This window comes from Melospiza melodia, chromosome 1 (genome assembly GCF_035770615.1).
Source record: "Melospiza melodia melodia isolate bMelMel2 chromosome 1, bMelMel2.pri, whole genome shotgun sequence".
Classification (NCBI taxonomy): domain Eukaryota; kingdom Metazoa; phylum Chordata; class Aves; order Passeriformes; family Passerellidae; genus Melospiza; species Melospiza melodia.
In genome coordinates this window covers 87,891,991-88,036,169 of record NC_086194.1, presented here as the reverse complement: position 1 = coordinate 88,036,169, position 144,179 = coordinate 87,891,991, and the positions used below count along the sequence as shown (strand labels likewise).

Here is a 144,179-nt window from a genome sequence, read left to right as displayed (position 1 = left end):
AGGAGAGCCAGCAGTTTTTCCTCACTCTCCATCCAAAATAATAATATATGACAAAATACCCTGTTCCCACAACGATTATCCTTTCTATCCCCGAGTGTTCAAATAGACAGTTGGGCAGGATTGACAGACCTCTTCACTGTCCTGCCTTTTGGGCTCCTTCCCTTTCTCTAGTGGAAGAATTTTGGCGTTAACATTTCTACCATTTCTAGCAAGGCAGAAAAAGAGATGAGTCTGTCCAGGAGTCCCCCAGAAATGAGCAATAAGGACAGAACGTTAATTAGTGCCAATGCAACTGACTGTGTTGAGGAAAGTAAGACAAAACAGAATGCAAATCAGCCATATTGTTTCTTCTGAATTTCAACCATCATTTCCCTCTGTGGTTCTATGTAAAGTCAAAATATTTTAATTTTGATTGTATACGGTGAAAACATTTACAAGGAATGTACCTTCATCTTTGGTACTCACCATTATGCTTGAGTTGTTTGGAGTAGTTCTGTGTAAATTCCTGCAGCTATTTTTATTGTTTTGTGTTACAATAGTGCCTAGAAATCTGAACTGTGTTTGCTAGATGCTGCTCAAATATGTACTACAGGACAATCCCTCCCCAGAAGGTTTTCAGGCTGGCTCTTTACTGAGAATAGAATTTAATTCCTGGATTTCATTTCTTGGTACATTTGAGTTCTTGAATCTCAAGAAAACTTAATTTTTCTCTGTTCTCATTTAATCCCAGTTATTGCCTAATTAGAAGTTAATGTTTTTTGAAGGGGGACTACCAAGAGAGTTTTCAAGCAATGTGAAGCATGCAGAGTTTTGAACTAAGTCTCTGCAGATGGTGCATGCCTACAGACCCCACTAGATCTCTCTAAGGCATTAAGGAAAACTTTAGTATTTTTCATTTTGTGCAGGGAGATTAGTGGTCCCCAGCTGTGCCTGAGACCATCCATTCTTCACAGCTGGCCCTTCTTATTAATCCCCAGGAAATAGCCTATGTTCTAATTTGGTGATTTTTAAATACAAACTGAGCAAAATTCATTGAAACACAATAGTGGAAAAATTGAAATCATATTTTGTGGTGGATCACATTCGTGGCTTTTGTGGGGGGTAAAGAAGTAATATCCCAGGTTCACCTCTGGTGTTTATTTTGAAGTGTTGTGGTAAATGTAATGAGACAACATAAGTATCCCAGGTACACTTCTTCATGAGCCTAAATGCATTTTTTTTCTGGCTGATGTTTTATGACTTTACATGGAAAGAGAAATGTCAGCACAGAAAAGCACTGAGCATTATGACTATTGAATCAGCAGTCCAGAAGACTTTTAATGTTAATGGTGCCAAAACTCAGGAGACTAATCCTTTGTTTTTTACTCATGTTCAAAACTTTGAAGTGGATTGCTCTACGTGTGTTTCCTGAAAATGTGAAGTTTCTTAGGACTGTCAACTCTGACAATGAATGATCGACAGATAATTACAATGGAGAGCTCATTAGAGCCCTGTGTGCTTCCTAGCCAGGTAGGTCCAGCTAAAAACCAGTTCCAGCTTCTCTGTTGCCCCAGTGCATAGTCTCCAGCTGCAGGGACTGTGCCTGGCTGTCAGTGCAGCGATGGGGGTCCTCCCAGTTTGCGTGTCTGAGGCCTTGAAGCAGAAACTAATTTTCTCCTAGTTCATTCCCAGCTGGTGCTTAGCTTTTTCCAAAATTCCAATTACTTCAGCACTCTAATTTATCATCCTACTGGTCAAGAACAAATCACAGTTAAAGCAGAAAGTGCAATCCTTTGCAAAAGAACTTGCTAAAAACCACAGGCTTTTCTCATAAGCCATGTAAAAGAGTTAGAGTGAGTTGCAGGAGAATATAGTCTTGCAGCCTTCACCTTACAACTCCTAAAGCTTCTGAAGGCTTTCATCTCTATGAGGAAAATCATCACTGAGGAAAATATGCCAGGCTGTTCTTGTTCCTGCATCCCCAGAGTGTTGATTTCTGTCCAGCCCCAGTCCAGTTCTTATCCTTAAGTTGCATCTGCACTTTAAGGTGTTTATTTGTGAATGCCACTTCTATTTCTTATTTTCTTTTGTGGAGTTTTTACTGAAACAATTCTTCCTTAGGGATAGCTGGGAGAGAGTTGGGTTCTAACAGTGCTGAATCCTTGCCTTCCACCTTGGCAGAGCCATTCATCTGGTAATTGCCAGCAATAGTTTGGGTTTACTTTAACACTGTTAGCTGTCAAGGAGAGACTTTAACACACAGAGAATGGTATTTCTCCAGGAACAAAAAAAAAAAAAAAAAAAAAAAAAAAAAAAAAAAAAAAAAAAAAAAAAAAAAATTAAAGAAACACTGTGAGACTAATTTTTTCCTCTTTTTTTTTTTGTTTGTTTCTTTTTTTTCCTAAGGAAATTGAAATTTGGATTTTCCAGTACTAAAAACCAAAACAACAAAGCAACCCTCTGATCTCCTCATCACTGAAGATGCTAAAATGGTTGTGCGCTAGGAAATAAAAGTACCCAAATGAGAGGTTTTCTTACGCTTGTTTGGTCTCCTTGCCCTTCCTAAAATGTGACTGCATAAAGGAATAATCAAATGTAGTTTTAATCTACTTATGGCAAAAAACCTCTCAATCCTGTATGTTTTCAACAACTGGGTGAAAACGGTCATGTGAAAATCTTAGGTTGTGAAATACTTAACATTTTTTTAGAAGTCCACTTAAATATTGAAAATTACATGTTAAAGTTGAGGTTGTGTGAAACACTTTTAAATGCCATACTGGTTTTCTTTGATGTTTGCAGCAAAATGCACCTTTTATTTCTTTTGAACTAGTAAGTCTTATTTTTGTTCTCTTTAAACACGTAGAGTAGCACGCTAATCAGAAAATTCAGTATCTGAGCCTCATCCATTGTAAAACAGTGTGGTTTCCTGCATTGTCTCCCACAAGGAGTCTAATCTGGAAATTCTTTTATTTACAGTGATTGGGGAACTGTTTGACTTCTGAGAGTGTTCTTTGTCCTTGCATGGAGGCATACTTCATGTGACATGGCAGAAAGCTCTGATGATGACTTCTTTTTCACACTTTGCTCACATTTATGAGCATGAAACACAGGTTGCACCTCAAATAGCAAATTACTTTTGCAGCAGGGGCGTGTTTCTGAAGCCCAGTTCCTGAATGTCCTCTCTCACTGGGTTTACTTTCATGTCTACAACTTACAAGGTTTCTTCCACACCACACAGAACTGGAAGATGCTCTCCAGTGGCTGTGCTCCACCTGCTAACCAGTGCTCCATCCATGGGAGCACATGAGAACTAAAGGCAAGTAACTAGTCTTGAAAGGTGCTTAGCACAGACATCTTGTGCTCAGCCCCAACAATTTTGGACTGCTCCAATTGTTAGTGCAGCCATGACCTGGGGCTCATGTAATACAAAAGCCAAAATACTGGAAGAGTGAGAGTGTTATTTAACGTCTACCTCTTTTTCATAATATATTCGTTATCTCAAAAATCTTGGAGGGGAATGATGGACAGGGGATACATAAACCCTAGGTCTGTAAACTGCAGCCTTGCTCCCCATTTCAGAGAATATATCAAAGAGCCTTTGTGTTTTGTCAAGCAAAGACAGCAAATCAGGGAGGGATATTATTAATTGCTAATTAGAACTAAGTGCCCAGATGTTGTTTAGGTAGGAGATATTTCTATCTATTGTTCATCATTAAAGTATTAAGAATGCTTACCAAAGTCCCTGCAGTGTTAGTTCAAAGGTAATTATTTACATTTGCAGGTTAAAATCTTGGTAATGACACCTTGCATGGACCAGCACTTACAACTAATTGTCCTTACTATTATATTAACTTTTTTTTTTTTACACGTATGCTCTTGTCCTCTGGTTTACCTTAGAAAGTAGCCTCAGAGCTGATTATATCGCTGCTGTAAATGCACAGAGAGTAAATTGAAGGCATACTGTGCCCCAAAATTAACTAAGTTAGAGTTCGAATTTAATTTTTGTAATTTCAAATGCTATGAAAGAAATGGATAACTATATAGTCATAAGATCTGCAGTTTAGAGTATTAAACAGTGATTATTAGCCTTTGAAATATCATGAAGAAAAATGGATTAATTCATTTTTATATGGTAAATTTTTAACAGACTGTAAATATACAAATTGAATGAGTGGAACTCAGTGTTTCTGAACAATAAATGTCTAAATCCAATCTTCATGTCAGTTTTGAAAGAAAACAGATCTGCTTCAGGAAAGTAGCAGATCAAACACCCAACCTAGCATTACAGTTCTAAGTCTGGAGATGGCCAGGTTTTTGCAAACCAGTACTCTCCAGTGAAGTTCATTTTGCTAAATTTAGTGAATCAAATGAAAAAGCAAATGAAAACTTGAATCTGTCTTTACTTTGGTTTATACTGAAAAGTAACGTAGCCAACTGTATAATAGCTTATTACGTGGTAACTGCAGATTGATATACCCTGCTGGTTTCAGCCTGCTGGGATCTTAGCTTTTCTAGGATTTTTATTTGAATTGAAGTCATATATGTGGCAGTATAGCAATTAACAAGGGACACATTTGTGATGTAAGTCATTGAATCATTGAATAATAGAATATATTTAGTGGGAAGGTACCCATCAGGATCATTGAGTCCAACTCCTGGCTCTGCACAGGACACCTCAAGGGGCACACCATGTACCTGAGAGCATTGTCCAAACACTTCTTGAACTCTGTCAGGCCTGGTGCTGTGATTACTCACCTGGGGAGCCTGTTCTAGTGCCCAACCACCCTCTGGGTGAAGAACCATTCCCTGAAAACCAACCTATATCTACTCTGACTCAGCTTCATGTTGTTTTCTGGAATCCTGTCACTGGTCATAAGAGTAAAGAGATTGGTATCTGCCTCTCCTCTTCCCCTCGGGAAGAAGTTGTAGACTGCTACAAGGCCTCCCCTCGGCCTCCTCTTCTCCAGGCTGAACAAACCTCATACATCTTCCCTTCAAGGTCCTTCCTCTCCTCCTTTGGATGGTCTCTAATAGCTCCATGTCTTTTTTATTATACTGTGGCTCCTAGAACTGCCCCCAGCACTGGAGGTGAGGCTGCCCCAGCCCAGAGCAGAGCAGGACAATCCCCTCCCTTGCCTGCCTGGCCTTGCTGTGCCTGATGCCCCCCAGGACAGGGCTGGCCCTCCTGGCTGCCAGGGCACTGCTGGCTCGTGTTCAGCTTGCCACTGACCAGGACCCTGAGGTCCCTTTCAGCAGCACCTCTTTCCAGCATCTCATTCTCCAATCTTTATATATAACCAGGTGTGGAATCTGTCACCTCCTCTTGTTGAATTTCATGCAGTTGGGGATTGCCCATGTCTCTGATTTGTCACAGTCTCTCTGCAGGGCCTCTCTACTTTTGAAGGCATCAGCAACTCCTCTCAGTTTTGTATCATCTGCGAATTTGCTCAGTGTCCCTTCCAGTCCTGCATCCAAGTCATTTATGGAGATTTTCAAGAGTACAGGGCTAAGGATGGGGCCCTGTGAAACTCCACTAGTGACAGTCACCTGTCTGATGTCACCCCCTTCAGTGTAACCCTTTGTACCTGACCTGTGAGCTGTTTGCTCATCCATCACATGATGTGTTGTTTATCCACCTGTGGGCTGAATATTTTGTCCAGAAGGATTCTGTGGAAGACAGTGTCAAAAGCTTTGCTGAAGTCCAAAAAGATTACAGCAACTGGCTTTCCCATATTGGCCAGGTGGGTCATTCACAATGTTACCCTTCTTCTCAAAGACACACAAAAATGTAAGTGTGCCAGCCTTTGGGTTTGTCATCACATGAGTGTCAGAGGAGACAGTGTGGAGCTTCAGGAAGAACAGCTCCACTTATATCTCCCCTTACTTCAAGAAAATTATGATGGGCCAAATATCTGTAGACAGTATCTTCATTTACCTCCATAGAGTAAGACACTGTGAATTTAGCTGTTGTCCTCTTCCCTCATGTCTCATGGTTCCTGTAGTGACATTCACAATGTCTTTATTTTTTGTTTCCTGAAAAGCTAGCTAACCCCAAAACCTTGAAAAACACAGATATTCTTGTAATTTAGAATGACATCATATTAATTGCAAAAATAGATGTATTCCTGATGTTGCCATCTTAAAGAGGTAAGTTACAAGATTTTGTTTTGTGGGAAATTTTTTCTTAGGTTTTGGATGCTGATGGCATCCTAAAACGGTCTAATGTCAACAAAAGCAAAATTGCTCTGCTTCTGCTTTGGACTAGTCTGTCTTCGTGACCTTTTGGCTCAGGCAGAACTCCTGAGTGCAGTTGCTGTCATCCTTGGAGTGAGGTAGAGGAAGCCTTTAACTCTTTGCAGTGTCTGGATGAGAGTGGCCTGAGATACCTTGCAGATACACATATAATGCAAAGGAGTATTGACCACCTAACTAGAAAAAACTGAAAACCTTTCTAACACATCTCAAAACCAAAAACCTTTCTAGAACACCTCAACTTGAGCATTCTGAAGCAAAAATACTGGGAATGTCACATAGTTTTTGAGAATTTCCTCCTGAGCTAAACTATTAATTTTTTCCTCATTTTCCAGGCTGTTGCTTATTCTACCTTATAATACTTGTGACACGATCACAATACTAATGTGCCTATTCAAAACCATGCCACTTTTTATCCAGAAGGAAAAAAAGAGAAAAGAAAGGAATTGGAAAATACTGGTATGGCAAGTCTTAAAATCAATGTAATTTAGTATAAAAAACTTATAAAAAAGGTGGGAAAAAAAGGAACTTGTGTGTGATTTGCAGCTTGTTTTCTTGGGGCATATGTATGAATTATATATAGCACAGAAATTATCTAAAATGAGAATATTATAACATTGAATTTTGCAGACCTTTACAATGATTCTGTCTGTTACACTGTGCAAGTAAATTCCTGCTTTCCACGTATGTTCTGGAGAATTTGTGATGTCATACAATCTGGTACCAAAGTATATTGTGTGTTTTGATTTGCATCGCTGTGGTTTAATCAGCAGCTGAGTATTCTTGCAGAACCTAAAAATAAAGATACCTTAGTCACTCAAAGATGAATTTAGTCTTCTGTCTGGCCTGGTTGCATAGACAGAGAATATATATCCTCAGTAAAGAGGAAATATGACTGCAGATTAGGAGGGGGTATAATTCTGGTTTACCCTGTGAAAAGACTCTGGAAGTTTATTCAGTTTTCATTCTGTGTATCCATCTTTAAAATGCAGGGAACATGGCTGTTCCCTGCCTGCAGTCTCTCTATATTTTGTGGTATATGGACAGCCTTGAGGAGCACATACCATCCTCCCTTGTGGTCCAGAATGCTCAGATTACACCATTTGCTTCACCTCCCTTTGGGTGCCCCTTCATCTTGGCACGAGTCATTGCAAGGCTTGCTTTGGCTCTGTGCTTGTTCTCTTTTCAACATCTTTGTGGAATGCAGTATCTCTTCAGGGCATAATCAGTCAGGGTGCAAGGAAAGAACATGGGACAGATTAACAGAAAAATCACTGCAATGCTGATAACTTGCTGATAGGCAAGAATCTCCCCCATCAGCACAGCAAGCAACTTATTTAATTGCGGTATTTGCTTTTTGGGAAGCAATGTCTTAATCACTGTGAGCGCACTCTATACCCCTCTAGTCTTGTCACAGCACTGGTCACTGAAGCACTGAGACTTTTGGCACTTCTGGACCTTTCAGGGATTTTTGTATGGATGCTCCTCAGTGACAATCATGTCTTCCTACTGCTTCCTTAGCAGGAATTTCTGGCAGAGCAGACTGTAATTCAGGTGTTCCATGTGATTGACACAGAGCCCTTAGAGAGCCTGCCCTGTGGGTTTATCCAGGACACAAACTGGGAGTTAAAAGTTTGGCCAGTATATCTCTGGTTCCACAGACATCCTGGAAAGTTAGAGTTTCGTAACTCTTCAAACTCTCTTACTGCTGTTGTTCTGAAGCACAGAGAAAGTGCCTTTCTTCATGCCACTCTTGAATGGGAATTTGTTCTTTCTGGAGTTCTGCACATACAAACATCCATGAACAAAGAATGTGGGCCTGACTCCATGTCCTTAGACATAACCCACAGTTTTTGGGTAGTTATAAGAGAAACAGCCCTATAATATGAATAAACTAAACTATGAATTTTTTTCATGTTAAATGTAGATCTAAACTCTTAAAAACAGAGGTAAAGAGAACACTACAGAAAACTGGCTTTGCCTTTCATTTACAAAGTATGTTGTCTTGGATGACCTCTAAGTTTGTTGGCCAAAACACTTTAGACCTCCTTTGGTACATTATATTGTTCTTCCCAGTTCAGACAACTGGGTTTAATTTTCAACACATAATTATTCTACACTTCTTTGTGCATTCCCTCTTCATCTCCCCAAAGTAAATGCATTTTGACAGCTACCACCAAGAAATAAAAAATGTTATATTCCATGGTTCATTGGACGTAGTACTGGAAAGTGAATCATTCCTTTCCTGCGTGTTACCATGCACTGCATTTTGTTACATGGATAGAATATATATATATGTGTGTGTATCTAAAACTGTGTGGTTTTTGCCTTATCCTGTATGTCCCTAGGAATCTTCTACATTTAAAGGCCCTGTCTAGGACATACATTTGAACATTACTAGATCTGGTCCACAGTGAGTGGTTTTATAGCCCAAGAGCCTCCTTCAGACACAGTCATTTTAAAAATCTGCTTATCCAGGTTTTTATTTGAACACTGTTGTGACATTTTCACAGTAACAGATTTGATACTCTTGAACAGTAATTCTTCGGGACTCAGTCAGAATATGCCCTTTTTCTTCCCCCATTTCCTTCCTTTTTGAGTTTTCTACATCCCTTATGTCCTTTACCTCATTCCTGCTGTAAATGTGAATAAAAACTTAATTTTATATCAGCATCTCTTTGACATTCAGGGGTGGAAAAAAAAGCTTGGTTATCTTTAAATCTGTTCTGAATTTGGAATGCAAGTAGATGTTTAGGTTTATATAGCTGTTGCTGACTCTCAGCATCCTGTTAATGAAGTGCTCCCTTTTAATGTCTTCCAAAGTTCCGTGAGAGATTTGCTCTGACACAGCATTGGGATAAACTTGTGTGCTGAGATATTTTTCTCTTCTCTTGAGGATGTTTTTAAACTCTGTTCTGATCGTCTCAAGGATAAAGAATCAGCACAACATGTTTATATGTGGTTTCCCACTTTCAATATAAGTGCCTTTTCCTCTATAAGGGCCTTATTTCAATATGAGGGCTCAGAGGAATATATCATCATCTTTCCCAACATGCCCAAGAATAGTTCACAAGAGAGCCCAAAGGTGTGAATTTATTCTTAACCTTTTGGCAGGAAGACCTGTTCACCGACAATCCACAAACTGTGTTTCCAAAAGAATTCCTGTACTGGAGCAGAATATCCCTCACTGTTCATTAAGGAGCAACATGGCTTTGCATTGGTCACGGTGCAGGGAAGCAAAATCTCTTTCATTTTCTCTTCTTGGTGTTATACTTAGAATGATAAAGCTTCAGCTCAATGTACACAGTGTAAAAAAAAAGTGTTTTAAAAGACTGAATCAGTTATTTTTATCTATGTTTGTAACCTAGCTTTAGATGGCCTATAAGATAGAAGCCCATGTGGGTTTCTTTCTTTCATCTTTCCTTTATGCATCCATATCTGGAAAGGGTTTTTTCTTCCCTGAGGGAAGATGAAGTACTCACTCTCTTCTCTCACTTTTATCCCATAGGAGAAGTAGCCAAGCAATAGGGATCCCAGCAAAGAGGACGAACATTTATCTGTGAATGAAGTTTGGATGAGTTTACATTACCCTGGAGAGATGTGTTTTTTTCCATTCATCCTGTGTTGCTGCGATCATGGATTCTGACTTGTCTGCTTGCAAAGTAATGGGTCAGATTTTGTCTTGGTCTGCCTTGTCCTATCCCTGTGGAGGGGATGTTCTGGCTGCTGCCAGGGTAGAGCCTTGTACAAGCACTGGAGTTAGCTCCATGCACAGAGCTGGTGGCTTGGGGTGAAGGCAGTGCCGTTAATTTAAAAGTTTAGGAGTGGTGATTCATGACTCCTGTAACAAATGCTGAGACATATGCTTGTCCAACCAAAAAGGCCCTCAGGTGCTGGAGAACATCTGGCAAACCCACAATAAGGAAAAGGCTTGTCCCCCTCATTGCTGCCTTGGGTTAGAGAGCACTGAAATAAAGATTGGAAAGAGGAGCTCTTGGGCTATGAGAATGAGGAATTAAGGCTGCCTGTGCAGCTTTTTCCTCTGCCCTCTTGTATATCCATTAGTGCTTAGAGCTTGCTTCATTACCTCTTACTAGTTTCCCAACTAGCTATTTAATAGATGTAAAAAAACTCCTTACACAAATATTTAATACATTACAGTCTTGAGGAAATGGATGTTATCGAGCATGCCCTGCTGTTAGTGAGAAATGGAGTAATGTAGCAAGCTGTTCAAAATATTCTATGACTTTTCCCTTCAGTCTTTAGATACGACATACCTTTATAAGGACCTTTGTGTTTCCATGGTGGTGTAAATACTTCTTGGTGTAAGTAAGAATGGAGTATTTTCCTTCTCCCGCTTACACTGCATACACCTGACAGAATGAGCCACATTAAAAGTGTTACTTCCCATTTAATACCTCTACTTTATGAGTCAGATTTCCAGAGAGTTTGAATGACTGTAATCTCAATGATATGCCAAAGAAACTACTCCAATCTAGTGGCCCTATATCTCTAAATATGACTTATTCATACAGCCCAAAGCCCTCTGGAATTTTATAATTCAATTAATTTCTAAATTAAACTAAAACAATTGAAAGCAAGATACATGATTAGGATACACTTAAGAACATGTTTCTAGCTGTTAACATTTCCTACTATGTTTTAACAGCTCTATCAAACATTATAATTCATCATGAAATGCTGTAGTCTGACCTAAAATCAGTTTCAAAGTGAAGAAGCTGCTTCTGCAGAGAAGCAAACACTTGGAGAATTAGCCCTGGAGCCTGAGCAGAGCTCAGCTGGGGAAGATGAGCAGTGACCATGCTGAGGCTTTGGCTGCCCTGGATCTGAAACCATGGGAGTATCAACCTGGCATGCCCCAGAGCTAAGGCTGGTCCTATTGAGGCACAGCTGCATCTCTGGTTAATGTATTTGCAGATGTTTAAGACTGGGACAATTTGACTTGCTATGAATTAAGCTGTAGCTTTATTATAGACAATAGACATCATTGTACTTTTTTATTAATTTGTTTTGAAAAGAATGCCTTTCTAGCTCCGTGCTGAAGACAGTGAATGGGTTGGAAAAAAGTGATGATTGTCTAAGATTTACATGCGATGTTTTCTAATCCAAATCTGTTCCTTTAAATATTCATACTTAATTTTTTCCTCCCCCAAATTCTGAATTAGGCAATCAGGGCACATAAATTTCCAAATGAAAGCGAACAGTGTCCTTTCAGCCTCCTCCAAAACAGTTCTTGGACAAACTCTGAGGGGAAAAAAATGTTATCAATGCTTAAAGCTGCATTGACTCTAAAATGAAGCTTTCCCAGATTTGCTGCTGCAGTCTCACTTTTCTGCAGTGTTTTGTAGGAGGTAATTTCTGTGCTGGTTATGATTTGAAAGGCCTGGCCTGCAACCCAACCTCAATCAAATTGGAACAACATGTCACCAAAGGTCCTGGTCCCATGGTATGTGCTTGGAAATACAACTCCCCAGTGCAGAGAGCTTTCTGGCAAGTCAGTGAAACTAAACTCAATTTCCATGGCTAGAAATTGCTGCAGGAGCATTTCATTGTGCTGCAGTTGCTGTTCTCTGTGTGTTTGTGTGGGGGTGTGGGGGATGTTGCGGGCTTGCTTGTGGGTGTGTGTGTCACTGAGATAGGGCAACTCTGAAAGCTGGATTTGTGGACAGAAATGACAAATTTCTGTTAAATTATTGACACAGAAGGAAAAATACTTTTGTCCTTTGAAGTTAACTAAAACCAAATGGGATTGTTTCCTCAAGGGAAAAGTAGGAGTTTAGTTATGATGCATCCCCTCCCAGAAATCTTTCAAATTATACATACTGTACCCTCTGTTTATATAAATATGAATTACATGATTGTGTGTACAGGGTCATTTGTAGTTCAAATGGAAATGCAATGCTGCTAGGCAGAGGCTATGGAGAGATCGAGGGGATTCTCAGATTTGCCATTTAACCCTTTTCAAATATTCAGTGGCTTTGAGTAGATCTTTAGGAAAGCTTTGGCCTGGCATTACAAGGAGCCATCCTAGTTTTGCTGGTAAATCCAGTTTTCTATACAGCTTTAAATGGAGACTGGCTGATTGTCTCTCATTTGTGTAGGGTGCACTGATTGTACATTGTTGTGGATGGTGACAACCAACTGTTCATGCTCTGCATTAAATTTGCTTATGTGTTCTCATCCAGCTGTGAAGTTCAAATTTTGTAAGGGATGTTTTCCCACACACAGGATAACAAATTTGTCATATTGACCTAAGGGTTGTTCTTTTCCAATTTGCCAGTGATTTCTTTTTCATTTCAGCTAACTTAATAATAGTTGGTTTAATTGTTGTTAAGCCATAAATAAATTGCCTTCTGAAATACTTGGGTTTTTTCTCTCTCATAAAATTGTGTTTCTGTATGTCAGCAGAAAGACATGCTTCTGACTGGGTGTCCTTCTATCTTTTAAGCTGAGAGTTTATCAAATTTAATTTCACCACAGGGCATTCAGTTACATTTTTGCTCTTTTTGATTACATCCTTGGACTTTACTTTCTGCTGTCTTATATCTTCTTGCAAATTCTCTGAGGAAACTTAGACAAAATCCCCAGCTTAGTAGCTCTGGGCTGTCCAAATATGATGCTTATAAAGTAGGAACGTCATGACTATTGCCTTGTAGACAAAAAAGTTTTGTTCCCAATCTGTGTCATGCCATCTGTGTCATCTCTTGTATCATGTCTCTGTCTACCCTCCCCTCCCCAATTTCATTCTAGTTTTTCTAGAAGATTTACAAGCTTTGGGTAGTCTGTGTCTTAGCTCTAAGAAGGCTTCCTCAGCACAAAACTTCCCACTTAGATGAACTTTTCCACTGCAAATGTGAAGTAATTACCACTGTCCATGTGCGGTGTCACTTAAAGATTTTAGGGATGTGTATGTCCTGTCTTCCTGGGACTGAGAGTTAGACTGAAGCCCAGAAAAATGCTTGACATTGATCTTAGCAAGGACAAGGAAGACAAAGCATGCAGCAAGAGCTCCTGAACCAATTCTTCAGATGACATTTTTGGGGTTTTTTGCAATGTTGGTGGCAAGCAAGGGTGCAGAGTTTGTCTGGTGTGTGAAAGGACATAATTCACTCTTCTGCTTTTATGGGTGGAGCACCTTCCACTGTGGCTCCTGCAAAGATGTCAAGAGAGCTGTCCATGCCACCTCACAGAGGAATAAAGACTGATTGAAGAGTCAAATGCTCCTAAAAACAGTGGCGTGTGCTTTCAGAGCTGGCATTGGAAACATTCCTGTTTTACCAAAGAAATTTGGGACAAACCAGCCTGCTACTGGCAGGGAATGTTGGGCAAGTGATTTTTATACTGCTTCAGACCTCTTCACTGGTGTATGTCCCATTATCCATTTTTATAAATCATTTTGGACAGTATCAAGGGACATGCCTACATTTCCATCAGCTGCGAATTTGCCAGAGGCACATTCATAATGCGCTGTTAATAAAAAGCAAAGCAGGTGGATACAGTTTCAGAAAGCAAACTCTTGAATTAGATACTAAGGTATCAGTATTGGATGCACAGGTATCAGTATCTATTGACCCAACACTGTATCTCTTCTGGTCTCACCTCAGGTAATGTTAGAGCCAGCCAGGTCAGTAGGCTTTTCCAGTTGAAATGGAAACAGGGCAGTTGTATCATCTGAAATTTGTAGCAGCTCCTCTCATTTGGAGATCACTCTTGGTTTTTGACAGACAAAGCTAGGTAACTAATACAGAGGGTTTGCTGCTTCAAAGTTAGTTTTCCAGATGCTTTATTCATGTTATCCTAAGAGTTCTAGCCTCAACATACTTCCACCAAGCAAAGTACCTGGGCTGTTTAAAGGTGTGCATGGATCATTGCAGTGTCACACTTCTGTTTCTTCCCTCTTAAAAATATAATTATTAATTTTTCAAGCATTTAGATGTATTAATGAACAGACTGTTACAAATGAGGATGGGAGAAGTGTAAAACTCAGTGGGCTGGCCATGGGATGCAATCATATGGGTTATTTCTCTATTAAATGATGAGTGATTCTTGGTGCTCAACACTGTCCACTTATGTCTAATTATTGCAGAGATATTGCAATGTGAAATTGGAGCATAACAGGAGAAATCAAGCTAAGATGTCGAGATGATTTCTATCAGTTATTTTTGTCTTTCATTATGGTAGCAACAGGATTATGGGGCTGGGGTACTCAGCCAAAACCATAATGCAGAATAATGCCTAATTATGTGAATACAGTCTGTACCACCCAGCAGTTTTATACTGTCACCCTATTCTAGCCTTCCTACTTTATATAATGGCACTGAGCTCCTTCTGCAGCTCAAGATCCACCCCCCTCTAACACTCTCTGCTCAAGTCCATTGTCTCCGCATATTCTTGCTCTCTGAGCTCAGCTGGACTAGCCATGGTCGTGCTCAGCTTGTCCTCTGAACTCCATTTCTCCCTCTCCCTTTACCATCCCCCTGCAACCCCTTGTAGCCTGCCTGATTCCTTCCAGCTGCAGACAGGCAAAAAAGGCAAGATTCATTTCATCAGTGAGGAGATATTAGGGAGTACTAAGGTGGGTTGGGAACAGGGTGAAAAATCATGCCTTTTAAAAGTGCAATCTGAGCATTTTACAAGCATTTTTGCATTTACGCAGTAGCTCCCCTAACCTTAAATCTCTCATCTCCTTCATTATTTAACTCTTCTTTAATGGAACAGTTTCTTATTGAGCCACAGTAGAATAAGTAATTACTTTTGGCTGGGCATTTATCAATGGTAATTTAAATGTTGTTTTGTCCTTTTTCAGATTTGTGCATTAATTCAAAGCTCAGTTTGGTTCTGAAGAGTGAATCAGTAGAAAAGGCAGTAAGAGAATCTTCACTTTCTTTCTCAGTTTGCAAGCAAAACTTTTTTTTTCTAACTGCTAGTCCATTATACCCTAAACTGGGCTGTGAACAGTTAAAGAGGGTTCTCTCTTCTTACTATATGACAAGCAGTAACAGCCCCTATTTTCCCATTGAGTTACTTTTTCTCCCATACAGGTCTGCTTAAATGGGACTGCTGAGTTTTAGCGCATTGGTAGTTGTTTGAGATGTGTCACAGTGCAGCAGTCTCCAATAAGCTAATCAAACTCTACTGATAAAAAATGGAAACTGGTCAAACAAAACCCAGAATCAGCATGCAGATTAATTGCAAACAAGATTGCTGCAAAGGTCAAGTTTGCTGCAAATACTTCAGGTCAGGCACAGGTCTGAGGTCTCAGATGAAATCTTTGCATCCTCCATTCCATTTTATTTATCCACTGAATTGTGTTTCTGTAAAATTAGATACTTCTTGTGTACTATACCAAAATAGTACATAAATGTATATATATGTATAGGAGTTTAGAACATTTCAATGGCATTCTTCCTCATGAAAAGTTTCCTAAGCATGGGGCTGTTGAAAGAGGCAAGTGTGCAGTGCTGGTGGACTGAAAGTATGTTTTCTTCTTGACTGATATGTTTTGGAGAAAAGAACACTTTGGAGTGCTCTGTGTCATCTCAGTGCACTTTTGAGAAAGTTTCTCTAGAAAAGGCACATGCCAAGTATCTGAAAATGCTCTTAGGCTCACAGCCATTTCTATGTACAAATGCACATACACATATTTTACATTGGTAAAACCTCTATCTTGCTGTAAATCCCATTCTTAAACTTATCAGTGTCAATAATTACATTATTTGGATGTAACTAGGTTTGCAAAATTTAAGATTACAAACCCATTCGAGAATAAGTCCTAAGCCCTCATGATTTACCACCCTTACTCCTTTTATTATTTTTTTTTTGTCAGCTTTTTAAATTGTCATTATTTAAGGTAAGCTTGAAAATTAAGAAACCTTGCAATCACTTCTGTTAGTAGAGTGAAAAGTGCAAAGAGGCTGAATTTGAGTGGACCTTGAGCATGTGCTGGTAATGTTAGCAAGGGATTTTGTTAATATATAGTAATCCAAAATGATTTCTAATCAGTAGGATCAGATGATCAGACCCATCAATAGGGAAAGAAAGAAGTATTTTTCAAGTGCTGTTATGCTGAGTTTGGGAAGGGATGTGAGAGAGGTCTACCATTAGGTCCACTCTGCAGTGACCAAGATGCTGCTGAAAAAGACAAATACACTAAAAGTGACACAAATGAAAATTGGTTATTAAGTGAGTTAAATTCAATTACTTTGAATATAATGCTGAAAGTATCTTTAAGCTTGTAGTTTGAACATCTCAATTTTGAGACAAGAAGTGATTTCAGTAGCTCACTTTCCTGAACTCTGGTTTTTTTTGTTGTTTTGTTTTGGTTGGGGTTTTTTTGGTTGGTTTTTTTTTGTTTGTTTGTTTGTTTGTTTGTGTGCTTGGGGGTTTTTTTGTTTGTTTGGGTTTTTGTTGTTGTTGTTGTTGAACTGCAGCACATCTCTGGTGATACCCACACTCAATTTTCCCTCCTGATCCAGTCCCTCCAGGTCTTGCACTCCTTAGGTCTCATTATTCTTCTGCAATTCTTCCCATTTTCTCTGCCCTGGAAAAAAATCAAAAGTAAATAGTTTACTACAGTGTTACCAAGGCTTGGGATGTTTCATTGGTGCAGTTACTGTTAATTTAAATTGATCAACTGTTAATTCAAATTCCTTTAAAGGCAAGCCTAGCAATTGCCGCCACAACTAACAAATGTCCTGGAAGTGAAACTCTGTCAAGTTATTTTTTTTCAGTTGGGCAGAGACAATGAAAATAGAAATAAAAATTGTTATATGTGTCTGATGAAAGGTAAGGCACAAAGGATTATGATAGCTTATTCACAAGAGAAATTAAAGGTCATTTGCTGTTTTGATAATCCAGCAAAGCAAACCCCTAGTCCCAGTGTTTTCCTTATGTCCCACATCCTTGAAGGACAGAGATATGTGGGAAATCCTGTGGAAGCAGAATGTATGAAAACATATTATTGATGTATTTTCTTTCATTGTCTTTGTGGGAAATTTGATATGGAAGGCTTGGAGTTTTGAGATTATGGAATCTCAGGCAGGAATAGCAGAAGCAAAGGCAAGTTTAAGGAACAGGGTGCTGGGAAGAGGCAGGGCTCAAGGAGGGGGCAGAAAGTCTCAGTCTTGCTGCAATACTCAGTTCTGTTATTTTGAGCAGTAAAGCCCATGTCATTTTTGGAAGGAATTTGGGATGAGAAATAATTAGCTGTACAACAACAGCTGGAAATTATATGGGATCTGAGAATTGATGAATCTCTGTCTTTTAATTTCCTGTCTCTCTTCTTTAGAGGGTGGCATTTTCATGGCTCATTGTATATCCTTGAGCTTCCCACTGGGTCACACGTCCAGAGCTCACATTTTCTCCCATGGAACCATGTTCACCAGCAAATGGACAGCACTACCTACTAATGGCCAGAGGAGTTCAGAGCTTCTCACCAAACCTGTATTTATTTGTACCTCAATGATCATTTACCAGGAAACTTCATAGAGTCTATACCATGCTGAGATGCCTTAAGAAAGCAAAAAAAAAAAAAAAAATTTACCTGAGAGCAAGAAGGGGAGACCTGTAGTCTATCTCCTATGGAAATTGCTCCCTTGACATTTGGGGAGTTCTTTAGTGGCTGGGGAAGTTTACCTTAGTTGTTATTATTGTTTGCTTAGTATATCTTAGCTGAATTTTCTTAAATTCACATATGATTTGAACAAAAACATCCACATTTTCTGGTGGTGGATTGCTCCAACTGTACTTCATGGAACAGAGGGCTGTACACTCTGCCTTACACAGCCAAAGATTTTAATGATGACAGTGTAATATAATAACCACACATGCCTCTGTGTAAAGGAAGTAGTTGATCAAGGAGGTATTTAATTAATCAATTGTTGGCAGTCTAGTTCATTCTAATACTCTCTTGGATCTGAGTTATGGTCAGACATTGGAGATGATGATGACTGTAGGATGCCTGGGAATACAAAGCACTTTCACCACACTGGCTTCAATGTTGTCATGTTATAATGATTACAGTTTATTCATTGTCACTAACCTGCTCAAATAACTGAGAACAAAGTGGTGTGGTTATATAAAACTTTGTGCAAGAAAACGGAACTCTCAAGATCACTTTTAAGCACTGCTGTTGTCATCTGTAGTCCCCTTTGATCCCAACCACATATCTGCGTAGTAGCTCTGAGGATCTGTGAGCCATTTCTCTTTCTCCCTGTTTTGGTTTGCAGCTGCTCATCAGAACACTTCAGGACATCTCTTTGAAGAAACATGGTGGTGACAGTGGCTGATCAAACCCCAAATGCTCAAAAATCTTTGGCAGCAGGAGGAAATCCATATGTCAGAATCCTGCAACATCTTGAATCTGTTATTGGAGGAAAAAGAGGCTAATGTTTAGGGAACTGTTTGGGAACCAGAAAACCAGGATTCAGCTCTCATTTTCCTATCTAACCATGGAATAGACATTTTATTCTCCTTGTTCCTTAGTTCTCTGGGTGAAAATAGATTTTTTTTTCCTGTAGAGACCTGTAAGAACGACTTCATTAAGTGCTGGAACACCTGAGTGCTCTGACAATGGTTGGAGTTCAGATGGGTGCAGTTGAAGGCCTAAAGGAGTTGTCCTCTTGTGTGAGAGGGATTCAGCCCCAGATGATATTATGCTGGACAGAGATGTAGCTGTGTGCATATTGTTTGCAGGTCCTGGGAACTTTGATGTCAGAGCAAAGATCACAGTCATTTAGCAAATCAGAGTAGCTGTATGGAAGATCATGTTGGCCCTTTGGAGTAATTCCCAACAACATCATCATCTCATCTAATTCTCATACAGCTCCAGCCTAGAGAGTTTTTTTTGTGGAAAGGCAAGTCTTACTTCATGGATTACAGAGACTTACAGCAGGTCTCTTTATTTTCCTTCTCACACTTTCACAGAGCCAACAATTTGAGGAGGATGTGAGCTAGAAACTCCCAGCCTATAGCACTAATTCCATATTTTACTAATTTACAGCTTCTGTAAAATTTTGTTGATGGCATCAAGTCTACAAAAATATACTGCAGGGCATAACATGGATCAATGATAAATGCTTGTGAAGGTCTGTGAAGGGCTTTGTCTGAGTTTAGAAATCCAGTCTTAGTTCATACGACAGACAAATTACATGGAAATGAATATGAGATATCACTGGTGGGAGTAAAACACAGAGGTCAACGCTCCTTTTCAGAGTTATTTCTATAACATGAACCTGCAATTGACATTATACATAACTTTTTGCCTCTTCAAATGTAAAACTGAAGGGCAAATACTAAAAAAGCTTCCTAATGATAGTGCTCAATTGCGCAGAGCATTTCTGACAGTAATGTAATTCCAAGAAAATGTCTGTAGTACATGTATGCATTTGTTCTTGGAAAGGGTTCCTCCAATTGCTGGGGGCACTGTCTGACTGCCCAAATGAAGTGATCCCCCAGGAGCTTTGGATCTCAGTCCAGGCAGCCAGCCTGGAGTCAGCACCTTGCCAAGCACTGCTCCACACAGCCAGGCTCACTGCTGGATGACCTGCACAGGGAAATAAATGGGTTTCATGTGAACATTTTGACAATGCCACCTTTAAGGATGCTCTAGGCTATGCAAAAACATTGACATACATGATAAAAATAACTTGCCATTTCTATTTTTAGGGAGAGTGTGCTGGTTTTGTGTGCCATAAAGTTTTTGTCACAGTAATTAGCATGGAGCTGTGCTTTGAGTATGTGCAGGAAACAGTGTCAGTAATACAGAGATGTTTCTCATTATTGCCGAGCTGTGCTTGTACAGACACAAGACTTTTTCTGCTTCTCAACCCCACCCTGTCAAGAAGTAGGCTGGGGGTGCACAAGAAGTTGTGGAGTAAGAGAGGTGGGACAACTGACCCTAGCTGACCAAAGGGATCTCCTGGACCACATGGCATTGTGCTCAGCATATAAAAGCCCAGGGAAGGAGGAGGAAGGGGGGATATTTGGAGTTACGGAATTTGTCTTCCCAAGTAACTGTTACCCACGATGAAGCCATGCTTTTTTGGAGATGACCAAACACCTGCCTGAAAATAAGAAGTAGCTGATAATTCCTTGTTTTTCTTTGCTTGTTAAATTGTGTTCATCTCAACCCACAAGTTTCCTCACTTTTCCCCTCCTGATTCTCTTCCCCATCCTACCAGGGCAGAGTGAGTGAGTGGCTGTGTGGGGCTGGGTTTCTGGCTGGGGTTAAACCGCGAGAATGGGATTGCATTCTTTTCTGCAGAGCCCAGCCTCAGAGCGCCCTGAATCCAAAAGTGAGGCCTCTTGGCCCTTTTGTCATGCAAACAGTAATTTAAAATATACATCTGGCACACTGCAAAGAGAGAACATCCAACATCTGTCACATTCCATTATCTTGCTTTGATGCTATTAGGCTATTATTAGTATTCAAACTAAATCTATCTTCCCACAGGCTGCTGACCATAATACCTCATTCGAGTACCCATTCCTTTTATTGCCACAAACTGTTCTGAACATCACATAAGTGAAACTGGAACATCACTTGATGGACTGCTATCATATTTTACTGCTTTATTTTATTTTACATGGGAGGAAACAAAACTCACCAAGTGTGTTGTTGTATGGTTTGAAGAAGATTAAATGGGTTTCCCTATCGTTTTGGGTGAGGGAAGTGAACAGAGGCTTCTCTAATGGAGATCAGATGCAGGCATTTGGTTCCACACTAACAAGGGCCCATATGCTGTCACTGGTATATCAGTTTTGTCTTCGGGCTTCAAGACGCTGGAATGACTGGTTATTTTTTTTTTTAACTGTCTTTTATAATTAATTATCTGACTCCTCTATCTCTTCAAAGCCGAGTGAAATAAAGACGTCGTAAGAGAATAGAATTACTCTAAGCCAGAAGTTAGCTTAGAAATGTTTCCTTCCCAAGCCAAATGCTGTATTTCTACTGGGAGCTCTGCTCAGCAGTTTGCAAATAACTGCCCCAAACCTCAGGTAGCATTTTGAAATCAATATATTTCAAAATGAATAGCGTTTTTAATTCACGTCAGCACAAAATGTCGCTGCTTGCCCAGGGCCAAGCGCAGCGTCCTTCCTGATGCTGCCATGAAGGATGCTCAGGAAGCATCCAGCCTGCATTCCATGCAAGCCACACTACATCTGTTCCCATACATTAAGCAGAGACTGCTTATGTTGCTGTGTCCTGGGACAGGGTTGTCCTTGTGGTTGAGCGCAGTGTTCTTGGGTGTTTCTTCACCTTGGGCCAGGCAGTGCCATCTCAAGTGGCTCCGGAGGTGGGTGGGTGCTGGGACTGACCAGAGGCAGTTCTGGGGAGTAAGGCAGGAGTGCCATGGTGATGAGCCTCCCCTGTCTTTGGGAGGCCATTCTCAGAGAGCAGTCCCAACAACATTTAATTTCAGAACAGAGTGAGAGTCCTGCAGGCATTGGTGTGCCTTCAGAGGCTGTCCCACCACCCCTGCTCATTGAGATAGAGGCTGGTCACAGTGCTCCATCCATCTAGAAAGTCTGAGCAGAGCAGGAGGGCACCACATCAACACAACTCTGCAGCTTCTGGTGTCTGACCCCTGGCATTCTGCACACTGGAGGTACTGAGTTTTAAGCTAATCATATCTTCTCGTTGGCATTATTTATTCATTGTTTTACATTATTTATTATAGCACTGTACTTGTCAAATATGAAAACAGCAACAATACATTAGGGGCTACTCTTTCCACCCCGTGTGAGTCATCCTTTTACATAGGAACAAAGACCTGTGTGGACCTGGAGCAGATCAGCTACCCAAGTTCCCTTCTGAATGGCTTGCAGGGGCTGGGTCTGGCAAGGGAAGGTTTTGCCTGCTTTTCAGTGCCAGTGAGCCTGTGCCCTATGTGGATGTGCTGGCTCCAGGCAGCATCCATGCTGCCCAATGACACCGGGTGGCCATGTCCCAGCTGGTTTTTCCTACCCTGAGAAGCAACCATGGCTTCTCAGCCTGCATCCCCTGGGGGCCCAGCAAGATCTGGGCTGCTGACATCCTGCAGGAGGGATAGAGACTTCAGAGCTTGTGTGCAAGCTGGCTGAGACAGAAAATTTGAGCTCTTCTTTGGGCCAACAGTGCAACAAAGACAAGCCCTGCATTACAGGCATGCTGTTGCTCTGGAAACTTGAAGCCTCTCAAAAGCAATGCAATTACTAGCTGCTTATCACTTCTGCCTCACCAAGGAGGAAATTTATTAATTCAGAGAACACTAAGGACACAGAAAAATTGGGGTTTTTTCCTTTTACAAGGCTTCCTTCAAATAGTATCTAAAGAAACCACATCTCTTTCTCTGTGGTTTCTGCCTACCTCCAGAAGGCACATGTATAAAATCTCTTTTATCAGCCTCTAAATATTTCCTGCAAAAAGAAAAAAGATGATTCTTTTTTCTGAGTTACCTCATCTTGAGCTGGCATGGAAGCTTGTTTAGTGCTCAATGGCAGCTGCATCTTTTAAGCTAAAATTTCTATATGGCTGCCGCTTACCTCAGCTCTTCTCTTGACTTGTTAACAAAATGATAATTGCAGTGTGCACCTCTTAAATTTAAATGTTAAATTGTGTTTGGGAAGAATTTATGCCCTCTTTCTTCTTAGCTGAGTCAGTTTCGTTAAGGAACTAATCCGTAAGGCTATTAGCTGTCACAGTAAGTACAGGTAATGAAAAATAATCTCTTTGGGGGATGAGGGAGTTCTGGAAAGAAAAATGTATGAAAGAAAAGGCTCAGCTATAAGACAACAGGGGTTTAAAAGTTTTTTTTAAGCTGCTACAGTTCTTGATGCCTAAAAATGCCTTTGTAGACTTGCTGCCCTGTGCAGTGTCTTCTGGGACCCTGCTTTTTCCTAAAATACCATGTTTGATTTGGCACTGTATGAGATGCCTTTTAAAGCAAAACTGAATGAAAGCTGTTGGTGTCTACTGAATGTTAGTAAGTGGCAAAGAACTGTAGGAAATGTGTTTTATTCCCCAGAGCTTGAGGAGACCACAAGGCAGAAAAGCCCTTGGTGGCAGCTCTGTTGCAAGAAGGGGAAATGGTGGCAGTGGGGAAGCCTTGGAGATGGCTGAGGATGGGAAAAGGCACCAAGCTGCCTGTCAGGCTTCCTGCAACTTCCCCACGCAGGAAGGAGGTGTCCAGGGTGGGATGGGTGTGAGGCCACTCGGCTTTCTGGTACAAAACAGCAACTGAGCCCAAAGCAGTTGGGAACGGTCTCTACATTTATTATTGGAGGATGTTTAGGACTCTTTGTCTTTGAAAACTTGCCCCTATGTGCAAATAGATAAGGGAAAGGCAGTCTGAGTACAGTGACCTTTACAATAGGATACTGCTGGGAATGGCATTTGTGTTTTCAAACTTTAATAATCTGGCAGTCCCCACTGTGGCCTCATGCTACTTGAGTCTATCCCAATTTTATTGAAAAGTGTTGTTGAAAAGACATATTTTGAACACTGGTAAGAGCAGACCTCACTGGAGTTACTTTAAATAAGATTTCAGAACCTTTCTTTTTTTTTTTTTTTTTCTCTCCCGGATATTTTCCAGCCCCATTCTGCAGTGTTTATGAGCAATTTTAACAGCTGTTCTTTCCTTAACCATTGTCAGTGGTCTTGGTTTTTTGGTTTTTTTTTTTTTTTCTTTTTTGACCCAAGGCAGGAGGTGATAGCCAAGCCCTTACATCTCCAATACTTTTTTCTGTTGTCTGTACAGAAACGTGCACCTGTGCAGGTGAGAGAGCTCAGGTGTTCAGCCCTGGGAAGCAATTGTAGGGGCCTGTCTGCAGCACACCAGCCACAGAGGGATGTGTGTGCTCAAAGCTGGCAGCAGGATGAGGCAGAAGTGGAAGAGAATTGTTCGAGCAAAGTACACTGCCCAATCCTCCTCTTCTGTTGGCAGGGAGCTGGATAGTCAGAGGGATGAACAGTGAGTACCCAAGCACCACGATGTGGGAAATACAGCTGGATCCTTTCCTTTCCACCTTGAGGTAGAGATTATGCACTGATTCTGGTAACTGGCTAATGCAGAGTGCTGCAAAGTGCCACTTGCAAAACCCAGAGTCTTAGAGCTCATTGTCACATTATGAGCTACCACCACCAGTGTCCATTTTTTCTATTCAGTATGCCAGACAACGCTCATGGAGGGACACTGACTGATGGCTCACCAGCTAACACCAGCAGAGGATGGAGTGAGGGCCTCTCCTCTTCTTGTCACCTCTTTTTGCAGCATTGAGGTTCTTGCAGCGAGGTACCTCTCTAGTTTTCATTGTTCAGAAGAAATTCAGTTCTTTCTGTGAGATACCACTAAAAAAAATGAAAGTAAAAGAAAATACCATGAAAATACCCAGAAAAAATTATATCAGTGATGCAATATATTCATATCTACTTAATTGCTGCAATTTCAGGTCAGATTCCCTTGATACTGTTAACTTCAAATAAAATTTAAGGTACAATTGTTCATACATCCTTGGTAGGGTGAAGATGGAGCCAGTATAGGAACAGAGATGGAATTGTTTGTGAACCCCACACTGGACTTATTTCACTCTTAACTGTTTGCTTTTGCAGGGATAGCAGTCCAGTTGTGTTATTGAATTGATATTAATAACTGTTTTTTAAAGCGTTCTGATCTGGGAAATTACCATTGCATATTTTTAGATCAGATTTCTGAGTAAAGAGAGTAGTGGTTTGCTATGTGCAAATAAGATGATGTTACTATTTTCAACTGCCTCTACTTGCAGTGGAGAAAGTTCGTTCAGCAAGCAAAAAAAAAAAAAAATTTGAGCTTTCATAGCAAATGCTGTTTTTAGCCTGCTCCAATCTTTGAACTAAGATTATACTCAACCACTCTTTCTCATTGCACAAGCAGACTTTGGAAACCGATACACTAAAATTAGGAGGCATGTTTGCATTTTCAACCTCTCCAAGTGCAGTGCTGCAAATAGTTCATTCCAGCCATGTCATTATGTACAACATAGGGTTTGGGGGTTTTTTTTAGAAAGCAAATGTCATTGCTTACATCTCTTCCACATAGCTTTAAAAAAAATACCCACTTTGTTTGGCAAAATGAGTGTGGGGACCAAAGCTGCCCTTACTGCAGTGTCCTTGCTGACCCCATGAGCATAGGGGCCTGTGTTTGTCACAGGCACTTTGGTAGCCAGTGGTTCATCTGGGGGGAAGATGTGAATGCAAAGTTGTGTCTTTTCTATGCTCACGAGATGGAGAAGGGATCACTAGAATAGTTAGTTCTCCACTCTATTCAACAGTATTTTATTAATCCTGAAAAAAATTAATTTAATGTGTATCATTCTGCTAGAGTTGTGTAATCCCAGTACCTGAGACAATTGATGAAGATTTTGCATAGTTCTCCTCATGAGTACAGATGAGGTAGTGTATTTTAAGGCATTGTGATGAAAACTCTATTTTTTTGTTTGTTTGTTATAGGTTTTCTTGTTTGTTTGTTTTGTTGTTTAGTTCTTTTTATTCTGAAGGCTTCCAACTAAAGTGAACTACCTCTTTACTCCTTCAGTGTTTCATGGGCCTTGAACTGCTCCTCACAACTTTTGCATAAAACAACGAGGAAACTTAATTTTCTTAAAGAAGAGGAAGAAATTATTTGATAAAAGTAGACAACTGAAAATCCAGTAAATCCTCTCTGACTAGAAACAGGTAGCCCAGCTTTTAATTGCATATAATCTGAACACTGTCACTATCAGAAGAAACGGACAGCTGTAGCTAATCCTTGCTGGCCCCATGCCACTCCTTGGGATGGGTATTCTGTGGGGTACAGGCTCTGTTCATGGTCATGTATAAACGACTTTCTTCATGAAGCACTGAGCACGTGTGGGATTGAATACAGACTAAAGTTTGGCTTAAGGACAGAAAATTACATAAAGATTGGTCTGGGGGATGGAGGAGACAGTTTTGTATTATAGAGAGGGGGTGTTGCTTGTTTTGGTTGGGGGTAGTTGGTTTGTTTTGTTAGTTTCTTTTATTTTGGTTTGATTTTGATTGTTTGTTTGTTTGTTTGAGAGACAAAGAAATGTTTTATTGCTGACTTGCCAACGAGGGAAACTTCGAGGAACAGACCCGAGTTTCTCCACTTTGCCGCCAGATGTCCGTCATGAGCAGGGAAAGCTGGTGACTTGCACGATACCCAAAAACCTGGTCTCGCAGCATTTTTGAAGATCTGACAGCGAAAATTCGAATGAAATTACCTGTTACCATAGAGTTTTGGACGGCAGGTATGCTGCAAGGGCTTTTTGGCTGCGAAAAATCCAAAGTCCTGCCGGTAGCTCTAAAATCTATGTTTAACTCTTAAAACGTGTGTGTCTCAGTCTGCAGTAGTTGTAGAATACAGAGCCTGTGCGCTCCTCCAGAGAATTAGGTATGCAGCTCTCATCCAAAGTCCTAAAATCCTTTTAGGAAACTTGTCCTTTCAGATGGCAGGAATATCTGAGAGACACACTACATGTGACCTCGGGAAGGAGACCTAGCCCTTTTCAGCCCCATCGAGTTGCTGAGTGACGCTGTAGCTTTCGTAGGTCTGATAGCCTTAACTGAATCCCTCAGTAAAGCGTTCACATCCACAAGCAGAGACATTTCCAGGCATAAGCAGTGTGCAACTCTGGAGAGCACTTCTGGAAAAAAAGTCGGAACACTTAAACTTAATAAGGTGCAATGACTTCTTAAGGAGGGCGTTAGCTTCCCACCTACTCGAGGGAATGTAGCTCCAGAATAAAGTAACTTAAGAGGGAACTACTGGAAGGTTTGCTGTGTGTCCCTGTCCTCAGACTTCTTTAAACTCAGGTGCCCAAATGCTTCCAACTGTTATAACAGCTGCTGTTTATTGCAACAACCACTATTTCAGATTAAAACCACAAAGGTTTGATACATGTGAGAATCAGAGGAGCAGAAACACCCAAGAGCTGCTCCAGAGTTTGGCACTGTCTGTTGCTAAATCTCTTCCTATCTTGGAGAGAAGCAGGGGACACTTTGGATGGAAAGGCTCATTCTTCAGCAATAACCGTGTAATGGGACATTTCCCTCTCTCATTGTCAAAACAGGAAGCCGAGGCTACAAAGCTCTTCTGGACACAGCGGCAGGAGCTACACCCAAACGAGCTCGGGGACCGGGAAGTGAATGTCTGTGGGAAGTGGCTGTTCTCCTCCCCCACCACCTGCGGGAAAAGTACCTGCCTGGGAGACGTCCCTCACTCACCTAAGGGCCCCTGCACTTCCTCCCAGCCTCCAGACGCCCTTCCTAAGGAGTTGCAAAATGTCCTGCATCCCTCTCAGCTCACGAAGGAGACAGCTTGTGCGCCAAGCTCTGCTCCTGGGAACCTGGGTTTTCCCAGCAGGATCCCACACTGCCGTACAGAAGGAAAGGTGTGGTGCTCACCACCTCTCTGGGAGTGAGCCCTAGTCTCATCTAATAAAAGCAGCTCCACTGCTCTATGTTGAGAAAAGTGAATAAATGAACCAGCAGCACAAAAATTTCCCTGGACATTGCCTTCTTGAGTCCTTCCTGAGAAACACAGACCTCTTTCATGAAGGTAGTGGGGTCCACTACACCAAATGGAGCATGTTGGGTCTGTGCTGTCCCATGCACCCCCATTTTCAAATTTTGAGTGTCTTCACAATCTGGGGGAAAAAAAAAAAAAAAAAGACAATTGCAAAAGCAACTTGTACCCTCCCTCCCTCCCCCACGACTGTATGTGCAAATCTCCTAATTAATGCCCTTTTTCCTATCAAAACAAGTTTTTAAATATCCAGCATTACAGTGTTCCTTGACTGGTGCAGTTAAAGCACACATCTGTAACCTTGCTTTCAGAGACGTGAAGGCTCAGTGTAACCTCCACTTCTGAAAATACTGCATTCTGCCCTGAATATTCTCAGCTGTGTCTCTGGGAAGCTGAATATGAGCTTATTGCCAGATTCTGATTCTAATAAAGTTAATGGAAATTTTGCCAGTGACTTCAAATGGTCCAGATATTATTCTCGGGCCAACTCCTATGAAATTATCCCAGTTCAAAACTAGAGCAATTGCACTGATTTCAGTGAGACTAGACTGGCTTTACTCATCCAGTCTGAGGAAGATCCATGAAGTCAAAAATCAGGGTATGGAAGAGCTGCCTCTTGCTCAGCCAAATTGCTGTTATTGGAGTGTTGGATGGTGTTTGGGTGATTATTTTTTTGGTTTTTTTTTTTTTTTTTTTTTTTTTTGTTACTCTTTGATGAAAGTGATGAAATTAGAGCTGCAGCACTACTGTAGGAGGGAGTATATTCATTTCTGGCAGCATAGCCTGCTCCACAGGATGCAGACTGATACTCCATCAATCAGGGCTGGCATGGGGTACGTGGGTAGTCTCAGTCATGTACCACAGTTTCACGTTCAGTTCTCCAAGATAACCCAGAAAAAAAAAAAAAAAAAAAAAGGAAAAAAAGCTGCGTAGTATGTCGTAACCTGCTGAAATAAACCTCAACGCTTATTCACATTTAGAAAACTCCACCTATTTTCAGGACAAATAGCCAACACCCGCTGGGGGCAGGAAGGGTGGCCGAAACCCTTCCTTTAACAAGAAACAAGCCGGCAGAGGCGGCAGGAGCCGCAGTTCGGCGGAGCGCCGCTCCAGCGCAGCGAGCCCGCGACACCCGACGGGGCCGGCACTTCTAAACCTGCTCCTTCTCCTGCTCCTGCTCCGCCCGTCCGCCCCCGCGGGGCCGCGCTACCTGCGCCGGCTCCCCGCCCCGGAGGAGCGGCCGCCCGCCCCACCGAGAGGCGGGCGCGCTGCTGATTTGCCTTCGCTGTCGGCACCGCGCTCCGGCCAGCCCGCGGGGACCGGGGCTGCAGCCGCACGAGCCGCTCGCTCGCTCTCTGCCTCCCTCGCTCCCTGGCAGCGAGAAAAGTTTGCTGCTCTTCACCCTGCTCCTTCTCCCGCCGTCCGCAGCCCCCGCGGCCCGGCGCGGATCCCCCGGGCAGGGGCATGGCGCGCTGAGCGGCCGCGGCGGGCCGGGGGCGGCCCCGCCGCACCTGAGCGGCGTTGGGGGGCGCGGGGGGCTCCGCAGCGCGCTGCCCCGCGGGCGGCCATGCGCGGCGGCGGCGAGCGCTGAGCCCCCCCGGCCTGGCCGCCCCCCGCCGGCCCGGGCCGATCCCGCCGCGGGGGGGCAGGGCTGGAGGGCGGCGGGCGGCCCGCGGGGACAGCGCGGAGCGGGGACGTCGCCCGCCTGCGCCCGGCCGAGCGCCATGCCGCGCCGGCTGGCCTGGCTGTGCTGCTGCTGGGCGCTGCTGAGCGGCGCCTGCCGCCCCGCCGAGCCCGCGCTGCCCGCCGAGGGCGGGGAGCCGCCCGCCGGCTCGGGCTTCCTCTACCGGCGGCTGAAGTCGCACGAGAAGCGGGAGATGCAGCGGGAGATCCTCTCGGTGCTGGGGCTGCCCCACCGGCCCCGGCCGCTGCCGCGGGAGCCGCCGGCCCCGCCGCCGGGACGGCTGAGAGCGGCACCGCGCTTCATGCTGGACCTCTACCACTCCCTGGCCGAGGGCGCGGAGGGCAGCGCGGGCGCGGAGAGCGGGGGCCGCCCGCCGACCCCTGCCCCGCCGCTGCCCAGCCCGCAGGACAGCGCCTTCCTCAACGACGCCGACATGGTCATGAGCTTCGTCAACCTGGGTGAGTGAGGAAAGGAGAGAGGGAGGGAGTCCTGGGATGCGCGGAGCCCACCCAGCCGCTCGCCCGTCCGTCTGTCCGTCCGTCCGTCCGTCCCGCGGACACCCCTGGCCCGGGCAGCGGGGACGGGCGGTCGCTGCTCGGTGGGGCGCGACGGGTTCGGGGCTTTGCCGGCTGGGACCCACCTTGGACTGCGCGGGTTTCGGCCAGGAGGGCAGCTCACATCGGGAAAGGGCAAAACCTTCGCGCAAACAGTCAAAAAAAATGTACCCCAGCATACAAAACCTTGGGGGGAGGGAGTGAGAGGAAGGAAGAAAAAAAATATTTTTTTTAGTTGTCCTTGTTCTGATGGTAGCGGTCAGAGCCTATAGTAGTTCAGAATTAAGCACACCTTCGGCTGCTTCTTGAGGAGCTGGGGTCATGCCGGAGTACAGGTTGCACTCACTCTATGCGAGGTCCAGCAGCCCAGAGATACCAGACTCAAGACTCTGGGCTTGAACAAAGTGTAGCTGCACTACTTCACACTGTCTTCGTCTTCTCACTTTTAAATATTTTTTGTTTGTTTTTATTTTAAGGGGTCAGAGTTAGCGTGGTGGTGAATATGTGCACTACTCTGTGTAGGTTATTCTGGTGATTGGGCACGGGAACGCGAGAAAAGTCTGTGTCATGTGGAAATCTTAAATTAAGTTTTGTTAGACGTCAACCTGCTCTTCAAACAAATCATCCTGTCAGCGATGTGAAGGGCTCTAAGGCAGGCATTGCAGTGGGAAAATCATTAAGTTTTTTACTTAGAGGAGCTCTTAGTACTATGCAATTGTAAGGAAACAGTGTAATTAGATTCAGCCTAATGTGGAGAATGAAAATATTTCAGTTGGCAAATAACAGTTCCTTTTTTTAGGGAATTCCTGTGAAGCTCAAGTGTCTTAGCCGGTCAGCTGAAGGCTTTGCCTTTTTACTTGTGCTGCCAGAGCTGTGTGCCAGAACTACAACAGCTTGTCTTGTTTAAAAAAAAAAAAAACCAACAAAAACAAACCAAACTGAATTTGTTGTGTGTTTACTCGTTTGGAGCAAGGCTATGTCACTGCAGCAGGAAATTTCTCGGAGCTCTCAGTGCTGGTACAGGTGTGTGCCATGCTCTGTGCATCTAGAACAAGAGCTGATTAATCTTTGTACCTGATGGAAATCACGTGGTAGGTCAGAAGAGTTGCAAATAGTTGGTGAGGGATTTGTCTGCATTGAAACAGAGGCAGCCACAACTCGTAAGGGTACAGCTGAGCTGCCTTAGGTGCTCAGACCTTCCAGGAATCCAGAGCCCTGGTGTCTCCTTGTACTGCAGGTGTGTAGCTGTCAGGGTCTCATCTGCCTTGTTTTAAGTCTCATCTGCCTTGTTTTAAGTCAGCTCGGGGATGTTTAGGTGGTGTTGCCATCTCAGAGCTCGGATGTGCTTGAGACATCCTGAAATTGTTATGGATGAAACTGGCATGGTCTGTGGTCTCAGATCAGAAGCTGACATTTGGGAAATACTATACAGGTTTGAAATCCAAAGGGCACCTGTTTTTCTTCCCTCCCAGCCTCCCCAAACCTCTCTGTCTTTTGAATACACAGAGCTGCTGTCCCTGTTCTTTGCCCTGGGGACTTTGAGGACCTATACTTCGAGCTGTGAGTTTGAGAAGTGTGGTGCTGACTGTAGTTGTCTATAAGCAACCCCCATGTCACATTGCACTTGAGGGATGTGAAACAAGGTGCCTGCGAGGGGCTAGGCAGTTCCCTAAAGAGCTGATTTCAGGGATAAGTGTGAGCATGTGGTGTTTAAGAAGGTAATTAGCTGTTTGTAAAGCACCAGGAGAGTATTATTAGATGGTATAATCTGAAAGTATGTGTTTCTTTTGAAAACAACCCCTTCCACTCATATGATTCAAATCAGTTCTGAGAATTTGGATCTAGACCCTTCTGTAACAACAAGGAAAATTATTCATGTAATGTAGTAAAATAGTGCAATTGAAATGCTAGTTATGTGTCTCAGGAAGCATGAATCAACTGTAGAAATTTCTCATCAACTTCCAAATCCCAAGTCATAAACCATAATGTCATTTAACGTGATTGTTTGTTACCAGAGTGTTGACAAATCGATGGGCTGGGACTGAACAGCTGTTTGGCTGTTTTCTGTGGCTTCTCTGACATACCAGGGAGTTTTTTGGGTCTTTCACCTGTGTATTGACATTTTCTTTTCCATTTAACGGTAATTCAGTTTGCAAAACTAGAGGAAGCCTAAGGTTATATTCCAATATAGAAACCAAAGGTTTGATGGGAGAAAGCCAGCTTGTAATCTGTCAAAGCAGCTTATTAGATGAAGCATTAAATGCAGCAAGAGATGGTGGGTGCACAGCAGAAAGGGAAGAATTCTTGATTTCAAGCACACTGACTAATCCAATGAAGTACATGTCAAACAACCCTGAAAACTCACAGCTGGAGTCTGCTTATAAGTGGACACTGCCAGAATTATTTTAGTTGGGGTTTTCTGCATGTGGCCATATATTCAGTTACTTCTGTTCAGTTAAAACTGATTTCTGAAGAATATTGTGTTCAACCTTAAAGACTTCCCATTCCCTTATTGAAGAGGCAGCTACCAAAGAGATGTGAGGAGGGGCCCTTGCTGTTCTCTCAGGGTCAGGAGTGCATGGTATCACCCGGATATGCAGGTGAATGTGGCTGTGTGGGTGACCTGCCTGCAGGTGCTGATGCTGCTTCTGCTGCAGCTCAGAGCCAGACAAAAGTTTGATGCATCTTGTTGTGCTGGAAAGGCATCATCTAGGGCAGCTGTGCAGAGGAGTCCTACTTTGTCATGAAAGTTTGCAAGTGTTGATGTTCTTATAAAAGTGCATTTAATTTTTCCAGCCCTGTAGCCCGAAAAGAGTCACTAGCTTGTAGTCACTGCTGATTTTAAACATGCAGGGCTCCAGCCCTTCCTGACCAACCTACATCCTTCAGCCTGGGGACACAGCAGATGTGTTTTCTCTCTGAGGAAGGCTATGTTTCCATATCAGCTCGAGGGATGAGTCCTCTTTGCAAAGGTCTTGCAAAGCTGAGGGACTTTGGTGAAGTTTCGGATTATTCAGGCAGTGCAGGCTTGTCCAGCCTCAAAGGTGATAGTGTTCTAGGAGATAGTTTCTATTTTGTTTTGGTTTTTTTTTTTTTTTAAGTGAAACAGGAAGGTCACAGAAGTGTGGAGGTTCTTCACACACTGGGAGTTGCTGTCTTACAGAGAGGACAAGAAATAGCAGTCTTTGAAATGGGGAATCTGGGATTTATCTGGCTTACCTGGTGGTGTCTGTATTGTGGTGTGGGCAATGATTCCCAGAGGGACTGATCACAGGGGAGCTTAGTGTGTCCAGGGTTTCCAGGAGATGCTTAGCACTTAGTTTTATGAAAAAAAACTGCACCTGGACAGCAGTATCAGGGAGGAGAAATATTTTTTTGTTCCCATTGTAAGCAATATCACATGAAATATAAACCAGTTCAGATAATTTAGATAATAAATTTAATCTATCAGGTTAAATACCAAAACATAATTTGACAGAAAACATAACCTGACCTTGGTAAATCTAGTCCCTTTTTTGGGAGGATGATCCTAGAAGTGTCTGTTTTGGGTGTTTTCATTAGGATGAAGCGTCCGACAAGTGCCTGTTTCTTTTCATTTCACACATAGGAAGCCTGGATAGCCAGCACAGATGGAAATATCTGCATGGATTCACTGAGGAAGCAGGGTTCCAAACTCCTGTGCTGTGGAAATGGCTGTACAACAGGGTTGTGGGGCTGGGGTGGGGCATGCATTGTGGGCCAGCAGTTGTCTTTGTGAAACTGTTCAGCTCTTCTTGTAGGAACAGCCTTGATATAAATATGTGGCATGTCTTGACACAGTAGTGTTGGGAGAATAACATCTATTAATGTTTCCTATCTGTATATGTACCTGCCTCATGGGACAAGATAAGGTTATCTCCTCTTGGCAGAACAGACCGGGGTTGGTATGGAGATGCTTCTTGAGGCAGTGATGCTGGATTGACAGCTTGATCCCAGTGTTCTCAGGCTCATCAGTGCTGATGTGAAGGAGATCTGCACTGCATCCTCTGTTTCACCAGCTGGTGTCTTCAGAGTAGTGCATGCTGTGTGAAGCAGCAGAAAACAAGGCCCTCAAAGACTTTGCTACTTTAATGGCATCTAGAATTATTTGTGTATCACGAAGGGTGCTGTGAAGCAATCCTGTGTCAGAACATGGTCTTCACCCATGTCTTCCTATCCTGGCATCCACACTGAGAGGAAAAAAGCCATGCACTTCCTACAATCAAACCCAAGGAATTTAGTGGCAGTCTGAGTTTCTGCCGTGACCCAAATCTGGGGCTGTTGGTAGACGTGCAGGAAAAGTCTGAACCCATCAAACCTGCCAGAGATAAGGATCATAAAAAGTGTGCTTTGGGGTGTGGTACCTGGTTATTCAGCATTGTGGCTTTTTGTAGCAGACTAGCAGCACTGATTCACTGTACATCCACTTTTGGAGAGAGGGTTTTCCCTTTTATCATAAGACCCACAGATCCCTTGGGAGGGCTTCATGCAAAAGATTGAGGGGAAGCTCACCTTTTGTCAGCCAGTCCTGCAGTCAGCCCTGAAGCTTCAACATTATTTGAATTGGGGTTGGGGTGGAAAGACTCTTCTTCTATTTTTGAATCCCTAAACTCCAGGCAGTCCCCATCTTCCCTGCAAGACTTTAAGTGTCAGCTGGGGCAAGGGTGCTCCCTTTCAGTGCAAGGAAGTTGCTTGGAGGTAGCTATAAGACTTGTTGTACAAATACACTCTCTTTCTCCTTTCCTATAAAGAAGCATCTTATGGATGTGATGTCTTACAAACAGGCTTTTCATCTTTTTGGCAGTGGTTACCTACCAGATTTCCTTCTAGGAATGATCTCGCCCAAATCCGTAGCACCTTAGGTGCAAGCAATATGCCTTTGTTCTGCACAGCTTTTCACAGGAGGGAAGCAGTGCTCCAACATCCTTACATGTGTTTCTAAAGCAGGTGAGTTTTTTCATCTGAAGGATTTGATCAGCCCACCTGCCTTTTTCCCAGCACCGTGCTTGCTGTTGGGAGATACAAAATTAGGCAACCAAGATGTCTCGGGGACGTTGCGTGATTGGATTGATGGGACCGTACCATTCATACTGTCATCCCATCTGTTTGTACTCTTGGCCACGTGTTGTAAAGGTCAAGACATCAGCTCAGAGGGAAAAACTGGAGTGTGTGATGCTGCAGATCTGGCTGTGCTGCCAGCTGGCTGTGTACAGCCTTGCTTGCTCGGCATGTGAGCAGTGTCCTCCACGTGTGTCCAGAGCAGGCCAATACTAGAAATCATGAAACTGATGATGGGACTGAGTTTACTGACTTCTGCCAAGCCTTGTATAGTGGGCTTTGATGCCAAGACAGTTTCCCTAATGCTGAAGAACAGCCTTATATTTGCTATTCAACTGATGCAGCTCAAGATCCTCATTTATGTAATCTCCTTGGAGTAGCTGCTGCTTGCAAGCTGCCTGCTAGTGTGGAGCTGCCTGACAGTACAGTTAAAGAAAGGGAAAATGGTGTTTTAGAAGTCCTCAGCTCCTCTGGACTTGGAATTTGAGGGACTGTAGTCATCCTTCTGTCTTAGGCAAGAGCCCTGGAAGATGTGTGGCTCCTGGAAATGCTCTTCAAAACCTGTACTGTTGAAATGAGTGGAGAGTCATGTTCATGTAAGCAATTTATCCAAGTCTGATTGTCATCTGGACTAAACTACTGGGAGCAGACAGTGTGACACTAGTAGGCTCATTCTCTGTCTTGTGCAAGCTTTTCAGAGCTTCAAAATTTACAGTCTTAGACTTCAACATTTCGCACAAATTTTTCTTCCAGCAACAACAATAACAACAGCAATTTATTGTAATTTAAAAAGCTAGTATTGCCAAACCAGTCTTGATTACTTCAAGCCAAACTTTTTATCTGTAAATAAATGAAAAGTTGCATTTTCAATTAGAAACCCAGGTGTGGGGCTGGTGAGGTTTTTTTGTGGTTATTTTTAATTATTTTTTTTTAATAAAAGCAGAACTTCCTAGTTCTTTCCCTCAGAAAAAAATTGAAGCTAAACCACTTTTTATAAAAAGGTTTTCTCTTGGCAATTTTTTCCCAGCTCAACATGGCTTTAGCAGAAAATCACTTGGGCAGCTGTCATGGATGTCTTGTGCTGAGCTCCTGCTGGGACTGCTTGCTGCAGGCTTGTACCTCTGCCAAGGAGCTGTGGATCCTTGCTGGTCTAGCCCGGTGCATTGCAGTGGTTACACTCTCTCTTGTAGTTTTAAATATAAACTTCTAAGCAGTGTTTGTGATTTAGGAGGAAGGAAAGTGGTGTTTAGACTTTCCATGCCATGGAGTCACGATTCTTTTTCGGTCATCTTGCCTCATTGCTAACTTGTAGGGGGTTAGAGGAAGGTATGATTTACTTGGGACATAAACAGTCCCATTGTGTGTTTCTGCTGTATCCCAGCAGATGCACAGCTATGCCGTAAGGTACAGCCCACCTCCTAATCATTTAACATTTCCACTTGACCATTTATATAGAAGTGTGAAGCAAAGAGCAAGCACTACTGCCCAAATGGAAAAAGGGCTCATGGGTGAGAGATTCCCATTTGTTACAGCAAGTATCAGACCTCAGAGCCTGGGAGATGGAGGTTAAGGACTGGGAAACTGTCTGTTGCCCACCTGATTCTTGGAGCCTAGTTTTGGTTCACACCTAGATTGCCTGTTTGATGGAGCAGCAGTTTTAAACTCAAAGAGAGTAGGTTAGGATTGGACAGAAGGCAGAAGTTTTTCCAACAGCCATAGTGAGACACTGAAATGGGTTCCTCAGAAGAGCTGTAGATGTCCCATCCATGGAGCTGTTCAAAGTCAGGTTGGATGGGGCTTTGAGCAATCTGTTTTACTGAACAATGTTCCTGCCCATGGCAGGGGTTGATCTGGATGACTTCTGAAGGTCCATTCTAGCCCAAATTGCCTGGAATTCTAAGTGGGAATTGGGAAGGCGTTTGTGACTGGGATTCTGTAGCTATGGTATGCTGAGGGTGAGGAGACATGCCTGAGAGCATTCAGTGAGTTGTTTCTCTCCACCTTTTCTTCAGTCGTGGCTGGCAGGGGATGAGGAGCGGTGCCTTCTGCAGCCCTTGCAGCAGGGGTGGCTGGCAGCAGCACACTAAAGGGCCTGGTGCTTTGCACCCAGAGCAGGCTCCCGCACAGGGGCTCTGGGAAGGGCGTGTGGCTGCAGCTGCTGCAGGGCTGCTGCAGGAGAAAAAAGCTTAATTAAAGAAACTGAGTCCCTGTGGGATTGCAGGGGTGTTTAATACCTCGTAATGGACTTTGATTCCTACAAACTGCTGTGGATTGGGGCTGGCATTTCCTGAACTCTCAGTTACTTAAGAAACAGTCTTGTAGTGTTGGGTAGAGTTTTGGAATGGATTTTTTTGTTTGTTTGCGTTTTGGGTTGGTTGGGTGTTTTTGATGATGTAATGAGATTATTTTTTTTTTAGTTTGTTGTTAAGGGCACAAAGATTTTGACAGCACTGCTTTCAGCTCTTTTTATTTTACGTAGCAGTGTTCATCATAGCACAATGACAGAATTGAATCAGTGGTAGCAACAGTGGGAACTTTTGGCAAAAAAGGATAATGTAGACAGAGCCGAAGTGTTCTGCTAACTAAAACAGTAGCTGTATTTTTCAGAGAGCTAGACATGACTGTTTTGATCCAATGTGGTGTTAATCACAAGAATACATAACTGCTTTCCTGTGAACTTTCCCCTTAAAAATATCCAATGATATCACCTGATGTTTTGCACTAATGCTCAGTATAACCAGAATTTAGAACAGCTGGCTCCATATAAACTTGGAATGTTCTTAGGTCAAATATTAGTGTATAAATAAAAACATTTTGAAAATGAAAACAGAAGCACAGTATTGGAAATATACTGAATGTGCAGATGTACTTCATGGCTTGAATAGCTTTACAAATTAAACAAGACAGTGTTAACACTTGTTCTGAAGAGTCAAATTTCCTGATAGTAAATGAGGGAGTGTTTTCAAACAGTATTCCAAAGATGTGCTATTCCATGTATGTTAATGGTTGTTTGCAGTGTGAGAAATGTATGAATTGTCTATTTGAAACACTCTTCTAACGAATTTATATTTGTTCAACCCAAAATCTTGTCCAATGGAGATCTGCAGTTTCTTTTATCAAGTGCAGGCTGTAAAATGTGCCGTGTTTAAAGCATGCACAGGGATGTTTACGTTGAAGTGTACTGCTGCAGCTCTCTTATCTTGTCACTCACCTCATCGCGTGGCGTGTATGGTCAAGGTATTAGACACTCTGTTTGTACAAGGGCTGAAGGGTGACATAATGTCTATTGAAGCACAAGTGTTAGGCTCCACACCAGGCAACAAAGAGCACTTAAAAAATGAGAACAGATTAGAGCTCATGAGCAGGGTCTGATAGTTGCACACACAAGCCAAGAGGTGTTGGAGGGAGGAAAGGGTCAACAGCTATGGTGTGAAACAGATGTGCCTCCTTGCATCCTTGTCTCTCCTGGGCTTTCCAGACCACTTGAGAGAGAAAACCAGAAGGGTAAAGCTCTTAGCAGTCAATTCCAGTCTTTTTATGGGGAATAAAATTATCCAAATAAGTTGGAAAATGAGGTTTAACTGTAACTAATGCGTACAACATGCAGAAGACTTGTCTGCCTCTGTCTTTGTAAACTCTGTAATAATACAAAGCTGTTTGAACATGAACACTTGCTGCAGCCTAACTTCCATATTTTTCAAACTGCTTTAAAATCTCTGGATAAAAGTATTCTGTATAAGGGATTAAAGAAGTGGTCACAGCTTTAATTCCTCATGGCACAGAGGCGCAAGCTCCCTCTTTCAGTCCAAATTCAGATGAGCAGAAGTAGAGGCAGCAGTCTTTAATTGCCAGATGCTCTGCAGGAAAACAGGAGGAAGCATTTCCTATGTCACTTACCATGGGCTTCCCATTCATGTTCTTCACTACTTTTGGCCACATTGGTGGTGTGCTGCAGGAAGAGGCCTTACACACTTTTAATGTACCTGAGTCTTCATAATGATGCCAGGTTTGGTTCTTCAAAACTTTTGTGTGCAAACAGGGAGAGGCTTCTCTGCAAGCCTTGACATGTGTGCACAATTTTGATGCAAAAAAGTAGGAGGATAGGTCGAAAATTTAAGCCTGGTTTGAAATTCATGTTTTAATATCTACACAAAGATTTGATTCACAAGTACAGAATCCAGGTGCTCAACTTAAATGATGAAGGTTGGCAAAGAGACCCTTCATTTTAGAAAAGCAGCAGCCTCTCTTGCCCACAAACCATCATCCTGAGACAGCATTTCAAGCATGCAGACCTTTTTGCTTAATTATTGTAACATCAAACATCTTTGACATGAAAGGGACCAAGCAGTGGCTGTGCAAGATAATGACTTGTTTATAAAAATAATTTAAACAACATATGAAAAGGATAAACATGCACGTCCTGCCAAAATTCACTGTATGTTCTGCAGGCTTTGGTGATTGTGAATCTCTTGGCTTGCTCTTTCAATTCTTTTTATTTTTTTAATTTTTTTTTTTTAAACCCACAAAGAAAAAAGGCAGAGGGGGAACGGAATGAAGAGAAATGAAGGGAGACTTTAAAAAAAAAAAGAGAGCTCTCATATTTAAGGAAGTTCCAACTTATTATGCTATAGAAGATAGCTGGAGAGAAAATACATTTGTTTAACGTACTACAGTAGATTTTCTCTTTGAGATGTCTGTGTCTTGTCTCTTGCATGTGATAGTTTTTACACTTTAATGATTGTAGCAGCTGTCTTGTCCAAAAATGTTCCATTCTGCAGGATATGTAATGCTCATTACTTGCTAGACAACATCAAGATACTACTCTGTCTCTTATTCAGAACCTCAAAACACTTCATAAGCATTTAACTCTCTCCATGTGCTCTGACAAATGTAAATCACTCTTATAGTGATTTTCCAGATAACTAAGCTGAGGCTCAGGGGTTATGACTGGACCAGGGCTGTGATGAGATCCCTGAAATTCTTGCTTCTGGTCCTGCAATCTCACCTGTTTTATTGACCTGGCCAGTCCTCCAGTGTCTTGTGGAGCCAGTGAAACAAGAGGGTCTTATCTGGTGAAACCTGGCTTTTCTCAGGTGGCAACATGAATCAGCTGGAGCCTACAGGCTCTCACTTGGCTTAGGCTTTAGTTCTTCCTGCTTTGAACCTTGCTTATTAGTGTTCTGTGCCTTCTGCAGCCATGCTCCATTAGGGACATGGCTCTTTGGACGTGCTTGCCAGCAGCTGAACATAGGAGAGATGAAAGAGGTCACAGGCCAGCACGTTTCATTTGAAACTATTGGGGAGCCTAATGAAGGTTTGGTTGACTTTTGATAAAGCCCATGCTGCAGGGAAGCTAATAGTAGATGTTCTTCCGAGTTGACTGTCAGTTTTGTTGAGAAACTCCCCATAAAAATGCAGAGTAACAGCTGAAGTTGGTATAATGACTCCTTTATACTTCAGAAGCTATTGGGATTGGGTCTGCCTGATACTGTTGCTATCTCTATCCTCAGTAAAAGCAGTTTTATGGGATCCCAAAACAGTCTGTTGCTTCTGGCAGCCGGAGAGCTGGCAGCTCCAATGCACTGAGGCTTGAAGAGATAGTTCATTAATTCATGGCACTTTCCAGAATAAACATAGCAAACCTCCTCTGAAATAACAGACGGTAAATCCTTCTTGTCACTCAAGACTGCACATTTGTCTTCAGAAGGGGGCTGTGAAAGAAGCTGTCCATCTCTTAATGAATTAAAAAATAAATAGAAGAAGAACTGTGCATTGTGTTGTACTTGACATGGGGAAGCTCCGGGGTGGAATAACAACAAACCTTTCCTCCCATCTCAGCTCTGTTAATTGTGCACTGAAGCCAAGCAATGCCCACTGGGCAGGCTCTCAGATGGCATAAACTATCATAGCTCTCTGCCAGGGATCCCCAGTGGGAATGGCAGCACTTCTCACTCCTTGTTTGGCTCTTTTTGGGAAGGTAGGTGTCACCATCTCTCAGCTCCAGGTCCTCAGGGATGGGACCTCTGGTGTCTCTGTGCCGGCAGACTCGTGAAGGTTGCTGCAAGCCGGGGTTGCTCAGAGCGCACAGATGTTTTGTGCAGCTTGTTATTTTCTATGTTGGAGGTTATGAGTCAGAATACTGTTACCAAAATGTTTATGTGAAATCATTTCTGAGTCATATATTTGCATCATATACAACCTGTCTGACAATCAAAACATTCAGCACTCAGCTAATGATTATACTAAGTTTTCCAACACTCTGCTCCAACATAACATAATTACACGGCAGAGTGCAATATGTTACTTTGACAGGGTTCTTCATGCATCTTGTGATGTCAGAACATCATCATTGCTATTATTTTAAATTATCAGAGTTTGTTGCGTGAAACAAAGTTAAAAATAGTGAGAGGCAGCTCCTCAGAAATAAAATGCCATGCAAATATTCCTGGCATTTTCAGTCCCCAAAAAAACATATTTCAAGAGCTTGCATAGTACTTTTAACTTTATTCTCTCCAGAGAGATGCTTGATCAGGACTTATTGATTTAATTGAAAGATTAGCTGTGGATATTTGCCTGAAGAAATTATTTGGTGCCTGCGGGACGGTTTGGTAGTTTCTCTAAAATACATTTTTTAAAGATAGATCCAGAGTATTTTTATCAGCTCTTTATGTTTGTCTCTTCTGTGAGTTCTAACATAAATAGGAATTGCTTACAAATGTATTCTGAATAACTAGGGTGAACATTTAAAATTACACTTCAAGTCTGTGAGAACTTGGCAGGTGTGTTTGCCACAATGTTCAGTGATTTCAGTAGCTCCTCTTTAACAGTTTATTCTAGAGCAGGATGGGGAAAACTGAAGTACCCCCCAACTCTGTGCTAAGGTAATGGTCAAGGAGATGAAAAGGGCATAGGGGCAAAGGGCTGCTCTTTTGTTCGGTTTGAAATACACGTTCATGAAAAAGCACATGAATGTTCAAATGGAAAATGATGTTAGGGCTGACTTACCTGAATCTGGTTTACAGTCTTTTGGAGTTGGCTTTGGGAGCTCGATTATAAGTGTGAATGGCACAGGCAGGTCCCTTTAAATATAAAATATTTTTGCATTTCATTGCTCTGAGCTAGCAAAGTGCAGGATGGATTATGATGAAATTCTTTATGTTCCTAGTGAAAAAAAAAATATGGACAATACAGTAGTGGACTTTCCTGGCTACAAGTGACTGGGCTGTGCTTAGTAATTAGAGAGCCCACATTTGGAGCAATGAAAGCATCCATGTGTAGTATTAGTGAGCACCATCTTTGCTTATGCACTCTCCTTGGCCAGCGTCAGTGGCAAATACATAATTGGTCTATGAGGACCAATATATTGTGAAGTGTAGTGGAAAATGCCAAAATAAAATTTCAGTTGGATGAAGTCCATTTGTCCTGTGCTAATTTCTAGCCCTGTAAACAAACACAGCTGCTGAACGTAGAATCAGTGCTCAGAGTGGTTAAAAACAGTGATGCATTGCCTGTGAGATCACAGCAGAAAAAAATATGTAACACATGAGGCTGTAGTAAGGATCAAGACTATCCTCAGCTCTGAATAATTGTTTCTGTTCATCTGTTTATGATGCTTAGAATGTAAAGATTACTGTTGATTGTCAGACCATTCAGCTGCTGCAGAGTATTAAGTATTGATAAGCCAGTTGTCACGAACTTTTGCAAAAGAGTGAATTGGCCACCAGAGGCTTGATGAATTTGTATGTATTTATTTTATATTTCTCTCTTTTATATAAATATATCCCCCTTTTGGTCATCTGGGCTTTGTTGTTATTTGTTTATATATGTGAAGGATCCATGCAGGTAGCTTTGCCTGTCACTTCATCTTAATTAAAATGTCTTTAGAAGTACTGCAATACTGAACAAGGAACGTGAGACTTCAAACATTAGAAATCTCAGGGTCAAGCCTGCTAGGTCATTGGCAAAGTAGCAGCACTTACACTGTAATTTGTCTCATGGCCCAGTTATATGTTTTGACATCCCTGAGCTGACTAATTGCTCTGGGGGGAAAAAAAAGACTCTTGGTTACTGTAGTAGAGAAGTTTCCAACCTCTTCTGTCCATCAAATCCATTATCTAGGGACTGCTGCGTGGTCATCCCCAGAGCTAGCAGAGTAGGGCAGTTTTGAACAGCAGTTTTAAAGTTTTGGGCATTTTATGGCCATTTTGGGGCTTTGACTTGTGGTTGGTGTGTCATTCCATGCTCCTGCACAGCACAGGTTGGTGCCACCCTCTTCAGAAGCCTCCTGGGGCTTGAGGAATAATTGGGTGTTCACGTTGCTGTGTGCTGGACTCGTGCCATCGTGGATTTTGTCATGTCTGCAGAACACCACTGGGGTCCATCAGTGGCCTGGGTTCTGGAAACTCTCCTAGCCCCTACTCCAGCTCAACTGCAGGCTGGCATGGAGCATTTAAATCTCAAACTGTCAGTCTGGCACGTTCCATAAACACTAAATTGACTCAGAGTGGCTAGGTCTAGTGCTATAAAACATACCATTCAGGTATTATTGCCAAGGAAAAAAATTACCTGTAAATAGCAGACTTACAGCATAGGGGCTTATTTCTGTGCTTATGCTTTCTACATTTCCATTTTTGCACCAGCTTGGCAAGAAGTAAACTTAAATGTCAAAACTATTTTTATGTAAATATATGCATTATTGAATCTCTTACTCATAAAGCAAATAGTACTTTAAACCCACACAAAACAGTTGAAGCTATATATATTTTCTCACTACTGAATTTGGCTTTTAATAACTTGGAGTGAACTGTCCAAAATAAAGTTAGGAATCAAGGGCACTTTATTTTCCAGCTAGCAACATATGTATTCTTGGCTTTGCTCTGTACCAATTTGAGATGGAAGAAAACCTGGATTTGTACTACAGATCCTCTCAGCAATCAAGAAGAGAGAAATATCATAGTTAAATAAACTCATTATTTTAAAATTAAAATTTCTAAAATTGTATGAAGCTACAAAAAATATGAAGGACTATTAAGAGACTGTGGAGGCTTTAATATCAGACAGTGATTTTCTAATGTGTTTCTCCTGCTGGAAGTGCAGCCTTTTGCCAGAGTCAGAGGCAGCAGTTACCCAGAGAAGATATTTCACTGCTCCTATTTGAGGAGTAAGGACAGCAAAATTTGCCCTCAGCACGTACAGACAAAACCTCAGCTGAGGTTAGGGATTGTGTAGTAAGCCCAGGTCATAATGGCCTGGAAGGAGATGCTTGCTGTCCTTTGGGGGTTTCATGGTTTGTCTCCATGTCACGGATTTCTTTCCTCACTGCCCTCATGCCTGTGGGAAGCTACTTAAGATCAGTTCTGGATCCCAAAGATAAGGTGGGAAAATCACACCAGGAAGTCATGCAGACAAGGGCTTGGTGCTGAGGAATACATGGCTGGTGCTCTGCCACAGTGTCCTGGTGGGATCCACCTTGTTGCTGTCTTACTGCTCCCTGCCACAAGCTCCATGTCAGAGCTGCTGTACCAGAGGTCTCCACTGGTTTTTCCTTGCCCTCTGCTGCAGCAGGAATTCCATGAGTGGATGTGTTCAGGCTAACTGGGATGCAAAGAAGCAAGAGAGAATAAGAGGGGAATCCTCAGCAGAATTGCGTATCATCTGCCATCCTAGATTTCAATTCAAGCTTTTAAGTCAATTATCTAGCAATTCAGATAATTTCTGGCTGGGTTGCAGGGTATTTGCCTCCACTGTGTGTGGCATGAAGGGCACACATTGCTACTTATGCCCTTTCTTGATGAATAAACCCAAGCTGTACTCGAGGAGAAAAAAAATGTTGGAGTGTTTTCTGGGGCAGCTGAGCTGTGAAAGCTGCTTGGGTTATCTGAGGCTGATGTGAAGCACAACTGGGGAAGACCCCTGAAAAAATCCAGCCCTTGGGATGTTGGATACAATCACAAGCAAAATATGGGAGACTCCACCAGAGCTGTAGTAAGTGCAGCAGCTGGATATAGGTGGGTTATATCCAGCAGATCATGTGGGCTGGCCATGCATGCCTGGTTTCATGGGCATGAAGGAGAGGAGAAACTCTGGAGAAGGAGGAATGAACTGGACCAGAGAGAGGGTCATGGCTCTAGCCTGTGCAGGCAAGTGAATTTGAAGGATGGTGACTAAGAGATTCTGGTTTTCTAAAAATAAGGCTTTCCACTGACTGAAACCACAGCTCTTGCTGATGCAGCTTTTGATTATTTTACCTCTTATTCTGTCTTTCCTAGTTTGCCTGATTCAGACTTATGTAAACAGTAGTAATGGTGCCTCACTGTGGTGAGAGCAGTGCTGTGTGACACAGACAAGACTCACGGGGCAGGAGATCTGTCCTGAGTGCCTTTTTGTCCAAGAGATCCCCTGTGCATCCTCAAGCAGCTGCTGGAGTGAGGGCTCAGATATCTCTGTTTGGTAGTGCCCAGAAGAGAAGTCTGAGGAAAATGATGCTGGCTTCTTTTCCTGCAATGTCCTCTCCTACTAAACTTCATCATGATGAGTTTTGTTCATTCTCGTTAAATGCAGTGTTGTGTGAAAAGGCTGCTGAGATGCTTTGGGTTGCCTTTAAACACAAGCCTTAAGGAAAAATTGAAACAACAGATGATTAAAGTGGTAGTGGTTTAACTTGAGCTGTAAATACTATTTTCCTTTTTAAATATGTTTTTGGAAGGTGAGGGGAAACCAATTGTGATGGAGTTTAAAGCAAGTAGAGTGTTCCTTTATTTGACTGAGATGTGTGATTCATCTTGACTGGCTTTTTCTTAGTTTTTAAGTCATTCTGCTTGTGTTGCATTCATTCCCTGAGCCTATTTTGTTAACCTTGCCACCTGAATAAATTAAGCACGTGTCTTCATGTGGTGTTCCCTTAATTAAGTACCTGCTGGTCACAGTTGGGACACCTATATTTGCATCTGCTTCTTTGTGTAGCCAGAGGACAATTAATGCTGTAGGTTTTTTTCCCAGCCTTTGAAAACTTTTTTTTGTGTATTGTGCAAATTATGTTAAATCATTCAATGTCCTGTTTTTCCATCACTCTGGCATTTCTTTCTGTGCTTGGAGTGCAGAGGTAGTAAGCTAGAGTACATCAGTTGGTACTTTCATTAGCAGTGGTGGTGTACACAAAAAGCCCAAGTCTTAACTAGAATGGTAAATTCATGTTAGGACTAGCAAGGACCCTCAGAGCTATTGAAAACAAAGATGTTGTAGGCATTCTGTCCAGCAAGCTCCACAGAAATCCATTCCAGTTTTCCTCCATGTCTTGGAGGTCACAGAACTCCTGCCAGCTGCCCTGGAACAAAAAAGTAGGAGTGAAAAAGTGAGAAGCAGCACCTGCAACTGTAAGCTGCTGGGGAAGATGTGCTGGGAGCGGGAGAGATCAGCAGCGTCACTGGTGTCCTGGGTCTCCTCACAGCAGTGCAGCAGCTGTTAGGTGGTGTTCCCAGTTGAATGTGAATGTTCTCAGTGTTACAGAGGGAAAATACCTAACATGCAAACTCCTCATGCTGCTTTGATTTGAGTATAATTTCATCACTGGTGCTAGCCTGAGCATGTGAGAGATTGTCAATAAGTCAGTAGTGGGGTCTGAGCAGGCTCTTGGCCCTTTTCCTGTGGTCCTGTGAAGAAGCATCAGGTATTGATTGACCCAAAGTAGAGACACTGAGGCTCTTTAGCTTGGGTCAATCAATACCTGATACTTCTTCACAGGACCACAGGAAAAGGCTCAGATTGTTGATATAAGTCAGGAAATGTGGGACTGATACAGTGTACCTATGGGCCAGATGAGCACAGGGAAAAGAAAAAGAATCCTCCCACTTCATTGGGCTCCAGCAGTACTGACAAATTTGACACCTCTGTTCTCATTTCCCAAGTTTCAAGTTCCAGTTTCAGAAGCTGCAGGATCAGTGCTTAAGTAGGACAAAGCACAGCCCATCTCTTCTCCCAGTTTTTCATGTGAATGTGTGCATGCTGTGCTCACATGCTCTTCCCCTCCTCTCAGCTTTCTATCTAAAAGAAAATCTAAAGTTTGCAGTGCAAAGGTGTTGGATGTGGCTTGTGAGAGATTTGAAACAAAGGTACTGTGTATTGTCTGTGGGGGGAAGGATCTGCTAGTTGAAATTTGGCTTTTTGTTCTGGCTTGTGACATCTATATTGGTGAAACAATACAGGCATTACTATTTGTAGGAGCAATAGTATATAATAGTGTTCAGTGAATGCCCCAGGCATGAGTGTTGGTTTAGCTAAAGCTTGACTTTATATCTTTCTTGGGTATTTGGTGGAGAACAGCATCAAAGATCTCCAACTCTATGCAAAAATTTTTTGAGTGGTATGTGGCCAGTAGGTACCCTCTGTGAGAGTAACTGGTGTGTCAAGAAAATGACACAGCTTCATGCTAGTGGGGGAAAAAGCCCTAGAGTTTAACTGAACAGCATTTACAGATTGTGTCTTGGAATGCAATCAGCAAGCAGTAAGGATTGTTAAATAGATACAAAATTCAAGTGACTCTACTCTTAATAAAGAAACAGCTAAATAAATATTTCAAGAAAACAGTGAAGTCAAATTGCAATAAATGTTATTATTTAGTGCACTTTTAAGGCCCCAGGGTAGGAATATATCTGCATTCAGGAAAGCACTTAAGCACATGCTTTCCTGAATAGAGACAGTCTAAGGCTTATACTTAAGTGCTTTCCTGAATGTGGGCCAAAGCTTCCTAAGAGTTTATTTTAAAGACACTCTGCCCTTAATTAAAACACTTGGTCAAATGTAACAATTAGGTGTCATCTTGCTTGCTGTCACACAGCAGCTTTCTGTAACAGCAGGCGGTAGTGCTCTACAATGACTGCGGCCAGGAAGCAAAGACTACTTCATCAGTTGACACTGTGAGAGGAAACTCAATTTTTATGGGCCTCCCAATAGTTCCCTCTGGCAAGTGCTGGAAATCTAAAATAAATTGAAGAGCTCTGCCAAGAAGTGGCCCAAAACTGTTTACAGGGTCTCCAGTGGAACAAGCTCAGGGCTTCTCCCCACCACAGCAGTGCTGAGCATCACCGGAGCTCTTGCTGGATCTGCCAGTACTTGTGGCTGGACCTCAGTCGTTCTGCCAGGTGTTCTGTTTATTCAGACGTTAAATTTTTATTTGATCATTCCTCACAAGCATCCAGTTGTTCTTTTTTCTCACTCAGATGGCTGGGAGCCAGTTGTGCTAATGGCACTATCAGATGTGCTGGAAAGTGGAGTCATTGCAATGCTGCTCCTGCCCTGACCCAGGGTCCTGGTTGGCTCTGAAATGCAGATGAAGCACTGGCGGCTCCTCCTGCTCTTCCCTGCATTGCGTGTTTGGAGCTTCCCACCTGGAGGAGCAGGAGTTGCCAAAGTAGTTAAGAAGTTGCCTTGCTGGGAGGGACAGGTGTGAGCTGGTCACACTAGTAATTGTGAAAATGAAGTTGTTCTGGAAGAGGTTGTCAAGGAGTCCTTGTTCCCCAAGGAGGTGCCCTTCAAGCATCTCCTGCAGTGCCAGGAAACACAGAAAAGGAACAGTTTTATTCTAGTACCTTGGAAGCAGACAAGTGACTTTGATTTGCATGCAGAGCTCACCTCAGGTCCTGAACCTGAGGCATCCCTCTCCAGAAGCCATTTTGGTGAAGTGCTGGAAGTGGTGTTGGATTCCTGCCTTGTAGCAGCCCCAGCTGTCCTATGAATGAGGAAATTCACCCTTTGGTTTTCCTGAGGAGTCGGACTTTATGTTTAAAGTGTGTATGGTTTGAAAGCCTGTTGCATTTTCTTTCCCTCATCTTGGGCTTGGTATGCCTGCCCTCTAGCTCATAACTAAAGCAGTTCAGTGTCTTCCTCACTTCTACTGTTCTTTTGAGTTGACTCTGTTGTTATGATGGTTGCCCTGTCTCACTTATTATTATATTCTTTGCTCCAAATTTGTGATCTGTAAATGTGGGGTAGCTCACAGCAATCCAAGCTGTTGCCTTTTTGTGTTTGGTTCTTCTGAGTGCAAAAACTTGCATAGAGTTTTCATCAGGTTGCAGTACCCTTGATTTTTACATCAGCATTTAATTTCTGATGTCTAGGGATGTTAGATGTGGGAAGGATTTAAAAAGTGAGGTGGAAGCAAGTCCATGCCACATTCAAAACTGCTCCTGAAAGATTTTCCCACACTACGCCTCACATGTAGCTGTCCCTTTCTTGTCCTTTTGGATGTGGCTTCAGCTTGAGCTTGGGAGGACCTAAAGCTTGCTCTTGGCTCTTCCTGGTAAAGAGGCAAAGAACAAAGGAGAAAATATTTTTTGTGGAAAAGGGTGAAGAAGGATGTAAGATTTGGTAAACAAAGACTGAAAATTGCATCCCTGATAGGTTGAATTTTCCATTTGATGGAGAATGTGCCAGAATTCTACAATAAAATACATAATGTATTTCCTCTGCTTCTTCCCATTGTAAAACTTGAGAGTCATGGCATATTAACCAAAACCAGATACATCCATTGAGTTTCCATACTCTGAAGCAGTATAGGGTGGGGTGAAGCTGGTATTAATAGGTCTATTCATCACAATAAATGTTCCTGGTAGATGTGGGTGGTTCAGACTCAGTGAAGAAATGGCTCAGAAGTGATCAGTCTCCACCCAGAGAAGCAGAAATTTTTAGCAGGGAGTGTCCCACATACCGGTAATAAAAAATGATGGCTAACTGAAGAGTCTTTTCTTGAAGAGTTTTATTTTAAATTCAGGTGACCTGAGGTTTCATGACCACCAAGAGTCATTCTGGTTCCCCAGCTGTTTCCTAATGCAACTTGCTAATAATCGGTCCGTGCTGCATAGGTAAATCTGCACTTGATAAAGAGCTGGCTTTGGGCTGTCGTCTTCTCACTTCAGTCCTAGCGTGCCATAAAAAGCCCTATAAAATATGGAGGTTCTCGAGGGAGTTGGCATCTGCAGTGCTGACTGACACGAAACCAGCATTTTTGTGAATTTGTGTCATTATGTAAGTTGTTCATTCTCTTCAGAAATTTATCTATTTATTCATGGGTTTAATTGCTATTTCTTTTACAGCAGGGCTTGGAGTTCGTAATGAGAAGTCTGTGCTGGGCGTTGTACCAATACATAACAGAGAAGGCAGCTCTGCCCTTCACTGCTAAGAGGACATGACGGGATGACAGGAATAACAAAAGGGGTGGAGGACAGAATAGCAAAATGCTCAGAGATGAACGGAAAAGTATGTGCTTACCCACATTAAATAAATTAATTGAAATACAGTGTGCGATGTATCAATATGCAGGAATATGCATTTTACAGTATTTCATATCGCATTTAGAGATTTATGTGGTTTTTTAATCTTTAAGGAAAACTAAGGATTGTACAAAGTTTAGTTCTGTACAGGCAGAGTAGTCTTCTGTACCTAATCTTGCTTCCATGTCCCTGGGAGGCATGTGTACATGGAAATCATTTTTAGGCTGGTGCAGCTGAAATGGAAAATGAGACATCGGTGGTGCCTGGGTTTTTAACTTGGATATCTGCTTATAAATGGATGTTTTGAACTCTCTACTTGGTGGAGAGCAGAGGGATCATTTCATATGTTGAGTGATGGACCTGTATTGATGGTTGGTCTCAGCAGAATATTCAGAATCACTTTTGGAGAACAGCATGTAGGGGATTGAGTCAGTTAACTGAACAGGAGGAAACCAAGCAAATTTCTATTTCAGTGCCAAGCCCAAAGATGGACAGAAAGGAATCTTTCCCCTTAAAGATACTTTTTTTGGAGGATAGCAAGAGTTTGTATAGGGTTTGTGACACAAAGCAGTCATTGAGGTAAAGGTAACCTGTCATTTACTGCCCACATTGTTTGCTGTGGCTTTCAGAGGCTGGGAGGCATGGCTTTGCATTTCATGGTATATTCTACAGGGGAGCTTGTGGACTCCCTGGAGGTGAGAGGAGAACATTTTCCTGTGTCTGCTAAATGGGCTTTCTGGTGATTTTGATGTCCATACTGTGAAATCACAGGGACCAAGTGAGTTGAACATGGACAAAAGTTGCCTGAGAAGTCTGGAAATGCAAATGCATTCCCATTTCTTACAGTAATGTGGATATTGGTCTCAGCTCTGAGTTTGTTTGCTGGGGGCTTTCTGCAGCACTTGAAGACAGCCCATGCCTCAGTGGAAGAACATTATCTGTTCAGCTATGCAAGGGCTCATAATTTGATCACGTAATTCTGAGGTGCTTGCATTTTTGTCGATGAATGTGGGAAGCTGTGTGCCACGTTGCACCCTCGCTGTCTTGGGTTTTACCATTTAAGCCTCCTTTTCGCTGATTACACACATGCTGAGGTCTCAGTCTTAGGGATTAATTTCTGGATCTTCCTGTTCTTAGCTTTGAAGAAAGCAGCAATCTCCACCACAGTCCAGCCAATGTTCACAACGTGACTTCTGGGTTGGCTTCGTAGATGCTGTGGTTTGCACTGATGATCTGCGAGCCCTCATGGGTGAGAGGTGGCTGGTGCCAGAGTGAGTTTGGACACTTGTGGACTCCTCTGAAATACGTGGCAGTGAAGAATTCAGATGGTAAATTGTGTTCGTGGTGGTGAGAACAGATGAGTACTAAGTCAGGCTGAAGTGGAAAAAGTGGCCAGAGGCTGGGGCCAGGACTCTGTATTGGTCAGTGTTGGAGGGGAGGGAAATGTGGGACTGGTGAAATAGATGAGTCAGGCAGGAATGTTTCTGCACAGATTCCTGGGTGGAGGAGTGAGTGAGGTGGATTACTGATGCACTATGTGAGCAAGTTGGGATGTAAGGCTGCTGCTGAGCTTCTGGTTGTAGCTGGCACAGTGCTGCAGAAATGCAATCCTGTTTGTGAAAACAGCATTAAACAAATTGAAAGAGTGTTCTGAAGAGTTTGAGATGCTGAATTACCCTACAAGTAATAATTTGAGGGAGTGGACAAGTTTGCAAAGGAAGTTGGAGTAATTTTGCTACTGTTGACTTTCAGTGGTGTTCTAAGCTAATCTCAGCCAGGTTTGCAAGCACTGAGTGCCAGAGTTCCTACTCCAAGCTGTCTTTTGTCCTTTCTGTGGCCAGTCCTCCTTGGGGATGAGCTGGGTGCCAGCATGATCCCCTCCACTTCCTGGGACCAGCCTGAGCATCCCTGCCACAGATATAAAATTATTCCAGACTTTGTTGCAGCATATGTGATTGAGGGGGAGGGCTGGGCATTACCATTCTGTGCCTCTTCTTCTGGAAGTGCTGGAGGCCACCAGCTTGCAGTGATTTTGGAGTCTGAGTTAGTTCACAGGTGCCAACAGTGAGCAGATGCAATTTGGCTTGAAAGTAACTCTTCTCCTGTGTTTTTGATTAGTTCTAGTAAATAACAATTTTGGTATTATGTAAGTACGACTTGTCATGAGTTGCATTGCTGGGTTTCAGCATTATTGTTGGTCAGTCTTTTTTAAAAAATTAACATTTTAGCTTTTTTAACAAAAGAGCTAAAGTGTTATGGTTTGGAGTTTTTAAGGACATTATTCTTATTTCTACTGAAATAGAAATGAAAATGGGAAGAAAAAAAAAGTGTCTTTTCCATTAAGATTCTTTTTTCCATCCTTTTACTGGCATATATGATGCTTATTTGCAAAAGTTTCTTTCATATTTTTTTTAAGAGCCCCCAGCCTTTTTTCTTGAAGGAAGTGTTTTAAATATGGAAAACATCATTTTTCATTAACTTGATTTTTCATTTACTTAATTTTGGAGGGTTTTTCTTGCTGTGAGCTCAGTTTACCAACTGGAGCTACCTAGTTGGTCTCTTGAATCTGTTTTCATCAGTGGATCTCTGCATAACAGTTTTCCTCTTCTTTTTTGGCCAGAGTAGGATTAGAATGAAAGAATCAGCCAAAAGATAGAGAGTGCACATAGATTAAACTGTTAGTCCAGATGAATTATGCAGAAAACATGCATCTCATGCATTGTGAAAAACACCAGGTGTGAAAAGTATCATCTTCTGAAGTTTAGCTTGTAGAGTGCAAATAAAAAGACCAGATTGCAGCACTTTGGAGCAAATTTTTTGCTTCCCTTTTGAAATAATTGAAAAATCAGTTATTTTCATACAGTCACACATAAGTATTTTAGGGTTGACCTTGCCTTTTCATTACTTTTTCTTGCACAGCTCTTCAAAAATTCCTTTACTGTTTTTCTCTGATTTTATCTCAGAACATTTGTTTTTGTCATTAATTTCATTCTTATACCTTCATTGTTTTACCAATTTTTCATTGGCTGATAGTCTATCTGTGTGTGTCTTCTGACCAGTTCCAGTTCAGTTTGTCCTATGAGAGTGATTTCTTCTCCTTCCCCTCCTCACCCCCTTTCCCCTCCAAGACTCCCTTTGTAGTGCTAAGCTTTCTGATGGCTGGAAGAGTGTGATGGGGTGCTGATCCTCCTGTGTTGTCTTGCCTGTGTCCCTGAGCATTTCTTACTGGCCACCTTTGGAAACAAGGCTCTGGGCTGCCTGAGTTCCTGGTCTGGTCTATTACAGCTCTTTCTGTGATCTCATCAATCTGACTCTGTCTGGTTAGGGCTGTAAATAAATAAGTGTGACTTGCTGAGTGCCACATCATAGACAGAAGGTTCAGCCTCACTCCTCCATCAGCCTTTGTTGTTAGTTTGGTTGAGCAAGTTGAAAGTAGGAAGGTCCTTTGGTTTTTGAACTTGTCATGAGGCGGTATCAAGAGACTTTATTGGAAATTGTCTCTTTTACTTGTGTGTTGCTGGTTTTCTTTTCTGAGAAACTTTGCTCACCTATTGCCTTGCAGCACCTGCCTCCAGGGCACAAGCTTGTGAGCAGTCCACCAGGGACCCACAACCACTTCTGTGATTTTTGCCTCCATCAGCCTTTTCCCACATGAAAACTGTAGGAGTGGATTTCCAGCCTTTCTTTTTTGTGTATGTCTAGAGCAGAAATGAGCAACTAAGATCAAGCTCCTCATGTTCTTGTCTCGACTGAAAGGAGGAAGCTGGTTAATATTTTTGTTCTTTGTTTTTCAGTCTTTAGTTCTGAATTCTCCTGTAGAAGTCTGGAAAGATACCTTGATATGTGTCATTTAATACCAGAAGGAGTTGTGATTAGTTTAGTGGCTGACTCAAGGGTTTTGAATATATAACATCAAATAAAGGTGTATAATATAAGACTCATGATAAAATTTTTCAATATGGGAATGGGAAGAAGTGCAATATTGATGGTACAAGGGCATCAGCTGTACTGTGGCTGCAGGAAACCCCTTCCTGTTGGGCAGATTGTGCACCAGGCAAGCTGTGTTACACTGATGAGAAAAACTAGATGCCAGTAACAGCTATTTCAGTCCTAGACCTGTTCATTAGGGGTCCTTGAGCAGATACCCAAGGGGTGAACTACAGACCTAGGAAAAAAGTAAACCTGTTATCAATATGAACTTTGAGTTATGACAGCACAAACAGGGCTTTTGAGGCAAGATTGTTTGCTTTGGACATACCTACAATTAGAAAAACAAAAATGTGCAAACAGATGTTTCGAGGTTTTGTTTTGTTTTGAATTAAAGTATCCAGTCCTAGCTCAGGGTTCTTTTAGGCCAAGTTCTGGTTCAAAGCAGGTGGGAGATCTTGTGACTGACTTAGAAAGCCCTGAAATGACCCAAAAAGTGAGCACCAGCATAAATTGTAGTGATACCCATGGACATCACTGACCTACCGATTCAGAATGGACAGGGAAGCTGATCCTCTGCCAAGTAGCAGTCCTGCAGTGGGGCTGCTTTCACTGATCCTGGTCTATGTGCTGTGCATTATGTTCTGGGAGACAATGCTGTGTTTCTGTGTGCTTTCTGGATCCTGCAAGAATTTTCTTGTTTTGAGGCTTTTTTTGCAGTCAAGTGAGTGGACAAATTAGAAATCTGTTGCTGGCATAAGATTTTAGTAGGGTTGTAGATGTGAATGAAAAGGAGCTGCAGATTTAGTGTTCATGGAACAAGTCAATGGAATGGCAGTGAATGGCCTGTTTGCAGCTGACAGGCCTTGGAAATTAGTTGTAAAAAAGAGTGGAATGAATTATTCTGACTAACAGATCTCTGGGTTGTTCACAAGCTACTCATTGACAATTGGAAAATAGAATAAGATCTTTTGGCTGGTTAAATCCTTGAAGGATTCTTAACCTTGAGAACAGTAGTGCTTGATGGGTGGGATGACTGCTTCAAATAAATAAAGAAACTAGTTCAAGAGTCTTTGTTGCTTTTTTCCCTTTCATAAGTTGAAATTTGGAAAGATACCTTTCACAGCAACTGTCAGGAAAAGTGAGTGTGATATGAATTGCCCTCATCCCGTTGAGAATCCTCAAAGAGCTGGCTGCTGTCAATCTCAAAATGTCTCTTGATGATTTAGAGAGGTCATGTCCTGATTTTAAAGGGCAAGAAAGAGGGTGCTGGAAATTACAGGTCTGTCAGTCTCACTTCAGTGCCTGGTAAAGTTATGGAGAAGATTATTCTGGGAGGTATGGAAAAACACCTGAAAGACAATGCAGTCAATCAGTCACAGCCGGCACGGCTACATGAGAGGAGAGTCCTGCTCCTCAAACCTGATTTCCTTGTATGACAAGGTAACCCACGCTGCTGATCAAGGGGAGCCAGCTGATGTAACCCCTCTGGATTTCAGTAAAGATTTTGATAGTGTCTTTCAGAATCCTCCTGGATAAAATGTCCAGCCCACAGGTGGATAAGCAACACATCATGTGATGGGTGAATAAATGGCTCACAGGTCAGGCACAAATGGTTACAGTGAATGGGGTGACATCAGACTGGTGACCTGTCACTAGTGGGGCTCCACAGGGGCCCATCCTCAGCCCTGCACTCTTCAAAATCTCCATAAATTACTTGGATGCAGGACTGGGATGCTGAGCAAATTCACAGACAATACAAAACTAAGAGGAGTTGTTGACTCCCTCAAAGGCAGAGAGGGTCTGCCAAGAGACCAATTAGAGATGGGCAATCCCCTACTGTATGAAATTCAGCGAGGGAAGGTGACAGATTCTGCACCTTGGATGGAACAGCCCTGGATGTACAGACAGACTGGGGAGGCTGGAAAGGAGCCCCATGGAAAGGGACCTGGGGCTCCTGGTCAGTGGCAAGCTGAACACGAGCCAGCAGTGCCCTGGCAGCCAGGAGGGCCAGCCCTGGCCTGAGGGGCATCAGGCACAGCATGGCCAGGCAGGCAAGGGAGGGGATTGTCCTGCTCTGCTCTGAGCTGGGGCAGCCTCACCTCCAGTGCTGGGGGCAGTTCTGGGTGCCATGATATAAGAAGGATATAAACCTGTTAGAGACCATCCAAAGGAGGGCTACAAGGATGGTGAAAGGTCTGGAAGGAAAGCCTTATGAGGTGTGACTGAGGTCACTTGGTCTGTTCAGCCTGGACAAGGGGAGGCTGAGGGGAGACCTCATTATGGTCTATGGCTTCCTTGTGAGGAGAAGAAGAGGGGAAGATGCTGATCTCTTTCCTGTGGTGACCAGTGACAGGACCCAAGGAAATGGCCTGAAGCTGTGTCAGGAGAGATTTAAGTTGGATATTTTCACCCAGAGGGTGACTGGGCACTGGAATGGGCTCCCCAAGGAAGTGGTCACAGCACCAAGCCTGACAGAGTTCAAGAAGCATTTGGGCAGTTCTTTTGGGCACATGGTGTGGTTCTTGCAGATGATGCTGTGCAGAGCCAGGTGTAGGACTCAATGATCCTGGTGAGTCCCATCCAATTCAGCATATTCTGTGATTCCCTGGTTCACCTGTGAGCCATCTGAAATGTATCGTTCCTCTTTACTCACTGGGCTGATGGGTTTCCAAGATGGAGCATTTACTTCTTCCATACCCACTTCTCTGAGATCTTTCTGACATTTTATCTCAGACGCTGAGTTTTTGTTTTGACTGTCCATTACTTCTGTGAGTTCAGAATATAGATGATACAAGTTTGGATTGCAGTTTGGGGGATGTGAAAGGCACTTTGGAGAACTCAGCAGAGCCCTCTGGTCTACTCAGGACAGCAGGGCTTTGCACAGGGATAACTTCTCTGTGGATCAGGTGTATTACCTTGAGGAAATACTTGCAAGGATTAAGGAGGACATATCAGTAGCTGACCCTACATTGTTTCGCTTGAAATACCTTGGGCTGCTGAGCTGCTGCTGAACGTAGAGTCCAGGAGAAATGTGTTGCATGTGGCAGCCTCCCCCTGTGGCAGGAGGTGCTGGGAGTGTTGGGGTCCCCAATTCCAGCACAAGTATTACAGGAGACTCTCAACCATGATCCCCAGCTGCAGAAGAAGTACATCAAATTTAGCCCAAAACCATATTCAAAAGAAATGAAAATTTCCTGACAACTGGAAATGCGGTTTTTCTGCCAGCTCCATACCTGGCTCCAATTTCATCTCCTAATGGAAACAACCTGCAAGATCCTAATTACTGGCTGACAGCTTGGGAGAGAAGAGGTAATGGCGCTGCTAAATGCAGGAAGGAGATTTCATCAGGGCTTTGTCAACTGCCCTGCCTACTCATTGATGTGAGGCAATGACTCCACTGTGGATCTGTGGTCTGGCCCCAGGTCCCTGTCTCCGACTGGATCACTCTGCAGTATGGATGTGATCTGGATCAGCTGTGAACAGATGACGTGGGATATAATGCTGCCTCGGTGCTTTTATGTTGGCCTTATGTTGCCTGTGGGAGGCACAGACTGACAGATGACTTGGCCAGGAGCCTGCCAATACAAATTCAAATAGGTAGCAAGGAGTGGAGCAGGCTTCAACCACCAGAAGAAAGTTTTCCTGTGTCTTGGTTTTTTATCACTTTTTAAAAAATTCAGTAGTAGGAGTTTTAAAACTGGATTCACCATAGCAGTAAACCACAGCATCAATACTGGTTTTCATCCCATTTCCTTCTGCTTTGTTTAGCTAGATTGTTTTGCAGATGTGACCTGGAGATTGGATTTACACACACTTCACTCAGTGCAACAAGGGGCCAACAAGAGCCATTGAGGATGTGGTGTCTAGAATGGCATCCTGGAAGTAGAAAGGCAGAGAGAAACCCCTAAACTGTCTCTGCCACCAAGTGACGTAGGTTGTGGGACTCCCCTCTTGGAGTTAGAATCTGCCTTACCAGCTGGCTTCAGAGATGCTTCTTTTGTGCTGAATGCATATTTTTTTTCCCTGCTGGAATTCTTGATAGTTTATCCTTAGAATCACAAATTATATATTTGTTTAGAAGCCCCGTCTACAGATCCCTTTTTGTTCTAATGAACCTGAAGAAGTTAATATAAATGATTTTGTAGTATGAGGTAAGAACCTTCAAGTGTTTATTGTAGGCTCTTAGATTGTGTTCATAAACAGTTACCCCAAATATTCTCTATTAAATCTGTGCTCCAGAAAATGGTAGGGTGGGTTGGCCTTGGTCTTTCCAGAATTCTTCATTCCTGCTTGTAGGCATACATGTGTACAGATATACTGATGTGCCTAGCTTGTGTGGCAGCTAAATGTTTACATGATTTCATTGTGGCTCTTAAAAGGTGACTGTCTCTTGCTTCTGCATTGCCAGAAAACCTTGTTAATTTTGTAATTTTAAGGTTAAATATAGGTAGACCTAATATAGATATTGCATGTATCAATCCATGTAAATGCATGTATATGTAGAAAAAGGAATGAAGTGTAGCTGGGCAGAAGGCAGAACCTTGGTTTTTTCTGTGTCAGTATTAATACATTAAAAACAAAGGAGAAAAAAAAAAAATAAATCCCAAACAAAAGCTCAACCCCCCTCCATATCCCCTTGACATTCTGTGGTGTGAAGACCCTCTGGGCTTTGCTCAAATCTCTTCTCCAGGTCTGAGTGAGAACAGGCTCAGAGATTTGTTGTCTCTTAACTTCTTTTAAGAGGGTTTCCTTTAAAAATCTGTTTATGGTTGGGGAGGACATGCCTGAAAAAATATTTGCACATAAAACAGCTGTTAAGTGAATCTCCACACACTGAGATCAAGAGAACGTGAAGAAATATGTACTTCCAAAGACCTCTCTGCCAACTTGGAGCCTCCTTTAGAAAGTAAATACAATCGCCCTACAAGTCTCTGGTAACTTAGTTACTGAAAAATAAATTGAGCTACTTAGACCCTTGAACCTTCTTATTTTTTTTCTCCCCCTCCTGCTAGGTCTGAAGCAAATGCATAAAATTGTGCTGGAATGATATGCACCGAAGCCAAATAGATTGATTTTAATGTTTCTTTGCTATGTTGTCAGCTAGTGAAGTGCAGGCAGCGATGGAGTTCATCTGTGTGTGAACTAACCACTTCCAGGGCTGCCGCCGCCAGCCTTCCAGCAATAAACTAAAACGTCACAAAGCCCTTTTTAAATCTCCCCTTGCTGCCACTCTCCATAAAGATCAGCACCTGTAAGGGGCTGTGGGAGGTGAACTACAGTGTTATTAATGACTTTTTCTTGTTCATAATTTTAACTACTCTTTCCTTCTTTTGCCTGGCCCCAAAAGCAGTGGGTTCGTTGCGGCAGCATGCCTCTGTTTTGCTCTGTTTTTATTTGTTTGGGGGTGCCATTTGGTCCTGGTGTCCTTCTAGTCAGGGTGCTCAGGTTCCAGTTCTCTGCTGGAAGGAACTTCATGGCCCTTTAAAGCACTCTGTGGCCACAGCCAGAAGCAGTTGGTGGTGCACTACAGATGTTTTTACAGTTCGTTTCCGAGCAGCTGCTTTTTCCTTCTTTCGTCTGTTTTTCCTTTATTTATCAACTCCCTGAGGAAAGCCAACTGCTCACAGCCCTGGCAGGGGTCCCTCCATAAGAGCTGTAGCACAGAGCCCAGGGGCAGACCCCCAGCAGCACCTGCTACTGCTGGGGGGTCACTTCAGCAGGTTGCAGTGAGCCCAGGGATGGGGCTCTGCAGGCTCAGCCATGGGCAGACAGGCTAATGTACCTGCAGCTTCTCCTAAAAGAAATCGTCTGGGGAAAAGATGGAAAAGCACTTGAGACAAGGGTCGCTCATGCCAGGGCACCCCTATGGTGGCTGGAGCTGTCCTCTGCCTTGAGGGAGTGACATCTGAATGGCTTTTGTCCAACTGCAGGTCCTTAAATGAGCTCCCTGGCTTAAAACATCAAGGCACGTACCTGTCTGTCATCCTGGAGAGGAGTGCACACTTGCTCACCTGCTGCTGTCATCCACCCACAGTGTTCCCTCATGTGCCTTCAGCAGAGATTTGTCCTCTACTGAAGCAAAAGGTTTTGATTGCAGGTAGTGGGCAGAAGGAAGAATGAAAACAAGCCAGAGGGCCCAATTTGGCCAGCTGACAAAAATCCCCAGGCGTTCACAACCAGTCCTTGGCTCATGAGATGGATTTTTCCCATTCGTATTCCCTTTCAGCAGGCAGATTTCTGTGGATCATTTTGGGGGAAGAAGTCCAAAGATGAATCCTTTCTGCACTTGCCTTCAAACAAAGATGTTTGTTTCTTAACTTGTTTGAAAAATCACGGATATATTTCATCTGCTGCTCTTTCTTTTAAATTTTTTTTTTGGTGGTTCCTTTCTTCATTGGAGTGCAGGAAAAGTGAATGTTGTTGGAAGGCTCCAGGGTTGTTACTGCCATGTTTGTTTCTGTTGTGTGGGCCAATAAATCTGGGGCTGCTTTTTCCCAACAAGGTTTCAAGTTTTATAACAGCAGATTTCAGATGTCTCTGGAGGATGCTGATTGGTTGGAATTGGTTGGTTGAGGGTCCGGTGCAGCTTTGTTAACTCAAAGGCCTGTCAGCTCTTTTGTCATTGTTTTGTCAAGTCTGGACTGGGCAGATAATTACTTGTGACATCTTAAAAACTCTGAGAAATAAGGTTGATTTTTTTTTCAGTTCAGACTCTCAGAGCAGCAGCTGGAAGGTTGGATGTCAAACCAAAGAGTTTGCTGGATAAAGAGACAAGTGGTAAAATGATTTTGCGTTTTGCGATTCTTTTGTAAAAGAGCTCAGCTGGCCACCCCTAATGACGAGTTAAATTGGCTGTGTGGTCTTGCAAAAGGAAGTACAAGACACTGCCATTCTCTTTTAATAAATGGCCATCGTGCTCTGGCTTCTTGCAGAGCACAGGGAGTGGAGGCATGGAAGGGAGAAGCACTGAGAAATCAAATCTGAATAGAGTAGATTTTTATGCAGGCTGGCAGGGAGCTTTGTGTCCTGGAGAGGAATGGCAGGGCCTGAAGGATAGTTGTCTGCTTGAGCTGATTTCTGGGGATCCTCAGCAGAGGGTGAAGTGGAGGTTGCCTGTGGCAGAGGAGCAGCAGGGTCAGAGGGTTGGGGTCCTTCCTGTTCAGGGACAGTGATGAAATGCGTGAGGTTGGGTGATTTGGGCTGGGCTCCTACTCAATATGTACTTATGCATCAGGGAAGCCAGAAGGTTGCAAGGATACCTGAGAAGAGGGTCGAGGCAGGAATCTGGTGGCACTCACCCTCTGGGCTGGAGTCAGTGTGCCCATGAAAGAGAATGACGTGCAACTAATCATGATGGAGACATCGCCATGTCTGTCCTTCATGCCTGCTGCCCAGTTGTTTCCTCCCACAGCTGGATCAGAGATGGACCCTTCCCTCTCTTTCACTTGAGCAGACTACTGTTCTGCAAGTGGTTGGAGGTGATTTCTCATTTGAAACACCTTCCAGCTTAGCTTTTGAAAGAGAAAGTCGCTTTTGGTTGGCATTTGAGTTGTGTCACTCCATTCAATACTGCCCTTTCTACATCACTGTCACTGATCTGCATCTCCCATGCCAGATTAACTGGGTTAAAGCTGAATGTGCCAGACTTGTGCGGTGTCATGCAAAATTAAATGCCATTTCTTTGCCTGCTGAGTCAGGAGGGCCAAGAACAGGGATGGCATTTGCTAGTTAGCTCTTTTCCATACTTTGGGTATTTGGCAGATTTCAGCTCTTTTCTCTTTCTGTTGTAGCAGTTGATTTGTTTCAGAGCTTATCTGCTGCTGAAGTAAACTCTTCAGAGAGTTTACTGGTGAGATGGAGTTTGGTATCACAAAAGAGTTATGCAGCAAGTTTTTCCTATGATTTTATCATTATTATGGCATTTGCAGTATTAGGAGATGTGCTATGAAAAATATTATAAGGCTAGAAAGGTGTATTTGACTTTCATATTTTTGAAGGTGTTCTTTAGGGCAAAACCACTTTTTAAGGTTAATGAAACAGTAAGAGTTGAGATTTTTTTTATATCCTGAAGTGAGGCACATTTATTCCTAATAAAAAAAGAGGTCTGATTTCTTTTTTCAGTTAATGCAGGCTTACCAGTTCTGCCCATATGATAGCTTAAATAGACAGCTCCCCTTTGAAATTTACTTGCTTCTGATCTAGGTTTGAACACTGCAGAAGCTTAAGCTGATACTTAAACCTGTGTACTCAGAAAAGACTCATTAAAATTTGAGTGGAATGCAGACAACTTGAAAAGCTGTGCATGTGAATACCATTTAGGAGGGCTGATGAAGCATTTGGGTCCAAGTGAATGAGAGCACTGCTTTTTTCTGTGTAGCTTGAGAAGCATAACCACGCATCTTCCTGAGAGCTTCTTTCTGCAACCCCCTCCTGTTACAGAGTGGTTACCAACTGGCTTCACTGAAAGATCCACACTGAGAAGCTTTGTCACCCATGATTGTTGCATTTCAATGACTATTTAAAAACACTGTGTAGAAGTTCACCCTTTAGAAAAGATTATGGGAAAGCACTTAATTTCACTTCTGTTTAGGATTATTTTTGGCCAAGTTTTTTTACCAAAAAGGGTTTAGTTTCAGAATACTGAATGTGAAAATCTGAATTCCATGACTTCATTTATTAACAACAGAAAAACTGTCCCATATGCTTCACTGGCAGGGAATACATATTTTTACATAATAGAATTAGAGTAGAAAATATTGTTCCCTCTTGGAAACATTATAGTGTATTAAATATGAACTTGGGAGCTACATATCCAAACAGTTTGATTGTAAAAGCTTATTGCAGTTTGATGTATGCTCTGGTATCTTTCACTTATGCTGGTAGCAGGCATATTAATTAGCTAAGAAAATGTCAATTGGTGGCTGTAAAATTATGAGTATTTATCTTTGCCATTCCTTAGTCTTCAAGCAATTCTCAGGGACTACCTTTGCTTTTGTGAGACTTAAAACTGGAAAGGCAGTTTTCCTGGTGAAATAAGTGCATGCATGACTGGCCTTTTATGCCTTAAGAGCTACTCCAAGCATTGAAATTTATGAACATTCTGTTTTGTTTGGTTTATGCTGACATCTGGAAGCCTTGATCTGAAGTGGCGTTCTCCTGTTGTGCAAGGCACTGTACATAAGGATCAATCCTTGTCTAGGACAGTTCACAGTCTAATTAAAACTAGATTCAGTGAGTAGCTTTGCCAAAAATTCAAAAGGGAATGGGGAGAGGGAAATGGTAAAGCACAGTGGTTTTGTTGTGTCTGGAGTCACGTTTAAAAGCCCCCAAATTCATAGGAAATTGTGAAAGCAGTATTTTAAGTTATGAAACTCATTGTTTTGCTGGTATACTTTGCATTTTTTCACAGTTGGGTTTCTACAGCTGTGTTCAGATGAAGGTTTGAAGGTTGCAGTGGTAGAAAGATCTCCTGGTGGGAGCCTGGACAAGTGCAAAGCTCATGGGGACACATCTGCTGGAGTCTTGGACCTAAGTGCTGCAGCCTCAACTGCCAGCAGCTCAGTCTGCAAAGAAACACAGGCAGAAAATGAATAGAGGTCTCTGCATTATTACACTGCCACTGGGCATCCTTGACCAGACATTTAGTACATGCCTTGACCTGTTCATGATTCCAGGTTGCTCCTAGCTCTCTCTCTGCCTCTGATTACAAGCAAGGTGCAACCCATGTTGCTGGTAGGAGTGAGCCCTGCTGGAAAAATGTAGGTGTTGCACTGCAAAACCAGGAGGGTTAAAGCACTACCTGGTCCTCCTTAGGAGTCCTGCAGAGAGGTTTGGAAGGAGCAGCAGCAATACACACTCTGCTGTGCTGTTCCACTGGTGTCCCCTCTCCTCCACCTGGGGACATGGTGGCTGCATCCCTCTTGTCTATTAAGGAGCCTTTCCACAGGGATTGGCAAGGAGGACTCCTGAGATGGCTTCCAGATGACATTTCTTCTAGAACCTCAACTGGGAGAAATCACTGCCCTTCCCATCCCTGTCCCCCTCTAGAAAGGTTGCAAACGTTTAATCAAAAGTTTATTTGTTCAGGGCACGCTTCAGCACAGCAGGGCCAGTAAGGAGAAATCTTTGTGGAAACACCTGCATCATAACAAGCTGACTGTCACTAAGAAAAGTAAGAAGTTTCTTGTAACTCTGGATGTACAAACTTAATCTTATATTCAGTTTTTATAGTTAAACCCCCAGTATTTTTAATATGGACGATTACTGGAGATGGGGAGGAAAGAACTCTCATTGGAGAGATGCCTTCAGGCAGTAAATAGAGATCAGAAAAAGTATTTGAAGACTGGCCTAAGCACGTTTTAACAATAGTAAAAGAAACCAAAGGCAAAATTCATGGTGTTTTTTGTTAGCATATTAAGTGAGCTTTTGTTATCATCCTGACTGTCTGGTCAGAGAACATTTTATTCATTAGGCAGACCAAGTTGGAGTATAACTTTTTTTACTCTGTCTTTGTGTTGCATTGTGTGTTAAATATTCACATGTGCTTTCATGAACAATGAGGACAGTATCTTGGGTCCCAACTAAGGTAGGATTTGAATTAAGTTTTTTGATGTGGAACATGCTCGGATGAGAATTAATGTCAACTGGGATTGTAGAGAACTCTTTGAAAAGGCTTCAGGTGTTCTTAAAATCCCACCCATAAAACATCCTCCAAAATACCTCTTCCCTCTGTCTGTCACAGAAATCTAGGAAGTGGTGTGATTTGTCACGAAGCTGTTTCAGTCCAGGCTCTCTGTGACAGCAGCAGCTTGCAGGCAGATGGTTGCTCCTCTGATTTGCTTCACTTGCCCAGACTTCAAATGAAACTCTGTAAAGTGAGATTTAAGTGCACCAGAATCTGAGCCCACATGGCTTGACTTAAGGAGATCCTGGGTTCTTGTGGCCATCCTCGGTGGCAGTGGGACTTGCAAGTGGCACTGCTGCCCCAGGTATGTGCAACTGAGCCCTTGCTAAGGCTGCCTTTGGCATCTTTCTACAGAAAAGCTCCTGTTCATTTTGCTGGCCTTTGGGTTAGACCCTGTGTTTGGCAGGCTGTACTTAATCCTGCTGTCACTGCAGGACAGCCTATTTGTTCTTCACAGTCTTCCCATTACCCATGTTTATGGACTGTCAGCAAGTGCCATAGGCTGTTAGCCGCCTCTCCGTGCCCACGCTGTCTTCATAACCAGATGTTTCCACAACAGAAAAGGGGATTCATCACAGGAGGAAGCAGGTGTGTCATATGTAGGAAAGGGCATGATTGAACAGTGGTATTTTCTGCTTAGGCTTCTCCAGTGAACTGGAGGAGTCATCCTCAGCACAGCATCCCCCGTGGTTCGGCTGTGAGGCTCAGGGACAGGAATACCCCCAGGCTAACACCTGCATTTTGTACAGAACCATGCTGCCTTTAACTGGCCCATGGGAAGTTTTATCATTTCAGCCTGTAAGCCTTTGAAGGAGGAGGAAGAAAAAAAGAGTTCTTGAATTCACAGTAAATATAGTTATGTTATAATTCTTTTGTCCTTTCTTAGCTAAAGGCTTTCTGTGTCTTTCTTCTTGAAATTGTTGGTTTTTTCCTGCTGAGTTTTACCACCCCCATGGTGGCTGGGAATCTGAGCACCCTTGTCTGAGGAAGGTGGTGTGAAGAGAGAGGAGAAGTTTTGGTTGCTGCTGTTGGTACCACCCAGAGCAGGTGGGAAGGTCTTCTCCTCCTGTTGCTCTGCTGTATCTGTGCTTGCCATGCTATGCTTGTTCCTGACTCTACTGGTGGGCCAGCAGCGAAACGTGGATTTCCAGAGTGATGCTGTGGTTACTGGGGGTCATTTTTACTTTGCCTTAACCATAGCAGGCCCTTGTTTTAGCAGCAGCAGTTTTTCTCACATGACAGACTGCCCCCTCTTCCAGAGGGAAGGTGTGTACCTTGATTAAGGCTGCACCTTGGCATCCTTCTTACTTTTCCCTATATCAAAATGGCCACATACTCGTGCTTTACAAACTTAGGCTGCAGTTGCTGTGGAAGGCTTTGTTTCTGTTTTATTTAAAAGTTTCATTTTTGATTGTTATCTATCAACTAGATTATGATTTTGGTTGTTATCATCAGCTATTGGCTAGACCGAAGATGAGCCCTTTGTCATTGTCTTTTGAGCTGTTGAAACATGTTAGAGAGAAACCTGTGAGAATTTACACTGTGAAGCTATTTTTTGCCTGGTTGGGTGTGAGTGCTTCTTAAAGAGAAGCAAATCCAGAAGAGGGGAAAATGGTTTCCTCTTTACCATGTTTTAGGAGTAAATTTCACCTTCAGCTGTACCTGTGTTACAATTACTCCCATGGCAGAAGGGGACAGAATTTAGGCTTTGATGCTCTGATCTACTAGGAGACAAGGTTCAAAGGGATTTTTCCCAGTCATATGTTGCATGCACATTTATTTTTCCTAATATACTCATTAATAGTTTTAAGAAATGGCTGAAAAGGTCCAGAATTTAAGTTTATTGTTTTATTACTGTTGTTCAGGCAATTCAGAGTAAAACACTATATGAATTTTGAAAGAGACAAAATAAGTAGTAGAACTTTATACTTCACTACCCTTCCACAGTTGCTCTGTATATTGACTGCAGTAATGAAGTAAAAACAGATAGTCACCTCCCTGGAGTGGTTTCTAATTTGCAAGCAGAATTCATGGTGGGGGTGTATTGTTCAGGAAACTTATTTTCTCTATGGCAGATACAGCAACCACGTTTATGAAATGACGTGTTGCTGAAAAGAATCCCTTGTATTTTGACAGCAGCTTCTGAAACCCCCTACCTAGTTTGAGGATTATCTTAATCTGGATCAAGAGATACAGAGAGTTTGTAGGAGGCAAATGGGTGTTTTATGTACTTTAGGGGTGTTTTATGTACTTCATGCAGCTAAAGAGCCATCATGGACAAATTTTGCTGATATCCTAATTACAGTATCCAAAATGAGTAAGGGTAGATGCTGTGATTGGACTGTGTATTTAATCCTTTGATTAGAATGGATATTGCTAACAGGGTCTCTCCTCTGTCTATGACCATCCTGGCAGCACTCTGCCATGCATGTGGGGAAATAAATCTGTGACAAACAACAGGGAAGCAGCACCTGGGCATGCTGTGCTGTTATGTTATGTGGTGTTCTTGTTCAGAGTAGGCATGGGAAGGTAGTGGGATCTGTTCAGAGACCTCTCTGCTGCTTTCTCTAACGTCCACAGTTCAGAGATCCTATCCTGAGGACGTGGCCAAAATATTAGGTCACTAGTACCTAAAAGATGATTATGAGGAGCATGGCAAGACACAAATGATCTGGGGAGGTTTGAATGCGAGTAGCCTTTCGCATTAGCTAGTATGAACTGGGGGGTTTTGCTCATAAAGCATAGCCAGTCAGCAGGTGGGATGGATGGCATTCAAAGATGCTCTCGAAGTAGTTTTGTATTCTTTCTGTCAGGGCAGGAAGCAGACCTTCTCTGTCAGTAAAATTTTATTGAAGAAAGAGCCTTGTTCCAGCTGGTGACAGGGCCAGCATCATCCCTCAAGTAATTGTATCCACCACAAAAGGGATTTTGTGTCAAAGGAGCCTGACCCCATTCATCAGGTGGGTGAGGGGCTCCTTTAATTGGTCTGAAATTATGATTTCGATGATAGACATGGGGAGCAATGAAGTTAGGCTTGGCTAATTGCAGCCTTTCTGAGCAGCAATTAACATGTCAGAAATGTAGTTATGCTTGAGGGAAATGCTGATACTTTCCTTGCCTCCTATTTAAAAAAAACCCCAAAACAAAACAACAAAACCACAAATGAAAGTCTCCTGTAAACTAATGCAAACAATCTGGTAATGCTTGGGAACCTGTTTGTCAGTGGTGTGACCCGATGGCTGTAAAATGGGCTGCCAGCAGCTCTAGCTTTGCTCTTACTGAAAGCAGAGGGGATCACGCTGTGTGTATGAGCCTTGCTAATGCCCCTGGCAGCTGTAAGAATTGCCAAGTCTATAAAAGCAGCTTATCTCCTGAGGAGGAGAACCCCCTCACCAGCCCCCTCCAAAATTAGACAGATTAACTTCCTAAGAAATGGAGAGTTATTCTGCCCCAAACCTACGCTGCTCATTCAAGCTAATCTCTGGAGGGCTGAAAGGCCTCTTGTCTGTGATTGGAATCATATGATAAAGCCTTGCTTGCTTTCTCTTTTATTGTGCCAAAAAGTTTTTCTTGCTTTTGATCTAGCTGGGAGCTGAAGTAGCTTTTAGTCTGTTTATGTGTCATGTGGAGCATTTTGAGACAAGAATTTTGGGTCTTGTCTCTGGGTTTCTGGCATAGTATGTCCTCATACCTCATGTGGTGCTCTCAGGCATCAGCTGTACCTTCCCCTGCCTCGTGATGGTTAGGAGCACCTCCCAGGGAGCTTTTCCACTGACACTGTAGGGCAGAATGCAGACTGAACAGGGGTAAAGTTATCTCCATTTGCAGACTATATTCTGTAGGCTGAGAAGGAGAGAATGTCAAAGAAATTGTGATCACTCCTCTCCTGTGTCCTGGTCCCATGCTAGGGAATGACACTTGTGTCTTCTGCTGTGCTCAGGCATGACATGTAAAAATACTGTTACTAAACACTGAACTGCACTAGCTGCATAGTAATCAAGAGATGTAATGAAGAATCTTTGCCCCACTCTTCTCTGTGATCTCCTAATCCTTGCCTGATGAACACCAAGTTTATTTCTGAAGAGGTTTAACTTTGGCATAGATGTGTGAAGGCTATAAATGTTGTGAGTTTTTTTTCCCAAAAAAAGACTAACTTTCCACTTTATTAAATGCTTGAGAGTCTTTTACATCAAAAATCTGTTACAGATTTTTTCCTAAGAACAAGCACTCTTTCCTCCTCCCACACAAAAAAAAAAGTCCCAAGGAAAAAAAGAAATCTTTCCAGTGTTCAATACATCAGGGCTGTAAAAAGGCAACAAGCCCTGAGAGCATGGGTGACTTCTCCACTCCCCAGGACTGGATCCTCATTGCTCTGCAGAGCCACAGCACATAGTCTTTGCTTGGACATGCTGAGATTGCATTTCAGAAGGGCGGGAGAACTTCCTCCGCACTGTTTTCAGTGCTGATGCAGAGGATGCTGAGGTGTCGCCCGTGCTGCTGCAGCCGTGGGTGTCTGTTGTTGCAACCTTCCCCTCTTGGCATGGAGAGCTGCACTGGGAGGTTTGTGGCAGAGCCAGGGTGTGCTGATGCTCGGCTGGTGCTGGGGGAAGCTGAGGGCCATGATGTGGGCTGCAGACTGCCCCCAACAGCTGGTCACTCTGTGCTTTCCCGGGGTGCAGGAGATTGGTACCGCTCCTGCTTTGTTTACTGCCAGTTGGGATTGAGGGTCCTGGGAAATACTTGTCCCTGAAAGTCCTTGTCCCTGAAGGGAGAAAGAAAAGAGGAATTGCAGGACATGTGGTTAGTTGAGCACTTAATAATTTGGGAACTTCAAGGCAGACTCACAGACTCTGTTCTGATAAGATGAAACACTCTAAACTGTGTCAAAAATGAAGCTTCCAAAAACATCTGAATTTGGATCATGGCTCAGACCTTGGCTCCCTCCTGACCTTGTGTAAATCATGTAATTTCCCCTAAGAAACATAAGGGACCTTGCCCTTTGAACCTGTGATTCTTGGCTCATCCCTTTTCTGGCTTTCCTGTTCAGCTCCTGGAAGCCATTCTTGTTTGCTGTCAGGTTGGGGAACTGACTGCTCTGTCTTCTCCTTGCAGAGCACTGAGAGAAAAGTCATTCATTAGTCTAGAAACTGGTTTCTGTTGCAACAAAGTTTTTGCCTTCCTCATTTTTTTGGCCTGCCTTGCTGGTCCAAAGTCTGAATGACAGTTGAAAGCCTGCCTAGCTAATGTCACATGAGGAACAGAACATTTTGGAGTAATGGAGGGAGACTTGATATGGTTTTCCTGAATCCTGGAGACATGTGATGTTTTGGGCAGGGGAGCCTCTTATCACTCACTGAGCATCCTGAAACTCCTCTCTATATCAGGAGAAGAGCAGAGCAGCTGCCTCGCTCGCTTTGTTTGAAAGAAACAAAAATACTTTTTGCACACAGTCTGTACTATGCTGCATGCACATATTTGTACCGTTCAAAAGCATTGTTTTATTTAAAAACCTTTGTTATTTCCCATTAATTGATAAGAAATACAGTAACCAGCATCACTTCAACTGTGCTTTGCTCCTTCATCATTTCTATGAAGGGTGCTTTGGTGGTTGTGTTGGTGGAAATTGTCACTGAGGGCTTTCCTTTATTTTTTTTCTTTCTGTGATGATTATAAAAACTTGATGTTTCTTAAACCACCTGTGATATTTAGTGCCCTATTGTTTTCCTGCTTTGCAAGAGGAAGGGAGAGATGTATATTTTCCTATACAACAAACTGGCTTTTGCCAGATGTTGACTCACTCGGTGAGTTGGACTGCCACACATGGGCTCATTGTAAACGTCTAACAATGTGTAGTTCATGCCTCATGCTTTTTGAATTTTGAAATCATATACTGATATACAGGTATGAGAAAGGCTCTGGATCCATTCAGTACAGGTGAGATTGTTATCTAGACAGTGATCAGCTTGAATAGGAGACTCGACTTAAATGTTTTCCTATGATAACTTTACAGAGTTCAGACATTAAGATGCTGATGTTGGGTTGTTTTTTTGTGGTTTTTTTTGCATTACCCAGGTTGCTTTTCTTCTCACAGCTTATCTCTGTTTTAAATAGTTCAAAATAGATGGCATTTTAATTATACAGATGGATCAGATACTTTGGAATGAAGCCAGCTCTTTGCCAGTGAGGGTCATGCTGAAGTTTTCATGTGAAGAGAAGGACTATGAATCAATTACTTAGGACTTCATTATGACGAAAGAAAACAAACATGGCATCAACAGTGAGTTTAGCAGCCTTTGTTTCAAAAAGGAACTTGCAGAACCATTTAAGGCAAAATAGAATCCCAGAGAGAAGTATCAAAGGGTTCAAATGAGAGCATAAAATACTGTACAATGAAAAATGTCACAAGAGCCTCAATGCCTTAGATATGTATGTGAAAAATTTCAGGCTGAGCCTTCCCACACTATGGGAGGTCATCAAATAAAGCAGAGCTAGCTCTGTTTATCTCCAGTCAAAGCGACACATGACTTCATTTGGGTTTTAGTCTCATTACTGCTGAAGTGTGAAGTGTCAGGTTAAAAAGACTACACGCTTTTCACCCCTAGGGATTGCTCTGTTTTAATGGGTCAGGTCAATGCTATGGCTCATAACATTTCAAACTATTAATGTTTAATGCATTTTAAACTGAAGTCCTTGAGAATACAAAATTAACCCTGTGGATGTCTGTGATTGGGACTTCTTGGTATTCAACTGTTTCAAGGAATATAGTGTGCTATTACTGCTGGCAGTGGAGGGCTGAAACAAAGCCAGAAGAACATATTTTTTCAAACCCTATTGTTCTTCACAGAGTGGTCCTGGCAGTCTCTGTTCTCTTGCATCCTCAAAGGTTGCCAGGATGAATTACATTACACAAACATGTCAGTCTTGGACTATGAGAGGAGAGTAAGTGTCCAACCTAAGTCAAGCCAGAAAGTGTTGTTACTTCTCAACTGGGAGTTTCCCATTTCTGACTTTGCCTTCTACATTCCTTCTGTCATATACTGAAACTGAAAAAAAAACTGAAAAAAACCCCAATCGAGCAAAACCAAAATCAAACCAGACAAAACAAACAAAAAAACCCAAAAAACAAAAACAGAAAAAAACCAACAACTCCCCTAAACAAACAAAACCAAAGCCCCCAAAAGCCCTTACCCAGAAGGGTGAAGGTTGCAGTTTCTATTGCCATCTTAGTGGCAAAAAGTTAGGTGATGATGGAGTGCCCTCCTAATGCCCACAATTTTAAAAACCTTCCATGAACTTTTCCAAAATACCACACAGTATCTCTGGTGACTTCTGGCATTGTTACTGTGGTAGATAAATGTAGATGTCTAACACAAGTAGCTAATAGAAACTGATGTCTTCTTCTACCTTGTCAGGAATATCACTTTTGGTGATGGTTTATCATTCCTTGTTAAGTCTAAATAATTCAGGAAAGACTGGCTAAGAAACTGCTTAATATACTGCCTTTTTTGGAGTGGCATGTGGACAATTTGCCTTAGTCATAACTTTAAAGGAATGCAATAGTCTCTACAGTATAAAATCTTAAGAGGAACACATTTCTCTGGTGGTAACATTCTTCATTCAGACCTTTCCTTTAACCTAGACTGCTGGCACATTTATTTCAGAAAGGCATGGATTATGTCAGTGTTGATTTTGTGGCTGTGTAAAACAGTGGGAAGATGAGTTAAATTAGTGTATATTGCTTTGTGGCTTATTTTTATTATGATTTAGTACAAAGAATCACAATCAATTAAATGTTTCAAAATTTAAGGTCAATTTTCTTCTAGGTGTATAATCTCTCAAGGTCCTCTCACAGCTTCTGTTGTTGAATGTCAAAGGAAATATTCTGATCAGCAAGGCCTGATGGAGGGATGTTTCTAAAACAGGATTGTGAATCTTGTAAATCTTTCTTTAGGAGCCTTTTTCACAGTCTTGAACATTAAGCTGATGTGTCACAATCTGTTACTCTGGACTCAGTGGAACAAATAGCTCAGTTGAGATCCTGGTTTTGAATTTTTTTTTTATTTGAACATTTGTTCTTAGGAAACAGAAAGGCTTAGAAAGATGTTGATATTTCCCCCTCCCTGCCAACACTGGAGTTGTCTATTTTTATTTACTTTGAGAGGCAGGGGAAATTGGGCAATTGGCTGAACCACAGTAACCAGCATCACCCGCTTCTCATTATTTCTGATGCTTCCTTAAACTTCTGAAATCTTGAGACTGTAAGGAAAGCATAGAGTCGTCATCTTCTTTTTTAATTTGAAAACCACATATAATCTGGCAAAAATTCCAGTGCTTTCAAGCAATGACAGGATATACACTCTTGTCTTTGATCCATACATTGGGAAGGGCCTCACCCCCTACCCCATCCCCACCCTCCTCCTCTTTGCAGTTTAACTTGGACTGTCAGAAGTGGTTTCAGTGTATAATCCTTTGCAGACAGAAATAGATCTACATCCCTACAAGAGCTAATTTGGCTGGCAGTCCCCAAAAAATAAAGCTTGTGGTCCTGGTTTTTGCATCCCAGCTTACCTTGCTGTGAGATGAAGCACTTTTTAGCAATGAGCTGTCCCAAGGAAAAGTGGAGGAGCAGCTCAAGCTGGGAAAAGAATGCACTGTGCGGATGCTGTTTTTTCTTTGTGGTTAGGTGCAGGCAGAAAAGGATGAAAATGTGGTTCAGAAATCAAACACAGACAACCTCTGTTCTCCATTGAGGACTGCAGAGAAAGTGTGTGTGTGCAGGAGACATTGCTGACCACTGACCACATCCCACTCACCACCCATTAGGGACTTTCAGAGTCCACAAGCAAGCCAGTAGCAAGAGACTTGTTTAGTGTTTCTTCTTCTTTCCTTTTTTTTTTTTTTTTTTTTTTTTTTTTTTTTTTAATGAGGGGCAGTTTATTGTGAGTATCTCTTCTAAGCTTTTGCAGCTGGCGAATTGGGTTTATATCTGAACTTGAGGCTGTATCTGGGCTGGGATGAAGTGGGAAAGGTTCCATAGACAAAGAATAGGGAGTTTATTCTGGGCATTTGCAAGTTCTTCCTGGGGATTTAAACTATTTGTAGATCAAACCTCAGATTCAGCTGCCCTGTGGAAGGGGATTTGTCTTCTCTGTTTTCACTCCATCCCCAGCATTTTGAGTACAGTAGCATAAAGCTTTCAAAATACTGCACTGAATAATCTCAGTCTTAAAAGGCTTTATTTCAAAGTGGTGTTGGCTAAGTCTAGACAAGTGGCTTAACCCCATTCAACTCCAACACATCATATGTTTCTAACTCACTTAAAACTTGCAGTTAGAAGTTAAGCTGTATCCTCCTGGGATCTGGGCTGGTGCTTCCAGCCCATGTCCTGGCACTCCAGCGTGCCAGGGGCTTGCACTGAGTTGGCAGAGCACTGGCACCTGAGCTTGCATGAACATTTCTGTGGCCAGTCAAACTTCTGGAAAGAGCCTCTAGCATCAATCCTCTCATTAGCCTTGATTGCATGTAAAAGAGGCTAAAATTCACATTTTCACACTACGAGTCTTTTGTCAGCTTTATAAATTCTATTTTATGTGCTTTCCAACTGGGTTTGTATATATCATAAAAGCCTTTTTCCCCTTGTCCAATTAATCAAAGCTAAATCTAACATGCAGAAAAAGTTCATGTTTCCAAAATTCTTACTCCCTTGATGAACCTCTGTTCTGGGTAAGAAAAAGCTAAGTCCTTGCCACTGCTCTCCTGGTCAGTGTGCAGGGGGTGACTGGGGAACCAGTAACTTGTTTCCCTCTCTGACTTTTCAGGTTCTCGAGAGAGTAGCACATGATGATACATCCTCTCCTCCCAGTGTCTCACCAGTGGACTCTGACAATGCAGTATGCAAACATCATGGTCCCTGTGGCTAGAACAAAGGAAGGGACTTAACATGATGTGAATTTAGTTTTCTAACAATTGTCTTGACCTCTTATTTGAGAGGCAAGAGAAGTGGATGGGGTGCATGTGCCACAGAGGTCCTTCTCCCTTCCTGATGTGGGCAATGTCTCTTGCTGGAGCTAATGTAGCACTTTGGGTGGATACAAAGCCATGGCCCTCCCTAGGTGATAACTGGTGGAATGGAGGACCTGAGGCCTTCATGATGTGGGTGCAAACTCAACAGACAAGAAAATAGTGAATTTGAACATCTGTGTAGACCTATCTACTGCCAGTCTCTTATCACCCAAATGAAGGCAAGCATTTATACCCCATGCCACTACTGCTGGTTTAGTGAGTGTTAGTGAGAGAGCAAGGGGTCGCACACTTGGAAGGAAGAAACTCGGCCGGAGGGTGGAAAACCCACATGCCTACAATGTTTTGTGAGTCATGGCAAAGGTGCAGCCAGTGGGCAGGAGAAAGAAGCATAAGAACTGCAGTTTATCCATGATTATCCTATTACATATGTTGATCAAATCAGAAGGAGAGTTTCATTCCTTTATTAATGCACCTACGCTGGTACTTGGCCATACTATCTGCCCCAGAGCCCTTTCCCAGCTATGAAACACAGTTACATCTACAGGAAAAGGTAGGAAATGGCCTAAAAACACATTTTTTACACTGTAACATTTTCAACCTGATAAAAGTTTACCAAGTGCCTGCATGTATACTAAACGAGCAGTGGAGAGTAGATTTTTAGGACTTAAAATAGCTATTGAGCAAGGTGGATTATGCAGTATTTGATAATGCATTTTCTAGTCTTTCTGAATGTCTGCTCCTGTACCTTGTGATGTGGATGCTATTTTCTGCAAATGCAAACTTTTTTACAGTTTTCTGCTATCTATAGGAATGCAAAATGAACTCCAAATATATGGAAACTTTCTATTACCTACATAGACCAAAAAGCAGATGTTAGTCTTGAGTTGGTGGAGGTGAACAGCCAAATAAAGTTCAGCCAATTTTACTGGGAAATGAGGAAAATCAAGTAGAATATTTTCCACCATTAAATTGCCTTGCTTCTCCATCATGCTACTGGTATTAAAATATAGATTTGCTATGGATGCCAGCAAAATATTTCATCTTGTAGAAAGAAGGGCATTGTAAGGGAAGCTGCAAAATAATTTACATTCTGGTTCTCCAGGTCTTTCCAAGGTCTATATTGGGGGAAAAAAAGGAAAAAAAAAAAAAAGCAAAATGCAGTCAGTAAAATAACTTGAAGAGAAGTTTTTTTTGTGGGAAGGGGTTTTCACAAGTCTCTTAACAACGGTTTAAGAATGGAAAAGGGTTTTCATAATTCTTTACCTACCCCTTGCAGTTTTGTGAAAGATGTGGCTATTCCAGCACTTGTCCTAAAGAGCATTTAATTGGGGCACTGCTTTGATTGCAGTTCTTCACATAACTCAGGAGTGTCAGGCATGGTTTTGGTTGAGCCTTCTTGCTCAAACCAGAAGGGCCAAGGCCGGGTTTCTGATAATTGTTTCAGCTCAGCTGAGTTCTTTGTGAATTACCAGGAATGTCTTAAGAGTATTTTTGGATTCTACCTGATAAAGCAGCAACTTCTATGAAACTGGGTCAGGTTTCTTTGATCTCTTTCTCTTAGCTTGCTCGGCCCTCTATTGAGGTGAAATTAGGCCATTTGTCTATTTCCATCTAGCAATCTGTGTTTTCTTACAAGTTTTTATGTACTGTTAGCATGAAACCTTTTGCTTCAGTGAAATATTATTTCAGTGGTGTATGTTCACTTTGGGATGTTTTGGTTCCAGTCTGACATTAAAGAGCATCCATTTGGAAGCATTGAGGTTTTGGAAATGGAAGCTCCATTTCTAGCCCTGTGACAACTTCAGGATCCCAAGACCCCTGGGTGTGTTCCTTGACATTCATCATTTAATGCTTCCCTGCAAGGCGTCTGAGCTGTGATGGTAGCCATAAAGTTTGTAAAGTATTTCAAATTGGAATATAAATAAGAAATATTTGCTCCTCATTCAGTATCGCTCCCTGTTGAAGCTCTGCTTTCCAGTTATGTGGAATTCAAGCAAGACCATAACTTTCCTTGCAAATGTGGCTGCGTTTGAAAGGAGTTCTGAGGGGGAGTTTCTTGCTGTTGCTTAATGCATGAACTTGTAATATTTGAACTTGTAAGCTGTATCTCCTTGGACAAGGTGTGAAAGGTAGGGATAGAAGGAATATTTGTTGTATTTTGGACTGATATATGTCATATTCATGAATATGACATATCAGTCCGAAAGACTTTTGATTCAGCCTGTGCTGGTTTTGTAAGAGTATAAAGCCTTTCAGAAACTTCTAGTTTTAAGAAGAAAACTATTCCATGTCAGAAAAGGAAATATTAAAACTGCATATAGAAAAAATGCAAGTTTTTGAAGAAGAATATAGTGAAAATACGTCCCACAGCTTTACCTGAGCTGTACAGAAGTGCAGCTTTAGCCTCTACTGCTGTTCTGCATGCAGGACATCATGAATATGGAGCAGAGAATGTTAATTTGAGCATTGGCTATTTGTATCTAACAGCAGGTTGTAAGTGTTAAGGCATTGAACTATTGCATTCATGGTTCTCTTTATTTTAAAATAGCAAAACTTTTTTTTTTTATTCAAAGGGAATTGGCATGTACTTGATTCCACACTTATATATGTACTAGTTGGGGAAGTTTATCGGTGCACATTTTTCTGTTAGCAATGTAACCAAAACTAAAAACCTTAGCAAATCCAGCTAAACTTGCATTAATTTATGGATAGACTAGATAATATTTCTCCCTTTGATCCATTCTGAAAGCAGAATTCACATTTGACTGTCTCTTCAAAGCCTTTCAATCACTCTTTCTTCTGTGTGCAGAGTACAGTTGACTCCTTTATGAAATATTGCATAGTCTTACTGTTCAGATACTTGACTAAAGACCTTGATGTTTGTGCTTTGTAATCCCACAGTACCCAAACAGGACTGGTCTGTGACACACTGAGCCAAACCAAACATTTGAGTGTAGCAAATCACAGGGGGTAATAACCTTATCTCAAGGTTAGTTATCAGGTCACTGCCCATGCTCTGAGCTGCTTTAGGAGAGATGCAGCTTGGGCTGGTCCTGTGACAAACAATGCATTGGATGCAGGGCTGCCCTCCCAGCTGCTGCTGCTCTGCTGAAGAAACAGCAGAAAGGCAGTGGCAGAGGAAAGAAACTTTTCATAAAATTGAGCTAGATGTATGAGGCTAAAATAGTTACTCAAAAAGGTTTGTATCATTTTTGCTGTTGTTGAGTATCAAGGCTTTTTTGTAGAGAGAATAAAATCTTACCTTTAAAAAACATTTCTTCCCACTGAAAAAGCTTACTGTGATTTTTGCTTTGGTTTTCCCTAGTAGAAAAAAAAAATATATTTCAGATTCCAAAATATTAAAAGCATAATTATGAGAAAAGCATTTCTTATGGAAATACTTATTAGAAAATATTTTGTCTTTGCCAGGATTTTTTTAGGTTCCCAGCCTTATCTCAGTGCCTACAGTAGAAGCTGGGAGCTCTGTTTAACCCAGACTCTTTCTGGCTCAGCATAAAGCAGAGTTGCTCAAGATATTGATATTTTCCACATGGTAAAGGCAGAAACTTTTCTTTTCATCCCATAGAAAAAGTTTTCTAATACTGGTTGGAAAGACCTTCTAATACTTTGAATGGATGCTATCCCCAGTAAGATAAACCTATCTAAAATATTTTCCATCTCAGATTTTCCTCTGATGGAAAGATATCAAGTGATTCTTGCCATGCATTTGAGTATCAGGGAGAAAAATAATGTTGCTACAAGCTCTTCAGGATCTTGAAATACAAAGGCGACATTGTTCAGGTTAGGGTTGGTTTTTTTATAATGTCTTCAGATGAAAGTGTGGGTCAGAAAGAATCTGGAAGGTTATATACATCAACACCTCACCAAGACATCAAGCATGTGGAATTCAATATTGTAGTTATTATGCTTGAAATAATGCTGAAAAGAATTCTCATCAGCTACTCTAACAAGTGCACATATATCAGGTAGTCACAGGTCTTCAGAAAACAAACAAAAAATCCACCAAATAATCCCTTCTTGACTTGGTCTATTTCCTGTAATTTTCCAACTAGCATACAGTAGCCAGATTCTGTGGTCTAGACTGCTTTGTTCTGCAGGTTTTTTTTCTCAGGAATTTACAAACCACAGAGAGTTGGAATGATCAGAATAAATATTTGCTCATGCACCTACTGATTGGAGCTTTCAAAGTCCCCAATCTTGTTACAACACACGTGTGAGCATTTGCATTCATATAGGTTAGGCAAATATAAGGGGTTTCCTCTCTAACCACTTCTCCCCTCCCCAGTTTCAGTTTCATGAGACAACACTTTAAATGCGGTGTGTTTTTCTGTTGGTATCTCACAGTGTTTTCTGCCTGGCAATTATCTGAGACTGTTAATGTACCAGAGAGCACATTTTTTAGAATCCTTTTTATCCCCCCCCACCCTTAATATCAAGCAGATTGGAGCACTTCATCACTGCTGTTTCTGAGTTGGAGATTTCTCCAAGTATGATAGCAGCTGCAGCTAATAACATCAATTATATAACACTGAGGTTCCTGTTCTCCTATTTTGACTGGAGGAAGTTCTTCACTAGGACATGCCATATAATTAATTGCCTTTTTCTCTGCATGCAAACATTATAAAAGCTTTAGTCTTGCTGTGTCTGTGAGAGAATAGCCTAAGAAAAAGATTCACTTGCTGAAGCCACAACCTCACTTGTTAGGGTGGCTTGGTGTGCAGGAGAGAAAAATTTGCATTTTAAAAGTCTGGTGCTTTTCAACTCCCCCCACTGTCTATATGTTCGTAAAAAGTGTGCTTTAATGTGCTAACCTGATCCAAACTTTCTTATGGCTGATGGTTTTCTTATTAAAACACAAATAAAAACTGAGTAAGTATGGCAGCTGTCTCCATGGAGTCTTGTTAATACTGTCAGATACATAGCATTACCTTCCTGCCGTAACATAAAAAATTCTTTAAAGGACTTAAGGAAAAAAAAAGTAATTTTTTTAACCAATGTGCCTAAAGTCATAAACCAAAATAAATAGTCACAAACTAAATCATAAACTGAGTCATAAACTAGAATCTGTGTCTGGGTAATTTAGTTGTTGACAACATTAAAAACACTTCAGGCACAACAAAAGATAAAAGATGTATTTTAAGAAGAAATTTGTTGTAAGCATTTATTTAAATTGATTTCTCTCTATATATTTATGTATACTCAAATTTGAAAGAGTTTTGATGTTTTTCTTCAAGGTTGGCATGCGACCAGTCAAGGCAAGAGAGGAGGGCATTACTAAGAGAGAAGAGCGGAAAAATAAAATCGGTGATGACAAGGCTGGATTGGGTGGGGCAGAGAAATGCTGGGATAGCCAAACAGCCAGGACATGATTGCAAGGAGTGAAGATATAGAAGCCAAATGTCTAAAAATTAATTTGTGGGCAAGCAGCTCTGCTGAAAATTTTAACACATTCTCGTTTTTTTCATTTTAAATTCTGTCTCCAGGAACCTGATAACTTACAGAAAAAAAGGCAAGATAAACTGAAAGCCAGAAATGCCAACATACCAGGTTGTTTTTTTAAACCAGTGAAGTTTATTAATTTCCTATTTGTCAACTTGAGACCTTTCAGAGTCAATTTATGAGCTATTACTTTAAGAACATTTATAGACAAGTTTTGATTTTTAAATGCCTAGAGCCCCAAGGATTGCTTTGGTTATTTGGTGAAAGTGAAGGGGGTGGGGAGAAAGGGGAGGGAAAAAAAAAAAAAGTATTACTTGGCAAAGTCTGTCCCTTTTCCTGCTGGATGTTTTTCAGGTGAACTACCCAGCTATGCTACTGTATGTAAGTCAGGCCAACTATGTGGAACTAAGGATTATTCCACAAATCCCCTTTTAATAGTTCTTTTAATGGTGCTTTTCCTCAAGTCTTACTTTTTTCCTAGGATTCCCTGCCCTGCCTGGGAGTCTCCCATCACTCCCAAAGCATTGCATCTCCCTGGCCTTTCCCCCGGCTGGGTACTGTGCTCTGCAGCTGGGAATAGGAGCCGTGTCCCCCGCAGGCCCGGCGCAGGGCTGCTGCCACTGATGGCTTTATCAGATGGACAGAGACATTCCAAGTATGCTTCTGGTCACTGTGGGATATGGGAATATAAAAAAATAATGAAAAAGGAAGGCTTAGACCAAAGCTGTTAGTCAAACCAGGCGTTTTTGTCAAGGCTTTTTTTTTTTTTTTTTCTTAATTTCTGTTCTTAAGGAATGAAATTCTTTACTCCTAAGCAGATTGTTAAAGCTGTGTGATGTCATTTTCTTTTCTTTTTAAGGCTGTGTTTTGAGCAGCTGAAAGCTGCAGGTTAGGTAAAACTATTAATGACCATTTTTTGACCTCTGCTCCAACCGCCCACTGCAGCTGCAAATTTTTAAACGTCTGACGGCTGCTTGGCTCTCCGCAGCATCATTATGTTGGTTGACAGCAGATGAGGTTTCAGAGGTAAAAAAGTCACTTCCCAAATTGCACCCTGCTGGCATGGCCAGTAGACAGATTTAAAAAAGGGAGTTCAGTGGCATGGTAGGGCAGGAGATCTCGGTTTTTATGAGCAAGGCATGCCAAGAGCTCCCTCCGGTTCTCTCTGGCTGCGTGCATGGTGGGGGCAAATCATGACGCAGGGGTAGTGTGGGAAGAGTGCTTTGCAAGATGTTATTGCCTCAGAAAGAGGAACACTTATTTCACATTGCTGTAAAATATTCTAGGATTTCTGGGGGTTTTTTTCAGTTTTCATGGTTGCTGCTCTTGAGCACTTCCCAGATGTGTTAGGGTTGCACAGTGAGCAGCTTCACGGCCCTCCTGCCTTTGCTGGAGAAGGCTGTGGAAGTGGTGAGACTTTCCTGTGCCTTCCTCCATCCTTCTTTGCCCATCCTCTCTCTTTGCCAGCTTCCTGGGCCTGAGAGAGTCTTGCCTGAACCTTCAGGGAACCTGTCAGGATGACCAGGACAGAAGGACAGGGAGGAAGGCGTGATAAATAAGAAGGGTGGCAAGAGAAATAGTGGGTTTAGCGAAGGTACTCTGTGTAGATCAATGTCATCCAAGGCGCTGTTTCTTTCACTTGGCACAGGGAGTTGTCCTAAAGTTGTGGTGGTGTTCAATGCCAGTGCTGGTTGAGAATCTCCCATCCCAGTGGCATGTTGGAACCCCTTTCTCTGGATCAGTGTCCTAAGCCAGCACATAGTGAATGGATGCATTGAAGGGAGGTTCACTTACAAACCATGCTGTTCCTTGGACAAATATACAAGGCCTGGAGTAATAATAGTCTTTAAAAAACTTCGTTGTTTCTTCAGGCACTTCATGCATTTGCTCTCCTCAGTCTTCAGAGCTGTAGCATCTTCTTGCCTTGACTGTCACAAAGAGTGTTTGCTTTGTAGTCATGTTAAAGGTAGGGAATTTCTGGGGTCTCCAGACCATGATTTTACTCTTTTTATCCCTGTGACCACTTTCTGTCCTTCTTAGGGGCAGTGCTTCCTCCTTCCTTGTATCTTCTGTTCTCTGGCTCATGCCAAGTCTGGTGTCCCTCATGCTGTCTCACAGAGTGCCCTGCCCGTTCCCCAAAGCCCATGCTCTTTGGTGGTCTTTGGCTGGATGCTGCTTAATTCAGTCATTTGAAATTGGAGCCCCGTGTAAAATACTAAATACTGAACAATAAGTGAGGCAACAGCATTTCATGGTATCAGCTGGAGTCACAAGTCATGTCAGCAATGGCCATGCCCTTACAGTGGTGGTGTAGTCTCCAGGACAGCCTGACAACCTCTGGAGCAGGGCTGAATTCTGTGTTGCTGAGTCTTGAGTGCTGGATTAATCTTTTCCAAAAAATTATAAATGCTCTGGACAATATTTTTATGGGGAGTGATTGCATCGTGCTCTGGAGATATCTTTCTCAGCTGGGCTATTAAATGAAAAGCTGAAACCTGCCTGTGATGCCAAGAGATGAGTGCTCAACAAAATGAAAACTTGCATCTGAAATTGCAAACATTCATCTGTTGCCTGCTTTCCTACTTGCTGCTGGTTGATTCACAGTCATACCAACAAACATAAAACTTCACCTGCAAGAAAAGCAGAGAGGGTAATGCCCATAAATTAAAAAAACTTCCCCACTTTGCACAACCTGTATTTTGAAATTTAACTCAAACTTCTGAGTCAATTGGTCTGTCCTGCCTTAAATCCTGCAGAAGGACAAATAATTTTGAGAGATGGTGCGAGATGACTGTGCCATTTAAAAAATTCTGAAAATATTTCCAGGCCCAGTCGGTGCATCCAGGGCAGCTGTGCTTCCAGGGAGCTGCGTGCCAGCGGCCGTGCCAGCAGGAAATGCAGCGTGACCTGTGGCAAACCTGGAGGGTGGGAAACGCTGCGAGAAGATTTCTGTGGGCAGCTCTGAGTGTCCCACGCAGTTGCTGTGTGGGTATGGATACAGGAGCCAGTGCTAAGCCAAGGAAGCAGGCAGGAGCAGTAGGAGAATTCCCTTCCCACCATGTGCACAGCTGCAGAGCGCTTCTGAGCGTGTCTCTGTGCTGATGGGCTGGCAGCGTCGGCTTCTCCCCTCCTGCAAGCTGGCTGTGCATGCATGAAGCCTGGCTGTGAAATAGAAATGCTTTTTGAAAAGCATAATATTATTTTAATCACAAATTATTTGGAAACGAAATACAGAAATAGCTTCAGATCACTTCTTCCAGAGGGGTGTTTTTGCAGTCAGAGTCTTTATCAGCTTCTCAGTGGGAACTGCATTAATATTGCCACAAAAATGCAAACAGTAGTGCCTTTGATAAAGCAGTTTGGCATCTCTTAAGCAAAAAGATGTTTTGTTTTCCTAAGATACAACACTGTTTGCAGTGCAGGGACCTGCCATATGTGCCAGCATATGGAAAGAAAACACCAGCTTTGTTAACATTTGTGTTGGGAAGCTGTGGGGAAGGAACGAAGGAGGCGGCTGTGGAAGCAGTTGCAAAGCGACCTCTGTTATTTCAAAGGGGACAGCCCAGGAAGCCCCAAAGTGAGTGCTGGTGGCAGAGGTGCTGGTGGCCTGCAGTCAGCCTCTTGGCTTAGCTGCCCCCCGAGCACTTTGCCAAGAGCTCTCCTTCACCTCAGTTTTGCTTTAGCTGTTCCCATCACGTGCTAGAGCAAGGCTGGTCCCCACTGCTGCCTCTTCCCATTGCAGAGTGGAAAAGCCATACAGTAGGCGTCTATGTGAAAATGCCTTTCTAGTACTTTCTGGTGTCCCATGGGTATTATGTATTTGATTAGGGCATTATTTTGATTTTTAGACTGCCTTTGGTTCAAGAATCCTGAAAGGAAACTGTTGTGCAACTATTTTAATCTGATTTTACAAGCTGATTCCAGCTTGATTCCCAGCACAAAGAAACAAAGAAGAGCTCAGTTGCATTTTTCATCCAAAAGTAAAAAACCCCTCCTCCTTTGAAGCTCTTCTGTAGAGTGTTATGTTTAGAGAAAGATTTGCTAATGTTTAAATTTAATCTCCATAATTACATTGGGATTGGATTAATGATGGGTTATTTTCTGAGTCATTATTTTCTGGCACACACAGCTATTGAGCATAAAGCCAGGTCTTCACTGGCTGTAAACTGGCATCGCTCCACCAAAGCCAGTGGAATAATTCCACTTTATATTGTGTCAGCCCAGATGTGATATTAGAGCTGTTTTGAAGAAGGCATCCTTTTGGAGTTTGTTGGCCTTGAATCTTCATGTTATTGTAAAGGTGTCTGGGCATTGAGTTAAAATTGCATTAAATTTATGGTTGCGCAGCTGGTTGTTGTGTCCGACCCACCTCAGCTGGACCCAGAGGGATCAGCAAATGGTGCAATGCCAGACTGAACCGTAGGAATCTTGACCTTGTTTTATGTTTAAAAACTGCCTTTTACCCCTGTGGATGTGGGACAAGTTCATCAGGGAGTTGCAGCTAACTTTTACATGCTCTTATTCATGAGAGCAAATCTTGGTCAGTTTGTTTGGAATACTGTGCTGAAAATCCAGGGGAGATGTCTGAGAAGAAGAGGGACTGCTTCTTTTTGGAGTTAGTTATTTTTGCTCATTCTGCTTTTCAGAAATGGATGAAGGGGGAGGGGGGAATTTAGGAAGATCTGTCATGTACAAGAGCAGCAGCAGGAGCAATGGGCAGCAGACTTGGTGTAGGTGATGAATCCCTCATCATGACTGGGGTAAACGAAAGAAACAGTCATTTTTTAGGAGATTCTAGGAGGCTGTGTAGAGTTGCTGTGTTTGCAGAAGGTAGTTGAAGTTGCTGGGCTGAGACCAAGGTGGGAAGAAATTATCTCCCCACCTCTTGTGCTTCTTGGGCAGGAAGGGTTTGCTTTCAGACCTTGTATTTTAATGTCTCATCTGAGTTTCTTCACTTTTAAAGTATTGTCCTACTCACCACCTGTGAAATGGCTTGTTAATAAATCATAGTTTTGAAAAGGGGAAGGTTTTGCTTTCTTTTGGGTCTTTACAGTAGAGAGAAAGTGATCAGTCCTGTCCATAAGCCATAGTGGATTTAGGATGTCACTGCAGTGGGATGGACCACTTATCTCTTTATCTTGGTGCCCAAGTGACAGTGGCACACATTGTATACATGGAAGTGTGAAAAAAAGGCAGCAGTGATCCTTTTCTGAGGCATCCTCACTACTTTCTGGAGACATCTGCTTTTGCTGCTGACCTGCTCTTGAACCTGCAGGTCCACCTAGAGCAATGTAACTTCTGTTTCCTTGTTAAACAGCAGAAAGCACCTGTAAAGCCTTTTAGTCTTCTCTCCTTCCTATCTGAAGATATTAAACTGGTACATTGTGCTCGTTGGGTTGTACTCTGCAGTTTTTAGAACAGTGTTTAGGAAATGCTGCTTATTTTAAGAAGAAATGTCAGCTTTAATCTTTAACAGTAACAATGCTTCTGCAGTTGTGATCATCTGTCAGAGATGTGGGACTGTTTGGGAGACTTGGTATCTTTTTTTAGATTGACCTGATGGATTTGGAAAACACAAACAAGCCTTCAGGCACATTGTGGGCATCTCTTCAGAGTAGAAGGAATGCGCTGCAGACCCCATCCATGTAGATCCACTGTGAAACAGAAGGCAAATTATAAGACCCAAATGAAGACTGAGTCTTGCTCTAAAGTTGGACGTCCCTCAGATTGGATGTACAAACCTCCGTTCTTACTCTCTTTTTCTTCAAAAGAAGCAACTTGCAACTGTGGACCAAGATCAAGGAGGGGGAAATTAAGCTTACATGAATTTTGTTCTGTGCAAGCTATTGTCTATCAATATTAAAGAAATTCTGGTGATGCCACTGTAGGTTCACAGCAGTAGATCAGTCACATATGTACATGATCCATTTATTATAGGGGACTTTTGGAGCTTTAGTAATGCTTAAAGCATTTGAAGCATAGTACACTACTTCATTGCTCCAGATATGATAAATGCTATTGACTTAGAGCAGAAATTGGTGATGTAAAACAGAGGAATTGCCTTTGTGCTGATTATGTAGATGTGGTAGTGAATCTCCTGTTAGCAATTCCAGTTTTCAGATGTTTTCTCATTTTATTTGGGAGTGAGTCATGTGTGCAGGCTGAGAAGAAATAAATCGGAACTACTTTCATTTGAATCCTGAATTCAGGAACACTTATGCAAAACTCACTTTGCATAAGCAGACTGTGAATCCTGGCTACTTTTCCTTGAGCTTGTGGTCCTGCAAACCAAGTCACCATTAAAGATCTTGATGTGCAAAAGATTTTTCTGCAGTTTCAGCTTTGCTGGGGTCAGGACAGATGCAGAAAGTCCTAAATAGTCCTATCTTATTAATTTGCATCCCCACTCCTTCCCTGTGCCCTCCGAGGCACATTGTCATGGAAATAATAATTATTTATATAGGAAATTTATTTTTAAAAAATTACTTTTAGAGCTCTAGGTTAGCTTTTTTGGCTTTGTTTTATTAGAGTTGGAACTGGAAACTTTCTTAAGCCAGTATTTTAATTCTCACCTGAACACTTGACCTAACACTTTTCTCAGCAGCTGAGAACTGGAGAAAATCACCAGATATGATACTTGGTGCTGCTGTTCTAAGTGAAAATTGTGTTTCCTCAGGAAAGGCTCTTGACCTGTTATTTCTGCATACTGGTTTGATTTAGATCCAAAAAGAAATGCTTAAAATTCCAATGCAGAAGGAGAATTTATTTCCATGGCTGTCATTAGACTTATGCTTCCTTTGGTCCAAGGTGCACCCTACACAGTCAAATGGAAGTGGGTGGTATAGCTGCCAAAATAGATGTGTTAATTTCTCAATTAATTTTTTTTTCTGTGCAGTGTTTTTAAAGTAACAAGTATTGTAAGCAGCACGCTATTTTTAAACCAGGGACATTTTGTGCTGAAATTGGCTATTGCAACACTGGGTTAGAATTAGAATACACAAAATTAAAAACCACAGTAACCCTAATTTTGCCATTCTTGCCTTTTTAACTGCTCAACAATAGTGCTGTGTTTGTATAGTATTTAAAAATATTTGTTAAGGAGAATGTAAAGAGCTACTGCAGGCTGCTCTGTTAACTCTTTCTGCACGCTTTGGCAGTCTGCTCCGAAATGGGCTCTAGTGAAAACTCAGGGATGAGTCCCACGTCCAGTGCTCACACCTTCCTTTGCATTGCAAGCAAAGGAGCAGCCACCAGCCTGGATGGGGGCAGACCCCCATGGTGGAATGGGCAGTCCCTCTGGCTCGTGATGGGCTAAAGTCTGTTTGCCACCTCCTTTTCCAACTTGCCCTGGTATGTGCAGGCCTGGATTTGTAACCTCCAAGGATTTACTCCAGTAAAAGAATAGTAAGGTTTGGGATAATACAGTCTGACCATGAAGATGAGTTTTATAGGCTGTAGTTCATGCCATGACCTCACAGAGACTGGTTCTGCCTGGCTTGGTCCTAACGTTCCAGCCAGCACTCTGGGAAAAGGTAACGGGGGCCCAACACCACTCAGGGCTTCTACCTTCCAACCTGCCCCAGCTGTGAGCTGCCTGATTTTCCCTGCAAGAGCTTTGCACAGTTGGGACATTCTTATGTCCATCGTCAGACGGAAATTAGCTTTGGATTTCACATCACCGGTCAGACTGACCCGAATGTATTCATGTGGAAAAAATAATAACGGGAAAGCAGCTTGAGAAATGATTTCTGCTTTTTGCTGTTGCCTTGCATTTTGGTGTGTGCTGTCTGTACTTTGAATGCAAGCTCATCCGATGCATTGTAACGCAATAGCAATCCTGACTGGGTAATCCTGGGAACCAGCAGCTTGAATCTTGCCTTTCCAAATTTTACTGTTCTAAAACTTGACTTCTTTGTTAAAAATGAAGAGTTTCCAGGGGGCCAAAAAGCCCCCAGAGAAAGACTGTTGGCATTTTATATTTTTAAGCTGTCTTGCTGAATGAAAACAGTTGATTATTAGCTTGATGGGGTGACAATGAGTATATAGAACTTAAATATCTCACCACTCCCACAAAGAAAAAAAAAATCCACCCTCCATTGTATCATGGGAAGATACATAGCCAGAAAAACTTTCCAAGTCATTAAACTTTTATACTTGCTTCATACAAGCTTAATGTAGGCTTTTTTCCATCCTGTGATGTCGTTGGTCTACTTCTGAACTGATCCCAGTGGAGGAGGACACCATCATCTTAGCAGTATTTCTTTCTTATAACAGAAATCTGCCTTTCTTTTAACAGAATGAGCTGAATTGCTTAATCTGAAGGATTAAAAAAAGATTTCCTTGTTTGTGTGTTTCAGGTTGTTTATTCTGCCAAGCCTGATAACGAAATCAGTCTGAATGTTTCCCCTGTAATCAGTTGAGTCAGCTTCTATGATTGTGTGGTGTATTTGGGTAAGAACAGGGATAAAGGAAGAAAGTTTGAAAAAAACAGGAAAATACTATTGTGAATATATCAGGCAAGTTATAAACTGAGAAAGGGTAATTGGAGTCAAACATCATACCTGCTTCTACTTGTCATGCTCTGTGGTAGTTGTTTTGGTAGGCTTTTCTTCCTCTTGTGACTTGTATTTGACGTTTTAGGAGAGGAGTGTGGGAAAATACTGATTTAAAGGACTGGAGTTTGGTTATATCCCTTTTAAACTGCACATTTTGTGGTGATGAGTGGAGGTCAGGCCACTGTAGCCAGCTTGAAGTCAGAAAGGAACAACAAAGATTGATATTTGGGCTCATTTTGAGCTCTGTGCTGTGTGGGACAGCTCCAGGCTCTCTTGTGTGCAAGGAGAGACCATATCACATGTGGATGTAGGACAAGAGCTGGCAGGAAGCATCAATGACTCCTTTGCTGTCTCTGGTGTAGTTTTAGCTTTCTGGCACTCTGATGGAGTTCTGTTGCTTATCCTGGTTGTGTCCTTCCCCTTGCTCTTCCTGCTTCTTCTTTATCACACTCAGCCACGAGCCTGGGGATAAGCTGCCTCACTGCACCTCGCCCGTAGGTCAGCTCATCCCTGTGACAGCACGGAAGGGGGTGTGGGCTTCAGCTGCTCACTGCACCCATGAGCAAGGATGTAGCGAGTTCTAAATCGAGAGCTCTTGCTTCATACGTGTGCCTCTCCAAACCCCTGGATTTAGACATTCCCTCACCATTCATTACATCCTCTCGTCTTTTAGCAGTGAGTAAATGGGCCAAGCTGGGCATGTCCTGCTGCAAGCAGCCCTACGCCGTTTCTCATTGGTTGGCTGCTTACAAGTTTCTCAAAGTACATGACTCCTCTCCTTTGGGAAGTGCATCCTGTGGGACTCTCCTCAGGATGGGGAGGGATTGGGCAGCTCAGGTCCTGTCTCAGAGGACGTACATCCAAGTGACACCAACCAGTCCAGTATTACTGGAATCAATCCCCATTAAATACAGGGGGGCAGGTGCTCCAAAGGAAAGCCCAGATCACCCATAACCAACAGCCAGAGAGGTAATTCCTGGTGGCACTGGAATTGAGTGTGTTACCTTCATTGGCCTTGATGCAGTCTCTGATGGAGGTGCTGGGTGTCACAACCTCATTTCTGGAAGCCATAGATCCCAATCACCCTCATTTTTCTGTTGTTTGACATATGAGTTGCTCAGACAGATGCAGTGCAAGACTAACAAAATTGATGGCAGCGTCTGACTCTGACAGCAGTTTGAGAATTTGCCTGTTTGCCTTGTGGCAGCCCTTAACATGGCATTTCCCAGTGTGGTGTCCCACAGAACGCTTGGCAGCAGTTATGCAGAGGAGAAAAGATTTCCAGGTGAGCTTCAAAGAGAAGGATGTGACTAACTGTCTCACAAGGAGCCAGGACATGGACCCAGCCAGATGAGGCAGCTCACATGGAAGAGCTGCCAAAGGAAAGGGAGAGGACGGACGAAACTGTGACTGGAGAATGTGGGGGAGCAGGCAATTGGGCAAGGTGGAGGGGAAAGTCTCCATGCGGTGTTTCCAGCAGCTGGGAGATGTCTGTTCTTCAGGGAGGTAACCTGTGGGTAAAGTGCCGAACCTCAGGCACGCTGGCTGTCATTCCTGGCTCTGCCGCAAGCCTCCGCCGCCTGTCCTTGGACAAGTCACTCTCCCGGTGACTCAGTATCCCAGCTGGAGAACAGGCATTGCTGCTTACCTCATGGGGATGTTGTGAGAGTAGGCTCGTGGACGCCTTTGCAGTCTGATGTATTCAATGGGGGCAGGGGGGAACAACAAAAAGTGGCCACAAAGACAAACATTAAAAGGGATCTGTTCTTCCTTTGCTGCCTGTGCACGTAATCATGTCCCTAATGATAATGTAATGGTGACTTATTCATCACTGACATCCAGTCCTTCAGTTCCACTGGTGGGAATGGCTTTTTGTTTTTACTTTTTGTCCCCTCAGGCTTGTGAAGATGTAATTTTGTATGTTTGTATAATATGTTAATGTTTTAAGCAATTTCTAGTAGAAAATTAGAAAAAATAACAAACAATTCATCAAAGTCAGACTAAACTGAGATCTAATCAAGTAATACAAGAGTGGGACTGGAAGCAGAGTTTGCAAAGGGAGCCTCAAACAGAGAAAATGCAAATCCTGAGACCTAAAGAAGGAGGAATTCTACTTTGTGTCTGTCTTAAATCCTGTGCCTGAGGGTGTACCCAAGGAGGTCTAAGACCAGAAACTAAAAGTGATCACTCTTCAGCTCTCGCCTTCTTAAATAAGTTTCTGCAAAGGAGAGGGGGCTCTAGTTGGCTCTAACCCCCAAAATAAATGTCATGTTAATTGTATTCACTCAAAAGATGGTCCAATGGCTAGTGTACAGACCAGAAGAAGAGGATGTGTTAGGGCACTTAGGGAATTGGTTGACCTGGTGCTGTCACTTTGTTCTGCCTGTGCCTGTGTGTGCTAAAGCAAAATGGAGCTACATGTCTCCCTGCTTGGAAGAGAGCTATGAGACTTAGGGAAATGCTGTAGAGAACTTGGAGAGCCACAGGTGGAAAATGCTGGGAGTGATCACAAGGTTCAGAGTTTTGCACAGGAGCAAAATGCATGGTTATATTTCACTATCAAAGTTGGCTTTTCTTTTAAAAATAGGAAATCCCAAAGGAATTGGCTAGAGAGAAGGAACATTCATCTTCACTTAGTACTGTATTTGAAAAGCTTTAATTGCATAAGTTTTCCTGACACTCACTAGGGCTATCTTTGGAGAAAAAAAACAAGATTCTTGGTTTTTTTGAAGGAACAGGTGGCAGCATGTAGAAATCTTTTGTTAAATTTTAGTCATGGTTCCTTTTTTTTGCTTCTCTTTCCTTTTCCCATCTGCAGTTGAGTATGACAAGGAGTTCACGCCTCACCAGCGGCACCACAAGGAATTCAAATTTAATTTGTCTCAGATTCCTGAGGGCGAGGCCGTCACAGCTGCTGAGTTTCGGATCTACAAGGACTGCGTTTTGGGAAGCTTTAAAAACCAAACCTTCCTTATCAGCATCTACCAGGTGCTGCAGGAACATCAGAACAGGTATGCAAGAGGGGGCTTGCTCTGTGCCACATGCTGCTGTCCTGGAGAAGGCTGAGGTTGTGCAATAGTATTGATAAGGGTGAAAATAAATATAAGTTTGTTCATGTTAACAGGGTTATGTTATTACATGGTCCTTTCCTTATGGGAAATGGGCATGGTAGGGTGTGAATGAGGGTGTGACTTAGCTGCAAGCTTTGTCTTTAAATAAAGAAAGAATCTGCTGAGAAGCAGTAGATTTTTAAAGCACTGCTGGCATTGCTATTGTGTACTGAGACTCACATATCCCCTTTCAACTTAATACTAGCAGCCTGTTTGAAAAATACTGGTAATTAGCTCAGACTTGATTTGCTCTCAGCTGGACTTATATTAAAGTAAATAAAACAGAAGAAAATTCAACATGCTGACCACAGATACAAAATAATTTCTGGTCTTTCAGTGGCAATGAGAAGAGGAAAAGTGAGAGAGGCAGGGTAGAAACTGTGACACAAAAATCCAAACAAGTGTAAATGGAGTGATTAATTTTAAAAGAGTAATGTTTCAGATGGAGGAATCATGTAAGGCTAAAAGATGGAAATACATGGTCAATTAAATGTCAGAGTAATGCTGTGGTACAAAAGTGTTTCATTACTTCTACTGAAACTTGTCAGGACTGTAACTGTTCCTCTGCTGCAGGCATTAAAAAAAAATATCAAAACCAGCAGTGTTTGAAAAAAGTTCAATCTGTTTTCTCTTTGAAGGCTTCATGGGCATTTTCCTTTCTGCTCCTTCTTTCTCCAGCCTTTCCACTGGTACCATTTGGAGGGATCAGCCTTTGGTGATTGGCAGTTCTTAGGGCAACATCAAATAGCTTGTGGTTGTTCTGTGGGGAGTGTGGCTTCTGGGGAAAAGAGAGAAATACTTGGGTGCATAGGTGATGGGGAAGAAATTGTGGGTTTTGGGAGATCAATGTTCCCTTTGTGCTTCAACTTGGAGATTACTGGAGTGCCTCCTGGGGTGTTGTGCATGCTGGTTAGGATGTTAGTTACATCAGTGCCCAGTTGAAGAACTGATCAAAATCCAGACAGTCCTGCAGATTTCATAGATGTTAGATATATTGTTCATTTGGAGACACACTGCAGAAAAAATGGCGAGTGTTGGTCTGCTTCAGATTGCAGAAGTAGAGATCCCACCTCTGGAGCAGGAAGGAAACCTCTGCCAAGTGGCTGTGTAAGAAATTGATATGCTGCTCTGTGACAGTCACTGAAGCAGGGCACAGAGTAGGAGAACTGTCAACTTTTATGTGGATAAAACATTTTTTCAGAGTAAACTGAGCAAGCAAGCAATGTGGGAAAGAGAATAAAGAATTGGATAAAGTACAGAATATGGCCCCTAGTATACCCTGCTCCTAACAAATTTAGAAATTTTCTGTTCTGAAAGTGGCTGTGTGCAGCAATGATGCTGGGACCTTGTATCTCTGTTTCACACACCATACCAGAAGCATGCCAAAATGGGATTGCACTGTGAAGCTGGGACATGTCCTTTGGCATCTGTGTGTCCTGGGCATCCCTGGGTGCTAGAGGTCTCCCTACAGACAGAGCAGAGGCAGGAGCACCTGGTGGGGATCCCCAGGGTGGTTTCTGCCAAAGAGCTGCCGAGTATTTTGGGTCTTTCCATTCCCTTCTGCTGTTGCTGGCGGCCATGCGGAGGGGATCCCGCCGCTGGGACTGGGAATCCTAACGCGGCTTCCTCCAGGCCCGGGCTGCTGCCAGCGATTCCCTGTCCCTCCTGACAGGGGCTGGGCGTGAACCGCTGACCCAGGGATGAGTGTCTGTAGTTCATTACTAACCCCTGACTCATCCGGTCCCTCAAGGCTCCCTTTTTGTTTCTTTTCCTGCTTTATTTATTTACTTTTACTGGTGGGAAGGAGGGAGACGTTTGGCTGAAGCATTTTGTACTTCAGATGAGTCTGTGGGACTTGTCACATCATCCTCACAGAGGTGGACAAGATGTGGCTCACAGATTCCTGCAGCTGTAGAAAGGACATGCCCTTTTCCATTCTTTTTTTCTTTCAGCTTAAAGGACTCTGGATGTGTAAAATATAAAATCATATTTGAAAATGTGTGCTTCTTTATTAATACATGGATAGGCTTCTATTTTCTGTACAGCTTTCTGTTTTAGGCTGTAGGCTTTCTATTTTATATATATTATCTGTAAAAAAAAGTGCATATATATTTATTAATTGTACTCTTTATATTAAAAATATGCAGATGCTAAAAGAGTTAAGATCATAGAAACTGCATATTGCATATTCAGTGTTACATTCAGTGGCAGTCTGACTACATTGGTTACAAACATTCACCCTCACTGGTGACCTGGGTGGACTTTGGCCTCTAAATATTCTTGAAAACAAAACTAAAAAATTGTATTTAGCTGCTTGCTAATATCTCTGTATGGAGAGGGAAGATGCCTCAGATTATTCTGGTATGCCTGAAGAAACTATATTATTTGAGGGATTATGGGTTTTGGTCATCCATTCACTTACTTGCTTTTACTGGGGGGAAAAAGTCCAAAATGTTTTTTCTCCCCTCTTGTCTCAGTGGATTAATTTGGAATACCGTGTTCTCTTTTCCAGATCAGAACACTGGCAGGTTAAATTATAAGAAAAAGAAAGCACTGGGTTTTAAAGAAACTTGCTAAATATTTGTAAGGCTTCTATTGAATTTTAGAAAACATCTTATGAGCCAGAAAATAACAGCTGCCTTTGACTTAAAAAAACAAAAACTATTAAAAAAAGTTGGGTCACACTTCCTTTAGATTAATGGTTTTGTATCACAGCCTGATATTTCCTGACATTTTATGACATTTTATTGCATGAGGAGGATCTGTAGAGATCTTGAAGTCTAGCTGGTGAGCTAGAGGTAAAGATCTGTAAAGATCTTGAAGTCTAGCTAGGTGAGAGAGAGGAGTCGATGTCACATCTTTTTTCATCTTTTTGTGCTGACATATATTCCTTCTGGTCAAGACAATTCATCTCTAAGGGCTGCAGAAGGTGCCTGTTCAGTTAAGATTTCCATTCTGCAGAGAAAGTTCAAAGACAAAGACACGATGTTAATCGTGGTGTTTATGAGGTTAACAGTTGTCTGGGGCAATTTTTGGTAGTTCCTAAAATACTTTTGGGCACAAATCATTCTTAAGAGGGTAGCTGGCATGTATGGATTTAAACCAGGAGTCTACAAGGGAAAGGCAGCATGCACCTCTGGGGGAGGAATATAAAGAAAAAGGATCCTGCCTGCTTCTATCAGAGAAACAAGTTTGGCAGGGCAGGAGATAAGAGAAATGTTCAGTAAATACAAATCTTCACCAAAGCTCAGAGCCTGGAAGTATCCCTTGGCTCCAATTAAGTGTAATGAAGTGGCTTAATTCAGTATTACTTGAGCAAAGGGGAAAAAAAAGCTCATCTGGACAGTAACAGCGAGAGCGTGTGACTCCAGCCCAGATGTGCGCTGCTGCACGGATTTGTGAGGCATTGCTGGCTGCTCCCTGATGGCTAAAAATGGAACCAAGCCTGAGGCTAAAACTTCTGCCAGTTACTGAATTACCAAACTGATTTTTGCCACTGTAGACAAGGCTAATATCAGGGACTACATGGGCCCATTTGAGGCTGTCTTCTAGGCAGACATGTATGGAAAGAGAGCATGAATGATCAGAGATCAATGCTGATTGAAATAGCATAAAACCTCTGGGCAGAGATGTGACTTTGTCCCATCAGAAATATGAAAAATATACTTGTGGGGGCTACAGGCAGTGAAACTCACATTGAGGACCATGTGGTCTATGTACATTCTCTCTCAAAAAAGAAAACATTTTTAATACTGACCCACTTGTGTCAGTAATATTTTCATCTCCCCATTCCTTCCACCCTTTCATAAGGTAAGAAAAATAGTGCCTAGAAATGAAGCTTTTGTTTTTTAACCAAACCATGGTTAATGGCCACGTTTTGTCATAACACAAACTGCTGGAGCTGTCAGTGGGATGCTGTGAGGAGATTAATGAAATCCTGGGATGGATGGGTCAAGCTTGTGGCCAGCCATCAGTGGTATGCCTTTTGGATTGTGTGGAGAAGAGGCTTCACCAGGCAGGGCTGAGGTGACATCTGGTTCGCTTTGAGGGGGATGGCTGGGTTTTGGAACAGGCTGTGGGCTGTAGGGGCTGATGCTGGGAGAGGGAATGGGTGACACATCTGGCGGATGTTGCTGCCCTTCAGCTTCTGACCCCCCAGAGTTTTAAGAGACTGGGTTGTTTGAACACTAGGGTGGGATCTTTTTCTTTTTTTTTTTTTTTTTTTTCCCCTCCTTTGGAACATGCAGGAAACAGGGACCTTTGCCAAAGCATTAGTTTAGGAAGGTAAGTGGTGTCAGCTTTGTCAGCTTCCAGGTGCTTGTCCCACCTTGGCTGTATCTGGCAGACTGTTTAATTTCAGCAGGCAGGAGCTACACAGCCTCAACTCTCCTCCCTTGTGTGGTACTAACACACAGCTAAACCTGGCACCTGGACTTGAGTCTAAAGTGCAGGACTGATTTTGTGGAAGAAAAAGCCCTCTGTTATTTCTGGTACCTCTTGGGAGTGGAATGCCATGTAAACAAGACCTTTACAAAGGAAGGGAAGAAGTGAGTTTGTCCCTGAAAACCGATCATTATTTAAACAGTTTCTTTCTCAAAACTTCCATGCCCTCACCCAGAGAGGTGTCAGGTCAGGACTAGGGAAGGCAGTTTATGGTTGATCAAAGATGTTAGTCCTTGGTTTGGATCATCAGTATGTTTTCAAGTGTAAATATCCTGCTAATGCAGACCTCAAAACACTCCCACACTGTCCAAACAACTGATCTATGAAAAACACAGTGGCCTGTGTTAGTGATCAAAGGAAGATACGGTACGTTAATGGTCAGTTTATTAAACAGTTTCATTTGCACCCAGAATGAAATATGGGAACATGATGGTCAGGAAGATTCCTCCTACATGAAAAGACACGTGTGGACATAAATGTGCCCTGCAGAGCAACTGCCTGGGGACCGTGTTCCTGTTCTACGGAGCACAATTCCTTAAGGGTTAAGGCGCTTGTTGGTTTTAGCTGCCAGTTATAGCGGTAATAAAGTCTTCCTCTTTGCAACAGGATATTTATACAAATGTGATCCGAGCTTCTAATCTAAAGGGCAAATTGATTCAACTGCAGTGTTTATAGCTTAGAAAATAAATAACCCTCCTCGACTGGGTTTTGGAATGGGTTGTGTAATACAAATGACAAAGCTAGCATCAATCTGTTTCAAGTTGGGGTCAGATTTGTATATAGTGTGCATATATTTGTATATGATGGAGCTGTTTCCATGATGCTATAGAGAGGCATCTGTCCGCATCTCAGTTCAGCTCCCACTGTGGGTATGTGATTTGTTGTGTTTTAGGCTGGTTGGTTTAGAGCAGTTTGAAAGTCAGAGTTATTCTGGGTGAAACATACTGGTTCCATAACCAGCTGGCATTTTCTATCTAAACTAAAGAATGCCATATCAGTGCCTTATTTCTTTACTTAATGGACAAAGATAAATACTACCCCTTTGTCCTCTCCCCCATCTTTGTGCCTCAAGCTGCATTTAAACTCTGAAGTGTAGTACTATAGCTGTCACTACAGCTGGAATGCCCCTTTTCCTTATAGAATTGTAGTAAAAAGTAAAAAAAAAATAATTCTTATTCCTATGACTTGGGATGATTTTTTTCTTCGCTTTAACTGTTCCAGTTGATAAAATATTAATTCCTCATATCCCTAAAGCTCAAGAATTTAAGCTGAATGGGTTGGCACACCTTTGCACCCAGACATTTGTGTTGACTTTACTGGGCATTATCATGGGCCTGTAGGTTGAACTTCCCATAGTCTCGGTGTCTTCTAGTTCTAGGCTCTGATTTTCCTTTGCCGGAAGCAGCTCTGAAACTTGGGTTTCACTCTGGTGAGTCTGGAAGACTTAACCCTCTGCCCCAGGAGACTTTGCTGCTAGAGGCAATGGATGCAGTGTTACAGAACAGCCTTTTCAGCACAGGGTTACTCTTTAAACAGAGCAGTGGAGGTGCGAGGCTGAGCTTATCCATTCCTTCTTGTGCTTTTCCATATCTGGATGCATCCAGGATGGCTTTCCCCTCCTTATGCTGAATTGCAGACCTCCTCCACAATATCCCAACATCTCCATTCTGTGCTTTTTTTTCCTTTGCTGGCTCTCAGTCCTCGCAAATCAGTGCCCAGCTGCTGGTCTTCTTCTCTTCCACCATGGAACCAACTTCATTTGTAGGTTGGCATTTCTTCATATTTCCTTCCTTGTTTCTAAGAAACTCTTACAGGCTGTGTACCTCTCTCCTGGCCTTCTGGCCCACAGGTGGCTTTGCTTCTTCAGGACAGCTAAACTGAGCCTGACTTCTCATGAAACAGTAGAGACTACCTTTTCTTTCCATGGCAGCTCACTCCAGGTGCTGGCATTCCCCTGCCTGAGGCTCTCTGTACAGGGGAACACTGAGAGATTAAATTTCCTGTGCTGCTGTTAAGTCTTTGGAGTGCTGGTCATTTGGACACGCTAAGTTGTTAAGGTTTTGTATTGCATCTCTTGGCAGTACCTTGTGCCATGGGAGCTCCACATAAAGTCCATTCTATAAGTAGTAAACACTTTTAAATTTGAAGCAATGCTTACATCTACTGCAAGATGGGGGATCTACAGGTCTGAAGAGGCTGCAGTTTCAAAGTTTTATCTGTGTGGAGCTCCATCCAACTCTGCAAGACCAAGTCAGTTGTGGGTAAGAGTGATTTGCCCATTGAAAGTAGATAAGAGCAAATAATTTTGCTAGTTTGCTATATACAGAACATAATGCAATTTTTACAGAAAGTTGATGTCACCACAAACTAAAAACACTGATCCTGAGGTATGCAGAAGAGTATTGGAAAGTGTATTAATTAAAATGTAGATTCCACACACTTCTGTGCAAAATTCCCTTTTGAGAAACTGCTGCAAGGCAGTCTAGACTATTATGTCAACTTGTCTTTGAAGAAAAGTAAACAAAAAGGTTGAGCTGAGGAAAGTTTTAGAGACTTATAGTAATTAATGTTTTGGTAAATGGCTGTTGATGCGTAACAATCCTTTAAACACCTGGGTAATTGCAAGCTTTGAAGTTGGGCCAAAAATGTTGTTCCAAGACATGTAATTAAAATACGAGACCTTTAACTTGGTCATTTTTAAGGTGAGATTTCTGTTTGTTCTCACTGTCTCCCTGGTAAAACTTCTGTCTGCTCAGGGAAAGAAGGCCAGGGAGGGTGGGAAAGTAAAAAAAATAGTTCAACAGATGCTTCTTTAAATTTAGCTTTTTATAGCTTTGGTGTTTTTCCTGTAGCAAAGTTCCATGTTGTAATGTGTATCCAGAATGGAGAAATTATTTTAATGTGAACATTTCACTAAGTATAGTAACTAAGAGAAACCACTTGACCTGGTTACTAATTTGACTGAATTCTAATTTAATTAGTGTTCAATTAAAAAGAATTAACACCTAGAGACATTCTGTTGAAAGGTTTACACAGAGGTTTCAGTTAACAAAATATTATTCTTAGAGGGGGAAAGCGCTGAAGCTAAATACAAGCTGTTTCTCCTATAAATGCCCTGAGCACACGGTTGGGATGCTGGCATTAAGAATAGTAGCTATATTTGATATTTATGTCTGACAAATCTGCTCTCTGAGGACACTGGAGCTAAATCCTGCCTTCTGAATTACACAGGCCATATTTCCTCCAGTAAACTGTGTACTCCATTCTGTTTATTGCAGCCACTTGTGGTTGCTCTGTTGACCTTTGCTTCTCTGTCCTTCTCCAAAGTCTTCTGAAAGCCGTGGAAACACTCCCTATCTATTTCTTGAGACTTGAGCTGTATTTCAGGGCCTTGATGCAGAACAAAGACCTCCTGTTTTGAGCTGGGAGTCTCTAATTTGCATTTTCCTGTTTAATATCCTCTCTTGTATCAGGAAAGTTGTTTCAGCTCCTCACCTCAGTTTCTCCCATTTACTTGGTTCCCTTTAATAACAAAAGGTTAATAAATAATATGCCTGCAGCAAACCTTCCTGTAGAAATCAGTAACTGGACTCATCCAGATGAGACTGTTGGGCTCTTTAGTGACAATGAGGTGGCAGTAGCTGTGTAGAAACCCAGAGGCAGGTTTAGACAGAGAGCATGAAGAAGCTGCCTGTTTTGGTGATGAAATTTATCTTCTGTATGTTGAATTTTAAAGGAGGTGCCGGAGGTCCTTTGATGTCCTTGACATCTGGGGTTGCTTGGGCATTAAACCTTTGGACTGACTCTGCTTTCTTCAGCCTGTGTTAAGAGCAGATACTTCTTCCTCTCTCTTCAGTGATGCTGGCTCAAACAATTCTTCCAGCCTTTATTTTTCTAGATTTTCTTGTTCTTCACACTCTCTTTCTGTTTCCCTCAGGTTCCATCTTGCCTCTGTTGTTCTCAAAAGCTGAAGCTTTCAGACACCCTTCCATGAATGTGACCACATACACATTTGCTGCTTCCTCTTGGCAGGCCACTGCCTGCCTCACTGCACACGATCAATGTTGTCACTTAATGACTAGAAATTCAATAATTTATTTTGTGTGACTTGTTCAGTATATTTCTCACTTTCTTGTTCACTCTTAAATTTTGCTTTGACTGTGGGCTTGCAGCTCCTTATGTGTAGTGCTCTTCAGCATGGTGTTTGACTGCTTCCTAGACTATTTATCTTTTGGACATAGCTATAAGGCCTCATTCTTGTTATGCAGATGAAAATCTTTGTAATTCCTTTTTCTCTGCAGACTTTTTATCCAAGGTCTCTCCATTTAGTCCTTGCACGTCTCTGTGTCCCTCACAACTGCAAAAGCTCCTCCACCTTTCCCTGTCTAGTGAGATATTCTTTCTCTTTGACCAGGTGCTGGTCATTTTCTTTCCTTTGAACCTTCCTTCCTATTTCTCTTTGGCCAGAGGCTAGTCTGGGAGATTTCCCAGTGTCCACTTCAAGATCAGACATCATATGCCTTTTTTTTTGCAGGAGTAGCAAGGGTATCTCTTAGCCATGCAGCTCTAGAAAGGGCAGATTCTCCTCAGGTGATTCATGGTATCTGGTATTTGGGGGGGAAGGAGGGGAAACTATGTTTCCTGCGTGCAAAAAGAAGTCCAGAGAATTTTGTTGCTAAGAGCTGAATCTCTGTTGAGCAATTTTCAAGTACTTACTGCTTGGCCAAATTTGAGGTGATTTTGTTAAGGGGCAGGGGGGGCATGCAAGATTTCTGTTCTGAAAAATATAAAGGAGTGGTTAAAAAGACACAGTTAAATTGTTGGGAGGTTTTTATATGTGAGTAAATTTTTCTCCCCTTCTTCCTCCTTAATTTTGTCTTTGGAAATAGGTGACTGAATATTTTTTTTAAAACCTTCATGCCGAAATGGAAACTAGTAATGATACACAGTTCTGCGGAGCCTGCTGAGGCTTGGGCAACAAATGTTGATTGAAAAGAGGCTTAAAGAAAAGGTATTCAGATGTGTTGCCTACACATCCACTATGCCCTAAAATACTCATGGGGTGAACCTTCATCCAGTTGAACAATGCAAAAGTCATCTGAGTAGCAGAGCTGATTGAAAAACCAGTCCTGTATGGGACTTTTTGGAGAGACTTAACTGGACTGGAAAGCCTGATGGTCCATTTTTCTTCATTTACAGAGGAATCAAAATCTTTCCAAAGGGAGAGTGACAGACTGGGATAAAGTGGCTCGTTCTTGTTTGGTAGAATTGTTCTTTGATCAGACAGTTTTCTTACTATATTTGTGAAGGATACTAAAATGGGGGGTACCCATTGGAAGGCAAGTCTGTATTTTAAGTAATCTGATAATTGTGGAGGTTCAGTCTGAGGTGGAGGGGGGGCGAAATTTGATTTGGTGGAAAGGAAAGTTGCATTTGGACATTGAAAATCATTGAAATTTGAATGACTAGGGAATTACTGTGTCAGCAGCATGAATCCAAGGATTATAGTAGATCACATGGTGAACATGGGTTAACAGTGTGAGTTTTGTGACGAAGCCAAAATCATATTCTGAGGTGTGTGAGTAGAGGCGCAGTCTGTGAGATGTATCAAGATTATCCTTCCACTGTACTCAGCATCAGTGAGGTCTTGATTTGAGCTGGGTCAATAAAAAGCAATGAGAGAATTCAAAGTCTACAGACCAGGGCTTGTTAAGGAGAGACTGAAGATATTGTTGTAATAAGAAGGGGACATTAGTACATTTATGTTAGATAAAAAAAGGGGGAGAAATGTCACATGAAGCCCATTCAATTTCCAGGAAAGATGAGAGAGTTCCTGAAACTGGAGATACACGAGATCAGGTCAGGCAAACATCTCTCAGGAAGAACATGGGTAGTAGGTGATCCTGCCTGGAGTTCAGGGGAGTGGCCTACATGATGCCATGTGGACCATTTTGGCTTTACAGCTCTCTGATGCTCAGGTACCTTCCCAAAGGTCAAGGCAGTGGGAATGTAAACTTTTCTTCGTGTTTTTTTTAGACTTGACTACTCCTATGTACTCCTGTGTGTGTTTTAATGTTCAGGTTTGCTCTTAGAGAGTTCCTTGTGTAGAGGAGTTACAGAGTTCAGGAAGCAACTAGTGTGAGGAAGAAGGTCAGAACAGGTGCTAGGAAAATCCCTTTTCAGATAGAGTTGACTTCAGGCATTGGAGAGGCCCAGTGTTGAAGTCATATGCAAAGGTGGGAATGATGTAGAAGTTCATTCCTCTCTTAAAACTGGAGAGGGAAAGAGTGGTCACAGCTGCAGCTGCTGTTTGCAGTTGCCTTTAAGCAATGTTTCTGTTTAAATACCTTGCCTGGGAAAGCCCAAATCTCTCAGCCTTAGGGTTTCCAAAGCATGGAGCAGCTGACCGGCCGTAGCTGCTTGCTGCTGTTGGAGATGAAGGTCAGAGTTGATCCTGAGCCCTCTTACCACTGGAGGAACAGTGGCAAAGGCTCCTGTGGGAAAGGCTGCTGAGTCAACCACAGCATGCAGCTACCAGTGAGGTGGAGGAAAGCCTCCATGCTGTAAAAATAGGAGCTCTAGTACACTTAAGTGCCTTTTTTTCCATGTGTGATCTCATGCAAACCAAGCTGCTGGGCAGTATGACATAGCAGTTGGCCAAAAATAAAATGTAACTTAATAATTTTTTTTCTGAACTTAGCCTTTGGTAGATAGGGGAGACAGGTACCCTGCTTCCTCATTTATAAATGTTAGGGAAAAAATATCCAAGGGCAAAAAGATAGGAAGATGGGATTGACACCTGGTATCCATTTGTGGTGATGACCACAGGTAAAGGATAGGAATTGTAGCTTTCTTGCACAGGAAAGTTATGTCTCTAATACAGTAAGAAAATATGCATGGGATTTCTCTGTGTGCTTCTGCTGCTGATTTCATTGACTAGAGTTTGGGTGAGTACTTGGTGCTGCAAAAAAGTTATTGGCTTAAAAGCATTTGAAGCTGAAGCCCATGAAGGTGGTACAAGGCCAGCAGCCTTGAAGCAATTGTTGTTGATAAGCCTCAGAAAAATGTCTTTAGAGGCCTTTAGAGGTCCATTTTCCTTCACTGTTTGATGCTTGGCCAGTTGGTTTTGGTGCTTTATTTTGGTCAGTTGAGGTAAGCCTGTGTTTATATGTGGGGAGCTTAAACCATGACACCCCTATTGCAAAAGCCATAGAATGCCTGGTCATGCTGGTGGTTCCACTGGCTATTAATGCAGTAAATGTATGAATGAAGTAATGTCAGGGCTAGCAGTACATTCTTCAGGAAGAAGAGTGCCTTACTCATCCCTTGCTGGTGGAGAAATGGACAGCCCTGAGGGGCAGGGTTGCTTTCCTCCATCTTAGAAAATGGTGAAAACCTTTATAATCCTGAATTTCACATGTGGAAGTATGTGCATCTCATGGCAAGACTCTGGATACAAACAGGCAGATTTGAGACATTGTTTTGTTTTAGACATTAACATAACTTAGAACTATGCAGATTTTGTTTCTGTAACAGCAAAAGCCAGGAGAGAGAATCCCCAGCCTATCAGTCTTGTCATTCCCCTTCTCTGCAGGGCCTCTGACCTGTTTCTGCTGGACACACGGGCCGTGTGGGCATCGGAGGAGGGCTGGCTGGAGTTTGACGTCACTGCCACCAGCAACATGTGGGTGATGAACCCCCAGCACAACATGGGGCTGCAGCTGAGCGTGGTGACCCGCGATGGTAGGTCATGGGCCAGGTAGCACGAGTCTCCCTCAGTCTCTTGGATGCTGTCTGGGAGTGGTGCTAGCAGAACTCTACTGGGATGAGGCGGGGTGGGCACTCTGCATTCCTAAGGCAGCTGCAGCCAACACCAGGAGCGAGATGTCTGAGGGCACAGATGGTGGGCTCTTGGTTCCTGGCTGTCCCGTGATGGACATGTCTTTCCCTATAAATGAGGTCAGCTGTCCCTAGGCAGTACCAGGCCAGCTGGTGGAGATGGCTTTGGATAGGGCCTCAGTTTCTCCTTGGAGGTGGAAGGGGGCATGGAACTGGGATGCCATGTGGGGTGAGGTTTGCGGATGAGAAGAAGAGAAAAGGCAGTGGTGTGTACCCATGTGGGTACACATGGGTTTATGTGGGTTTATGCCAGCTGTCCTGGCTGCTGTTGATCTCATCAAAGCTGACGTGGGAGCACTGCTGGAGAAACTATGTGGTTGTTGTGGGGGGCAGCTGTAATAGCAGCTTTTCGCAGCCTACAGAAACTTTGAAAGGTGGAAAAGAAAAGAAAACAAGAGACTGCAAAAGTGCATGAAATTGGAAGATAAGCAATGGAGAGGATCTAGATGAGCAGAAGGTGACTGACATCTGTCTTCTATAAGAACCAATCCCCAACCTTGTTTTTTTCTATTGCTTCATTCTGCAGTTTAGTACACCTGTGATGTCAAGTAAGACTAGAGGGGCTGTCTACTTCTCCCTGAGGAAATGTTAGTACCAAACTCTACCTTCCCAGCTGGGCTGAGAGCCCATCGCTGTGCTCCTGGCTGAAGCGCACCATCTCTTTGCCCTCGCTGTCCCTAGACATCTCCTAATCTCATGTCTGCTGCTTGTGTTTCACAGGCAGCAGTACTGATGTCATGACACATCAAGTTCAATGTTTTACATATCTATCTATATAGCTTCACTGCCAAAATGGGACTGGAGGTGCCAAAGGGGAACCAAGGAACCAGATGCTGCAGTGAAGGCTTGTCGCTTGTCCAGCATGGGTGGAGAGCTGTCATAAAAATGTTCATAGGTTGTGGTGGCAGGAATGTGTGGCATTTAAAGAAGAGAATGAGCAAGAAGAGAGGGGAGACTGGTTGCTGAAAGGAGCAATGCAACTGCACCATTTCTCTAACTTTTCTCCCTTTTCTGTTTGGCTTGAAGGTTTCAGTGTAAGCCCTAGGGAAGCAGGGCTGGTAGGGCGAGACGGCCCTTACGACAAGCAGCCTTTCATGGTGGCCTTCTTCAAAGTGAGCGAGGTTCACCTGCGCACCACGAGGTCAGCCACCAGCCGGCGCAGGCAGCAGAGCCGCAACCGCTCCACCCAGACTCAGGACGTTTCCAGGGTGTCCAGTGTCACAGGTAACGTGGAACAGGGTAATCAATCATGCAGCACAAGCTGGGATGATGTCTTGCAATGGTGTTGGATGCTTTGGAGGGCAGAAGCAAGAAGGGGGTTGTGAGATGGGATGCTCCTCCTTGGGGTAATAGGTTACATCTGCAAGGTTGTAGGACAGGAGGTCTCACGTAATGAAACTTACAGGAGTCCTCTTGAACCCAGCATGGAGCCCAGACCCCCATGTGAACTTGCATCCATTGAATTCAAGGTGGTGAGGTATTTTAACCACAACTCTTGAGCTTGTAGGTTGCTTGCTATATGTATTTGTCTAGAATTATGCCCTGTGATATGCAGTATTCCAAAGACTCTATCTCTGTATGCACTGAGATTTATGGGGTTGCATGTATGCATTCCCAGCAGAGTCCTCTTTCAGTTTTCTTTGGAAAAAACATGGAAGAACAGCATGAGATGCTTTATCAGTGTACACATGGTGGAGTACCTTTCCAGGCAGGCAAAGAAGTTTTGCTGTGGAGAGGTTGCATGTTACACGTTTTGTACAGAAGCCTTGTGAGTGCTGTTGTGGGCCGGTGGGGCAATAGAGTAACAAGGACATTTTGGCAAAAATTGTGAGTTTTCTGTCTTCTAAGTCTTGTCTGTTTTCCATTACCACAAGGCCATCATTTGCTGAGTACCTTCTTTCCTCTCAAACATTTCAGCCTATTCCAAATTGCTTGATTAATTTGCTTATGCTGCCCCCTTTGTTTCCTGTAGTATCCCTGCTTTTCTCATGCTTAGAAATGACTACGTCCCAAGGAAGAGAGGCAGTTGTATTTTTTATTCTATGTCCGAACACAGCAGAGCAAGAAGAACCAGCATTGCTGATGCTTAGCTGGTGAGAATATGTAGGCTGTTCCATGCTTGGATTGTGGGTGAGCCATGCTGATCCCAAGGTGGCTCCATGCTGCGGGGAGCAGAGCCAGGCTGGGAGCCCTTCCAGGGCTGGCAGCCAGGGCTTGTGCATGGCCATGTGTTGACTCAGCTCAATTGCTCCAGCCCACTGTGGTGATGGCCTTGCCCTCTGGGCCAGAGTGTGCCAGCAGCAGTTGGCCACTGGTGGCCTTTGCATGTCCTTGTGGTGCACACTGCAGCGTGGCTGCGGCTTCCCATGCCATGCCATGCCATGCCATGCCATGCCAGTGCCATGCCATGCCAGTGCCAGTGCCAGGCTCGGCTGGGTGTGAGATGTCCCCTGTGGATTTTAAGGGCAGGAGGAACAACTTGGTTCTGTAGCCCAACCTCCCTGGGGGAGGCTGGCCAGTGCCAGCGTGGCATTTCTGGAGGAGTTATCATCTAATCTGCCACTGGAACACCTTCTGTGGATCCGAGTTGCTGAGACCTGCTTTGGTCCTCCTTCAGGTTTCCGCGCTGCAGTTTTACAACTGGGCATCGTAGCTGCTTGCTGAGTTATTTTCCCGCATGATGAGCTTGCCAAGGGCACAAGTGGTTTATTCAGCTGGGTGTTTTAAGCCCAGCTGTTATGCAGGCAGTTCTCCCACTTAGGTAGGCTCAGCTTCTGTGCTCCCTTCACAAGAGCCAATTTTTTAATGCATTCACGGTGCTTTGGGAAAGTTACGTGCTGCACTGCTGTTTTGTGGTGCTAGTGGCACTTGGAGTCAGGATAAGCTCCAGCTTTCTCTCCCCAGCTCTGCAAACTTCACAGTGCTGAAACAAAATTTTCACACTATTAAATCAGGTGATGTGACTCAAAGCCCCAGAGGGAGCAGATATGTTGGGCAAAAAGGGCTATTTGTAGTTTGCTGCTTTCTTGACTACACCACACATCAGGTCATAAAATTCTAAAATGACAAAAAGGGAAAATAGCTGGCATTCTGTGGTCTCGAGGGCTTTTTTTGGGCCAGCTTTAATTTAAAACCTGGAATTTGGCAGCACAGTGGTCAACAAGGTATAGTTGAGACTGTAGATTTAAGGCAGGGGAAAGGAGGGGAATTTAAAGTTAAGTTGTATGTTTGGTTGATTTCTGTGTTTAGAAAAGAGAGACTACATCATCTTGTTTTCCTTTCTAAGTGTGACACTCTCTGTTCTCTTTAAGAAGTGGTTGATTTAACAGCCCAAGAGGCACCAATGACCAAGAAGTGTTTTTAGTGTTAGAGATCACAGGGCTTTTTTCTTTTTTTTTTAACCTGGGAGGATAAAAAAATCCTGGTGGATGGTGGGGCTGAGGAAGCATTTGCCCCAGGATGAAGCAGAAGGCAAGCCCAGGGATTATCCTAAAGGCTGCCTAGCCCTTCTTAGGGTGCCCTGATGCATGTGGACCCAAAGTAGGTGCAGAACTGGGATGCTGCAGTTCCCTTCTGTGCCTCTCCTCGCCCATGCATCTTCTTCTCTTATTGTATCTCACATCTTGTCAGATTTTTGGTCAGTGCTCTTCCCCAAGGAAGAGGATTGCTGCTCCCTACCAGGGCTTGAGAGCAGTTTCTCTTCTGTGCAGAGCAAGGCACTTTTTAGTTTTGATGGGGTTTTTTTTTTTTTTTTGTAGACTGCAACTTCCTTCCTCTGTGTTAATCAATACATGGGGTTTTCTTTTTTCAGTCCAGAAAGGAACCCCTTTCCCAAAAGATGCTGAGAGTTGTTTTGGGGCAGTATGTTTTAAAAAGCCCCAATTACAGTTGTCCTGCAGTCAGTACCAAGAGCTCAGATGCTAAGGCTGTGTCTGTGGCACAAGGTTCTCAATGGTCTGTATTTTTTTCGCCAAGAATGCTTATTTCCATGTATTATAAACACGTAATTATCTCTGGCTCATATAAAGCAGAGCTAAGCAACCCCCGTGGTTACAAACTGCTTTGACAGAGACTCCTGCATCAGTGCATTCCTGGAGCCTCAATTCTTCTGCAGAAGGATGATGAGCAGGAAGAAGAGGGAGTGTTTTCATCTGCTGAGGCAGGAAGTCACATGCCAGGTCTGGCCCCGGCCATGGAGGGACAGGGTGGCTGTGAGGAACCCGCAGGTGTTTCTCTGCTGTTGTCTGCGGGGCCTAGAGGCCCTGGCTCAGCTGAATCTGGCAGTGGCTTGAACTCGTGCTCTCAGACTCGTGCTGACCCTCCAGCTGAACAAAGAGAGGGGACTGTCCAGCATGACAGGCAGTGAACCTCTGCCCTTCAGCCACCTCCACGATTTATGGGTTTTGCACAGGGCTATCTCTTTCTCCAGTGGCGAAAATCCTTCTCTTCTGCAAGTCAGCCTCCAGGCACATCCCTTCCTGTCAGCCCCTCCTCGTGGGGAGAATTTAAATTCCAACTTTGGGCTGCACTTGCTGCTCTGAATGAAACTCAAGCCAAGTCCCTTTTCAGGTCCTTCTCTTTAAAGCGCCTGGACTGGTGTTGGCTTTAAAGCGCCTGGACTGGTTTCTCCGTGAAAAATGGAGAGGCCCTTCAAGTGGCCTTTCCTTCCAGCAGATGCACCCTGCACCAGACAGATTTCCCCAAGTGTACGGGAACCAGATATTGCAAAGGGCAGCATGCACAAACACTGAAGGCAAATAAGGCCAAATGCTTTTGTGATGGCAAGAGCCTTGTTAATAAACTTTGTTATCTGGCAGCCAATCTTCCCTCCAGTATAGTTTTCCCTTCAGTGCAGGGTTTGGATGCAGACTGGAGCAGCGTGGCCAGCATTTCTGTGTGTGCCTTCACATGCACGTTCATGTCAGCCCGACATCTCCCCTTCTTCCCACCCAGGCAGATCACTTTCATCTGAAGTGGGCTGTTATTAACTGTGTGATCAGTTTACACCAGCTTTATCCGGACAAATCACCAAAGTCAAACACCAAGAAGAAGGGGCTGGCCTTGGAGACCTCTGTCAAAGCTATTTTGAATCACAGAAGCAATTAATTACTGTGTGGAATTTGGTAAACTGGCACCTTGGGAGCAGCGAGGGTGTTCTCAGATGGATCGACCCAGTAAATATTTATATGTTCTTTGCCAGCACTTAACGTGGGAGAGGCTATAGGAAATCTAAGGTGGGTGCATAAGTGTCTGTAGGAGGAAGACCATTAGGGTCAGGCTGTTCTCTCACCCTTTTCAGCAACACACATGCCAGTGTCCAGCCTTAAGAGAAACATCTGTGCTTGCAGAAAGTCAGACCTGGGTCCTGGTGAAGGCCGACAACATTCAGTGCAAACACACCACAGAGACAAGCCGTCTTAGCTGTGCTCTTTTAACTGTGCTGCTCCGGGAGTTATTTTTAAGTGCAGAACTAGGGGTTTGAGCTTTTTTTGAATCTCTGTTTTAGACAAAATTGTTTGCAGCATGATTAAATGCAGTGCCTTGTAAGTGCCAAGTTAGCATTTCTGAATTGGTATGTTCAGGGCAAAAAATAGAGACAATTTTACTAAACCCACAATGAGCCTACAGGAGCTCCCAGAGCAGCTCCCCAAGCTCTCAGAGATGCTGAAGGCCTCTGACAAGCAATTCTTGCCAATTGTGCCATGGCAGTGCGGGCCAGCCCTGTGGCAGCTGTTTGCAGCACCTCCCCTCTGCAGGCTGCCTGCCTTTGGCCCTCCTGGCTCCCTGCTGCAAGGCTGACAGGAAGGGACACAATCCCTGTCGCCTCTTGGCAGTTGGATCTTGCACTGCAATCCACCCCGAGTGGCAATTTGGGCTAAAACAGCTGAGCATGCTGGCCTGGGGGTGGCTGATGCTGCTTTCCAGGCTTTGCAGAAAATGTGTTGTGGAAGCCAACTTCAGTAGCTCAGTGAGCTTTAGCTCACTGCCAAAACCCTGTGACTCTGTGTATTCCTCTTCTTTTCAGGCCCATAACTGATGGGATTTCAGGATGTGGGCCCTATGTAGGGCATATGCCGGGCCCCTAACTGTAGGGAATGCTCATGATTATGTGCATCTGTACTGCTGCATCTTTTTCCCAATTCAGAAAGCCACTGCTAAGGGTTGCTTAAAGGTTTGTGACTTAACCTAAAGCTGGGCTAAAATAGCTTCCATAAAGCAAGCAAAGTAGGCAAACACATAACAAGAAAAGAGGGCAGGAGATCTTGGGGTGAGGGTTAAACAGAGAAGAATGTAAAGCTAGGGAGAGGTGATGTTTAATGTGTTGACATTTAGAAAAGCAAAGGCTGAGGCTGGGCAAGTGAGGAGGTAGAGCTGTCTGCATCTGCCCTGGATGGAGAGCAGCCAGGGCTCCATGCAGAGTGTGAATCAGGTGACTGACCAGTGAGCTGAGGCGAGGTTTTGGGGATAGTGTGAGAGAGGACACGTTTGTAACATGTTCTGCTTGGTGTACCTTGTTAAGCAGCTCTTTTTTTCCACCCCTGTGTTTTCTTAAACTTGTGATTGCTTGCAGCCTTCCTTCCCACTCCTGTTTTCTCTGCCTCCCTTGCCTTCTCCCCTTTCCTGTAGCAGATCTGAGTAAATTGTAGCTGGATTTGGAACATAGCACAATTTTACCCACTCAATTGTGAATAGATCAACTCCACTGTCAAATACAGATGGTTTTCCTCTAAACAATCTATATATCCCATTGAAGAACAATGAAGTTGTGTTCTCAGGTGTTTTAATGAAGGCCATTGATCACTAAAAGCATCTTCTCATATTTTTTTTTCCCTCATTATGACCAAATCATTTCAAAACATCTCATGCTAGAAATTTGCTCCTGGGCTGAGCCAGGGACTGGGAAGCTTCATCCGAAATAAACCACCACACCCTGGTTTCTACTGGGTATGTCTAGTTTGAAAAAGGAAAGCTTGAATAGAGAGGCTCGCCTTGAATAGAGAGGCTCGCCTCCGTTCTCGCTGCCGCATGCTGCTGGAAGAGCCAATGTTTATGCTGCAGCAGGCTGTTAACCAGCTCTGCTCACCTGATTAAATCCGTGATTGAAGTGAAGCTATTCAAAGGCTGAAATGCAATCCTCAGAGTTTCAAACCCAACTGCTTCTAAAAACAACTCTCTAATCTTTGGTGGTTGGGAAGCTGGGTTTGAGGTGTAGGGTTTTTTCAGCCCTCAGTGTTAACTGTACCCAGCTGTACTGCTGTGCTGCCCTTAATGTCAGTTGGATGTGCTTTTAGTATTATAGTTTTTCTTCTGAATAAATATTTGCATTTGTAGTTCCCAAACTTCTGGGGGGGGCGGGGGGAATGGTGCTGGAGGGAAGAAAAAGAAAGGCTTATTCAGAGCCAAGGAAAAAATCACTAAAAATATTTTTCTATCCCAGCTGCCGTATCTGGGGAAAGCTGCACTGGGAGGGTGCCCTTTCAAGCCATGTTAGGGGCACCAGGGGGCTGGTAAGCTGAAAGATCCAGGGCAGCAGGGGGCAGGGGCATCAGCCTGTGGCATCTGCCTGCTGACAGGAATGCCAGTACTTACAAATGGGAGCTGTGAGGGAGGAGAAGGCCCCTGTGGAAAGGCATGGGAGGAAAACACGGATGGTGACTTTGTCTCCCAAGCTGCTTGGCTGAATTTGTTGCCATCTCTTTCTCTTGTGCCTACCATCGGGTGCAAAGCACAGGATCAGCAGCTGTAGCTGGTGGCCAAGTCACCTCGCTGCAAGGGCGGTTTCTGTGGCTGCTCTGCTGAGGTCCAGCAGCCACCTGAGGTGTGACAAAATCAGCAACCACCCATCAGGGTGGATGTGTGCAGCCACCTGGAGGTGAAAGGCCCCTCTGTCACAGCTCAGCTCCTCTGCTCACTGTGGTTTCAGGTGTTCACATGCTGAGCTGCCTCTCTTTCCAAATATAAATGGGAAATTCCACTTGCTGTCAATAGCTGTACTTTGTGGGATCATCAGGAGCAGCTCCTGCATGGGTGAAACATCCCCATACATTGCGCCATGGTAAGGGAGAAGGTCTTGGTCAGGGCTTTGCATCCTGTGTCCTCACTTTATTGACAATAAGGAGCAAGTGAATGATGAGATCGTGTCAAGTGCTGTGTCATCTGCAAATAAGCAGTTTATAGAAAGGAGAAATGTGTTTTTCAGAGCATGGTTTGTAAAGGTCCAAGGGCAGAGGTGGTGCCATGGGTCACATGAAAGTGTGGGGCAAGCTGGGATAAGGTACAGAGAGGAACAAGGACATGGCTTCCCTGCCTATGGGACACCTTAGCTGTTTGAGGACTTCTGCAGACTGGTTCAGGGGCACAAGGTGATGATTAACCTTCCTGGGGCTGTAGTTCTCTCTCTCAGTGAGTGTGTGCAGCTTGAGCTCCCCACCTGGGGCAGCACGTGCCAGAAATGGGAGCTGAGGAAGTGGGGTGAGTGTGAGCACTCGGTGGAGATGCAGCCTATGCAGGGTAGTAGTGAAGTAGATTTATTTTTAAGAAGTCATTTTACTGGAGGTGTTTTCCAAGCACTTTAAAGACAGCTGAGTTACTATAACTGAGTCACTGTTACTTGGGTTCCTCCATTCCCACAGGCATCTTAAAAGCTTCAGCCCTGCTTTGGATGTCCCTCAACACCCTTATCCTTTTAGCTGCTGAGGGAGCTCATCACTTCTCACTGCTGAGCCCGCAGCATGCATACATCTGGCCAGATGTGCCCTCCAGCAATGCTCGGCCTGTTTTACTTTCTAAATTCTTGTTTTGCTCTTTTTCTTTTAACAGATTACAACAGCAGTGACTTGAAAACAGCGTGCAGAAAGCATGAGCTTTACGTTAGCTTCCAAGACTTGGGATGGCAGGTGTGTGATGTTTCTCTCTGGGTAAACCAGACATTTTGTTATGAAATGTTATCTAAACAGTGTCATGGTAATTCCACTCGAGTCTGCCATTATGCTTTAAAATGTCCCTTGTGCCTCCTCACTAAAACCAGTCACAGAGAAGGGCAAATAAATATTGATAGTTGTGACATTTGATAAGACCCAGAGAAAGCTTGATACTTTATGGGATTCAAGTATACAGTCATTCTCTGTCACTCATGGGAGTCACGGTACGGGCAAGGGCTTATATCTGTGTATCTCTAATGATAAGGAAAACAATCTGATGTTAAGCAGTGATTTTAACTCATTTTTTTTTCTAGTGATCACCCTGATTTTAACCTTGGCCATTGTTTGAAATCCTCCACAATCCCTGCCCCACAATTAGCACTGCCTGTGGTAGGTAGACTGAAGACTGAGTTTAGTTGCAACACCATGAGGCCAGAAAGTCATTATAAAGTAAGTTATTTAGAATCAGGCTATAGTGCAAACAAACATCATATTTCAAAGAATGTCCTCACCTTCTCTTTTTATTTTATTTATTTTAAATTCCTTCATTCAGCACTTGTGAGGGAGGCCCCATTTCTATCAGGTAATGTTTTTACCAGGTTATAATTCAGGATGCCAGGGCTGTCCCTGCTGCTTCTGTAATACTCAACACATGCAAGTCCTCTCTCAGCTAATGGGATAGCAGCATTTTTTGTAGCTCATGTGTCAACTCCAGCCCAGTAGCTGCAACTGTGGTTGTAGGCTGACTCCATTCCCCATTACTTATGGGTGATTTTTCACTTAGCAGAGACATTCCACCTCTTCCTTAATCTTACTTGCCCTACTTTTGGGCAGGAAGTGGATTCCATTTGGGAAGTTCATGATCTTGAAGGTACTACCTTCACCATTCTGGTTACAGAAAGGTAAGATGCTGCCAAAGGAAGGCCACAGACCAGCAGGGCTCATTCTAAGAGCTGGAATCCAGGTCCTACTTTTTGTAGGAAAGTGATCAAGGCAAGGTAGAGCCCCCTGCAGTTGGGCACTGCTATTTCCTTCAGAACAAACTTGGTTAGCAAAGCTACAGCAACAGTATGTGGCTGCTCAGCCCTGCTGAAGCAAAATTCAGGCAAACTCAGGGGGTTCTCAGGTAGAGTGGAAGCTGCCTAAGAGATACATGCACATGAAACATGCTCACACGTCCTTCTGCAGGGTGACCTGCAGAGCCCAACACCAAGGGAGGCCAAGTGTCTCCTGTTCCGTGGTGCTGCTTTTAATTTCCCTTTGGCTCTTTTGTGTCAGCAGCAGACAAGCTTCCTTTGGTGAAGAGTCCCCTTTTTGCCTAGCATGGCACTCAGATTGCACTCAGGCTGGCTGTCCTGCCCCTCCTTTAGGAGTCTGGCAGATGTGGAGAAGCTGTTAGGCAGCCAAGATTTCCCACAGTATCTTTAGCAGAGTAGTATCCCTCTGTAAGAGTGTATAAGCTAGGCTCATTCTGAGGGACACCAGCTGTGCCTGTGACTCAACCTAGGGAAGGTATTTCAACCAGAGGGCCTGCAGGAAATGTTAGAAATAAAGGCCTCCAAACCACAATCCTCACAATGCAATCCAACGAGAGTTTTAGGGGTAAAGCCCTCTTAGTTAATGGTAGTTGAGCTGTACATAGATGTGCATCATTCTTTGGACATTAAAATGAGTGTGTCCATGGAAAAGTGACACACAAAAAGTGGTGCACAAAAAGAAATAAAACCCAACTAAAACCCAAGCAGTTTCAGTGAAAACACATTTTCACCCTCAAGGAAGAAGTTAGTGGAAATTTTTCAGCTGCTCTTAATTGTGTGCAGTTGTCTGTTGAACCACGTTGTGTTTGTTTCCCTAAAAAGGACTGGATAATCGCTCCAAAAGGCTACGCAGCCAACTACTGTGATGGGGAGTGCTCATTCCCACTCAACGCCCATATGAACGCAACCAATCATGCCATTGTACAAACTCTGGTAAGTCTCCAGGCAGCTCAGTGCCAAAGCACCACGTGAATTTGTAAGCAATATACCAATATATTTGTAAGCAATATACCTGTTTTCTTTCTTGGCAACAGGTTCATCTAATGAATCCTGATTACGTTCCCAAACCATGCTGTGCACCTACCAAACTAAATGCCATATCTGTTCTTTACTTCGATGATAATTCTAATGTCATCTTGAAGAAATACAGGAATATGGTAGTAAGAGCTTGTGGATGTCACTGACAAAGTCTTCACACGGACTCTGTGATGCTGCCATGAACTTGGATACACCTCTCCCTGTTTTCATGACCTTGGGGGAAAAAAACCCACATGATGAACCATCCTTCAGAACACCATGTATGTGCCTTGTGGGAGGAAGGGGTGTGGGGACGACCCCCAGGGTGGGAGTAAACTGCTGGACTTCTTACAGACTGACCCTACACCACGGTGGCTGACCAGCTCAGCAGCAGCAGCAAAATGCCCACACACTTTATTTGGCTGGGATGGGATGGTCTTAATCTCACAGAGAAGCTTGACCTGTAGCAGGTGCTTGGATATGTGCTGCAGTTTTACCAGATGAGCACTCAACACCAAAAACAAGTGAGGTCTTTCTTTGGGGGCAGGGAGGGAAGATGAGGGCGAGAGGCAGAGAAGCTAAAGAAAGTGGTGTCAGTACTTCAGACGTAGAGTGTACATCTCATGCAAGATCCTTTTGGCCAGAAGGACCAGTTACTGCACCTAGACTGTTAGTCTTCTCCTGACATCTGTCGTGACAGTAAGCATCTAAAATTGTGCCAAAGCAGATGTTTCAGTTCTCTTATGCTCCCAGCACCGTTTAACTCTGATCTTGCAAGTGTAAGATGGCACGGCTGCACCCTGTTGTTAGAAACGCTACCATGAACTCAGACCCTGGCTGGTCTTCCCAGTTCACCATCTGACTAAGCAATACAAATTTATACACTTGCTCTTATGCAGCTTCCTTCCACTCCCCATGTGGAGCTGCCTCATCTACCACCACTTGCCCAGGAAGGAAGTCAGGACACTTCTTCAGCTGTAATTCAGACGTAAAAGCTTAGGGGCCATTCATCCTCTAGCTGGACAGTTTGTTTACAGGAAGACAGAATGTCAACAAAATTTGCAATCTTTCCCTTTCAACTCATGCAACTAACAAACTGGTATAAAGGAAATGCAGCGTAGAGCCATGGTGTGTCTAGCAGAAGCTAATAGCAAATTGTTTTGATCAATATTAAACTTGTATTAAATGCACTTACCTCTACTTGCATTTAAAAGGCTTCTTGTAAATACAAGCTATAATTTATTGCACTTGTCACTGTATATTCATTGTGCTGTATCATTTATAGAAAGACTGCTTTTTTAAAAAGTTTTTATTTAGAAAAATCTCAGTGTAAACAATTGTACCACTTTGATTTTATACAAGAAACTCATGAGATTGTGCTTCACTAGAAAGTTGTTAAAAACATAATAAAGGCTTCCTGAAAGGCAGAAGTACACACGTTGATCCAATACATCTGCCAGTACAACACTTAGCTTTCACTGTGGCTTTTTCACCTTCACACATTTTCAGACTGAACAGAATCAAAAGTTCTGGACAGACAGTGAAGTGAAGAACCAGGAGAAATTCACTGGTTTAAAAGTTCATTGATGTTTTGCCTTTTTTTTTAATAAAAAAGAAAAGCAATCCAACTTACTCCATATGATGGACAAAACCCAGCATCTTGACAGATTAGTCAAATTAGCCTGTAGCAATCCTCATTCCTCATGAGTTTCTGTGCACATGAGACAGCAGAATTCAGTCCTTGGTTTGCTGTTGCCTTTGTATCCTGACAGTCTCTGCTATGTAAATTCTTTGGCTTTTGGTTAAGTCTAACATGGAACATCTTATGCACCAAAGAATAGATTCATATTATAATCCAAGACACCACAAAGTGTGTGGTCCTAGCACTCAAACTTATCAATGCTTACAGCTTGGAAAAACGTTAAGGCTCAAGAAGAGGGGGGGAACTACTTTAAACTACTGCAGAAGAGCTGAATGGAAAAAAACAATTAAACATTGTATTACTTGTTGTTCTCTAGGTACTCTGACTAAGGAGCAGGTCAGCACAATGTCTGGATTCAGGCAGGGGTAGGAAACACATCCTTAGCTCTGGAGTCTGACTGATCATTTCCCATTAACGGGGCAGTTATAACAGCACCTATTTTTCGCTCTGGCTCTAGAGAAGTAGAGCATAGCTGTGCCTCTGGAGCTGGATGGCAGCAGCCTATGGAAATGCACCTGACACATGTACACTATGGCATCAGTAACATTCAGGCACATGTTACAGTACCATCACTTTCATTATGGCTAGACCTCCCATGCTGAGAGGATTAACAGGAAACAACCAGCTCATGGTGGCCTGGTATCTTCCAAAGGTGTGTGTGTTTTCAACCTTTCAGCAGCTCTATTAAGACAAATAAGGATTAAGTATACGATTTTAGAGGCAAAAGTGACTAAACACAGCTGTAGCTTTTGCCTTTCTAGTAATAGTAAGCAGTTTGTAAGGATTACTTTTTAACTAGATCTAACCTGAAGACAAAAATATTCTACTGCTGCCCTTCAGTTGGTTTTCTTAACGTATTTTGGTCTCAAAGGAAACCATTTACACTTCATTTCAGGAATGCAGAAATGCAGTGCAACTACCAATGCTGAAAATACTCTTGATTTGCACAGTAACTACTTGTTAGCTTTCCTTCACACACACGTCTCTAACACACACACAAGGGGAAGATACCAAAGTTTAGTACATTCAATTTCCTAGAAACAAAGAAACAAAAAAAGCCCCACCCTCCCCAAATACACTATTTAAAAATCAGCAAAGATAGAAATCCCTCAGCTACTGTACAGAGACAGCCAGGGTACAGAGCATCCAGACTTTTATTACAGTTCATCCCTTGCCTGACGCAGGACAAAGTTATGCAGTGATTTGAGGTCTCTCGTTCCGTTGTGTTCACCGATTTTCTTTCCACCTCGGAAAAGCAGAAGTGTAGGATAACCATTGACCTTCAAAAGACACACACGAAAAAAAAAATTTGCTATTAATGTTCAAACTTGTATCCATCACTCATATTTACCTGATTCTGAAAAGCCATCAAACCCCTCAAAACAGTAAGCCATTTTAATTTAAAAAAACAAACCCCCAGCAGAACTTTCAATGCCAACCTGCAATTTCTGAACATTTTTAAGAAAATGGGGAATGTTCCTCTAGGTTCTTGGAATGACAGCCTTCTATCTTCAATTGTCTGCCTAACAGCTCTGAAAGACTTTTTTTTTTCTAGGAACAGAATTCAGCATTGGATACCACAAGACAGCTTTAGTGTTTTCAGAGAGGTTTCCTCAAGTAGGAACTTCTCCAGCTTTGTCCAATAATGGAAATGACCAAGCCTGAACAAACAGTTCAGTAACAAAATGATGTCACCAGGTGCCTCTTATTGACTAACAGAGACCACAGCTGTACTGTCACCAGGCACCTGGAGTGCAGAAGCCAACTGGGCTGCACACTGGAGCCTCCAACATCTGGTACACAATACTGTCTCCTTCATTTCAGAACTTTCACACTTACAGAAAATCTGTTGCAGATGTTACGTTCCACAGTGCAGTCCACTTCTGCTATTTTGACATCAGTCAAACCTGGAAATTGCTCTTTGGCAAGGTTCTCCCAGATTGGAGCCAAGTTCTTACAGTGACCACACCTAGAAACAAAGGAGGGAGATTTGTTTAACAGATACACTTTCTACTTTATCTCTACTGTCTTGCTGCAATTGCTGTAAGTTTAACTAGCAGCCTTTCCTATCCCCATATGATTTCGCCCTCCAACTCCCTTGCACTATTATGTCAGTAAATGAGCTAAGAAAAGAAGTGATTTTATTTAAGTTAAGCACTGAAGTACTTTCTGGCCTTTGTTAGTCTTGCCTAGAATGGTATTCTAAATCTCGGTACATTAACATTTTACCCTACAGAGGAATATGAAGCCAAATAAAGACAAGCACAGAGAATGTTTAAATGGAAAAAAAAAATCTCTTGGAAACAAAAATGCTTTTAGGAAGACACAGAATGTCTGTAGAATTAATTTTCCAGGTAGCATATGCCAGTCATACTAAAGCTACATAGCCCGAGTTTTAATTAATTAAATGAGATTTTAATTTCCCTATTAAATTTCTTCTAGTTCCTAATGGCCTCCTCTACCATTAGCATTCATTTTGTTTATATTTTGAACTTGGCTTAGTCAAGTTCTTAATGTGAACTTCTTACTGCCTTTAAGAAGAATTCCCAAAGCACTTTAGCCTTTAAATCTGCATTGCTCATACTATTCTAACCCAGCTGCACCTTAATTGGGTTATTAAAACAGACCTATAATTGCCGCGAGGCTAGATCAGGGCATTTACAAAAATAATGAAAGATGTCTCAGCAGAAGTTTTCTTGAAGCAAGCCAGTGTATATTTAAACTACCTTGTTAATGCCAGTGACAGTATAAAAGCATTTCTGACCACGCACAAAAACTACTAGAACAGAATGATTTTGTGCTTACAATGCAAATTAACATTAATATTTATCCAAAACTAACTGAAGGGCAGAACTAGAAAGCAACATAATAGTGTTTGCTGAGCCCTACATAAGTTAATCCACTTGGAAGAGAATATGGTCATTTATATGCAGAGAACTACAGGCAGTCACAAGCCTGACTTTCAGAGCCAAAACTAGGATATGAGTTACATAAATATAGGAAGCATTTTCCTAAATGGTGGCTTTCTGAGCACTGCAGCCAGGCAGCACACACTGGTGACTCTACATCCTGAAACCACTGTTTCTCACCCTGCCATCCAGCACTGATCCTATCTGTGAGATCCAGCAGCATCCCATGATATCTCGTGAGTTGAGGACATGATATTGTCAATAAGAGATAATCAAAAGGGGGGAATTTCTCGATCTCAAACTCTCCCAGAAAAAGTTGCTCCAGGTAATGAACTAGTAGATGTGCCAGCAAGGCCTGGGTTCAGAACTCAGACTGGAAGCTGCTCTTGAGCACAGGTGTGAAGTGAATTTCCCAGCCAGTTCTGCAGGTGGGGCAGAAGCAGCACGGGCACAATCTAAATCCCCCCCAGAGTACAGAAGGGACAAAGGCAGTGAGGAAAGAGCAGTCAAAGATGAGGGGTGTGCATGCTATGGGCAGGACATTTCTTAACCCAGTGGTGGCAGATATTTGCTCATATCCAAAAGCAGATCTTACAGGTGGAAGAGAGCACAGCAGTGGTTCTCAAGCAGCAAAGGGTGACAACACTGGAAAAGCCTGCAGCAATGAGCTTAAGTGAAATTAAATGCTCCCAGGTAATTCTTGCCTACATTAAGAAACATATTCATGCCTACTGTTGAAGTTAAATGGCAATATTTTGAGATGCCTGAGCACATCTAAATATGGGTGGTATTTGCTTGTATTGCTTTGTAATGGGGCCTTTTGTAACATAAACAAAACATCTTTTTATATTTTCTACATCATGTTAATGGAATGCTAGTGATTAAATCAGAGATGTGTTATCTTTCACACAATGAAATATAGCTAAATTTTAATATCTCCCACTACACTAGGCTTCCTTCTGTTGGCTAAAAGACCAGCAATGGATGAGCAAGATGGTATGCAAGTTCCATTAAATTCTGTAGAGGCGCAAATAAGATGAATTCTGTAAACCAGAAAGAGAAATGTGAAACTTTCTTTTTATTTCAGAAAGGGAATAGTAAGTAAAAGGGGGAAATACTTCTACAAGTTTGTCATACTGAGGTCTTAACCCATCTGGAGTGCCAGGCTCTGCTGGATATAGCAGGAATGGCAGATGCCAGACGTGACTTTAATTTCCCTCTTCAAGGCATTCCATTGGGTATCTCCACCTACACCATCTGCCCTGGGTCCCTCTAAGAACACACTGCATGAACATACACTCTTAAGAACATCTTAAAATTTTCACTTCTGCAAGTTAGTTTTTGAACAGTTATTTGAAGAGTAACAGGCAGTTAATTATCCATAGCTCAACAATCTGTATCAAAACTCAGGTGCTCCAATGAGGCTCCCAATGTGTCTGGAGAGTGCCCTAAGGCCAGCATCCTCTCCTTTCTCAGCACTGAGATATGGTGATATACTCCCCTCATTTAACCCTAACCCAGGGATGGGAACATGCTGCACCTACGAAGAAAGCTTCACTCTCCTTGTTACCCCAGCAGGACCTGGAGGCTGACACGGTAAAGCTTCTGTGTCAGCCTTTCCACAGAGAGGCAGCTCAAGGGAGCTAAACAAGACTGAGCTTTTTTTTGCTGTGACTCTTGCCAACACACACATTCTTCAGCTAATTCACAGTTTAGATCAAGACAACAAATCCAGTACTACAGCAACTATTGCACTCACATCTTAGCCAGCAATAATCCTGAACAGCAACAGCTGCAAACTGCTTACCATGGAGCGTAGAATTTAATAAAGGTGATCCCCCTAGCAATGGTTGCATCAAAGTCTTTTTCAGAGAGAGCGAGTACTGAAGCCTGCCCCTGAAAAAAAGAGAAAAATATGTCAAAACATTTTGTATATACAACATCAGTCTACTGAGCTTTTACATTCCTAAAAGGGAAACTGGAATTGGAAAAGATAATATTGTTGATAATATAAACAAGAGTAGCAGCAGCAGACCTGCCTTTTACTTCTCAGCAACTTTCCTTCCCTAGAGAGATGTAGAGAAAAGAGTGTTTTACACTGAATCTCATCCATAACTGGAGAAACAAAGCTTCCCTATTTTCAAAGGATTTGCCTGTATCCAAATTTTCTGTAATTTAATGAATTCTGTAATTTTTAATAATTCTAAAAAATCACCTTAATTTTAATACACTATGTTTCAAGGAACGGCCCTTAGAGGAGTTGGCTTCAAGCAAGTAATGGACATCTGAGGTTTAATGAGGTATTCGAGGCACACAAGTGATGTCTCAAGAGCTGCTCTCTCTCTTCTTTCTTCCCCTGCATTGCATTCACAGAAAAATCTGTTACCAGAAACACAGATTTGCCTGTCAAGAGGACATCACAACACCACACTTGCATGGGTGCCAGGAAATGTTTCTACTCCTGATAATATCAGGAGCAAGGGAATGATGGGAGGAAAGCACATTGCTTACATTCTCACATGAGAGCATGGAGCTGAAACTTCATTTTTTGTGTGAGACCTTTAAGGGTGGGAGGGATTAAAAACAAATAAATGTACCTCATGCCTATAAAAGCTTCAAAATCAAATGAAAGCAAGAGAAAAACAAGATCACAGCTGACAGTATTATCAATTCTATTTTAACCCCAGTAAGTTTTGTGAAGCCAAAATTAAATTTGAAAATCCCAATTATCCAATACCTTTAAACATTTTTGTAAATAACCGTTAGTTCATGGAATTATTTCACTGTGCTGAAGTGTTATTACCTCTAAATAACTGCTAAGAAATTAGAAATTATACTTTTATACTTTCTAATTATTAAATAATCAGAAATAATTAAATGAAGCAAAAAGTAAGCACTGTGCTTCTACTCTGATTTTCCGAAATGGCTATCTAAAACTGATGTTCCTAATACAATATAAAATCTAAAATACAAAATTTGAAAACCTGATTAGTAACAACTTCCCCATGATTTGCATAGTAAAACGAATTTTAAAGCTCTGTAGATTACTCTCAGAATAGCAATGTGAACTATATAACCACAAAAATAATTTAACATCTGATATCTCAACTTTAGCTTTGCATCTCAAAAAAAAGACATCTAATGCAATCACATAATCTGAGCATCTGCTGGTCACACTGCCTTAATCCACCAGGATCATGTTTTGTACGATTTTAGCCATGTCTGGCAGTAGAGAAGTCTCATGGATGTAAAAGCACAGCTGGCAAGTACTTGGGCTATATAAGACATGGGGGAATCCAAGCAGGGGCTCAACACTGGGACACTAATTTGGAGTGGGAACTCATTGCCTTTGCTGCCTGTGGTCAACTGATGGCAAATGCAGTCAGTGTTTGCTGGCTACAGGGGCTGGCCCCTTGTTTCAAAATTCATGAAAACAAAGAGTCAAGGGGTCTGAAGATAAAAGTTGTAAGGACAAGCTGAGTCCAGCACTATGTCTGCTATTATTTGGCAAAAAAAAATCCCTCAACAATCCTTTCTTCCTTGTGTGTGTGCTGGTGAATGCAAGGCAGAAGTGGGAATTTGTGTCACATGTGGTTTACGTTATTTCTATAAAAATAGAAAGACAACTAATTACTTTCGGCATTGTACTAACACCAGCTCATTGGGATCTTCCAAATATGAGGTCAATTAAGAAAATAAAAATTGAAGAGCGTGACAATTGCAAATCTATGTGGTCTGTAATGTTTGGTAAGCCACTTAATGCAAGATGGGTAATGCTGCTGGAAAAGTCAGCTGGGAAAGGTAATATTTTCCTGTAAGAAGCTGCATAGAAACTGTATTTATATTAATCATATTTTTGCCTAATTATTTAAGTTCATTCTATAGCACAAGGGAACGTAAATCCCTGTCCCTTATTTTATAGGCAGAAAGTATGTTCTGCACATTTCATGAAAAATTATGTTTGAAGTCCATCCCTAATTTCTCAGCCTCACCAATTTTTTATTCATCTCCAAGAAAAATGGCAGATGAAATGCCAACAGGATTAGAAAAGACAGAAAATTATATGACATGAACTACAATTGTACAAACGTTATTTCTGCCAATTTCTGAACAACAACCACTTCTGTAGTTCCAACAACCAAGATAAAAATAAGTCTCCAAATGCCAAGGAGTTTTCCTGTCACAGGGCACGTTACCTTACCATATTGGTACTGGTCTTCCTAATCTTTGTTCATTGCTTCTGCAGGTAGATTTCTAAGTACAGAACCCTGGCTTATTTTAGGGGCTTAGCAGTGTGCCCCATACCCCTGGATTCAAGTGGTAATGTTGCAAGGAATGTTCATCTCTATGGTGGTGAGCTACGCTGTCATAAAGACCCAGGTGCCAGCAGTTCCATAGGCCAAAGAGACCACATTCATGCCTGTCTCTAAGTAACTTATTGCAACCATAACATAGGAATCAGATTTTCTTTCCTTCTCCAATTCATCAGGGTAGTAAAAGTATCTCTAGGATTTGTGATCTGATTCCATCATTAGTTACTCAAAAAAAAAAAAAAACCAGGGAATTATTTGGTACAGTTTACCTCCAGAAACTGTCAAGCTATCAGAGAGAGAGAAACACATGGAGGGCTCAGACAGGCAGCTAAAACAGTCTCAACACCTTACATTGGAGCACTTACCTCAACAGGGGTGGGCTCTGCAGGTGGCTGTGGGGGGGCTTCAACAGGTTTATCTGCTGGTGGCTCCTTCCCAGAGCTCTGCAGTTGGGAATCCACATATTCTTTCAAGGAATCAAAGTCCCTCTTCCCTTTGTATTGGTCACCCTACAATTAGCAAATAGTTTGTGCAACCTTCTACATGCAGTTGACAAAGCAAATAAATAATTACTAGTAAGACATAAGATTGCCAAGTCTAAGCAAATAAACAATAAATATCTAGTTCTAAAACTTCTCTATGACATTCCATTCACTCCATGTCTTCAGCTTTTGCCACAGATTCTTCAGTATCCAAAGGGAACAATCTAACATTCCCTTGAAATGAAAGGTATTTTCAAAACATAGAAGCAAATTTTGGAAACATTTCCACTTTGACCTTCTGGTCTCACCTTAGTCAGCTTTTTAAGAGTTATTTTTTTGCATCTAACTCTACTACAAGGAACAATAAAGTACCCACTGTGGTTTGGGTGATGTCTCTGTTACCCTGTGAGCTCTACACAGTGCTTTGTCAAGGCTGAAAAATTTAACTTGCCTGTCTCTGGACTACACAGTCATTCCTCTGGCCTACACACTTGCCACAAGTCCTTGGAAAACCTAAGGCATTGCACTCTAGGCACCTAAGTTGCACCTGGGTGCAAGAGACAACAGCAGCCTGCTGCAGGGCAGACATTTCCAATGGCACCACTCTCCCAAAAGTCTAATCCTATTTTTTAACCTGCACATGAAGCAGTCAGCCAGCCAGATCTTTGAGAGGCCACAGTTTACCTTGGATGCTTCCCCATATTTCAGGTACTTTCCAAATCCAGAGAACAAGACAATCAGGAGATTGTCAGAACAAGAAATCAGAGCACTTGTGAGCAGCTCGTAGTCTCAAACCCACTGTCGGCCCTCTCCAATTTGGCCCTTGCACGATTGTCCTCAGGGTTGTCTGTGAAAATTAGTACTAATTTTCCTGTTCAGAAGAGAGATCATATCTTTGAGGCATTACATATCCATTCTGGATAGAATTCTTGAGATGTGGTCCTATGTGGTGTGGGCTGCAAGATATATTTCCTCTTGTAGATGAGGAAGACTCTTTAAGAAACAACATCCAATCTTCCACACATTAGAAGGAAGAACAGAAATCTCTTCAGCTTTCCTTTATCCTTGAAACTCCTTCTACACATTTTCCTTCTTTTGTAATTGATAATGTTTCCTCTAACTACTGCCCCTTTCCTGGCACTGGGTGTCAGTCAATCCCTAAGGAGCAAGAAGCCTGTACCTGTTTGTTTGTACCAACAGCAGTGGTGTGATGCCAGACTTCAGTTATGGCAAAGGGGATGAAGGTATTACAGACAAGGCTGGATGACTGAATCAGTTCTCCTCCTTCCCCATTACTAACCAGTATCATGGCTGCCAGAGACAGTTTCAGGAATTTCTGGGCCAGATTATTGTTCTGTGTTTTTTCAAATATGTTGTATCAGCCCATGGAGGAATATGTGATTTTGGTGGCTGTATTCCACCAAGGAATGCCACACTGCCAGTGGGGAAAGACAGTTTGATGTCAACTGAAATACACTGTTCAGATTAATGGCTGAGGTTCAGCTTTACCAAATACAACAGTAGTATTTTTTTTTTCTTTTGCTGCACTCTTGATTGAAATAACTCCAAGGAACTCCAATTATTACAATGTTTAAACTACAGCTTAAATAACTAAAAAACCTCTAGCCTTGGACATGCCACCACGCTTGATTTGAGCACTCCATCAGCTTCCAGCAGTGCTGCTTGAATGTGAATCTGGTTTGGATTCAAAAACACAGGGGCTGCTTCATTTAAATTCCCTAGTGTCTGATCTTATAGGGGTGCTTATACCAAACCTCATAGGGTATGTGCTTGCAGCCAGTTTCTCTTCAGAGTGCCAGAAAATTGCCACAAGCAGTGGCCACTAAACCGTTTCAAGTAACAAAACTTAACGTTGCTGATACTGTAAATGTTCAAAAAGGAATGCAGGGTGAATGGGAGAAAACCCCCTCATCCTTCCCCCTGCCAAGAACTTAGCAGGTAAGAGCTACAAGTGCAGTCCTGGGCTCTCTTGCAGGCTTGTTTTGAATATCCATTCAATATATTTAACTAATCTTGAAATTGTGAAATATAGTATAAATAACGCTGCGATTTATAATATGTTTATTTACTGCTGTTCAGGTATGTGGTAAATATTTTATCTCCCCATAATTTCAGAATATTTTAGTTCTCTGAATTGCTGCAAGGAAAAATGTTAACTGGACCCACAAGATTCTCATTCACAATGTCATGTGAAATGTTTGGGTTTATATAAAAAAGAAAATTTGCATCTCTAGACACCACTCAGCAGATGGGCATCACTTAGAGATGAGACCCTTCTGATACACTTTGTGAAAGTTACATACTTTTTATTATTTCTATTCACAGGTATATTTTTGTGTTCCATATGAAGTAAAATACCATGATAAAGTAAACCCAGAATTCTCTCATACAGTAGCATAACTGGAGATCCTGCTTACAGATTTATGAACACTGTATCAGTTGTTTGCAAAACAGAGAACAAAAACCTTTATCTGTGGACAAACTCTACCTCTTCTAGCACCCAAATTAACATCCAACATCCTTTCTCTCACAAGCAGATTTTTTTTCCAGAATGTAAGCATAGTCCAAATATTATTCAGAGAAAAAATGGTGTGATTTTTTGCTGAACTTGCAGACTCACCTTTTCACCATTCCTAAACCAGAGGAGTGTGGGATAACCACGAACTTGGGCTTCAGAGCAGACTTCGTAATGCTGGGTACAGTCGACCTACATTTTGGGAATAAAATCCAAAACTATTCAGTGCCTAAAATAAACATACAACAAGCATCACAGCCTCCCTTGTTTAAAAGCTCAGAAAAATACAGGAACAAGCAATACAAGGCTTGGCGAAACTCAGTACCAAGTACTGTCTTGAGAATGATTATGTCTGCCTTCCAAACAGTGGTTTGGTTGTATAATTGGGAGGGTCTGTGTGTATTTGATTTATTTATTTTTTTAAGGAGGGATTGGGGAGGGAGGTATGGCTAGAAGGAAGTAGTAGCAGTTACAAAGAACAATGAAGACATAATTAAATATTTCAATTAAAAAGTACTTGGTATTCTCAGCTAATAAAATCAGTACATGGACAATGAGACACAAAACACTAATGTGAGAGAGCTTTAAAGTGAAGACATACTGGCTCACCCATTTTTTAAAAAACTACTCTTTAAAGACTTCAGAAGGCATGTCAACAGTTAGCAAGTGAGCTGTATTTCAAGGGAAGCTCCAAGTGCATAGCAACATTCAATTCTAATATAGTCTGTAAAGTTACTTGTTTATAAACTTTTCACTGAAGATCAATTCTAAAGATTAAACAGTGTTAAGACACTATTCCCCCAGATTAGATGAAGGTCATGGTTCAACCTTCTTAGAAACAGTTGTGCTTCCTGTTTACTTACAGACTTAAAATCTTAGCCAAGACATGCTTCAAGATATATTTCACAAGCTATATAGTTACATAAAATTGTCTAGGCATCCAGATGAATCTTAGTGGAAGTATTAAACAGCAACTCTCAGTAACACAAACTGCAAACACCACAGACAACTGATTAAAACTGAAATTTTGGAAATTTATTGTTTGTTTTTCTCTGGGTACCAGAAAATGGTAACTTCATAAAGATACTTAAGCAACTATTTCATCAGACAGAAAATAAAGGTATCAAAAAGTGCAGAAAGATTCAAAGGAGGAAAAGCTTCTGATATTTCATTCTCAGAGGGAATCTGACTTTATAACCACCAGGTCTGAACATATATATTTGTGTGTCTTCTCGGAAGTTCAACTTGCTTATATATATATCTATATGTATGTCTCCTCTAAAGTTCAACTCTGCTGGCCTGTGCTGTACATGTACAGCATACCTGAATTAAGAGATTTTCAAAAGCATTAAAAAAACCAGTCAAGCTCATCCCTCCTAGTGCAGCTGAAAGTGCTGTGAGGGCAGAGGCAGGGGAGACAGCAGAGGGAGAGTCCCTCTGCAGCACTGACAACACTGCTGCCATGCAGTGTTTCAGGCCACTGTGAAAGTTTAGGGGTGTGGAAGTTGAGCCCAGTCCAGTTTCCATGGTTGGCAGATACAGAGGGATTCCCATCATGAGCCACCTGGACTTAGGTATGGGTCAGCAAATAAAGCCACTAACTGCAATTGCCAGACCACCTCCATACCTCTGCACAGCAGTCACTCCACGTACAAGTAACAAGCTCCCATGGTAAATACACCACAGAACCTGGTTATCAACCCTAAGGGAAATAGTAAAGCAGGACAAGATATCAATTTTTAAGGTGCAAGACCCCCCTGAAACCTTTCAAAAGTTTTATGGGGAAAAAGGGAAAAAAAACCCAAAACCAACAAAGAAATAATTCATCATAAATACCCAGTAGGGCTAAAGCTTGTTAAGGAATCCAATGCTGCAAAATGCAAATTAGAAGTCACTTTCCCACTCAAATTAAATACTGAAATCTATCAAATTCTGCAAAGCAAATGAATAATAAAAAGCAAACCTCAAAATATTATTCCCTGCATCTGATGTATCAGACTTATTCCCAGCTCTCTGAAATGCAGAGAGGCAGCTCTGTTTGCAACAAGGCTTTGCTTAAAATGGGGGAGGTCCTGTTAACTGCGGATGTGTGAGAAAAAAACCATGACCATCTCAAAACAAAAATACAAACTGTGACTATAAAAGGATTTAAGAGGTGACAAACAAGACAATTGTGATTTGCAAATCATAGCACAAAAGGCATGATTATTGACTGAAACATATGTTGGCACAAACCATATCTTCAAACTAAGAGAGTTTCACCTACCTTACCAATTTTGACAGTTTCCGAATGCTCAAAGACTTGAGCCAGCTGCTCCCAGGTTGGGGCCAAAGCCTTGCAGTGACCACACCACGGGGCAAAGAACTTGATGAAGTGATTACCTTTTAACATAAAAAAAAAAAAAAAAAAAGAAAAAAAAATTAACTAATTTGGAATGAACTTGGCTGCAATCAAAGCCGAGGTACTAATCTCAGGCTGCAAATTTATCATGGTATTTCCTGAGTTAAAGATAGGAAACGCTGTGAATCAAAGGCCAGGACAAAATACTTCAGCAATTAGGTTCTCAATACTGTATGCAGTCCCACAGCATTGCCAAATTTCCTGAAAATTCAAACAGCTTCACAATCTCAAGCCAACAAGTGAGGTAGTAAAACTGATACTTTTAATCTAACCATTTACCTTAGTGTTTAATTCTACCAGTTGCTCTCTTACAGAGTAGAAAGAACTACCAAGGAATATATGTTGATAACAGCATAAATTGAAGTATTAAATTCCAACTTCATGCAATGATGTTTCCTAAGAAATTATTAAGTCCATTAATTACCTGAAAAATGTTGTTCAGTTTTCCATTTTTCTTTTTCTGCCCTGCTCTTTGAATTTTCATGTCAACTACACAGAAATTTCTGCCTTTAGAAGACGTTCATGGCATTTTACGCAGAGGAGAGTCCCTGTGCTATCTCCTACTAAGGTTTAGTTTAAAAGTATATATTATTGTTTGAAGAGTACCAAAATATGCAATTTCTTTCAATTCAGATTAATTAATTAAAATTGCTGCACATTTTTGCATACATCAAGGCAAGGCTCTGTTAAATGAAATAAAAATGAACTTAATTAAAATAAGGGGGAAAAAATTCATTTGCAGGAAACACCAGCAACTGGAGAAAAGCTCTTTTTAACAGAATTGTTCATAATCCTTTGAAGACTGCTTTGGGGCTGGTATTACTTGAAATAATTTCTAGTTTGAAGGCTTGTCCACAAAGGTCAGAGGAAAGGCAATACAAAATAACCAGGAAACAAACTGCAGTAATAGTGTACTCTAACTTGACTGGTCTGCATGTGGAAGACTTTCAAACTGATTGGCATGCTCTGTACTGGTTAAGTAAACTGCAAAATAGAATTTCACATGAATTAATAAGAATACTAGTCAAAATCAGCTATTCTTTACCATGTACTCTGACATACTCTCCTCAATAGACAACAATATAATTAATTTTTGTCCCAGAGCAGCAAAAAGGTGAAAGGAGGCTATGTAAGAACAGAGGTCAACTTTGCTGGTGTAACTGCTAAGGGTTACATTAAATTCAAGCACTGAATTTCTCGTAACTGAAGTCAAGAGAGGACAACACATTTACAGATGATTGTAAACCTGTTTAACCATCAGATACGACCATGAGAATGTCTCCTCTATGAAGGCCAATGGATACATAATAAAACCACTTAAAACATTTACAATGAACTGAACTTTACAGTCTGAGAAGGTAGTTAAGATGACAAACGTTTAGCATATCCCTGATGGCTGAGAGGAAAATTAATTGAGAATTTTGATTGAATTCCACATTAAGCCAGACATGCTGGGAAATTTTAAGTTAGCTGCACAAAATGCTGTTTTACACATGAAAATATTTCTAATGAGTGAACGGTTACTTTAAGAACTTCTAGTTTGACCTCCCTAGAGATTTCAAATGGGCAAACATTTAATTTTATCCAGCCTTTCTTTTTCAGATAACAGATGGAGAAAGTAGGATCCTCTGTTGTCATGCCAGCCCAACGTTTGTATTCTAAGATTTTGCTCATTGTCTAAAAAAACATCATGTGAGTGGTGAAATTTCCCTTATTAGGTATCCCTCCTGGCATTAATTTTAAAGCTTCCAGACAAAATATTTTTAAAATAGCCAAACAGACAAAGTGTTTTGCCCACATTAATTCTGGAGGAAGGAAATGAAACAATATCAAATAAAGGGCCAGACTGGAGTGGGATGGGGGCTGGAAGGAGGAAGCGGGTGGATTACACTTATCCAGAATAACAACCTGGGAGGAAGAACAAACCAGCACCTAGGGAAGGAGGAAATGGGACTTGCAAAAACACAAAGTGACAAGGCTGTGACTGAGCAAGGAGCTCAGGAAAAGAGACAGTTTAGTTGAGCAAGTCCCACTAGCTTCTTCCTTGGCATGAGTAACCATAATTTTACTGCCTTCTGAGTGCTCTACTTCAACTTTCTTATAGTCTGCAACATGTAATTTAACCAGTGCATTTTAACATAGTTTGCTATGTAGTTACCTCTTTCACTAGGTATTACTGGAAAATAAAAGTGAGAAGGAGGTGTCCTCAAAATGAACATTTCTGGTGTAGACTTCCCACTACTAATGTCTCTGTAACCAAATTTCTCTTGTTTGGAAAAATTAGTTACCTTCTGCTATGTGCATCTTGAAATTGTCTGCTGAGAGTTCATACATTCCTTGCTTAGGTTCAGGGGCTTTTGGTGGTTCCACATCAGATTCAGGGTCCTATTCACAAGAAAAATTAACTTTTATTTCTCTTCTACAGTAAATACACAATATTTTTTTCTTGTATCACACCACTGTGTGATAGTGCCATAGACTCTGAAATTTTAAATTCCTAAAGCAATGTCCTTATTTAGCTTGATTTAGGTGCCTAATGTTTCCTAAAAACAACTACATGAAAGCAAAAGGTGAAAAGGACTGCCACATAAAAGAGAGTTACCAGAGTCTGTGGAGTACCAGTCTTTCACTGTGCTCTAGTACAGTCACAGGGCACAGTGATTGCTGTAGCATTCATTGCATCACCATATATTAACACACTTAAATTATATAACAGTGCCTCCAGAGCATCACACATCAGCCACAACTGCCATCACACCCATTTCAGTGGTCTCTGGGCTATTTAAAAATAGTGCAAATGCTATTTTCTGCTCCCCTAGTACCAGAAGGAATTCTGTCTACCTAATGGCTCCATGAAAACAGCAACAGTGGAAATGGAGCAAACGCTTAATACATTTAACTTGCAAGAAACTCATGAGCATTTCAGCAAAAGCAAGTGAATACTTTCTAGACTCTAACCCTAGAGCTGAAAAGAATTTTTTAGGAGCCTCAACGTGTATTTCTTAAAATAATTTAGCATTTAATGTTCAATTATTAAAAATACCATATTTGTTTAAATGTAATCACACTAACTGTGGTTCAGCAATCACTAAAGCTTTCTCTTGATGAGAAACAGCAATCAAAAATTTAATTTTAGGCAAGGCTTGGCTCTTGTATGTGAATGATACCCCTAAACTTAAGGATTTTCCTAGTGATGGTATTAGCCTATCTTACTTAACTGATCATTTTAAACCTTTTCTTAGGCACAATATTATCAGAAGGTAACTCAGCTAAAGATGGCATCCATGTTTTAAGAGGTAATTAAGCCCAACACTCTAATACATTATAAATTGCATAAAAATGCAATTTATAATGTATTAGAGCTAAATTGCTTTTCTCACTCTAGAAACATTATGGCGTACAGGTGTCAAATGAATTGACAGTGAGGACTGTATCTTAAAATGTCAAATGTATAGGCATTAAAACTGCATTATGTACTGTAATTTTAAAAGCAGGAAACAGAGAGCAGGTCACAGGATGACAGTTTTAATTACTACTCTGACTTACATGTAAGCTGTTTCAGATTGATACAGCAACCTGACTTTTATTCTCAGGAGCAGGTTTCCTCCTGGAAATTGAAACCTAACTTAGAGAAATGATAGATAAGTAAGCCTGCAGAAAAGATTATTTCCTTTTCACTTACAGATGGTTCCTCATTTAGTTTCTCCAACATCCAGTTTTCCAGTGCCTGGAAGTCCCTAGGGCCTTGGTATTTCAGAGGTTCTTGTCCCGGTTTAAGCAACTTTAGCCTGAAGGGTCAAAATGTAGAGAAGAGTGAGGCAACAATTTTCACACAGGAAACATGCTCAGAAAGATAATGTGCTTTGCTAATCCATGGCAACGCATCTCAGGCTGCAGTACCAGATCTCTTGACTATTAACATCAGGCACCCTTTTCAGATTAAAGTGTCATGGCTAGAACTTAGGACCCCTTTTCTTTCCCGTGTAAGCTTTAAGGAAATTTTTAAAAGAGAAAATAAGACATAGTTAAAAATCAGCATAGTGTAATATTACTTTGATCAATAAGAAAAAACTATTTTAAAATTGCATTCAGTTCTATTAATCCTATTTCACTTTATCAAAGAGCATCAATTTTGTTTTGTCCACTTCTCTCCATCACCAAAGGAAAAATATCTAGCACTTATTTTCCCAGGAATTTCTTTCTCACCTTTTGTTCCCTGACTGCTGTTGCAGTGTAGGGCTTGTCATGTGGTATTAAACTGATTAAAAACACACTGAGACAAGTCAATAGGACAAGAGGATAAGTGACTTCTTGCAGGCATCCAGACTTCATGATTGCAACATTCATTAATCGCCATCAAAACATTTTCCTAGACTACATAAAGCTTCTACTGCAAATTTTAAGTTGAAATTGGAAGTCTGTTTAATAAAGGTGTGATACTGCATTCTGACCTAGTCTTATTTTTTAAAGCAAATCAGACTTTCAATTACTACTGTCACCTAGCCCTCACTTGCCCTTGACAAGCTGTCATTTTGTACTGCTTCTTTAATTTCTTGGAATGTTTTTCTCTCTCTTGTTCCACAGTTGGAAGAAGTGAACATATGAAAAGTGTTTAAAAACCACATAATGCAAATACATTCAAAAGAGATAGGAGCTCCCACTGTTATTTTCTTCTCAAGATATTCTTGAATGTTCCTTGTGATGACAGAAAATCAGAATAACAAGGAAGGGAAAAAATTAAAAAGAAAAATATCTAAAACACACATCCTGGCAATATTTTTTGAAAAGTAACAAAACAAATTCAGGTAACATCTTTAAAAAAGCTAGCTGCACCTTTATTTTCTGCAAACAAGGGTACAATTTCTCTAGTTCAGTTGAAAGAATATTTATTTTGCACCACAAAGTAGTCCTGAGACAACTGTGATAGAAAGTGCAGGGACCAGCTCAGACACTTTTTCTCTGTGGGGATGGAAAGGGGATGCAGCCTTTCCTTTGACAGGTGTTTAGGAAAGCAGTGTAGGGATCAGCATGACCTGGACTTGCAGCAATACCTCTGCCTGAGGAAACTGTGAAACTTCCCATGCTGGAGGTTTTTAGAAACAAGGTAGTTCAAACCTGACTCAAATAGAAAGAGAACTGTTACCATGAATTCCCCTTCATTGCTATATTTCTATATCTAGCAGATGATTGCCTTATTATTTTTAACTTTTCAAATAGATAAGAGCAAGCACTAACTATTGCTATGTATTCAATGACCTTAAAGAGGAGGGAGGGGAAAAAACCCTCCAGCAATTACACATCCATTGACTTTTTCCTATTCAAAAATCTTTGCCATTCTGTTTCAAGAGGAACAGCATGATAATATAATCTATGCAAACAGGCAATGACAAGCAATGCTCACTTCTGCAGATATGAAAACAGAACTGTAACATTCATTCTTTCTCGGTATTTGTAGTGGAAGCAAGACACACACTGCCCTTAAGGACAATTCCTATCTCAACAAGGACTGTGCTATTTATAACTCAACTTCTACTCAGTCACACTCATCTGCGTCCAAGTGGGTGCAGCCAGGAGCAAATGAAAAGTTCAGGCTGTTCCTGGGGTTGGCAGAAACACCAGATAAAGTGAGCAAAGGGAAGGAAGCTGAAAAATACAGGCTGTGGAAGGGCTACAGATAATCATGGATACAATCTCCACTTATCCCCACTAAGATGAATAATTAATAAAGCAGTAGAAAGGATCCCATCCATATTTGCAAGAAGCTTAAAAAGACACAAGTGAAAAATAAATCCTTTTGCTCCTTTTCTGTCAGTGTAAAAGGGAACACACATCTAACCCAAAGGCACTGACCTCTCATAGATACTCTAGACCATGCTCTGCACACCAAAGCTGAGGTAGTAAGACATACATCCTTGATAACAGCATAAACACAGCAACCTTAAAACGCTAGACCAATATAAGCAAATTTAGCTAGAAAAAAATCCACACAGTATCACCACTGCTATGCTAAGTGATACTATTAATTTATTGCTTTGTGAGCACTTAGTTCACTAAAAATCTAAGAGACCACCTATAATGCAATTACAAAGGGTGCATTTGTCATTGCATTATAGGTGGTCTCTTAGAGTTTTAGTGAACTAAAAATCTTGTGGCAGAAAAACTTGTGGCAAGTTACTTTCAAAAGTACTGTTGGTAGAAACCAACTCTGTCATGCATATCACAGCTGCACAGTGTACTGTTGCTTCAGAAAGAGGTACTCCCACACAAAAGAACAGGAAAATTCTGGACTTCAGTTAAACACAGCCACCTTCCAAGACATAAAACAGCTTCTTGAAAAAAAAAAAAAAAAAAAAAAAAAAAAAAAAAAAAAAAAAAAAAAAGAAAGAAAGAAAAAGCCTAAGAGTACTATGTATCACATGATACTTGGCAACATTGCAAAAAAGACTTCAAATGAATATAGCAGGTCCAAAGGGCTACAAAGAAACCCAGCAAAAGTACAGCTTAGAAGTCAGCTTCAAGAAATTGGCAGAGGATCATGGAAAACTAAAAAAAAGAAAAATAGGAGCAGACTTCTTTCTATACTTACGTAGGGTATCCTCGCACGCCAAATTCAGAGCACAGTGGAAGATCTACAGTACAATCCACTTTAACAACATAGACCTGTGGGTTTTCCATGTTGTTGTATTTATCTCCCAAGTCATTCCAAGTTGGCTGGAGGCGCTGACAATGTCCACACCTGTGACAGAAGGGACAAGATACTGTTTAATATCTGCTCCCACTCAGAGGGAAACGAGCCCATGGAAAAGTCATATGCAGAATGGTGGTTTCGATAAATTTAAACAAATCTTTAAATCAAAAGTAAAATTAGTTACATCAGAAATCTTCCATACTCAAGCACTGTTACACTAAGCAACAGCAAATGCTATTACGAACTGCAGCATGCTGCAAACACATCTCATGTAAACCTCTTGCTATTCTCCTTTTACAGTACAAATCCTATGAATACCCCCCAAACTTAGTAAGATTATTAGTCAAAGCCCTGTCAGTCTTCCAGCATTCTAGAAAAATCCTGCAAGGTTGCCCAGCTTTCTTTACATTCTAATATTTCAAATTCCCTTTTTTTTAGCAGTAGATAAGAAAATAATAGTTTCTAGCCTCTTTGTAATGCCACTTGCGCTTCCATGCTTCAGAGGAATTGTAACACACAAGTCAAGAAACATCATATCCAATTTTGTGATACAGTTTCCCAAAATTTTGATGACCTTTGTGGGTCACTGCCAGCTCAGAATATTCTGTGAAAATCCTCCCATTCTATTCTCCCATTCCCGCCCCAGCAGGACACCATCAACTTTTTATATCTGCAGACACACAGAAAACTGGCCTCATACAGTTCTGCAACAGCACCGCCCAACAGCAAAAAATAGCTATTATTCTTCTCACTGTTTTCCCAGTCTTTCAAATCATTATAGCAATACTGTATTCCTCAAAGTATGATGGAAAGTTTTAAGGAATGGATTTTCATTTCTCTTTAATGTCTGCTTTTGCCAACCCTCCAAGACATCTAAGAAATACAAAGCTGGAGTAACAGAAAGCATTCTCAGACTGACAGCATGAAAGCAGTTATTGCTTGGCATGACCTAGAACATCTACTTTGTAAGTAACAATTAAAATACCAGCAGGACTTTGGAGAACTTTGCTTGGACTTAAAATAATTTCACTCATACAAACGATTTTGAGTACACTTGTAGGAAAGTTGTATGGATTCACACCTTTCTATCCTGAGATCATTGAGAGATAAAACCAACCAACCAACCAAAAAACCCCTTTACTTTAAGATAAAGAATTTTTCCTGATCTTAATAAGGTCCTGTAACAGGTACCGCGGTTCACATATGCTCCTGTGATGTGGCTGAATACAATCTCCTATGTGATCTTATACTGAATTGTCCTGGTGAAGGGATACAATGTGTTGTTATTAAAATCAAATATTCCTTAAATATTTAACTTCTGACTGAAGTCCCTCCATAGTCAACTCCTTCACAGAGCTTGAATTAAGAGGAGGATTTTGGATACTCTGATCCCTTCCCCTAGCAGATGCAGTGATTCAAAACACCAAATGAATACTAGCTGGTGTTAGAGAACAGAGCATGGAAAACTAGGTAAGGCAATCCCAAGTAATTAACCTCCTGTTTTTTAAGCACGACAGAGCTGTCTTGTCCCTACTTAACACTGAGATCTCTGCTATACACAACCCTTTCCTTCCTTCTTTGGATTATGGAAGATAAAAATGAGAATAAAGCAGGAAAAATGTTCCTATCTGAATCAGTAATTGACTAGTTAGTCATTCCCAGCTTAAAAAACAAAAAACCAAAACAGTATTATATCGAAGGAAATACATGATGGTCCTGAAAACACTTTTTCTGATGTTTCCAAGGAAATATATATAAAACCAAGGAGGGCAAAATCAAAGAACAAGACCATGCAATATCACAGGCTTGCCTCAACCCCATGCACCTACAGAGTCCTTCACTGCTGCTACTCTACAACACATCAGTGGGGCTGGAGGAGCTGCTGGGGACAGTGGAGACCTGGGTGTCAATGATGAGTTCTGCTCTTTTATCCCTAGATGATCTAGAAAGTTGTAAGCATCCACAACCTCCACTGGCAAGCACAAATGAAGATCCAAAAGAGACAAACACAGACATTTATGGGGGCCACTAGTAGAACTTGAGCTCTGCAGCCATCAAGGGCAGCTCCACAGTAAGGTACAGCTCAAATCCTTATCCAGTTAAAAACACAGACACGGTTTAAGCAGCCCAGAACCATTCTTGCTCTGCACAGAATAATCCAACTGAAGTGAAATCCAGCCAACAGAGCTCTATTCGACAACAACAAACTCTGGTGATCAATTCTGCTGCAGCTCAGTGTGCTTGCCAGATTTACCAAGTAAGAATATATGTTGAAAAGACCTGTAAGAGTCAAAATAATGAAGTAAAGCTATTCAGTTGAGATGATTTCCTGCTAAGGAACCAGGGGAACCTCCCTCCTCTGTAGAAATGGAACTGGTATGGCAAACAACTTAAGAATACTTTGTGCCACCACGACAGTAACCTGTTTTGTCTCCAGGTGTACCTACCAAGTGGGACAGCCTTCTGAACAAAAATCTTATGACATCTGATTGGAATGATGTAGAACCCCACCAGTGCCACAACTGTTTCTGAGTGAGGCCCTCTGCTACATTTGTTTCAAGAACCTGGAAGAGAAGGATGGTGCTGGCTCTAACCCAGCTCTTACTGGTAGCATTGAGGATGCAACATTAGCAGCGCCCACATAGATCTGAAAGACAATCCCAGCTGGATGTTGGGCTGTTTGCCTAGGAACTACAGACAACAGCCTGTGGGAAGCATTGGGAGATTAGCACATCACCTCAGAACAGGGCAAGAGGCTCTAACACAGAGTCCAGGACTGTCAGGCTGCCCACCCTGATCCCACTGACAATTAAACTACTGGTGTAGTGGTATAAGCAACTCTCCCAGGTACTTGGATGTTCCCTTTGCTCTGCTCTTCCCTGGGACCTGAAACCCAGCCCTACTGCTGCCTGTCAGGAGCCAGACATCCAGACCAAGGGCCCTGAGGCCAGGACCAGAGATCTGGAGGAGATTTGCTAAGGATGCAGAGAAAATCCAGAGAAGCTGCAACAAATCTGGTAAACAACACAGTTCCCTCACACTTAAGTTGAGCAGAGATCCTCAGCCCTCCCAAGGGCACAGTGTGATCCAAGTGGGCAAGGCCAGTTCCCTTTGATCTGTGCTGAGGATGTGCAGCATACACTGATTCTGCAAGAGCCCTTTTGGCAGAGGGCCTCCTACAAAAAGTGTCTTGGGAAAAGAGAAAGCTCATCTGGTTTCAGGGATGCCTGTGAAAGAGTCACTCAAGGTGTGGATAGACACAGATATCATAGACACAGGTATCATCATTCCTGCTCTGCATGGGCATTTCTCAGGTCTTACTGCACTCTCAGGCAAAAGTCCTTCACCAGCAAGTCAGGCGTCATCCACTGTTGTGATCTTCAGAGAACAAAGGCATCTGCTCTTTCAAGCTTTCACTTAACATTTTCACATGGCATAAATAAGTCAATGTTAATAACAAAAAAAAGTTTTCAAAGGAAATGCTTTCCTGCTATGGATTTCAAAGATTCTCATACGCCTAAATGGCACCACATAGCAATGGATAACTTTGGATCAAAACACAACTTTTGCACATTGTTCCCTAATCTAGATTAAAGAAAATTTGGGAGGAAAAATAAAAAAGTAAAAAAGAAACCCAACAACCCTAACAATAGAACTCCCAATAATATCTACAGGATATCAGTAAGATAAAAAAGGATAGGGGAAGAGGCAAAGAAAAGAGAGGAATATGAACAGCCATGAGAAAGATCCAGGCATGAGAAGTACTGTGCTGTTGACCAGGAATATCCAGTAAAGCACTGCTCCCTCGTAAATCTCAACCATTTTCGAGCCAAAAGTACCAGTCCAGGACAAAAGCCCAGTGGGTCTCTCACAAACCCAATAACTCTCCAGCTCTCCTACGGGTACCTGTGGCCTCGGGGACACAGCACGATGGTTAACACAGCAAATTTACCCTTAAATTTTGTACATGCAAAGAGAACATGGATTCTGCAACGAAAGCATCTGCGAGCTGGGCTGGGGGGCCCAGGGCGAGTAAGTGACGGTGGCCAAGCTGCGACTGCTCTCGGTCCCTTTGAGGCGCGCCGGAGCGGCTCCCCCGCACCCCGGCCGGGGGCGGCTTCGGGCGCCGATGGGTTGGACCTGATGATCTCAGAGCTCTTTTCCAACCCAGCCGAGCCCGTGGCTCCGTGACGGGGGCGCCCGCCGCGGCCGGGGCCAGCACACCGGGGGTCCCGCTCCCCGTCCCAGCCCCTCCCGGCCCCGGGGCTGCCCTTCCCCGCCAGTCCCCCCCCAGTCCCGGGGCAGCGCGACCCCGCGGCCTCCCCGCCGCCCCAGCCCGGCCCGGCCCGGCCCTGCCCGCCGCCTCCCCCGCCACGTCAACGGGGAGAGGGCGGGCGGAGGGCGCGGGCCCGCCGCGCTCGGTACCCACCAGGGCGCGAAGAACATGACGAAGTGGGGGGCGGCGGCGGCGCCGTGCCGCAGCATCTCCGCGCTGTAGAGGTGCCGCCCGTGCGGGTCCCCCTCCGCCGCCGGGCCCGGCCCCGGCTCCGGCTCGGCCCGCGCCGGGCGGCCGCAGAGCGCGGGGCCGAGCACGGCCAGGGACAGGAGGCGCCACCACGCCGGGCCGGAGCGGAACGGAGCCATGGCAGCGGCGGAGAGAGCGGGACGAGCCCCGGCGGCCGCTGCCGCCTCCGCCCCGCCCCGCCCGCGGCCCCCGCCCCCGCCCGCCTCCCGGCACCCCCGCACGCACAGCCGGACCCTCCGGCCGGGAAATACAGCGCTCTGCCAAAGTGCTGCCTGTGCAGCGCCCGACACCTATTTCTTATGCTACTCATTAATTAAATTGCTCTATACATCCATATTAAAGTCTAAAATAATTGCAGATTTTATATTTTTTAGTACTGAAACATGCTCATTTCTGGAAATCCTTAATTTTATGAAATTATTTAAATACCATATAATATCTATTTTTGTATTATATTTTGATTACATTGATTCTACATTAGAATTTAAAACAGTAGCAATTTTAATATAATACTTATAAATGTATGTTTTATATTATTATAATATATAATATTGTAATTATATTGTAATTATATTCTAATTATAATGTCATATAATATAATATCAATATCTTTATTTTATATATATAATATTATAATATTTCTATAACACATAATATCTTTTTATGGTATATATTAATTATATTATATTATATTATATTATATTATATTATATTATATTATATTATATTATATTATATTATATTATATTATATTATATTATATTATATTATATTATATTATATTATATTATTATATACAACTATATATAGTATTTCTATTAATTATTATAGTATGTATATTGGTAATTATATTAATGATATTAATTATGATAATATTTATTTATATTAAAATTTCAATTAATAGTTTTTGGGTTTATATATTTAGACACACGCACATACTGCAATGAAGATTTTTGTGCAATAAATGAGTGCTGAGAAAGCAGGTGTGGTGGTACCAGCCAGGTCAGTAATGGTGCTGTGCCTCTGGGAGAAAGCCTGGCCCCTGAGACTCTTAATCCCAGCTCCCTGCCCAGCTGGAAAGAGGTCTCCATTCCCTTGGCTTGATTCCCTTACTTCTGAGGGAAGGGAATAAATGGGTACTCACACTACCTGAGGGTTTTTGAGCTGCAAGAGAGTAATGATAATCAGTAAACAATAGTAATAGTAGCAGCAAATAATACAACAAGGAGATCAGTATGAGGTAGCTGCAAACTGATGTAACATGGGAGAGGGAGGTTTTATTTCATGGAATCACAGAATGGTTTGGAGTCGAAGGGGCTTTAAAGATCATCTGGTTCCAACCACCCTGCCACAGTCAGGGACACCTCCCAATAGAAAAGCCTTGTCCAACCTGGCCTTGAACACTTCCAGGGATGGAGCATCCACAGTTTCTCTGGGCAACCTGCTCCAAGGCCACCCTACTCTCACAGTAAAGAATTTCTTCCCAATATCTAATCTAATCTAATCTAATCTAAACCTACCCTCCTTCACCTCAAAGCCGTTACCCTTGTCTTATCATTCCATGCCCCTGTAACAAGTCCCTCTCCATGTTTTCTTGCAGGCCCCCTTTGAGCACTGGAATGCTGTTCCAAGGTGTCTCCAGAGCCTTCTCTTCTCCAGGATGAACAGCCCCAACTCTCTCAGCCTGCCTTCATAGAACAGGTGCTCCAGCACTCTCAGCACCTTTGTGGCCCTGCTGTGGGCTTGTTCCAAGAGGTCCATAACTTTCTTGTGTTGGAGGTCCCAGAGCATTTCTCTATGCTCTTCAATTTTAATTATTTTTAGTTTAGATTTGAACTTCAAGTCCTTGAGTTTGCGGTAGTGAAGTGGGTAATAATCAGGGACTCCCCTTGTCCATTTTTATGAAAAACTAAATAATTCATCATGCACATGTGCATGCAGGCACATATCTGACCCTTGTACCTGCAGTGGTCTGTGCTGGTACAATGTCAGGACTCAAAACCAGCAAGACAGGCTCCTCCTGGCACTGCTCTGCTCGCTGACAAGCTGCTGCTTGCAGTCAAGTGCCCCGACAGGCAGAGCTCGCTTCAAATTTTGTCTCCAGACTCCTTCTTCCCCACATCATCCCATCACTGAATGCTTCATTCTAACATCACCTCTTCCACAGGACTAACACAAGGAAGGAGCTGGCTGTGCTGGCCATGTACTTGTGTAACATCCTTCTCATTTCCTGGGCTGGTTTTTGCTTAGAGCCTGTGCTGACTGGTTGCACAGCTCACTTTTATGCTACAAAGACCATCCTTAGAACCAACAAGAATCACTTCTCAACCCCTCCCCACCCCCCCAAAAAAATTAAAATAAGAGATGTCTTTTCTTTGAAAATTTTTAATTGCTTTCTAAAGCTATAATCTGCCTCAAAATTATGCTTCAAAAATTCTTTATTATGTATATATGAAATAACTACAAAAGGATCAAACTATACTTATCGCCAAGCTAGAAGAAAAGGCAAACCTGAAGTCTCCAGAAAAGTAGCTAATCACCTGAATCAAAATTTAATTTCAAATCACTAAGATCAAATACAAGGCAGTAGCCCTTTTTTAAACAAAGTTTCTTTCTGTGGTGTTCAAATTAAGTGACTAATTATGCATAAAAAAAGAAAAAAAAAAAAAAACAAGTGCAGGTTACTTCCCTCTTCAGCATATGAAAAAAGTCAACAAATCCCCTAAAGGAAAAGGCAGTATCAGACAGGATGAGAATGACTAATTCTCAGACCTTTTGGACTACAAGTGCTGATACAACCAGGTGAGTTTTCTAACCACAGAAAGTACCTCCTGTTGTTAAGAGAGCTGTTTCTTTTCCCCAAGAGTGTATTTTTGTTCTGCTTTTTCTCTGTACATTTACCATATTTAAAAATAGACATTTAAATTACAGATCTTCTTACCTTAATTAAAAATGGACTAATTAAAAGCTGCTTTAGAATATTTTTTTAATGAACATGTGGAATTAAGTCTTCTATCTATGGTGCATACCGCAGAGAAAGGGACAGCAATGCATCAACACTTTCAACAGAAACGTGCAATATATAATATTCCCTAGAGGAACAGGTACAGATTATAGTTAAGCTCTTGTGAATTAGCCAGAACTACTGCTAGGTTAGAACTGCCAATAAGAAT

The 144,179-nt window shown here is 42.3% G+C and overlaps 2 protein-coding genes across 3 annotated transcripts; one reads left to right on the top strand and one right to left on the bottom strand.

The window, feature by feature from the left end:
- Positions 1-29,518: 29,518 nt before the first annotated feature.
- BMP6 (bone morphogenetic protein 6) lies at positions 29,519-118,432 on the top strand. Its single transcript, XM_063160974.1, has 7 exons — positions 29,519-29,936; positions 91,842-92,034; positions 104,171-104,319; positions 105,502-105,699; positions 113,296-113,372; positions 115,256-115,366; positions 115,468-118,432. Exons 1-7 carry the CDS (start codon positions 29,519-29,521, stop codon positions 115,615-115,617), a joined length of 1,296 nt encoding a protein of 431 aa, XP_063017044.1. The 3' UTR covers positions 115,618-118,432.
- TXNDC5 (thioredoxin domain containing 5) lies at positions 118,289-141,125 on the bottom strand. 2 transcript variants are annotated; one of them, XM_063160987.1, is made up of 10 exons: positions 140,911-141,125; positions 136,380-136,529; positions 133,476-133,581; positions 132,082-132,178; positions 129,659-129,774; positions 127,498-127,584; positions 124,740-124,883; positions 121,869-121,957; positions 118,992-119,121; positions 118,289-118,432 (listed from the first exon to the last, which is right to left on the bottom strand). In XM_063160987.1, the coding sequence occupies exons 1-10, from the start codon at positions 141,123-141,125 to the stop codon at positions 118,310-118,312; spliced, it is 1,257 nt and encodes a 418-aa protein (XP_063017057.1). In that variant the 3' UTR covers positions 118,289-118,309. The 2 variants fall into 2 exon arrangements, with proteins under 2 accessions (XP_063017057.1, XP_063017065.1); XM_063160995.1 differs by lacking the exon at positions 140,911-141,125 and adding an exon at positions 140,434-140,449.
- Positions 141,126-144,179: the final 3,054 nt, after the last annotated feature.

What these genes read in the sequence shown, in the direction of transcription:
- TXNDC5 (XM_063160987.1), bottom strand. Translation starts at nt 141,125, where the DNA reads ATGGCTCCGTTCCGCTCCGGCCCGGCGTGGTGGCGCCTCCTGTCCCTG. An exon ending in GGTTTAGGAATGGTGAAAAG is followed by an intron (nt 124,884 to 127,497) that starts GTGAGTCTGCAA and finishes TGCTAATTGTAG; the next exon opens with GGTGACCAATACAAAGGGAA. An exon ending in CAGAGCCCACCCCTGTTGAG is followed by an intron (nt 121,958 to 124,739) that starts GTAAGTGCTCCA and finishes TCTTTTTTTCAG; the next exon opens with GGGCAGGCTTCAGTACTCGC.
- BMP6 (XM_063160974.1), top strand. Translation starts at nt 29,519, where the DNA reads ATGCCGCGCCGGCTGGCCTGGCTGTGCTGCTGCTGGGCGCTGCTGAGC. An exon ending in CAGGGTGTCCAGTGTCACAG is followed by an intron (nt 105,700 to 113,295) that starts GTAACGTGGAAC and finishes TTCTTTTAACAG; the next exon opens with ATTACAACAGCAGTGACTTG. An exon ending in TCCAAGACTTGGGATGGCAG is followed by an intron (nt 113,373 to 115,255) that starts GTGTGTGATGTT and finishes TTCCCTAAAAAG; the next exon opens with GACTGGATAATCGCTCCAAA.